Here is a 144,179-nt window from a genome sequence, read left to right on the forward strand (position 1 = left end):
CATGGTCTTCCCCATGCCTGAGTGTGTGTCTTTTCTAACCTCCTCTTCTTATAAGGACACTAGCAGGTTGGATAAAGGTCCACCCTAGTGACCTTATTTAATATTAATTACCTCTTTAAAGACCCTCTCTCCAAATACAGTCACATTCTGAAATACTGGGGGTTAGGACTTCAATCTATGAATTTGAGGGGACATATTTCAGCCCATAACACAGCTCCTCACACAACTGTGGAAATTCTAATTCTTATAATAAACCCCATATTCCATGACATGGACAGCGGTTCCACTTCCCCAAGTGCTAATACAGAAATTGGTAGTAGAAATGGGTGGCTGCTATAAGAGAAAGTGAAAACAAGTGGCATTGGCTTTGGGACAAAGTGGCAGGCAGTAGGTAAAGAAGTAGTGGGGTCAGGGGGTGCCCCACACTGTAACCTGCCTCCAACCTGCAGAGAGACAGTGGAGGACTCTGGCTGGGGATGAGCTGGAATCCCTCAGGGCCAGAGATTCAGACAGAAGCCCTCAGTCCTGAAAAAGCAGCCATCTTCTCCAAATGACCAGATACACATGTGATGTAATTAAAGAACCACCTAAGACAATCTATCTGTGTGTATACCGCAGACAATGTCCCTCCTTTCCCTTACATTATGTTCCAGCCAAGCCAAACCAAACCACTTAGTTTCCTGAAATGTTGAGCTATTTCATGCCTCAGGGCCTTTGTTCTACTGCTCCCTCCCGCCCAGAAGCCCCACCAGCATAGCTCCTAGCAGACATCTATTCATCTTCCAAGCAGCACCTTTTCTATGAAGCTTTTTCTTTTAGCACCCAGGTGGCTATCATTTATTAAACACTTGTCTTATGTCAAGAAATGTGCAAGGTATTTCATTTGATCTTCTTGATAGCCCTATGAAATAAGTATTCTTAGATCTCTATTTACAGGTAATAAAACTAAGGCAGAGAAATTAAGTGATTCACTCAAATTCATCCAGCTTATAGGTGATACAACTGGGCTTCAAACTCAGACCATTGTGATCTAAGTCTGATTCTACAGATACTCATATATGCAATGCAGACTACTTCTCTTAAGCCAGGTCTGAGCCAGAAACTAAGCTGAGGTCATTTCAGGATCCATATTAGCATCCTACTGTGTATTACAACAGTCTGAAGGTCAGCAACCCCACCTGAGAGCAATCCTTACTAAGCATGGCACCCATAAGTGTCCAGATATCTGCTGAACTGCCTGGACAGGACACAGAAACGTTGATCTGCACCAGGAGGGACACTCTCAGCCAAGGGGCGCCCCCTGCCATGTATGTATGAGAACTTTATAGGTGATGTAGGTGGTCCAACAAACAATGGAAGAAGTAAAGATTGTTTAGGAAAATGGCTTATCATGAGGAGAAAAAGAGAGCTACATAGTCACTTTATGCCAAAAGATCCCAGATGGAATAAACACCTAAGCATAGAAAATAAAACTATAAACCTTATAGAAGAAAATATAATTGAATATCTATAATCATTATACTCCAAAGCAGGTACCATAAGGCTAAAAAAAACAAAAAAAAAAAATAGCTAAACATCACAACTTGGTAGTCATGGGGTTTAACAAGGAACACTACAGACAAAATTCACAGGTCAATGACAGGCTGGAAAAAGATTTTGCAATACCAAATACCAATAACACATTCATGTCTCCTCTAGACTCTACCTGGAACTCCAAGTCATCAAGAAAAAAAGATAGCAAACCCAATTATTTTTTTAAAGGGGGCAAGAATATAAATAGGCAATTCACAGAAAATGAATGATGAGGTGATGCTCTTAATTTCTAGTAATCAAAGATATGCAAATTAAATCATGAATGAGACAGTGCTTTACAGCCATCAGAGTAGCAGAAATTGGAAAAGTGGTTAATTCATAGTTTAAGTGAGGACGTGAGGAGATGGAAGTACTTGTGCACTGCTTGCTGGGAGTTTTGAGTCCGTACAGCTGTTTTGGAAAGCAATTTAACACAATTTAGTAAAATTATTGGTATTTATGTCCAATGATGTGGCAATTCCACTTTCATTTCTACAACCCAGAGATTTTCCACAGATCTAATAAGGGAACCAGTATGAGGATGTTTGTCGACAGCATTATTATTTAGAATAGCAGGATGTTGAACTTGGGGGTCCGTCACTGGAGGGATAATTATGTGAAATGTGCTGAAGAATAAAATAGGAGACAGCAGTGAGAAGCTGTGGACCGGATGCACATAAATCAACATAGATAGATCTAAAAAGCATGGTTTTGAATAGGAAAAGTCAGAACCAGAATGGGTTTATGGCACAATACTTTTAAAATAAATGAAAAGCCAAGCACGTATAAAATAATTCCAGGTAGTTTATAAGGAGACATGCATATTTAAGCTTTTACACAAAATTCATTGGAGAAAGAGCTTATCGGGTCTAGGGTGGGTGGGTGGGGAGATCAGAGATGGGAGAGGAAATAAACAGTTAAGTAGTAAACAAACAAACAGAGCTGGAGATGGACCGTATGTGAATGGAGGGTGATGGTGAAGTGCACACCGAGGGTCTGAGGAGCTCCAACTCGGGGGCTGAGGCCCTGAAAGAAGAGAAAGAACATGGGAGGGAAAGCACGGAAGCATTTCCCACAACAGCTCTGGAGTCAACTGTCCAGTTTCTAATCCTGGCTCTGCCACTTAATAAATTTGACCTTGAGCAAGTTACTTCACTGCACTCTGCCTCAGTCTCTTCAGCTGAAAAATGGAAATGCTAGCAATACGTATGTCAAAGGATCATTTGAATGAATGGTTAGATGGCATCCATGCACAGCACCCGCTAAGTAGCAGGAGCTCAGTGAACGTTAGCTATGATTGTTTCTATAGCAATTCTGTGTTCAATAGCAGTGTCAAGTATATTAAAGGCCTAAAGTGACATGACAATGAGAACACACATGGGGTCTTTTAATCAGCCACTGGACAAATTATTTTATTCTACCTGCAGGATATTAATTCCACCCTGGACATTGTCACAACTAATTTCTCCCTAGAAACCACAGTGGCCTCCACTGCTACCTCTTTTGTATCAGCAAGATCTTGGCTGTGCTGCTGAGAGCTGGGCAGGAGAGCGTGAGAAGGGCGTGGCTCTGGAGTCAGAGACCTGGCTGTGTGTCCTTGATCTACACTCACTGTGTTCCTTAACCTCTCAGTGTTGATTGTCTTCATCCATAAATCCAGATAAAAATAGCATCCCCTCAAAGTTTTTGTGAGCACTAAATGTGACAATGTGCAGAAAGCTCTTAGCACAGAACGAATGCTTTGTAAATAACAGTTAGCATTACTAGTGCCAAGGGTAGCACTCACTCTTGGCCCAAGGGAAGAGAGGGGACATCAGATTAGGTGAGGACACCCCAGCAAAGATGGAAAGATGAGGGAAGAGTGTGTGGGAATTTTACAAGCCCTTGGCTCTGCCTCTAAGTTACTAGCCAGGAGTGTGTAGTGGGGCTTCTGGTGCTGAAAGACCCCAGTGCTTAAAGGGGGGAGATGTCTGTTAGCAAACAGAGTCCTGGGAATCAGCATCTGCTCATAGCTGAGTGCTGGAAAGGAGACCCTGTCAGACCGGGACATGATTTTATTACTTATAAATGATTATTCTACTTTTCTTGGGTACTCAAGAGGAGCTTATAAAAGAGAAACTCAGCTTCTCAATGACGGGACTGTTTTGAAATTAGAGTTGGCATTTGCATCAGTTTTGCTGAGGGGCAGCAATTCTTTTTCCCCACTCCAATATGATAGAGTGGGTTAAAGGAGTTTGGTTCCTTGCACGAGAGGAAAACTTGACTGAAGCTGCATCCCAGGAGGAAAAATGAAAGGTTGTTGGCTCAGCCAATGTGATAGGAAAGATGGCTGATGGGAAACACCAGCTGAGGCTGATGGAGTCCAAAGGATACAGTCAACTGGTGAATGAACAGAGCTCCTGGCCTTTTCTCTGAGACACCCAGGGGAAGGAGAGCAGGCTGGTGATGGCCTCTATGGTTAGTGTTTCCCAGCACCCCGAGTCACCACCTGTTTCACAGCATGGCAAGTTTCCATTAGTTTTTGCTTTTAATTGATATAAAGGATGTTCTGATTGCTTCCCTGAGCCTCCAGTCCCTGCCCCCTCTAAGCCTCCCACCTCACAGATATCAGAAATCTTCCCAGGGCTCTTGTCTGCATTTGATGATCCATGGTTTAGATACCTCCAATGTCTCCCATGGCCTCAAGGTCAGTTTAAATGTCCAAAACTGTTCCTGCCTGAAGCCTACTTGCCCAAGAGTAGATCTACTTTTGTTAGATTTTATTCCTCCCTTGCCATTCAAGGGCCTCCATGATCTTGCCTTTCTGGCCTGGACTCCCCATGGACCCAGAGATTTTTAGACCCCCACCCCATTCATTCCCAGTCCCACCCTGAGATGCCCCATCCACTCCTTTCCACTTCTCATCAACATCTCCATTCAGCCTAAGTTCACTGAGATGGCTCTTCCCTGGGCCAGAACGTGGGCTGAAGGCCAGGGACACAGAGAAGAGAAAGACAGAGCTTCTGCCCTCACAAAGCTAGTGAGGAGGAGAATGAGGGTGAGAGAAAAGCCATAAAGACTGGGCACACAATGTGGTTAGAAAAATAGTAAGAAAGAGCACATGGTATGGGGGAGACACAGATAGGGGAATGATCAGAGGAGGCCCAGGAGGCCCCAAACCTGGCTCCATACACCACCTCCAGGAAGCCTCCCCTGACCCTACAGTATGAGCCCCTCAAACATGTATCTGAGCATCTGAGAGAGTCAGTGCAGTGGTTAAGAGCCCACACTTTGAAGCCTGGTGGTCAGAGTTTTGAATCCCAGCTCAATCACATACTAGCTGTGTGATCTTGGGCAAGTTACTTAACCTCTCTGAGCCTTAGTTTTCTTATCTGTAAAATGGAGATGATAATAGTACTGACCTACTAGTGTGGTTATAAATATTAAATGAGAAAAATATGTAAAGCACTACTGAAAACAGTGTCTGGCCCAGTTTTAGTGCCGCAGAAGCATTTGCTATTATTATCTGGGACCTTCATAAAACAATACCTCTAGCACACTATAGCTGCCCCATAAACACTGTTGGAAGGCAGCATTCAACCAGAGATTGACTTTCATCCGCATAATATATGTATATTACCGTAACACTCTGTCGTTATCTCCATAACCACAATTTGTCTGTTGGTCATAATCTTCCTCATTGGCTCACATGCTATCCACCGACTCCTAAAGGCTGTTAACAACATTACCTTTTGATTGGTATTTCAAAAAAATAAGAAGAAAAGAAACTTCTGTCTTGAATGTCCAAGAATAGACTGACTCTGCAGTAAGTCTTCCAGCTTCAGGCCTTGGACAGAATTGGAAGAGGAAGTGATCATTTGTCGTCTTTCTTTATAGGCTGCATTTCTGGCATCATTTCGATGCTAAATAGGACTTTTTAAAAATAGTCTTAAGAAGCATTTGACAGGCTCCATTATGGATACCAGAGAATGTAGCCATGGAGAGTCAGCATGTGTGAAATTTGACCCGGCTCCAGCCAAACAGCTCAGTGACTGCAGCCCCCTCCTGGGGGATGTGCCAGTGGCAGCAGGGACACTGGCTCAGGAGGACCATTTGGGAATGGAGCATTGGTTTGATGCTTAAGCCATAGAAGCCTCCCTCCTGCAGTGGACACTTATTTCCAGGAGTGTGAGGTGGAATCAGCTGAATGAGAGGCTGCTCCTCCCACAATGTCCACAGCTCTGTTGGGAACAGTGAATGAGATCCTTTGGGGACACACCTTAGAGTGATTCTTTTTTTGGAGCCTTGTCTCTTCTGGATCAAGTCCAGATCAAACCTGACATGTCAGCAGATATAGGCTGAGTGCCTTTGTACTCAAGTGGTGGGCTGGGTGGGTGGGGAGGAGGGGCTGTGCACAGAGCGAAGAGCCCAGATCCTGTCTCTGAAGCGCAGCATCACGGGGTGGAAGGAGCTGGGCCTCCAGAAGCAGGTGCCCATGGGCTCTGTGGAGCTTCAGCAAGTGCCTTCATCTCTGTACACTCTGGATCCAGGTGTGCTCCCACCTGGCAGCACACTGCCGGAGGAAGACAGGGGAGCCCCAGAGCCCAACCCAGCCAGTACACTTAGGAAAATGACAGGTTTGGGAGGGAAAGAGATGTAAACCCTCCAAAGTTGCAGCAGAGCCAATATTCCAGACCCCAGCCAGGATCTGTCCCCTAGACTCAGTCACGTGGTATCCAGGCTGCAAGGTGTCTTTGAAATCTAATCTCCAGCCCCTTCTTTCACAGGTGGGTTGCTGAGTCCCAGAACCCAAGCCATGGGCCAGGTGTCAGCTGAGCTGGAATTAAAACGCTGGCCCCTCCGTTCCTTGCTGCCTTCTCTCTCCTCACTCACCTGCCTGTCAGCTTTAGAAGGACCGGAGAGGTATCAACAACTCCCACTCAGACACCTAAACATATTCTCTCTCTCTTCCTGCGTCCCACACACACCATCTGTTGATAATGGTAGGTGTGGGGACTGTTTCTCTATTCTCTCTTTGCATTTCAAAGGATGTTTATTAATTTATCAATATTTACCAATCAAGTAAAAGGGAACTTCCTGGTGCTCAGCGCTGTGCTTACTTCAATGGAAGAATCAGAGGCAGAAGGTGTCAAACTCACCTTCAAAGAGCTCACAATCCGGGTGAGAGATACTGGCCTCACCTAACACGAGGCTCAGGAGCACGGATGAGCCCTTGTCGGGAGAAGGCCCGGAGTGAATTCAGTGGTGAGAGAGGCTGTGGAGTCGGGGCAGGCTGCAGAGAGGTGCCCTGTTCTAATTTTTTTAATGACAGTTTCATTAAGATGAATTCATATACCATACAATTCATCCACTTGAAGTGTACAATTCAATGGTTTTTAGTATATTTGCAGGGTTGTAAAAACAGCACCACGATCAATTTTCTAACATTTTCATCACTTCAGAAGGAAATCCTGTACCCACTAGCAGTCACTGGCTATTACCTCTCCTCCAGCCCTGAACAACCACTAATCTAATTTCTGTACGCATACATTTGTCTATTTTGGATGTTTCATATAAATTAAATTATACAATGTGTGGTCTTTTGTAACCGGCTTCTTTCACTTAGCATAAAATTTTACTTTGCATAATGTTCTATGTTATAGCATCTATAGTACTTCATTCCTTTTTATGGCTGAATAATATTCCATTGTACAGATAGACCACATTTTGTTTATCCATTCATCAGTGGATTAACATCTGGGTTTTTCCACTTCTTGGTTATTATGAATAAAGCTGCTCTGAACATTTGAGTATAAATTTTTCTGTGGACATGTTTTCATTTCTCTTGGAAATATACCTAGAAGTTGGTATATATTGCTGGGTTATATGGTAACTCGATGTTTAACATTTTGAGTAACTGCCAGACTGTTTCCAAAGGGGTTGTATCATTTTATATTCTCACCAGCATTGTGTGAGGGTTCCAGTTTTTCCACAGCCTTGCCAAGACTTATTATCGTATTTTATTATAGCCATCTTAGTGGGTACAAAGTGTTATCTCATCATGGTTTTGATTTGCATTTTCCTAATGACTAATTATGTTGAACATCTTTTCATGTGCTTATTGGCCATTTGTATATGCTCTTTGGGAAACTGTCTATTTAGATTCTTTGCCCTTTTTTAAATTAGATTATTTGCCTGCTTAGATTTTAGCCCTTTCCCTATTAAGTGAATTGACTTTCAATTATGTTAGGATTTGTAAATATTTTAATCCAGTCCAATCTAGAAATACTCATTTTAAAATGCTTTTGTCTCTCATGCCCCAAATTGTATCTAATTTTTCACAACATTCCAAAATTAAGATGGAAGAAACAGATCGTCAGACATTCAGAGGAACAAACATGAACTGTCAGGAAGATAAATTTAAGCAATCAGCCTACCAACCAGAGTTTTTGAGCACCTGTTGCTCACCTGGCAGGCCTGCACTGGCCATGTGAGGTAGATCAGTGCTGGCCATCCTTACAGCCGTGCAAGCAGAGTGGGAGTTGGCCTGAGAGCGAAGAGAAATGGCACAGCACCTGCCTCTGGGGCAGAGGCCCAACTTGGCCTAGAGACAACAAATTTGGAAATGACTCATACCTAGGGGGAGCTTCTGTCCTCCCCTCCCAGTCCTCCACCCATTCGCTCACCTATCCCTTCATGCCCACAGTCACCCAGCCAGCCTAAAGGATACCAGTTACACATGAGTTCAAATGAGCAGGAGATCACAGACTATGCCTCATTCAGTGTAAGAAGCATCCTCTGAGCATCTACCAGGTGCTGGGTCTGGACTGGGCACTGCAGTATCCAGCAAACCATTTCCATTTTAGTTAATCACAATCTGGTGGGAAAACAGGCAGTTTCTGTCCCATGTAATCTGTGCATATAAAGAGGGCCTCACAGGAGGTTTAGGGGCACAGTGGGAGGGCTTGGCTCAACCTGGATGTCCTGGAAGGCTTCCTCTAAGAGAAACCTCAGTCTGGCTCTTAATAATTTAATAGGAGTCAGTCAGGCATGCCTGGCTCAGGACACAGCCAGTGCCTACCCCAGGAAGGGAGAAAACTGCAGTGACGGAAAGTTCAACTTTCTTTGATCAATAATATTTGTAATAAGTGAACATCTAGACTCTTGATACTTTTCCTTATTTGTTATAAGTTTACTAAATCTTGGTCAAAATGGGACAAAACTCCTATCTACAATAAATTTCCAATTACAGGCACTTTCTTCACCTCTGAATTCCATTCCACCCAGCTCCAGATTTTAAAAGGTGTATGCTCCCAGATGGACTGTAGCTTTCTCAGAAGCAGGGACAACTTGGCTTTCTCCTCTGAGACAGTGACTTCCCAGAGGGCAAAAATTGCATCTTTTTGTGCCTGAATCCCCCACTCTGCAAGTAGAGTCTAGTCCACAGAAAGGGTCTGATTAGCACTGGAAGGTGGAGGGCAGCTTCAAGGCTGAGCTGAACTGGGCAAGCCTGAGCCCGGGGTCAGGGACTCTTTATGGGCAGAACCAGGTGTCACTCATTTGGGGTCCCGCCAGCACAGAGCCTTGCGCAGTGCCCTGTGCACAGTCGATATCCAATACATGGCTATTGGATGGGGCTGAACCATTTTGAATGGTCAGATACAACTGAACCACTTTCACAGCATGATGGCCTTCTCGTTAGATGACTGGGGAGCTGGAAACGGGCTGGCAGGGGTGCTCTGTGAGAGGCTGTCTCACCAAAATTTACAGCCACCTGATGCCCCCTTCCTACCCCTTACCCTGAGTTCTGGTCTGAGCATTGTCACCTAAAAGGGAGCAACTAAGGTACCAATTGGGCTTTCCCTTGAATTAAGGGTTTCTGCTCCTCAGGGGAACTGACCCAACAGCTGTGTTGGCTGCTAGGGCTGAGGAGAGTTGTCCCTATGTCAGGGGCAGGTGAGAAAAGGGGGACAGGTTTTTTAACATATTAGACTTAGAGCTCTTGGCGAAGCAGGCACTACAGTTTATGAGAAAATTCACTCACCCTTTTCAAATGGGAGAGGAAGAATTCCATGCACCAAGCAATGCAGAGAGGTGAGCGAGTATCCATTTGAGCAAATTGGTTTGGTCCCAACAGCACTACATAAAGCCAAGCGGAAATGGCTTATTCAAGTGCCAAAGCCAGTTGGGTTTTAGCAAAGTGCTCATTTTTTCTCTTTTTTAAAATATACATGAAATAATACATATACATGGCAACAAGCGATAAGTAACGCCATAAAGCTTCCGATGAAAAGCAGCGTCTCCTGCCTTCGGAAGTGGCTGAATCAGAGAATGAGTGCTGCTCGATCTTTAGAACCCCTCATTCAGGCAAACCCCCCTAAACCGTCACTCCTAGGTTTTGCATTTGTAATTATTTTTCTGAGAGGGCCCCCAAACTGTATAAGCTCCAGGCACCACCACACATGGATCTGCTCCTGTCTGACCTGTTCACGATACCTTATACCCCTGTCCTGCCCCTCAGAGATAAAAACGGCCCGGGCGGGCGTGGCTCAGCGGTTGAGCGTCGACCTAGGATCCAGGCGATCAGGGTTCGATTCCCAGTCAGGGCACATGCCCGGGTTGCGGGCTCGATCAATGACTCTCTCATCATTGATGTTTCTACCTCTGTCTCTCCCTCTCCTTTCCTCCCTCTAAAATCAATAAAGATATATTTTTTAGAAAAAAGAAAAAACGTCCCAGTCCACATGCCTTTTCAGGCACGCATCTTTCTCTCTCTAAGCAAGGCCTTGCCAGGCCAGACCTTGATGTGCACCCGCCCACTGCTGTTCTAAAGGCGAGCCCCGAGTCCTCTCTCACTCCTTCCCTCTCCCCAGCCATCCCCCAAACCTTCCTCCCAATAGAATCGCATCACAATTTGGGGGCGAATTACTCTAGTGTGCACATTTCTAGAACCATATAAATACTGTTCACAACTGAGACGGATAGTATGTTATAGTTACAGCTATTTTCTTGTACATATTTTTGTTTCTCCTGAAGCTGAAATTGCCTTGCCTTTTCATGCTTGTTTTTCTGGGCATCAATCACTAATTCATGCTAAACATGCTAAAAGCTGTAAAAACAATTCTCGTTACAGTCAAATCTATGAGATCATCTCTGTTCCTTTTTTTCTTATTAATGCCTCTTCTAGATGCCTCTATCCCGCTCTAACCTGAAAACTTGCTCTCCAGAGATGCTGCCTAGCTGCCGCCAAGGACACCTTTGTCACCAGCTTGCAAATCCCCTTCCCCTCTTTCTGGGTTGGCTTCTCCATCTCCTGAATCCTGTGGGTTTGGGGGTTTTGTTTTGCAGTGGTTTGTTTTTTTTTTTTTTACACTCCTTCATTTCTTTGGAGCACACCCTTCTAAAAAAAAAAAAAAAAATGGACGCATGAGAGGCCATTGTTTTATCCTTGACAGTTTGGCCATGCAGAGAATTTTAGACTGGAAAACATTTCCCCCAAGGATGTTGAAGGATTGCTTCTTATCTGCCAGCGTCCCAGGTTGCAGTTAAGAAGCCTGATGCTATTTTGATTCCCACTTATTTTTATATGATTCCCTCTCTCTTCTTCCCTCTTTCCCTCTCTCTCTTTCACCCTCCCTCCCTCTTTTTTTAAGTTTTTAGGATCTTTGCTCCATCTCTGGTACTCCGGCCCTGGGGTGGGTCATTTTTCATCCACTGTGCTGAACCAATGACAGGCCCTTTCTATCTGAAACTCAAGTCCTTCAGTCTGGGAAATGAATTTTTATTACTTCTTAGAAAATTTCCTCCCACCAGTCTTCTCTGTCCCCTCTTGCTGGAACTCCTATCAGTTAGATTTAGACCCTGTAGATTGAGTCCATAATTTTCTTTTTCTTTCTTCCCTTTTCAGGGTTGTGTTTTTGTTTTGTCCTATTTCTACCTTTTTTCCTCTGTTCTGCAATACTTTCCTGATTTCCATATGGGGTTTATAAGCTGGGCAATCAGCATTCCTGCGGGAGCTGAGCAAAAGAAGGGGGCTGGGCTCTCCCCAACCAATTACGAACTTGGACTTCACTCCTCTGTTTTCAACACCATCCCCAGGGGTCCCTCTGCTCTGTGTCGCATGTCCTGAGTTCAGGACTCCCTGGTAGAATTTCTTCAGAGCCATCTCCCATAGCCAGCCAAAGAAGATGAGGTGCGGGGGTCTAGCTGCTCCTTACACAGACTTGTATTCTATTTACCTGTCTCTAGTCTTATCTTTGTCTTCAGAGATGCCTGGACCTTCCCATCCCTGAAACTTTAGGCTCTGGGCATCCATTGCCTGCACTACCAGCTGCCTCTACCACCCACACCCATTTCCCTAAACATGTTGATATCTCACTCACTGTCATCTTTGCTCCTGTTCTCTTTCTCTTGGTAGATATATACCATTTTTATTCCTTTTTCTTGACATGTTATTGATATCTCAGGAGGGTGTAGGGATAAATGCATGTTTGCAAATGACCTTATTTAATTCAAAGTCTCTACTTTTATGTCTCCTTTTCTATTCCAAAAATTGCAATTTTATATTGTTTCGTACCAAACAGAATTGGGATTTGTATTTCACAATTTAAAATGCCAAACCTCTTAGTTTTGACAGTTCTAACATATTTTCAAGAGCCTTAAAAACTTCTTGGAATTTCAAGAAAGAACACATTCACCTGACTTTAAATTCTGTATGTTCTGTTTAGGATCCAGTCATCAAGTATTCGGTGGGAGTTGACTGAAGTATTACTAGGTTATTCAATTGGATATTTAGGTCTCTGCAAGATCTAAGGTGGTGGCAGTGAGTGCAGGAAGACAGATTCTAAACAGGTGGTAAAGGAGACACCTTGAGGCAGCCTGGACAAGAAGCGAGAGAGTGGAAGGAGAAGGAGGACCCGCAAGGGATCTGAGGGCTCCATCCATCTGTTGTCACCCTAATTTCACTGCCACTGGACCATTGGATGGTTCAGACACACCTGCAAGGCACAAGGGAAGCATAAAACCCTGCTGAACCAGGCTTCTCCAACTGGACAGTGCAGGGAGGCTGTGGGCTTTCACATTTTAGAAAGATATTGAAAGAGTGAAATAAGATGATAAATCTGAAAGCTCTTAGAAAATAAAAAGGTTATATAAATGCACAGTGTCATTACCAGATCTAGAGAGGCTCAGACAAGTCCAGTCCTAACTCACTGTAACATTATTGGGCAAGCACATTACAGTAATCTATTGTGGAGATAGAAATATCCCTTGCGCATGACAAATGTCTGGAAGGCCTATGAAGAAATGCAGCATTCATTATGGAAATTAAAGCCCAGGGCATCCAAGGCAGACTCATAAAGGGGTCTGCTCCCTCCCTCTCTTCCTCTGCCATGGAGATCTCAGAGAAGGTGCATTAAGATGGCAGCAGCCCCAAATGGAGGGAGGCTGGGTCCTGAGTCATGAGGTGGAGGCTAGCCCTTGCTGGCCCATATCAGACTTTATCTAAGTGAAAAATACACTCTTATCGTGCTAAGCCATTGAGATCTGGGGATTTATTTGTTGCTATATTATAACCTAGCCTACCCCAATTAAGAGATTTGCACAAACAGGCCTGCTGCCCCCATACTAGTGTCTAGGGGAGGAATATGGAGATGAGAAAAGACAGAGGACTATGCAGATGCGAAGGCCCTTGCCTCCTGCCTGGAGGTAGAGTTGAGACAAGAAATGGGCCCCCTGCCTTAGGCTTCATTATGCATTCTGCAGTAAGTAAGAAGCAACAGGACTGGAAACGATTCATCTCCCAGGACATTCCTGCCTCAGCTTCTGTGTTGAGTCAGCCACAGGGTGCCTTCTTTTGCTTTCTTGTCTTCCCCCATGTGCCAGGACCTTCAGTGCCCTCCCTCAAGCTTACTAAGGAACCACCCTCACAGAGGCACTTCCTGCCTAACCTGTTTCTGGGGGTTGAGGAAGGGCATTGGCCATGGTCTCCCTGGCTACAGAGACCCTGCACCTACTCAGAGATAGGGGGTCACCCCTTCACGTGGGGCTTCCTTTCAGAACTTCCTTAGAGAATGAACACTTACCCAAACTTCAGCCTCCGCCAAGGAACAGGTGCAGGAAGAGTGGCCTTGTCTTACCCACCTTCCAGTCAATGTTGAAACACAAGCACACCTCAGTTCCAACTAAAATCATAGACTTTGAGAACCAGAAGTCCCTTAGACATCTTTTTTTTTTTTTTAAATCATCCCATCCATTTTATAGATGAATAAAAGCAGAGAAAGAGGTGATTTGCTCAAAGACACATAGCTTATAACCAAACCTAGGGCAACTGGAACCCACTGATTTTTGACAGTGTTAAAGGGAGCTCCTGTGCCTGGCCTTGTCCTTAACCTCCCCCCTTGGGCTACAAAGGCAGAGCCCTGAGTCCAAACCACCAAATAGCCTCTCGCATCCCAGGATGACCTGCGTGCGGCAGTGTGGAAGCCACCCTAGGTGGAAAGGAAGAACGCCTCTTAGATGGTGTTTTGCACCCATTGATAATTTGAGACCAGGATACAGGGAAGGCAAACTATACTTTGTACTATTTTGCTCGAAGCCCTGTGAATTTCAAAACACACACATCCATATTCGCACATCAGTTGGGCAAGGGCCAAAACACACCAAAAATGTAAAGACGGTTAGATGGTGTACCACTTTGGACAACCCACCCCTAATTGTCCCCTCCAGAATCGCTGACTGTTGAGTTTCAAGAGTGGATAGCCACAAGGTCTAACTAAAGGGGAAAATGGAGGAAAATGTGAGTAATGAACAGAAATCCCATGCTTACCTCTAAGGAAAGATGTGTGTTACCAAGTTTACCTGAAACATCATTGAATTGTTTCATTTCTCAAAACTACAAGCCGCCAATCTTTCTTTCCTTTCAGAAATTGTGCACGCATGGCACATCTTCAGCATGCCTTGCTAACCACAGATTCCATTATGTGTTTAATAATTGACTATTCAATAGAGCAGTGATGCATTTTTGTCTGGAACTAATTCACCTTTGTCTGAGCCTCAGCACGAATGTTCGGTGAATCACAGATGGGATCGTACAAGTGCTTCGAGCGCGGCCGCCGACACAGTGCCACATCCTTGGGATTATTCATGTCAGGCCCTGTGCTCAGAAATGTTCTGGCATGCTAAAGCCACCTGAAAATGTGATTTATGAAAGCCGCGGAGTGCAGGACTACACCTTTTCCCTTCCAATGAGAACTAACAAATCACCGTCTGCAGGCCGCTTAAACCAGAGGAGAAATTGTCAGCTGCGAAATTAACAAAAATGAACGTTCTCACAGCCCATTAAGACCGGGGAGCGCCCCATTTGGAAACCGGGCTGAGATGTGTTGGCTGGGGAGGCAGATATTAGCAAATGCATGTCTTGACTTCTCTATCTATGGACGGGAAATCCCTGCTCCCTCCTATAGAATTTCTGCCTTGCCTTTATTGGTTTGGATTTATGAGTTTCAGCAGCACCACAAACAGCACAAATGGTGCATAATTTTGTGATGAACTGGTCAGACCGTCCTGCAGGGCGCTCTAATGGGAAGGACCGGCTCTGTGCCTGGGCTCAGATGCTAAGCGGGGTTGACCTGGCATGAACGCCACAGATTTAAAGAGGGGAGGGGAAAAACTGTTCTTACCCATTGCAAATTATTTTGGCTATTTTTGTGCCAGAAGCAGAGGACTGACTGCACAGCCATGAAATAGTATTCTAGAAGGGAGGGCATAGGGATACAGGGAAAATCTCTCTTTCAGTCTTTTGTAGAAGCTGAGCATATGATTTGATAGCTAATATATTGTTTCATAAAAGTATCCACTTATTTAAAAATCCCAGCCACTGCTTTAGATGTCAAGACTGCCTTCCTGATGTAGCTTGAGTTTGTCAATGGAATTTCCATGGCTCTGGGATATGGGATCTATTTTTTAATGTTCATGGTTCTCCTAAAGCAATGATGACTAAATTCATTTATTTCATTAAGGGCCTCTATTCTTCCGTTAGACACAGTGAAGAAAAAAAATGTCCTGACTTTCTCTGCCATGCTCATTGCTTTCACTTGTTCTATTTTGTTGATTTGAATGCAGGCCTGAAAATTAGCATGGGCCCAGGGGCCAGGCACTGAAGACACCTGTGCTTCCTGGGGCAGCCAGAGCTTATGATTCAAACCAGTTATAATCGAATCTGTACTTGGGCCAAGATTGGAAAAGTTTGGCCTGCTGATCAATTCTTTTTTTCACTAATCAGCAAAGTTGTTAAAATGCCCTCAAAACCTTTGCTCGGGCCTCAAAGACTCTTGAATGAACAGAATCTAGGTACTGCTCCTTTTATTGCCCTTCTCAAGAATAGTACAGCTGGAGAGTGAGCACCCAATATTTTTAGCCATAAAAACAACCTAAACTTCTATGGCACCTGCTAAAATGCAGGCTCTGTTCTAACGTCCAAACCTATGAAATGATTTAATCACAACAATCATATAAACTAATTATCTCGAAATGACAGATATGGAAACTGAGGCACAGGCAGGTTAACAATTTGCTCAAGTTCTCTGTAGTGAATGGTCACTTTCAAGAAGTGGTTTTGGGGCGATAATGGAAGGCCAAGGTCTGGGGCAAGAAATGTGCTCTGACATAGCTTTGGTCTTCTGGGGACCGTGTGCTGTGTTGGGTTTTTGAAGAGTGTAGCAGGACAACCAACTGTAGCCTCACAGGGAACAGGGGACACCAGACACATGTGAAGGGCACCCCTGGAGTTGTGCAACATGATCTCCCTGGGGTAGGAACAAAAGAATCTGTAGAGATTAAGGGAAAGTGTGTGTGAGTAGGAAGGGCGGACAGCTGGTGAAGAACTTTTTAAAGAAGATATTTAGAAAAGTTTGATAAGATGGGTGATGTAACTTCCCCCCTCTATCTCCCTATGAGACCTTCTAGCAAAGGCCACACTACTTACCTGGAGACCAGGGAGGGACTACAGATTCTATGGTTCCAGCTACAGTATGAGTGTCAAAGGGCTTGGTAGTAGATGATTCTACCAGGGAAGAAAGGGTTAATGGCCAGACACTGGCCTGCCTGGTTTCCTGTCCCACATTCTCTCCAATCCCCACACTTGGGGGAAAGAACAAAGTATTATTAGCTGAGTGCTCCACTGGGCCAGACCCTGGCTTAGAGGTTTACCCCTGTGAGGTAGGTATGAGAATTCCTATTTCATAGATGAGAAACTAGCCCACAGCTATACAGCTGCTAAATGGCAGAATTGGAATCTGAAGCCATCAGACATGCCCTGGGCCTGTCTGACTTTTCACTACAGCTTGGCTTGCAGGGTGCTTCCTGCCCAGCCCAGCCCCAGCTTTCCCCTCTGGCCTCCCAGCTCCATTTTTGTTCTCCCTGTTCTGCACTCCACTTCCCACCCCTGCCAAATTATTTGTATCCCCCAAGTGTCACTGGACCATGGCTTAAACTTTTCTAAGTCTCACCCCTGTCTGTCCAACACTCCTCAAATCTCAGCTCAGATGCTACTTCTTCTGAAAGGCCTCCCTAGACATTCTCTCCTCCCCCCACACTATCACCAAGTCTGAGCTCCCCTCTGAGTCCCGTGGCACCAGTGCTTACCTCTATCATGGCTGATCAATGAAGGCCATTGTCCTTTACTTCTCAGTACCCCTCGAGGCCAGAGCTGAGTAAGATTCATTCTTTAGCTCAGATACTAGACCACAACCTGGCTCAATTAAGATTCAAGAATTATTTGTAGGAAGGAAGGGAGAGAGTGAGGGAGGAAGAGAGAGAGGGAGGGGTGGGGATCCTGGCCCCCACAGGCCTGTCACACACCTCCCTTCCAGCCTTACCTGGTCTGACCTCCTACCATCACCTGACTCTGAGGTCCGACGAAGACACTGATTTCTCTACCCTCCCCCAGATCAGGGCACAGATTCCCAGGCTTGGACAGTAAATTGACACTGTAGTCCATTTTCAGTCTTCCCAAAGGGCACAATTTGTTAGCTGGTGATCACAGTGAATGTTTAATCACAGACCAGCCAATCCCCCTCCCCTGGCCCCAGACAGGTCTCAGTGCTGGGGACTCTGTACTAAGGGACTGAACACTGTTTGACTAGGATCTGCAGTGGAACTAATCAGGAAGGGGATTGATGTTTAAGCTTCTGCACTGGCTGCTGAGCCTCATGCAAACATTTTCATATGGTAGCTGTCACCTTAGTTCAGGGGACAGTTCAGAACATTAAGAGGTATAGGGATAGGTTTCTCACATCGGGTGACAAGGGCCCCATGGCCATTATCACCAGGAGAGGTATGGAAGTTAGTGCAAGAAAATCTGTAGTAAAGGCCACTGTGGGTCTAGACTTCCCGGGTTCTAAAGACTTTCACGTCTGTGACCTCAGTGAATCTTCACAACAACAACATAGAAGGAGGGGTCATTAAGGCTATGATTTTACTGGATGTTCATAAGATGTCCGGCACTGCACACTCTTGCTTTCCAAACACTCTTGTTTATGTCCACAGTATCTAGGAGACAGCTTCTATCTGGGTTCTATTTTACAGCTGGAGCTCAGGGATGTTAAGTTCCTTGCCTAAAGTCACACAGCCAGGAGATGGGAGGTCAGGAGCTTGAATCCAGGTCTGTGTGATAACAAAGACCAGCTCTTGACCGCTCTGGCAAGCAGCATACCCATTTGGCAGATGAAAAAGTAATGCACAGTAGAACCAGGACAGGATCTGAGCAAAGCTGCAGAGAAATGAGCATAGCTCTGGAGTCAAAATGGGATGTAAGTCTTAGCTCTGCCACTTACAAGATGTGTGGCCCTGGGCAAGTTGCTGAGTCTCTGTCTCCTCGAGTGTAAAACAGGATAACAGCACCTGTCTTGCAAGGTTGTTTGCTGCAAAACTCTTCGAAGTGCTGCTTTGAGAAAATTCAGAGATTTTCACTTTTGCCATCTTCTAGGCTTCTGGAGCTGTAAGTCTTCTGAAGCCAAGGAGTCAGTGTCAGCTCGGGCTCTCCTTATCTGTGCTAAATGTTCCTTCATTCAATGGCCATGGGGTCAAAGGAATAATTAGTATTGTTGAGCCATGACCATGATTCAGGCACTGTGCTAGGAACTTTCAAATGCTCATGACAGGCCTGTAAGGCAGGAATTTTTATGCATTTTACAGGTGAGCAAAATGAGGCACAGAGAGGTGAGGCGATAATCTCAAGGTCTGGTCTGGGGCAGAGCCCACGGTGTCTGTCCCTCGTTGCCTCACCTTCCTGTAATTTGCCACAGCTGTCAGTCATCTCCCAGGAAACCATCTTTCCTTGCCTAGGGTACCTGCTCTTTCACGACGAAAGAAGACCAAGTCTCACCTGCATAGATTTGGCTGAATTTTGGACAGCACTGCTCTACTACAATAAGAACTTAATTATTTGGCCTTTCATTTTCTACTTTTCAAAATAAAATGCATTCATCATGTAAAAGCTTTTTCTCCTGTTTGCAAATAATATTATTTAGCCTTCGTTGTACCAAAGGGAATTTACTTAGGAGTAAAAAAAAAGAAAGAGAGAAGCAAAAGAGAGAAAAAGAAAGGAAGAAATTAGAGTGAATAGAAGACCTAGGGGACATAATTACAGAAATACTGCAGGTTCGGCATAAGCTGGAAAATTGCAGCCATTTCATTGTGGGAGTAAAACTATTTTCTTTCCTTTTAAAGTGGATCCTTTACCTTCCAAAGGGCTAATTACGGTGCTGCCTACATGTTGTGCTCATAGGCTCCAATTTCATCTTTTCATTAACCACAATGGCAAATAACAGAAGTTCTCTGCAAGTTTCTCCGTGATGGCTCCCAGAACAGGGGGAGAGACACGGCAATCACTCATCTTGTGACTCGGGCCATGTTTTCCATAATTGAGCCCACCAAGGACCTTGTCAGAGGCCCCTCCTCTAGCTCAGCCAAGGGGAGTTCATAAAACAAAGCCAGTGGGCGGCAGGAGCAGGGAGGGACCCGGGGAGAGGGGACAGAGGGAGGGCAACACTGTGGCTGTTAGAAAGTAAATGCCCTAAAATGATATTTACGGAGAGTTTTTAATGATGTGGGAGAATGTTTGAAATACAATGCTTGGGAGAAAAAGCAGGGCGTACAACATGGGGACAGTATGAGTTCAACTGTGTTAAATATATATATCTCGATATACAGCTATCATTATATTTGACTATATTCGATGTTTAATCTGCATTCATGAACAGATTTTTCTGATACCCATTTGGGTATAACTCGAGCCTCAATCTCACAGAAATGCAGGGATCCAAATCTTCTTCCTGGAGATTTCAAGGATACCCGAGAAAAGGTGATTTCGTTTTTCTAGGGGTTGCTCCTACCTCGTATTCCAAACCCTCTTCTTGCCTCAGTTACCAATCCCCTCAAGAGGGCTCAGCACAGTTCCGCTGGCCCTGCTCCTCTCCCCGAGCCACTCTACCCCTCAGGACAGGGATCCTCCCGCATTCCCCAAGGCACCAGCCACCTCGGGCTTTTAGCCTAAAGCTCTGCAGACAGTCAGGAGGCTGGGCTGCAGCAGAGAGCAGGACTGTGTTGAGGGCTAGAAATCCAGCTTCAGTCTCTGAGGGTCACTGCACATCTGCGGCCCAGGAAAACTCGGCCTGGCTTCCCGTCACTGAAGGGGCAGGCTGATGCTGGTGTCACCGAGCTTCACATTCTGCCTGTGTGTGTGTGCCTGTTCCTCTCTGGCTCCCATTTGCTTGTCCCTCTCTGTGTCCCTTGCTCTCCATTCCATCCCTCCTAGTCTTCATGGCTCCCTGCAAATCCCTCACTTTCTTCCTGTGTGTGTGTCTGTCTCAGATAATCTCTTAAGCTTCCCACTGTGTTCACATCCTTTCTCTTCCAATTTTCAGAGCTCCAACCTCCCTTCCTCTCTGCTTTCAGAGGACTGAAAAACTTCTGTTTGATTAATATGCAGAGAACTCACAAAACTGGTCTTTCAATGTTTCCCACCCAAAGACAGCACGGGAGGGCAGCTAATAAGCCCACTAAGGTGTCTCCCCCAGCGAATGTCTTTCTTGTCCATTGGCCCAAATGCACAACAGCTGCAGCTTTATAAATAGCAAGTCTTCATCTTTTGACGGAAATGTGCCAAAATTTTAACACTGGCTGTCTTTGGGTGTTAAGAAATACTTTAGTGTTATTTATTTTTTCCCATTTTTCTGAATTTTCCATTGTCCAAGGCAAGCATGAACTATTTTATCATAGTAAAATCTCCTGAGTATTATGGACTTGCCAGATCTCTGATTTAATCTTCACAATAGCCTTAACAGGTAGATACTATTATGCCCAGTTAGAGGTTCAAAAAGGTCAGGCAATTCACTCAAGGTCACACAAGCAGAGGGGAAATTAAACAAGACCTTAGCCGCTAAATCAGCTTCTACTTCCCCTGCAGATACAGAGCCTTTCACACACCTGAGAGATTATCCAAATGGTCTAAATGGACTCCTCACTGTAAATGCAAGGGGTTCTGTACAATATGATTCACAATATTAGCCTTCTCCAGGGGAGAATTCTACTTTCCTATCCCACTGGCATCAGGCCTTTAACCTGTGAAAGGACTATACATCTTGAGCCTGTGAACTTGGAATTGGCATATGATTCCTTTAGGTTAATAAACCATGGGTGAAAGGACAAATCACCTCTGCATATAAGTGGTAAGAGTCAGTTTATGGTTCTCCATGTCACTCTTCCCCACTGCCATAAAGCAATGTTCCCAAAATGGTTACTATGTAAACATGGAGTGGAACAGAGCTGTAGTTGACCTATGATGGACATGTGGCCTAAGCAAAAAATAAATCTTTGTTTTTGTAAGCTACAGAGGTATGGGGGTTGTTTGTTACCACAGCATAACTTAGCCTAAGCTGACTGACTCAATATATGCAAGACTGCAAACGCATAAGCAGTTACTAATTTGTTTCATATTTCTTTATCTTGGAAGAAAAAATAGGAGGAGTCTTGACTAAAGCATTAGTGTGAAGCTCCATTTGTCCTTTCTGAAAATGATCTTGGGAAAATTATGCCCTCATCTAGGGTGTATTTCTGCAGCACACTCTCCCAATAGGGCAAGCTGTCAGAATCAGTCCCAATTACAGGCTCTGGAACTGCCCAAGGAGAGTCAGGCCAATTAGTGCATGGCTGTCAGTCATCAGAGGACCACATGGAAGGGAGCACTCAGCCTCCTCTCCTCCCCTCAGGGGCACTGAGCTCTACCAACTGCAGCCACAACTGGAGGTTGGAGGCTCAGGTGCCATTTGAGCAGAGCATGAAGCAATAAAGACCAAAGAAAGGAAGCCTGGGGCGATACAGTCAATTGCCACCTTTGGTCTGAGATTCTTAGAGCCATCCAGCCTCCACAGACAATCTGCTCTGCATGCCTTTAGCAAAGCTGCCTTGGATGGAAGAATGGGAACTTCACCAAAAAGCTGAAGGCTCCTGAGTATGAAGAATAGCTGTTATCACTGGGAAATCATCGGGAGAGAAAGCAGACACTGCTCCTGCCACTGGATGAAGCCGTCAAGTGATATTTCAAAGAATCCCTGGAGGGTAGACATGGTCATCTCTTCCCTGAGTGACTCAGCTGGTAGTTCCGTTGCTGAAATATCTTTATTCAATTTGTTCTTTTCTCAGGCCATTTCATCATTCTTGCATTCTTTCATCTGGGCCATCATTCTTTCCTTCACTCATTTCGTAATTCATTCATTCATTCCTTCACTCATTCAGCCAGTGAGACCTCTAAGCACAGCACTGTTCTAGACACTAGAAGCCTGAGCAGCATACAGAGGAGGAGTGGGCAATGAGAGAGGGCAGGGCCAGCAGGAGAGGGAAGGACACAGGGCCAGGATTCACAGCTGAGCTTTTGCTAGCAGAGTACAAAAAAAAAAATCAATGGTGAAGTTTCCAGTTCTGGCAATTATTTTAGGATCTGGGATAGGACAAACCGCTCCCTAGCTACAGATATAGCCCTAACCTCTGCAACACTGGCAGAAACTTTGTCACAGAGCCAGGAGCCATGTGGGCACCTAGGCCATCCCATGAGCTCCTGTAGACAAGTACTGGTTGATAGAAGGTGTGTCAGGCACAGAGATGCACTGCTCAGATCCCCCGCCAGGAAAGGCTTGCTTCCCAAGTGGGAGGGGCTGGCTTCCTGACAGCCTCCAGCTGCTAACTTCTGCCCTAGTTTTTAAGCCAGGATCAAGCTATTCTTACTAAGTAAAGTGGGGTACAGGGGCCTGGCCATTTCCATCCAACACAGGGCTCCTCTAGTGGATAATCTAAGCTCTGGAGTACCATGGGATGACAAAGACTGTCAGTCTGTATCATGGCCTGTCAACTGCCCCTGTCCATTCCTGCTTCTGCCCCTTCTCTCCCCTGCAAACCTTTTGCACCCATACTTCCACCTCAGTGTCTGCTTCATGAGGACTAAAGAGGAGGAAACATGAAGGGAGGAAAGAGTGAACGGGCTCTTCTTGCACTGAGATGGAACAGTTCTTGCCAGCTCCTTCTCAGAGGACAGATCGAAGTCCAGGGCTGACTTTGCTGTAAGGCTCCTGTCACCTTTTTCTAAAGTTCTCACCTGAGGCATTTAGGAGACACTGGGTTAGTGAAAAAGACCAGGACATGGCCCTGTGATCCAACAGACCAGCTGGGTACTACAAATGGTGTTGCCCTGGCAGAACTGTTGAAGAGCCCCAGGCACATAGGACCCAGAGCTGCCTGAAGAACCAGGCAGGGAGCAGAGTTCCGCTGCTCACAATTCATGTCCTAGGGAGAGGTACAGTGTCCTCCCATTAGCTAGGGTATGGTCTGATGCCTTGATTAATAGGCCCAGCAAGACAGAAGGCACACTCCCAGAGATAGGAAGAAAATGAGGAGAATGTGAAATCACAGAGCCAAGGAGGGAGAAGTTTCTACAAAGGCAGTGGCCAACGTTATCGAAGACAGCACAAGAGCCAGTCAAATGAGGAGAAAGGCTCCCCACAGGAATCAGCAATCAGCAGAGCAGCGTCAGTGTGGAGGTGGGGACCGAAGATGCTCTGGGTTGAAGATTAAGTGAGAGGATAGGCACGGACAGGCAACTCCTTTGAGAAGTTTGGATAAGAAGAGAAGGCAGGACGTTGGTTGTTAGAGAGCTCAAGGCGTAAAGGGAGGATTCTTTTAGGAGAAGATAGACTTGAGCCTCCTTCTAAGCTAGGAGGGGGTGCAGGTGAAGGTGCAGAAGAGAATGGTTGTGATAGTCCAAGCTCAGAGGCAGGAGGATGGGGGCAGGGCCTGGGCAGGAGGGCTGGCCTTTGAACTCTGTCTTTGCCCTTGTCATCTGTTCCATACTGTTGAGAACGCATTATACATCACAGATTCTTGCTCTCTACTTGCTTAGGAGTATTATTTTAACCTCGATTCAGCCATAAGCTCCTTAAAAGCAGGCGATCACGTCTTTGTAAGTGGAACAGAAACGGTGCTGTATGAGGAATCAAGAGACCAGAATTCCAGGACCAGTTTGTGTTATATTATGTGAGGCTGCATGTTACTCATACCCAACTACAGTGGCCTGGCCAAATGACTTTTTAATTTTCTTACAAAATAAGTGTGTAGGCAGGCAGTTTAGAGCTAATATAGCAGCTCTGTGGTGTGGTTAACCTACCAGACTCCTTTTAATTATCCATTTAACCATTTGTTAGCAAGTAACTTCATAGTTCATGCTTGTCACCTCATAGGCTTAAGATGGCTGCGTGGCCTCCAGGATCATTGCCGCATTCCAGGGCAGGAGAAGGAAGGAGAGGGACTGGGAGCTCCTGTGTTTGGAAAACAAAACCTTCTTAGTAATGCCAAGAAAACACCTGTTTGCTTCTCTTGGCCACCTCTAGCTGCACAGGAGTCTGCCACTCTAAACTACCTCGGCTTCCCTGCATCCCTGCCTTTCCCCTAACAGCATATTTTGGAGGGTTCTTTTGGGGATTTATTTCTGTTGTTTGTGACAACAATAACAAAAGATCCTCACTGATGAGCCAACCCCATCTTTCACCAGCTGAGAGTGGTCTTGAGAAAATCATCTCACCTCCGGGTACTCTCTCCTCATCCAACAATGACGGGTTATTCCTAAAGTGCTTTCCACATGAGCAATATATTTGACTCTGACCTCCTTAGAAGGCTTTCTTTGTACCAAGTGGACCAAGATGGACATCAAAGCCTGGATTACAGTTTTAGCAACAGGAGCAGAATATAAAAGCTCCATTAAGAAAGATAATTTACAGCATTGGAGTGCTGCCACTGGAACATTCCTTAGACAATTAAGCCCTGGTAGACGCTAACCAAAACTCACTTTACTGCTACTGGCACCAGAGGGCAATGTTTTTATTAGCAAATTGGCACTATTTAGTGTCTTCTTGCCATAATTTCAAAGGTCCACTTATCAGTTCTATGATTTCAACTGTTAAGACTGCTTAACTGAACCAGGGTAAAACCTGTTTTGAGGGAGTCTTAGTTTCCCACTTTAAAGCTTCTTCTGCAGTAAACATGCATCTGCCTAACGAAATTTCAGAATACAGAGCAGAGGCTTCTGTAAATTCAGAGTCTGTACCTTCAAGGGACAATTGCTTTGTTAGAACAGCAAAGTGGCCCCAGTTTGGCCTTATGTTCTAGCGAAAGCTCATTGCTTAGCTGCATTTAATAATCCATAAAACATTTCTATTAACTTTAGTGTGTGAATTGTGCAGCTGAAGAATGGGTAAAAAAAAAGTGAGAAGCAGAAATAAATATGCAGAAAATGAAAATGAGTGAGATCTTAAATATTTCATCAAGGCCTCTATTTTCAGGTAAGCAGTTACCATCATGGGCCCCCAAATGCCAACAGAAGCTACGGAACATTGTTCTGAATTATTAAAATGACTAGGGAAACTTTTTTCTTCTTACTAGTTTTAAATGAGTATGTAGCCTTCCAAGCTAACCTTTGCATAAATATTTAACACAGACATTGGGTCAAATATAAAGTAGTAAAAGCTCTCAGTCTAATACTCACCTGTAATTATGAATTGGATTATATAATGCATCTCAACCACTTCATTTTATTTTTTTTCCTCTCTACTCTGACCATTCTTCCCAATTTGAAAGAAATCCAATCTGAATTAAAGCTGGCATTCTAGAATATTTTTGAACTGTATATTTACTGATTTTGTTTATATTTTTCATTGGCCCAATTCATTCATTCATTCATTCATTCATTCATTCATTCATTCAGCAAATATTTATTGGACACTTACTAGGTGCCAGACACTGTTCTAAGTGTGGAGATATATCAAGGAACAAAATACTTAAAAACTCAGCCCTTTTTGGACCTTATACTTAATTGAGGGAGACAAATAATGAATAAAGATATATGTCAATGACAAATAATGAGTGCTATGAATGGAGAGGTATGAGAGGGTTGTTGCTTGCTTTGTAGGTAGGGTGGTCTATTAGAAAGCTAGTGAATGGGGCAAGTTACCTTGAGAGTGGGAAAGTGTACCATTTCAGTTAGTGAGAAGAGCAAGGCAGTGGCTCTGGGGTACAAACAGTCCTGGTGTGTTCAAGGGACAACAACAAAGCCAAGGAAACGGGAGGTGAGGAATGATCACTCCCAGGAGACAATGTCAGGGAGAGCTTGTCAGGGTATTGGAGGCCGTTAGGGAGGATTGGAAATTTTATCTTATTTGTAGTGGAAATCACTGAGGTCTTTTGAGAGAGGGATGTTGTGAACTGATTCATATTTTTAAAGGATCACTTTAACTCAATAGTAAATTGCCAATGGCCAACGAAGCTTACTAACAATGGCTTTCACTTGGTGGAGGCCTGCTTCAAAAGCCATATAAGAAAGAGTTAGCATTGGCACTATCTGGTTATTGCTGATAAGAAAACACCCACCTTCTGCAGTACTTGGAGTGATTGAAAAGTTTGCCCTCTTTTATCATTTGAAAAGTCCAGTCTCCTTTCTGAGCACTCAGAAGTCAGGGGCTCATCCAAACACTGACCCAGTCTTTGGTCCCATCACAATCTGCCTAAGAGCAACTTTCCGGAATATGTTCAGAACACACCTCTAGGCCTGAGACAGTTTGTTTAAAGTGTTCCTATTAAAACTTCACTGGAACACCATTAGGTCATAGAAGAAAGCTGCACAACAATGTTATAGCTTGATCTCAGTTGGCAGCCACACTTTTATGCTTAGAACTAATTTGTAAAATGTTAAAAAATGAGCTAACCTATAAGTTCAAGTTTTTTCCCTTAGAGACCTCCTTTTTACAGCCCCCCTCCCCCTCAGTGGGATAATTCTGAGGCATGTTCATTACACTTCTTTCTAGTTTTCCCACAGATTAAGCTCCAGTTACCTGTTATAGCAGTTGGCTGAGCAATGCATCCTTTATTGGACTCCCAGACAAATTACTTGAATCCTTGTCTCAGATTTGCTTCTGAGGGACCCAAACTGAGGCATCCTCTATGTAAAACCCTCCTGTTCCCTTAGGTAGTATTACCTGGCCACTTCCTTGAGCCATCATGGCAGATAGGATTCAGGAGAAATAAAACTTACCTATAGCCCCAGCCGGGCGTGGCTCAGCAGTTGAGCGTTGACCTAGGATCCAGGTGATTGGGGTTCGATTCTTGGTCCAGGCACATGCCTGAGTTGTGGGCTCTATCCCCAGTCGGGGGCGTGTAGGAGTCAGCCCATCAATGACTCTCTCATCATTGATGTTTCTATCTCTCTCTCTCCCCCTCTCCTTTCCTCTCTCTGAGAAATATTTAAAACAAAACAAAACTTACCTATAAAAGAGAGATACAAAAATATTATTCCCATTATACCCACACCCAGTAGCCCTTTGTGCCCTCAAGAAAAAAGCATAATTCTTATCCAGACATTCCTCTTCTAAAATATTAGGAGCTAGTTGTCCCTCCAGAATGGATTTCTCAACCACTGCCCCTTGCCCCACCCCACTTAGATTAGGTAAGGTGTGGACATTATTTTTACCTCCCACCACTAAGAGACTAGGCCAAGCTTTAGTTAGTCTTCACTATCCGGGGAATGAAGAATCCCTCGCATTAGGAAGTCATTGCCCAGTCTCTGACTCACTCTCTGTGGCCAGCCTCTCCTTCCCTGTGTCAGGGCCCAGACTCAGAACGTTAGCCCTTGATTTTAATTCAACCTGCAGAATCAATGTGCTACACAGAGATTCTTAGAAGTCCCTAAGCTTTCTCATGAGCCTCCCACCCGGCTGGGAGACAAACTGAGATATCAATAAGAGAACATGCACAGGATAAAAAAATTATCCTTTAATTTTTTTTAAATCTCAGAGTGGGAATGGCCTAAGTATGATACAAAATCCAGAGGCAGTAAAAAGAAAAGAACAATACATTTGACCAATATTTAAAATTCCTGAGTTGTTAAAAAATAGTTTTAAAAGTGAAAAAAGAATAGCTGTCTTTGTACATATAGATACTAAGTCACTTAATCTTCCCCAAGAGGTAGAGATTGTTACCTCCAGTTTCAGAGAAGGACAATGAGGCTTGGAGAGGTCAAGTGACTTTGCCTAAGGTCACCTTGTCAAGCACATGTCATACCCTAAGCTGGAGTTACTCCCAAATCCCTGATCCTCAGGAGCTAGACAAAGGAATGAGAAAGAGCAGAAGAAAAGGCAGAGCAGAATGTGGACCTTCACCAGGAAGGACTCCTTGTGGCTAACTAGGCCCAAATCCATAACCAGCGTCTAGCAGCCATTGCTGCAGAGGCCTCCCACGCGCCCTGCATTTCAGGGAAAGTCTGCAGACTAAGCCTTCACCTTCCCGCACTGCGTTCCTTCCATCTGAACCAACCCTTTTAAAGGAGTTCCTGGGAATCCTCTTTCAACCAATGGGCCAAGGCCTGCCTCATCCAATTGGAATTGTGCATCCTCACTTGCAACTATACTGGCCAATCAGAGTGAGCCTATAGCATGCAATCCGAACTCATGAAGCTGACCAATCAGAACAGCGTTATTTGGCCCAATCAGACTGTGGCAAATTTGGATTCCTTATAAAAATGGGCCAATTGCAAAGCAAGGAAGGAACTTTTCTCTATAAAAGCAAGCTAGCCTCCAGTTTGTCTAGGCAGAGCGCACGTTCAGTTCTCACTTGAGGCTGTTTCCTGAGTTTGCAAACTGTTCACCAGAATAAAGTATCTCCTTTTTCCACACCCCAGACTGAGGACTCTTATTGACGTTAGATTGGTGGCAGCAAACTTTCCTTGACAAAAAGAAAAGGAAGGACTAAACTCTGGAGGAGAGTTTCAGAGAGAGCCATGGACACTTTCTTCAGTCTGAGTGGGAAGTATGGGCCAGCCTCTTCACCTGGACACTTACTGGGTGCTAGCTGTGCTGATACAAGAGGAACAAGTATGGGCCCTTCTAAAAGTGGGGACAGTGTGCCTGTCCACTCAACCTCATGGAAACCCTGTGAGGATCTGCTGACCAGGCAGGAGCCCAGGGCCAACTTTATAAAAACACTCTCCATACTAAAAATTTGTCACCAATACTAGGAAAAGCTGGGCATTATGGGTGCGGCAATCACAAAACCTTGGCATCACCCTTGATGTCTGTTTTTTGCACACTCCAATTCACTCCATTAGAAAATCCTATTGGCAGAAACTGATGAATCTTGACCTTTACTGTACCACCCCTGAGAGGACTGGGATTTATGAAGGGTCTTGGGTGGGCAGAGGAAGCCAGGCTACATGGGTGAGGCAAACTAAGGAAGTAAATTACCTAACAAGATCTCAGAAGATACTGAGATGAATCTCCAAGACGCTGGGATTTTGTTGTGATTGCTTTTCTTATTCTAAATAAAAGCTCATTTGCAAGTCTTAATTCTGTAGGGCTTTCTAAAACAGCCTTCCTTTCTACCTTCCCCCACAATTTTATAAACTTTGGGTCCCAGAAAACCTTCATCCACTCCTGGCTTGAGGTCTCAGAGCTCACCAGGGCAGGACTTGGGAATGAAGGTGTAAATTTGTCAGGCGAAGAGAGGCAGGGGCACAGTAAACGAGTAAATTCTCATCTAACGTGGCAGAAAGTCAATAGGTAAATCAAAAAATCGCTATGTAAGCTTTTTTTTTTTTTTTTAGCGACAAGGGGGTGACCACCAGAACTAAATGGAGGAACTGATCTAAAGGGCTATGTGTGGGAAGCAAGCGAGAGGGGCCTGTTGCTTTCATTATAAGAACATTTAGAAATATTTATTTTGTAAAATGTGTTCATGCATTACTTTGATATATATTTTTAATTTTATCTTTAAAAATTAAAGTAAAATTAACTGAAATTAATAAAACGCAATACAAAACAGTAAAATTAAAAGTAAACACGCAAGCGGCACAGTTGCCAGTGGGTGGAACAAGGATGGGGGTGGGGCGAGTGGGCGGGGCTTGGGGCGGGGCGCAGAACCCGGTCTCCTTGGGGCGCCCTCGCAGTGACTGTGACTCCGCCCCCAGCGGGGAGCCCGGGGAGCGTGAGATCAAGATCGCCCTAGACCCGCCCCCCAGCGCGGGGCCCCAGGGGCCGCGTCCCGGGGTTGCCCCACTGAAGGGGGCCTTGCGCGCCGAGACCCGGCTCTGCCCCCTGGGTCCTGGGGTTCCGGGCGGTGAGCCCCGGTCCTGCGCCGCGGAAGTCCCGGTCCCCGGAAGTTCCCCACGGCCGCCGAGCGCGGGACGCGCAGGTAAGCCAGCCAGGCCCCCCCCCGGGCCGCCCGCTTTGGCCCTCGCGGCGCCCGCGGAAACTTGGCTGCGGGGCAACAGGTGGCGGCGGCGCGCGGAGCCCGGCCGCGGGCCCGGGTCGGACGGGCTCCGGGACGCCTCCCCTCCTCCCCTGCGCGCCGCGCATTCGTGCCTCTGGGTCGTCAACCGGAGCAACCCCATTACTCCTGTGGTTCTGACCTCAGGTCGGCAGACGTGAGTTCGAATCCCACCTTCAGCACTCATGCACTTAGCAGACACAAGTCAGTATCCCACGAACTCTTATCGTGTGCCACCGAGTGCCCTTCGCTGGCCTAAGTGTCCGGGAGACAGCTGTGGGCGAACGAACGTGGTGCGCGCCGCCGTGGAGCTCACAGTCTAGTGGGAAAGACCCACGCACAAATGTGAAAGTTAAAACTGGTAAGCGCTGCGAAGATCGGAAGTGTAGGGCGCTGGGAGAGCGTGTAACAGGTGGTCCTCCATCTGTAAAGGATGCTGGAGTTCAAACTTCTGTGTGAAGCGAAGAATTCCAGGGTGGAGAACAGAGCGAACGCATTTTGTTGGAAGAGAGTGTGACCCCTTTGAGTAAAGGAAGTTGGGTGGGGTTGGCCTGCAGAGAACTGGGCAGAAAGAAGTTCCTTAACTTTCCCCTGTATAAAATGGGACTCTTCCTACTCATTGATGATTGAGAGGTCGAAGGGAGATGACTTGGCAGTAAGTGAAGTAAAGATGAGGACCTTTCTGGATGGAGCAGGATGTTGATCCTGATAAACAGTGTGCCTGCCTCTGAGCAAACTCACTTCCCCTCTCCTTGTGTCCTGTTTCCTTGGCTGAGTCTCTCAAACAGCCTGTTCTCTAAAATGATGACTGGTTTGGTCATTCATTCTGGAAACATGTAACTGGTGCCCACTTTACACTGGCCCTGAGGATCAAAAGAGTAATCAGACATGGGGCCTGCCCTCCTGGAGTTCATATGGGGTGGGCCAGGTGAAGTAAACCGAGTTTCAGCCTGGTGGGCTGGGTGCTCTAGAAGCCCCAAGGAGGGGGTCTGACCCTCCGGCCTTACCCAGGAAAGCCCCTCTGCTTCCATTCAGGCACCCATTTCCCAGAAAGCCTCACCTGTTACTGCCAGCTGCATGAGACGCCCAGAACATAAGGCTCACACTCCTCCACTGAGCATCAGTTAATTCCTTACTTTTATTGGTAGTGTCACCCCTTAAAACTGTCCAAAAGTCTCACTGAGGACCCCTCAGATCTTGAAACCCAGGGTTTTAGGAGAGAGGTTTGGGTTTCAGGAAACCTGTCAACCGTTTGGTGTATTTTATTTGCTTGAATGACCCTAATTCCTTCTTTGGCTCTGTTACACTGTTGGTGTAGACTTGGAATTTACTCCATGAAAAGTGGCTGGGAGGCTCAGAGAGTGGGGAGCACAGTTGAGAGAGAAGTCTGGTGCCGTTTGTAGGTGGTAGTAAAAAACAAACAAAAACAGAATAGATATTAACAGAAGAGTGCTGGAGGGAGACAGAGAGAGGGCAGTCCTTGTTTCCCGCCACAGACCTTGTCAGTGCCAGAGTTGGAGAGAAGGGGAGCTCTAAGCTTGGCAGTCACAGACATGGATTCAAATTCTTTTTCGTTATTTCTCAGCTCTGTGAATGACCCTAGGCAGGTCACTTGTGGTCTGATTGTGCACGCTGAACACGTGCTTGGCACGTAGTTCGCCCTGAAGGAATATTAACTCCTTCCCTCTTCCTCTAAATGAACTAAAATAGGACTAATAATAGTGCCTACCTCAGAGGGTTATTATGAGGATTTAATGAGTTAATGTACCTAAAATACATAGAGCAGTGACTGATATGTAGAAAGTTACTGCTGCTACTATTCCTGCTATTATCATTCCTTATTCTGGGCAAAAACTGATGAAACAAGGCAGGCGAAGGGCAAGAGGTAGGGCTGAAGGGGTGGCTCTGAGGGATGTGCAGGGTGATTAGCAGGGGAGTTGGGTTATCTGTTGCAGTGGTTTTACCAGAAAGCATCAGCCCTGTCTGGAGGAAAGGGATGGTCTGCATGATAAGGGGCCTCCTGGGCAGCCACACTGTCAGAAGGCCTAAAGACTCAGGCCAAAGAAAACACAGCAAAAGTCATGGGAAAAACTGGGGTTGAAAAAGATCTAAAATTGTCTTATCCTGGTTGTCTCTAACCCATAGTTGGGTGTGGGTCTCCTGTGAGGGGCTGCCCCTGACCCCGACCCCCATGCTGAACCCCATTCCCATGTGATAATTGCCTGAGACTGGTCTAGGAGCTTGGAATCCAATTCTGTAAGTCCCACATCCAGCAGGGTACTGAGCCCATGATGAATGAATGAACTAACATAAACCCCCAAGACAAACATCCCTGTGTTTAAATGTTAAAAGAACAGAGTATGAAGATAGGGAAAGATAACTGGTATTTTCTAGCACTTGCTAAGGGCCAAGCATTTTTGTTTATGTTACAGCTTAGTGGCGAACACTACAGCTTTGGAGTCAGATAAAATTACCTGTGTGACCTCATGTGTATCTCAGAAGCTCTCTAAAGCTCAGTTTTGGCATCTGTAAAATGGGAATCATTGTTCCTAACTCATAGAGCTGTTATGAATATTGAGTAATGCTCATATATAACTATATGAAGTGTTACTTGTAATGTACAGCACATGGCATACTAAGTGCTCAGTCAGTAATAGCTGCTTTTATTATATTTATTAATCCTCCCAATGATCTCCGCTGGGATGGAAGGCCACAGACGAAGATGGGTGGTCTTAATTCTGAACTCTGTCCCATCAGAAAGGAAAGGCTCTCTGCAGACACTAACCAGACAGGTTGTGTGAAATGAAGTCAACTTTATGTGCATTTCATTCATTACCTAAAGCACTTGACTATGTGAAATCTTAAAAGGAAAAAAACCCTGCAAAATTATAATTTATGTGCCTTTCAAGTTTAGGTATTTTATCATCCAGATAAATCTTCCATGCGTCTATGTTAAACCACTTTAGGCTGTCGATGCTCTTAAATAAAGTGGCTTGTCCTGACCAGTGTCTGTCTTTGCTCGTTTATCATAGTTCCCTGGTGAAGACAGACAGATCCCATTTGGCAGGGCAGGCCTCAGGATGGCAGCTCCAGCCCCAGTGTTTTAGCAGTGCAGTACTGCATGGTGGTGTTTAGCAAACCACAGTGGACTCATGATTCCCTCCTCATTGTCTCTCACGTGACTGTAGACCCACAGTGCCAATCTAGGAACTAGGAATCGAAAGGCATTCTCCTGCTAGTGTGATTCTAGAGAAATCAGCTTCAGGGAAATCTAAGGTTCCCCATGATGGGGTTTTGGGTGAAAGTGCCTTGGATGCAGCTGCCAGTGTCTTCTGGAAGTGAGGACTGTCTGTTCTTATCACCCAGGACATCTTTGGGCCTGGCCCCCTGCCCAGTGAAAGTCTGATTTGCGTGTCTGCCTCCCTGCTGTCCCTGCCTCTGGCCAGAACTGCCCTAAAGCTGGAGTCCCTGGAGCTGCTGCCTTCATACAGTCCCAGCGAGCACCTTGCCAGGCATGCCCTGCTCCAGCTGCCCTGGAATTACCTCCTCTGAGTAGTTCTGGTACAATGGGCACTGGAGCCCTCTCCGGAGTGACAAGGGGCCATCTGACAGCCTATTTGTTTTCTCCTTTGATACCCCTGTGCACACCAGGGTGAGATTTCAGCATAGATTTTATCACATTGTAGCTAGTGACCTGCCATTTGAGAGAAGAGAAGCGCAAAGCTGCCTGCTGTTGTCCAGAGGGCGGGAACACCAGTGTGCACGCAGAGCCGTACCATCCCAGCGGTCCCCAGAGGGACGCCACGCCTGCCCTCAAGCCCATTCAGTTCCCCTGAGAACATGGGGAAAACAGCATTAAAAGGCTGGTTTTAAATAAGATGTGATCCAAACAGCCCCAAGAAACATTCTCTTTCCATGACTGAATATTATTAGAGAGTTATTTTATTTGTTTGGCCAGGGCTGTTGACAAAATACATCTCTGGTCCCCACCAGTCTCAGATGCAGACCCCATTACGAGAGATGAGCGGCCGTCTTCCCTGAAGCAAAGGAAGGGAGCTGGCATCACTGCAGAAACCGCAAGCCTGTGGGTTCTGAGGAATAAATGTGTCCACCGTCAACCTGGAACTTTTTAGAGCTCCTCAGATGGTTTTAAGTGAGAGCCAATCTTCCTTGCTGCCTTCCTCCTTCCATCGGTGCCCCCTCCACTGCTTCCTTGTATAAAATGACCTGTCAGGGCAGGACACAGCCAGGTAGGAGTGTTGGAACATATTACAGGCAGATGTGTGGGGGGTTAATGCCTTCATTCTGGTCCTTCCCACCTAGTCAGTGTTCAGAAGAGAATTCTGTGGAGCAAAGCTGACCAACCCCAGCAACCTAATTGCATACTAACCACAGCCATCAGAGCTCTGCTGGCAGCCAGCCTGCTCGCTGACATGGGTTTGCATTTGGTGGGTTAAAAATGATGGAAACAAGTGATGTAAATAAACCCCAATTTGAACCCAATAAGTTGCATATTGGAGAGATTGAAAGTCACTGTCGGTAAGGGAATCACACCAGGCCAGGTAAAGAGCAGACTTGAAAAGTCTAGATGTTTCTCTATGAGCATGTGATCATTAGGACAGAATGCCTGTTACATGAATTAGTATGTAGGGATCTAACTTGAAATTATTGACTTTCAAATGCTCATTTTAAAGATCAGAAATAGGTCTTTATGGCACAAATCCTATACTTAGTATCAAAGGCTGCTTTGCTTTTTAATTCTCTCATCAGACCTTTTATGTAACTTTTATGATGCTTTTGGTCATTATTGCCTTAATGTGTTTTTGTGAGAAAAATATGCCAGTGTCTGTCACCCACTTTATGTTTTATGAATAATCAAAGACTGCAGATGATAAAAGGAGAGCTGCCCATTTCAGGTGTCACTGAAATGCTACTGTCCTTCGGCTTCTTCTGGGATTCTGTCTTAAGAAAATAATTTGAAAAGTGAAAAGAGCTACTGTATAAAGATACTTTTTTTTTTTTATAATGGTGAAAACTTAGAAGTGACCTGAATATACAGTATAGGAAGATAGTCAGATTATAGGACATCAGGTTGATGGACTATTATGCAGTATTTAAAAATATGAAGATTAGTGATGTGGGAAGTTGTTACATGCTCAGTGAACAGAATGCCATTACATTCAAATGCATTCAGGAAAACGGTCTGCGAGGGAAGCCTCGATGGGGATAAGAATTGCATTTGAACAATGGAGCTATGAATAACGTTTTTACATATTTCAAACTTTCTGTGTTGTTTAATTACTCCTATAACTTTTTTAAAAAACCCTCAAACGAGCCAAGTTAAATGATGATATTTCTTCTGTTTGCAGTTTTAAGGGCATTTGTGGCCTTATTGTGATTGCCTTTCTGTCAACAGTTTCTAAAGCCAGGCTTGCCTGCCTGCCTCCGTGACTCTGGTAGAGGAATATGCTCTGGGTCCACTGGCTGAGTGGCCTGCAGATGTGCTCACTCTGGCCCTGTGCACTCAGATTCTCAGGGTTTTTAAGATGAAGATGGTGACTTCCCCTTCCTGCCCTGTAGTCCCATATCCCTCTGCCAGCCTCTCTCATCCTTGTTCCCTACCTGGTTCCCAGGGGGAGGGAGTTGGGGGATTGGGTTTGTAACCTTTGGGGCCTCATTGGTGAAGTTTTAGCAACCTCTGCCCCCCAACACACACACAGAGACACACACACACACACACACACACACACACACGTTGGCAATTGCCTGGGGCAGCCCCACATCGCCCTGCCCTGGCCTCTTGTCCTGCTCAGGCCTTGGGACTGTTTCATGTGTTCTTAATGCCAACTTTCCCTGTGTCATCCCTGTACCTGTGCATCCTCTGCTGTGTCCTCTAGTGTGTGGCCAAAAAATATGTCCTAAAACAGCAGTTCTTAAACTCATTTAATTGGCCAAACATTGGGAAATCATGACACGTGTTTTTATTTGAGACAAGGATTTGAGTCTGTGTGGTTTATTTGGGAAGAGATCCCAGGAAGCGCTAGCACAAAGTAGGGAAGTAATCCAGAGGAGCACACAATCAAGCAGGTCACCAGTGTGGACCACTGGAATTTACACTTGCTGGAGTCCCTGGCAGCCAGTGTAGAACTCCCACCCAGAGTTAGCCTCTTGTGGGGCTGGGTATGTACACATCACTGGTATTCCTCATTGGTTGAGTACTGCTGCTGGGGGAATGAGTTCTCCAGGACTTGTGGCAGCTTCCAGTCACCAGGTGAAGCACCAGGGCAAAGGAGTGCTCATGCTGGCACGTGGAAGTCAAGCTGGCTTCTCTAAAATGGTGAAGCCTGAGTGTCAGGGCATAGCACTGACAATGTCTGCTGTGATGTTCTTCCTAAACACCATAAACACTATCAGCGTACTAAACTGAAAATGACCAAATGTATAATTTGGTGCTGAATCAGAGAACCATTTATACTAAAGCTTATGAAAAATCATGGGAAAAAAACTTTAAATAAGAAAAATAGTACCAATTTTTGTCCCTGTGAGTTAGAATGGGCTACCAATAGTTGATTGAAGTAGCAGAATGCTCGTGTTCTGTGCAGTTGGAGACCCAACATTTTAAAAGCGGGCCTGAGTGCATAATAAGATTTATCTGTATTGTGGTAATGTTTCACCCTTTGTTGTAGCTTGATTTTTTTTTCTCTTATTTCTCAAGTACATTAAGATGGTCTTAAAAGAAAAATTCATTGGGAGAAAACATTTAACTTCATTTGTATCCAGTGCCATGTTTTCATATTAATACTGAATTCACCATACTGACACTAATATCAGAAGATGGGAGAGAATTTCTGTAGTGATGGCTTTAGGCACTGTGATAAATGCTTTGTAGTCATTGCCTTTAGATAGTAACACTCCATCTCCAATTAAAGATTTAGTAAGCTCTTCATCAAAATATCTATTCACGATTGAGACTCATAAGATGGTTTTGCTGACATTTCAGCTTAATTCACTCTATAGTTTTGTGGGTCCCAATCCACTTTATATGCTTGTTTTTTTCTAGGGAAAGGAAGATAATGACAGGAGTTTGGGGGCATAGTGCGGAATCTAGAAACATCCTCCATGTATTTATTATTATTGAGTCTATTAGAATATTTGTCACTACAAATGAAGGACTTACTCCAAGAAAAATTTTAAATTGCTCATGTAGCAAGCTCAATAGGGCTTAGTGGGTAACATTTATATGCTTTGAGTTTTGGTTACTTTGGAATTTGTATAGAAAGCATTCACGATCCTGATGTTTTAGAGAAATGAGGCCATTTCCCTTGGTACAGCCTGCATTTCCTAAGGAGCGGGGTGGTGAAAGCCTGGTGTTTGGCCCGTTCCCGTGCCCCGTGCACACGGGGCTCATCACTCGCTGACCCCGAGCCTGCGTCCCCTGCGGATGCTCAGCCTCTGCAGCCCACCGGCATCGCTGGGCACAGAGCCTGTGGACACCCTGCACTCACGCACGCCCTCTTACCTGTCCTTGTCGTTGCTGTGAAAGGTCAAGGGTCAACAAAAGAATCATTTCTAGTCTCTCTACGGGGGGAAAAAAAAGAATGAATTCAAGAGGCAGTCAGTTTGACCCCCTTGTGCCTTTGTCACCTCTGTCATGCAAAGGGTAGTTATTTAATTTGTCAATGTTTGCCTCCCTTTCTTTTCTCCTTCTATCACATGTATTTTGTTTTCTCTTTTTTTCCTTTTTCCTCCAGTGTAGCTCAGAAGATCAAGCAAAGAGCCAAAAATTATTTGTTATTCGCCCTCATAAAGTTTGGATGAAATACTTTGTATTAATGGGAATACATTGAGGGGGGTTTTTCCTACCCCTTCATTAAGACTGCTCTGCTATAGGTCACTGGCGACCTCCACGTTGCCAAACCTTCCGGTCTTTCTCTGTCCATATCTTCTGTGCAACATGTGATACCTCTGACCATGCCCACCTCTTGCTCCTTCATGCTCAAATTTTCCTCCTTCCAGCCTAATTGTTGTCTCTTTGATTTCTCTACCTGCTGTCTTTCCTCTGCTGGCATTTTCAGTGGCACATCCCCAGGGTTCTTCCCTCGGCCTCCTCTTGTTCATACATTCCACCTGGGTGATTTCATCCCACTCCTGGTTTTTAACTCTCACCTTTATGTAGACACCTCCTACATGCTCATCCCCATCACTCACTCTCTCTGGAGCCCAGACCTTTGTATCCAGGAGCTTGCTGAGTGGTGCCTCTTGTGGCTCTGTTAGGTTACATAGCATGGGGGAATTAAGGTTGCAGATGGAATTAAGGTTGCTCATCAGCTGACCTTAAAATTATCTTGGACCATCCAGATAGGATTGATGTAATCACAAGGGTCCTTATAAGGGAAAGAGGAAGGCAGGAGAGTCAGTCAGAGTGACACAGTGTGAGAGAGACTGAGCTGGCCATGGCTGGCTTGGGAGAGCCAAGGAATGTGGCAGCCTCTGGAAGCTGGAAAGGCAAGAAATGGATTCTCCCCTAGAGCCTCAGAAAGGAACACAACCTTGCCAACACATCTATTTTAGCCTAGTGAGGCTTTTTTTTTTTACTTCTGAAGATAATAAAGATAATAAAGTGTGTGTGTGTGTTTTTAAAGCTCCTAAATTTAGTATCGTTTGTAACAGTAGCAATGGGAAACTAATACATCTGTAAAGGGGGTATAATCATCCCTTTCTCAAAATATTGGGGTGTGGAGTCAGGGCGATAATGTCTGAAAATTACCCAGCAAAGCTCCTGGAACATAATAGATGCTTAATAAACAGTAATGTTGATGGTGGACAGTGATGGTGGTGGGGGGCGGTGGTGATAACACAGAGTAAAGGGAGAGTAGCTGATGGCAGGCGCCTGAAGAATCAAGGTTGGAGACTCTGAGGCGAGATTCAGGGCTACTAGGAGGCCAATAGGAGACACTGGATAGCCCAGGAAGGTGGCCAAAGGGAACCATTCTGTCGGATAGTCCACAGAATGGACTGTCCTCCTCCCGTTCTTCAGCACTTATCTGACAGCGCCATCCTACATTGAGGAAGCTGGAGTTAGGGAAAGGCTGCCTGAGAGATCTGGTAGGATGCGGGCCACTCTCTGCCTGGCCCTCGCTCAATGTCTTCGGCTGCCCTTATGGTCCTAAAGATTATTACCACCATGCCCAGTGTCAGCAGCTAAACTTCCGTGAGCTTGTTATGGCCCTGGCAGTATGTTGGGTGCTCTATGACAGAGCCGGTGTCACTGTTTCATTCAGTCTTCATGACAGCCCTCTGAAACAGGCCTTATTTCCCATATCACAGAGGAGCAAACAGAGACTCCAGAGGTGAGGCAACTTGCTCGAGGCCAAACAGCTTGTCAGTGGCAGAACTGAGACTACAAGCTAGGTTTCTCTGACTCCAGATCCAGCATGCTGGACCACACTGCTCACCCAGTGGGAGAAGAGATATGGCCCATCCACAGGCTGACTGGAAGGGGCTTGGGCTGTGTTTGGATGCTGCAGGCCTGTGGGAGGGAGGTTTCCCAAGTCTCCAGAGGAGATGCCCCCTCCCACCCTCCTGCACCTCTGGGAATGATGGGGCCCCCAGGTGGGACAGGGATGGGACACATTTGCTTCCTGGGGTCCTTGTAGGAGCATCCACATCTGCTTTCTCCTTCAGGGTGACCACAACTATAATAATATTTTATTTCCTAAAAATGCATACACTGACATTTAGACCGGTATTAGGTGATACTGAGGAATTTTTGTTAATTATTGTTAATTTTGTCAGGTGTGATTATGGTATTATGGATAAGTAAGAAAGTATCCTTATTTTAGAACATGTCCTTTATTTTTGAAGTATTTAGTGGTAAAATGTCATGTTGTTTATTATATATTTTAATATACTTCCAGGGAAAAAGGGTGAAGTAACATGGAAAGCTGTTAATGATTGCTCAGAAACCTCTTGGTAGCAGTTCATTTTATTATTTTCTCAAATTTTTTTTAATTTGGTATTTTGTAATTTTTATAATAAAAATGTTGTCTTTTTTTAAAGTAATCACTGAGCCCTTAGGAGGTACTTAGTCTTAGGCTGAATTAGACACAGCTCTACACTCTGGAGACTCACAGATAAATGACCACAGTGGTGTGGCCGAGCTTGGGGGCAGAGGTAGGGGGCATGAGGGGGCCTGTGGGACAGTCCTCGGAGGGGCAGGAAGTCATGTCTTGGGACCTGATTCTGGCTCTCCCAGGTGTCCAGTTGCTTTTGTCAAGCTGTTTATAGTCATTCCTGAGTCAAGTAACTAAGAGATAGCTCGCTGGTCTTTTTGATGCCTGATTACTGAGAGAGTTCCTGCAGTGTGTGACGTCCGTCCACAGGCAGGCTGACTTGTCCTTCGTGATGGCATTATTCCTTTACTCTGCTATATAATATGACAAAAGGACCACGGTGTTCTGTCACACATCTTCTCATGGTATGTACTACTCAGTAGGTATTCCATTTGTCACTGCAGATACCCTAGCAGATTATCTTTGCCAAATTCTATAATCTTTTGGGTTTTACATGAAAGTTTATTTTTCAGACTTAGCATTGGAATAAACAGATTCCCTGGATCTTCTCTTTTTTTGCATTTTTCCTTATCAAAATAGCCAGCCAGTGAAGGGCAGCAGCCCTCAGAGTGTTTGTTCTTACCTTATTTTCTCAATATTTCCAAGGACTATGCCAAACCTGTAAACTGTGTTGAGCATCGTTTAAAGCAGACATCACTGCTAACCAAGAGGCAGACTTGGCCAAGCACTGGGTTAGCTCTCTAAATACAATGTTATTCTTCAGCTAAAATTCTAATTCTTTCCTATAAGCCTTTGGACATATGAATGCATAATAGGTGACTTCTGAGTGGTAATTTCATGAATTCTTGGTGAAATGAATTGTATCAGATCAATATCTCCGTAGACTCATCACATTTTTTGAGCTGCGAGGGACTTTAAGATGAATCTGGTACAGCTCCGTTAGTAGAAGAAGCATTCGTTTTAACTGCATAGTCAATTCTCAATTAACAAGGATAGTGGAGTGGAAGGAGGCCAGTGATAATCAAAAATCGTGGCAAAAATAAAATTATAGTGAACACTGGGTTTTCTGGGGCCTGATTAACTGGTTATGGATTAATTGAGGTTAAGACACAGTGGACCCTAGGATGTCATTGCCTTCATAATTGGTCAGTAGCTGCTCAACACCTGGCCTCCACCTACCCTTTCTGTCCCAGGGAAGAGAAGGGCTTCTTGAGGGCTAGATCTGGCAGAGGGAGCCAACGTTGGCTGGATTGGTACCATGATGGTGAAGACCTCGGTCTTGGGAGTTGAGTAAAGGCTCCTTATAGGGCCTGTCACACCTGACCCTTGAGCAGTGGTTCTCAAACTTGAGCTGCATCAGACCCACCTGGAGGTTTTGTGAAGACCCAGATTGCTGGGCCCCAGCCCCAGTCTCTGATTCAGTAGGTCTGGAGCGGGGCCTAAGGATTTGCATGTCTAACAAATGCCCAGATGATGTTAACACTGCCAGCCCAGGAACCATACTTGGAGAACTATAGCTTTCCAGAACATTCTTTTCATCCCAGCTGCACATTAGAATCACCTGAGGAGCTTTTTAAACCTGTTGATGCCTAGGTAACAATTATATGAGAGGCTCTGGAGGTGATCCTCAGACATGAGTGTTTTTAAAGCTCCCAGGTGAATTTAATGTGCATCTAGGTAATGTCTCCCACTCCTTAGTCATATGCATACAAGTCTCATGATTTTTTCCCATATTTTTTTCAACCCCCATGTTTAATATTTCTTTAAATAAAGTTTTTTTCATATAAATTTATTTTAAAAGCAAACTATCTATCCCCTTCATGGAGGAAAACTAGTTTCACAGGCTGGATGTGGGACACACCTATAAAACAAACATTAAAATTATTGCCTGGAAATCATCTTGCATCTCACCACACTTTGGGCGTCTCTACTCTAGAACTGCACTTCTCTCTCTTTTTTTTTTTTTACAAAGGCGATGGAATATACTATTTCTATTCTTCATCCCCTCTGTGGAACAGGCAGGGCCATGCTAACTCTGAGAATGCCCAATCTTTTCCTCACAAGAGAAACAGGTCGGAATACAAGTGAGTGACTTCATTACAGAAAACCTCAATTAGGTGATAATATTCATTTTGAAAAAGGAATTCATCAATCGGAGGATAGATAAACTGTAATATTTCCCAAAATGGAACACTACTCAGCGATGAAAAGGAACACACTACTGCTGTGCTGGGAGGGAGGGCTGTGGTTGGGCCCTGCTGCCAGAGGAGAAAGCCAAGGCAAATCTACCTTCACTTGTGCTGTGTCCTGGAGGTTCCCTGATGGGGTCACCCTGGCAGCAAGCCCTGGGTGGAGCTGTGAAGAGGCTGTGTTAGTTAGATGTGACCTGCAAATACCACCTGGACCTTGCCACAGAAAGGCTGATGTGAGCAGGCGAAGAGAAGAGGGGGCTTCCCAGGCTCTCCCAACCAGGAGAACTCCAGAACATGCCACCCCAGTGTCATCACTGGGATGTGACTGGAAGGAAAGTGGAGGTGCTAGGGCATGAGTTTACCATCATGGTGATCAGGCAGGTGCAGTGGGCAAGAGCGGCCTTCTCAGGCCAGGTAGCAGGCTCTCTAGGGTGTCTCACTGCATGGTCCTTCCTACCCTCAGCAACTCCCACTTCACACCCATGACACACCTCTACAGCACAACCCCACAGTTGTACCCCCACAACACATTCCCACCCCCCATGATACAACCCATAGCACAACCCCACAACACCCTCCTGTCATACGCCTAAGTCAGGATCTCACAGTGCACCTCCCATAATACACTCTCAAGGCCCATCCCCAATATGTACCCACAGCACAAGCCCCATAAAACATCCCCTCCCACAACATGATTTCCACCCCTCAGTGCAGCATAGCCCTTCTATCACCTACCTTTGACTCCTCACATTCACAGCACACACCTCCCCGTGAGACACTCTATAGACCCATTCTCCATCCACCCCCCAAGGCAGACTTCCCCCACAGAAGCCCTCACATACTCCCTACAGCACACACTCCTTCCTGAATTACACCGCCTGTGACACACGCCCCAGCACAGCCCCAGCACACTCCCCACTAGGCATGGACGCACACACACCCACCCCTAGGACACACCCTTGCTGAACTCCGAGTGTAGGCCCCCTCACCTGTGCCATTGAGGGAAGAGCACGTTAATCTGCTCTTACCTTTTCTTCCTCAAGCAAGGATCTTGAGATACCCAGGAAGGAGAACAGTTTACTCGAGGGAAGAATTTGTGATCGATGTCTAAAGGGCAGTTAATATGCTGATTACATCTGTGTTTCCTGCCAAAGTGGATGAGCCCATCTGGAATACCAAAGAGCCTGGGGCTTGGGTGGAGGGGCAGTCTGGGCTCCTCCTGGCTTCTGTGTCTGTCTTCAAGGCAGTGGCAGGATGCGGGTGGGGAGGGGGTGAAATGCTTTGGCCTTTGTGATCAGACAGGAGCTTGTCCTTGCTCTGTATTTCCCAGTACCACATCCCCGGACGGGCCCCAAGCTCCAGAGCCCTGAGCTCCAGTGTTCTCATCAGAAATGGTATCTCTGCACAGTATTTGCAAAGATTAAAGTTAACACAAAAGACATTATAGTAACAGACACTGTATAGGTGCTGCCAATATATGAGCTAGCAGACCTACAGCGTGCCTAGTCCATAGCACACTAAATAACTCCTAGCTTCTGTTATTGTTACTATTTATTTATTTATTTATTTATTTATTTATTATGGATGTGATTTATTATTTTCATCCATGAGGGTTTAAAATGTGAAAAGAGCAATACTTAGAACTTCCTCAGCTACAGTGATTGTTGTTGTTGTTGTTTTTACCACAAATGGCATTTTGAACACTTAAGTAACTGCTTGTGGTTTCTCTCTGCCTGACCCCCACCCACTGGAGAGAGTGCCTTAAGAACAGGGACTGTGTCTGCCATAACCTCGTTCCAAGGACTAAGCACAATCACACATGGAAGGTGTTAGGAATTTGGATGGTTGGAGGTTTCTTGACGAGCAAGCCATCTCAATAATAAAACTGTTTAACTTGTCTGAGCTACACTCTCAAAAGAAAGCCAACAGCACCTTCAAAGCCACAAAGCCACTGCATTCTCATTTACATGCTGCTCTATCAGTTAACCTTACCAGCAAATGAAGTGGGACGTGGAGCTGCCAATAGGCCTGCCAGCCTCCTCTCCACCTCAGTCGGTGAACTGCATTCCTCCCCTCCCATCTACTCCCAAGGCTCTTCCTCACCCCGGCCCCAAGAGACCCCACCAAGGCGGGAAGCGCCGGGTCTCAGGTCCGTGATGCCCGTTAGCATGGCTGGATCCTCGCAGGGTCCCAATCATACCATGACCAGACATTCCAGATGTTTGGGTGCATCTGAGTTAGCAACCATACCATCTTTAAAAACTTCTCCTAGAAGCAGAAAAAGTAAGAGGTAGTGCCCAGGAGCACAAGTCAGTCACCTAAAGCAGCCTGGTTTTCAAGGAGCCGTTCGTGAGAGCCCTCACAGCGCAATTCTGCCACCAGCCGAGCTCTTCCATGGTCTGCTGTGCCATGTTTTAGGTAAACTGACAGCAGTGAGCAAAGGCACCTATTCGGGCCTGGTCTAATAGCCCACAAGCTTGCATTTCATTCTGCAAACTCTTGCCGTTATAGTGTCCTTGGAAAATGCGACAATGTTTAATTCTTCCCTCCCTCTGTGGCTCGAGCACTTTAGTAATTTAAAAGTGCTTCTTTTCTTTCTTCATCTAGAGAAGTAAAAATAATTATAATAGAAAATGGGTAATTTGCAGCTACAATGCCATGCTGATAATCAAAAACTTGTAAATGGAAACATAACCATATGTTTATCACTTCTTGAAGTTAGAATGCAATTAAAAGTACCTGTAGCCTCAAAGAGAGGGCATTATGGAAGGGAAGGCAGACTTAGTTGTATGTGGGAGACCAGCCTGCTAATGAGGCTTTTAAGTTGCTGTTGCCTCGGGAGCAGTGAATAAGGAAGGTGTCCCTGAGTGCTGCTCAGCTGTTCAGAAGACCCTCCAGTAATCACCTGTGAATTGATCACTCCACCGCCATCAAGATCAAGTTCAATCCTAACATAAGAACACAAGGACCTTGGTAACCTGGCCCTGGAAAACCTTGTCATCCCCTCCACAACCTTGGCTATCCTGCTGACCCTCTTGCAGCCCCAACATGCCCATGGCCTTCCACATTCCCAGGCTTTACAAATGTTTTTTTCTCTTCCTAACTCATTTACATGCCTAACTCCTATTCATCCTTCAAAACCCAAAATGTATGTTACTTCCTCCAGGAACCCTTCCATGCCCGTATTGCACCCCTCCTTCAGCCTAGCTGGGCTGGGGGCCCTCCTCTGTGTACTCAGGCTCCTTCTGTTTCCGTTTATGCCAGTTCTTATGTCACTGGGTTGTGAACACTGGTTAGTCCATCTGCTCACCAGCACAGACAGGTGAGCCCTCCAGGCAGGAATGTAGCTGACACTTCTGTCTCCCTGGTTCCTGGCCTACTACTGCCTGACACTTAGTAGGTGCTGATTGATGTTTGCTGAATGAAGGGATTACTAATGGCAGTGAAGGGGTTTGAAACAATTTTAAAGTTTGTCTTTTAAAAAGCACAATTATCACAGTCATTGATAAAATAAATCCCGTAATACATCCCCCAGCCAACTGAGCTATTTGGATCCTTGTGTCCTTGTTCACCTTGGTGATGAACTAAGGGTGGATCATGAGGTAGGCCTGCCCAGTTCTCATGTCAAAAGCAAAATGGCCTGAGACGTCATGGTTCTGCTTCTGTCCTCAATTCTGCGTGCCTCTGTACCATAATCAGGACAACAATGGGTTTACTGCTTTGCATCTTATTTTTGTGATATTATCAGAAATATTGAAGGGCACACAAATGCTTTCAGCATTAAAAGGAGGTCAGTGTTTTCAATGAAGTGTTTGCGAGTCCAGTAGGCAAGTTTATCTCTATTTGTTCCTTCACTCTGTAACCCAGTGACCAGCTCTCTCTGCCTGCCAGTGAGTGGCACGTATGCCAGTCACTGGGTTTTTCATGGGTCATTCGGGATGCAGGGGTGCATCATTTGCATTTAAATCATGTCCCTGGTTTGAAGTTGACTTTATTTTTTATCTGCAGGCTAACTTGCTGAAGGCTCGCTTTTCAGCTAATCTGATACTTCTCATGCCCCAGGCCATGGGGGGAGAGGAGAAAGGTGCGATTCCTGCCCGAAGTGTCGCACCCATGAGACACTCAGAGAGAGTAAGGACATTCCAGAGCCATCCTCAGCCGAGAGCTGTGCCATCACAGGACTCTGTGTGCTCTATCAGCTCCTGGGACCCAGGGACAAGAGAGGAAAGGAGTCTGAGCTAGGAGGTGGGAAGGGAAGCGCTAGTCACAAGGCGCTGCATGCCCCTGACCGGATCTCTTATTTTATCTCCATCTTTCTGACCTGTGATCCACGAGGCTGGACTAGAGAGTGTCTGGTCCCTTGCATCTGGCTCTGAAATGCTGTCATGCCCTGGGACTGAGTTAGAATGTGTAGTCGACTATGTGACTGGGCCATGAGTGACTCCAAGTAGGGAGGGGAGTGGGTATCTCGGGAGCTGAATTTGCTACAGGAGTTGCTGGAACTGGGGTAGGGCTGGTCTGTGGGAGGCTTTTTTCTCCTCTAGCCAGCATTTCCTAAGTCCAGATTATGTCCCAGTTCTATGCTAGACAGAGATCATAAAGGCAGTGAGCCGAGCCAGACTCTCGAAGTCCAGAGCTCATAATATAGCGGGGGAGGCGGGCCACACACGCGGGCCTGTCTGCCTGCCATTCCCCACCTCCAGACCTGGGCTGAGCTCTGCCTGAATTCTCCCTCCCCCACCTCATGTGTTCAACACCTGCAGTCCAGTTGTGTTTGTTTCCAGTTTGATGCCAACTGTACTTATTAATAAACCACCTAACTTTATTAAATATTCCATAAACTGATGGATTATGAGTATAAAAGGAAAGCGTAGGGTTTTTGGGGGGTGGGGATGAGTGAATGCTATGAAAAGACTCAAAAAAGTGAGAGCGGCCACCTTCCCCCTTCCCCCATGAGGTGCTGATGAGGGAACTAGCCTATGGAAGACTGGCGGTGGTAGAGGCGTGGCAATCAAACGGTCAAGACAGATGCTTAGCTCCTGTTGCTTCTTGTGCATCTCCAAGTACCCTCTCCACCTAGAAGGAACTGGAATGGGGAATGGTGCTGAGGGATGCGGTTTGTGAAAGCTCCAACCCCTGCTCCAAAAATAAAGCCTTGGCCCAGCATCGAATCACCTACTTGCATAGGTTCAGTTTAAAGCTAGAATTCACTTAGACATTTTTCTAGTTATTCCCTGATTTAACCACTTGTGTCTGCCTTACCAGCTAGCCAAGGGCGGGTAAGAGGGCTGCGTCAGCTGCTGGGTACCAGGTGACCACGGGGATGGGACCGGGACTGACTGCTATGAGCTGAGACTTACGGAACCAACAAAAACCACATCACAGACCACCCGTCTGCCTTGTCAACAAGCTTGGGCTCCAGCCTGAGGACAGAGGGGAGCAGGGGAGAAACAAGTTCAGGAGAGACTGGACGGGGAGTGGGGAGCAGGACAGGCCATGTGGGAGCCCCATAGATGTGAGGAAAGCCAGGGGGGCCCAGTGTTACAGAGGAGAAGGGAGGTCAAGGAGAGACGGAGGAAGTGAAGTGTACGGGATTCGGTGATGCATGAATTGAGGGGGGGGAGGAAAAGAAAGGGGGCCAGAATCACTCCCACACAACTGACAGGATGGTGGCACTGCTCCTCTATGGGCAATCGGAGCAGGCGGTATGGATACAGGGGGAATAGGGCATTGCAGGCGCAGAAAAGAACCCCACTGAAAGAAAAGAAGCGAGTAGCTCCTGGCCAGATGCCCGCATCATTTACTTAGCAAGCAATTTTTTTTTTTAAATTCTATTTTTTTAAAATATGTCTTTATTGATTTCAGAGAGAGGAAAGGAGAGGGGTAGAGAGAGAGAGAAACATCAATGATGAGAGAATCATTGATCGAGCCCACAACCTGGGCATGTTCCCTGACCAGGAATCGAACCCTGATCGCCTGGATCCTAGGTTGACGCTCAACGGCTGAGCCACACTTGGCCGGGCAGGAAGCAATTATTAAGCACCTTCTGTGGACCAGGTTGAAGGCCAAGAATGCTAAAAATAAGCATGGTGCTGCCAGCGTGGTAGGCCCTGGGCCGAGGCCAGAAACTCACCTTAGGAAGTAGAAGCAAGGAAGGGAGTGAAGGGAGAGGTCAGGCTAAAAGGACGACTCTCACAGGGGTGTGGACAGGGAAGGAAAATGGGTTTGGGGTCTCAAATGCAGCCTTTTCTTACTACGCACAGGGTTCCAATTTAGGAAAATGGTAACTGAGAAACTACTGATAAATGATTTGTTTGGTTGCTCAGAAAATAGCTTCAACTGGAAAAGCATTTTATAGTTTCTGAGCATTTAATAGTTTTCTATTATTTTTTAATTAAAAAATTTTTTTAATTATGAGGATTTTAACAGTATCACTCACCTTTGGTATTAATTATCAATGACATGTTGTAAGGTTTTTAGCACTGGATTTTAAAAAATCTTTGAGTCTCATTTTATTTGCAGAATGACCTCTTAGGAACCATTTTATCTAAGCACAAGTATATTTATAAAATTAAGTAGACACAGAAAATGACACAATAAGGTGACATTTATGAAGCACTGAGTCCTTAAATTGGAATGTCTGGCATTTTTTTCTCCCTGTATCAATTTGTTCCCTTAACATTTTAACTCCATTGTTTGAATAAAATTAGAGTAAGGTGCTTATCATGAAACCCATTTTGTACTTTGAATTTTTTAAAATTCACTCTTAAGTGAATGTACATCTCCCTGGTTAAGACATCAAGCTCAGGTTTTTCTTTCTTTGCATTTGCTTTTCCACTTCTAGAGTTTCAGTCAGAGCTTTTTGCTCTCCGAGCACAGAGCTGCATTTGGTTCTACAGTAGTCCCCACCCAACCACTCTCGAGGGAAGGAAGAGAAGGCAGTTTATTGGATCTCCATCCCCTCTCCTAGGGAAAGAAGCTGAGGGGCATCTGCTTGCTTTGCTCTCAAAATTAAAGTGAATTTAATTTAGTTTTGAGAATTTTACAGTTCCACTTAAACTGGAAAACTTATTCTGTATGCTACTGGGGACCTGGGAAGCCAGGCTGTGAAGTCCCCCAAGCATGTGCTCACAGGCCCATGCAGAACCGAGAAGTTCTGTTGTCAACTTGTTCATGCCCAGGTCTTGGGAGACAGCTTACAGGAAAGCCAGGGGTGTGGAGTGAAATCCTAGCTCACTCCTAGGTAACCTTGAACAAATTAGTTCACTTCTCTCAGCCCCAGTATCTCCATCTGCAAAAGGGGAATAATAACATCTAATCAAAATAATATGAAGTAGCAGCAGTGCCCCCTAAATGGTTAGTAATGACATTATCCCTCATGCTAACTCTATAGCTTATCCTCACCTTATGCCCTCGGAGCCATGTAGCCTCATTTCTGGGCACCTTGCATTTTGTGGGTACCCACACTGAATTGGATTATGGCTGTTGACTCCTGCAGCTCTCCCACCAGCTGTGGGCTGCCTCTAGGCTGAGACGCTGCTGAACCTCCTCTGGGACCCCACCCCTGGCCTGGACGCCAGCTGGCTCAGGGCAGACCCCAGGGTGCAAGAGTCTTCCCCAGGCACAGCGCCCTCCCATCATCACCTCCAGCCTGGGCTTTCCGAGTTCCAGGCCAGGACCAAGCTAGAGCTTTCCCTTTCAGGCCTGAAGATGAAGGCTAGATACAAATCAAGGAATGGGCCCCAGATATACCATCAGTCAGTGCGTGGAAGATTTCTGAAAACCCGGGGAAGGTGGTGGGGGACATTCAGAGAAGCCCTTGCTTGGAGCAGTGGAGGAGAAACGGCTAGAACAGGAGCGCTGAACCATGGCTGCAGAAGCTCTGACAGGCCATTAGATGGGTGGTTGGGATGGGGGATGAAATTGAAGAGGCCATTTTGCACCCTTGTCCAGGACCCTGAGGCCAAGACTCTGGTGTTCACTCTGTCCTCAGACCTGCCAGCTCCCCACACAGGCAGCCTGCACTGTGCCACAGACTTAGGCCACCCCAACTCCAGCAGCTGCCTCTGGGATGCACCCCTTGATTCTCAGGAGCCTTTAATCTCATCAGAGATGGAAAAACAGTTCCAAGCCATTGGCAGTGGGTCAGCAGTATCATCTTCAGATAAAGTGCCACACTTCTTAGCTTCCCCTCTCTTAATATCACAGATGTTAGACTTCCTCCTCTCAGAACAACCTCTGGCCTTTGAATCATTTGGCATGAATATGTGTGGAATCATCGGTAGAGTTTTTAATCTATTTTGTTTTTTTATCTCCCCCTTCAGATTACTTAGAAATTGTACTTTCTCCAGCCAAGACCTATTACAAAAACTGCTTTGCAAAAAAGCAGGACTTTTTATAAAACTTAGAGATGAAAACCATCCAGCAGGAGCCATTGTATAGTTTCTAACTCGGGAGTTTTCATGTTACAAATATTTTATGTCTCAAAATATGATCATTTCTGTCCAAGTTCTTCATATAAACAGGCCCGAATAAGTCTCCCACATTCTTAACCGAGTCTTACAAAAATCATAGTTAAGGTTTCACGACAACTCCATACTCTTATTTTCCAAAATGTTTTTCTTTTTGAGTAGAAATGTCAGTGTTGGACTAAATTAGGAGGTGATTTCAAATAATCACATCTGAGGTATCAGGATGAGGAAATTTTTATATTTTTAGGTACAAGACCATGCGATGGTTTTTTTACGATTATTTCTTGGATCCTCCTGTTGAGAAGAAATCAGGTATTCCTTTTTGTAAGTGAAGCTATGAAATCTTCCCTGAAGGGTTTTAAAAATAAGATAACTACTTCTTCCCTGGCATGATGTCAGTGACTTCTGCCTCGAGGAAGAAAAGAGGCGGAGTAGAGAATCACACTGGGTCCTTTCTAACCTTATGTTTCTCTGAATTTATTACCTGCACAAAAGGGGTCTTCTGCATTTGTTCCAGGATGCCGGTCTCATTAGGCCCGAGGACAAAGGTTGTGTCATGATGCATCCCTTGGATAAAACTTAAAAATCTCCATAACCGAAGAGCTTGGTTTATAAGGCAGTGTCACGGTGTGATAAAATTCTAAGCCTGAGCTCTGATTTGACTGTACCTTCCTGTGTGACCTTGGATAAGCAACTTTACCTCTCTGGTTCTCAGTTTCCTCAACTATGAAATGGGGGGTTTGGACCAGATGTGAACATTCTGCAAATGAGAGCAGCAGACCAACAGGGTTCAATATTTTGATTAAGCATAAGCCTTTTAAATACAGCAGTCCTCCTGCTTAAGGAAAAATCCAGCTCCAAACCTTTGTTTTTGTTACAATTTCTTTAAAATACAGGAGATGAATGTCTTTCCTGAAATTTGTTATAAGGAATCATAAAATGTCATGACTTTTAAAGATTTGCAGCAAATCTTAGAAAAACAGACTTTTTTAAAAAAAAACACACAAAACACTTCAGATTATATAGGGGAGATAGAGGATTGGTTCCTTTCATTCCGCAAAAACCAGTAATTTCACTAAGAGCCATTACTTAAGAAGTGTTTGTAGAGACCTGCCGCCTTCAGAGCAATGCATTCATGTAGCATATGTTTGAGATGGAAGTGACACACACCCCTGCTTTTATCCAAAAGGAAATTGTGCTCGTAGTTTCTTGTCCAGAAATCTCATCTTTGCTTTTGGGTCCCGAGACACACTCCCATTCATCTTTCAGTGCCTCTGAATTGAACAGTCTGAGTTCAATGCATATTTCCCTAGCTGTAATAGCACCTTTTTGGTATACAATTGATCAGTCTGACTGTACATGAATCCAAAACAGCATTTCCACTGGGCAAGTAACTGGGGAGCTCTTTTCACACAGGAGCTCTGCCTTCTTATATGCTGGAGCATAGTTGGGGTGTACTTAGGGATACTCTGAGGGAGACTAGGAGGGTCCTTTTCCAAGGCCTAGGGCCTCCCGCCCTGCTGGGCGGCTCACTAACACAAGGAGGGCTGTGTTCAATCGCAAGCACAGGAACTCTCTGCTCATCTGGTGAGAAAACCACCCTTCCAGGGGGCAAAACAACCTTTAGAAACATCCTCATGTAGAATTTCCTAGGAGAAAACATTCAAAAGACAGATTCCTCTTGGCTTTGGTATAAACATTGAGTTGGTACCCCATTCGTATGGGAGAGACAAGCCACACATGCCTGGGATTTTGGTCTGCTGACAGCTTTTTTTTTTTTCTTTTTTCAAAAAAAAGGGGGGGTGGAAATGGCTGTACCATTAGGGAGCTTGGTATAAAGCCAAGGTGTTTGCCTGTAGCCCTGTGACATCAGCTGGCTCAGAGACGAGCTCCGGAGACCACAGCCACTTTCTGAAGACCACCTGCTGCACAGTCTTCGTCAGGCACACAGTCACGGAAGGTCTCCATTCTGGACCAGGCACCTTGCTAGACAAGGTTCTCATAGTGTGTGTTTATGGCATGTTATCTTTTCTTTCTTAAAACCACAAAAGGAAGTCCACACTTAGGGAAAAAGTGTATTTGTATGAAGTAAAAAGTCCAAGCCTGTCTGCTTCTCCTGCTGCTCCCTCAACAGCCCAGCCCCTCTTTCCTTAGAGGTAATGACTTACTGTTTGATGTGTACCCATCCAATGGATTTATACACATATATAGGTGCATATATTAAATATTGTTTCTGTATAGAACAATAACATAGATAACATTTTAACCAAAATGAGGTAATAGCTATAATACTGTCTGCAACTTGTGTTTTTTTTAACCCAATATTTATTCATTAATAACCTCTGATGTCAGTATATTAGCACCACGTTACTTTTTAATAGCTGCATAGTATTACGTAGGATTTAACCATTCCCCTGTCAGTACTAGACATTTGGGCCTCTAAATTTTTCACTATTACAGATAAACCTTCAGAGAATAGCCTGGTACCATATGCTTGCAGGCATCTGGCCATGTTTATTAATAATTACACTGTATTTGCTTAAAGATGTGCTGTCCCATTATACACACAAACCTGTGCAGCCCTATCTGAGCTATGAGGTTAATTTATGCAAAGTTTCTTATCTATTCAGATGTTTGCCTTAAGAACTAGTCATGTTTTCTTCGTGCATTCAGCCCCCTGCTGTAGGAGGGGACATTGCTCAGAACTGTTCCCAAGGACCCAGGAGTTTTGCAGCCTGTTCTTCTTAACCTGTGCTTCATGGGCCTGACTTCCTGCATTCAACCCTTTCACATCCCACCTGCTGGAGGCAGAAAGTTGAATTCTGCTAAATACCATCAAAAGAACTTTAGAGTGTTAGGGATGGTTTTTGTACAGACAGAAACCCTTCCCTCCAGTACCTCTGTGGGTGTGTTAGTTTCCTAGGGCTGTTGTAACAAATTACCACAAACTTGGTGGCCATTTAAAACAACAGAAATCTATTCTTTCAGAGTTCTGGAAGCCAAAAGATTGGAATGAGTCTCACTGGGCCAAAATCAAGTTGTCAACAGGGCTGCATTCCCTTCGGAGGCTCTGGGAAGGATTTGTTCTTTGCCTTCTCCAGCTTCTAGTAGCTGCTAGCATTCCTTGGTTTGTGGCCACATCACTCTAATCTTCAAGGACAGTATTTCCAAATTTCTCTCCGTTCCATCATTACATGGCCTTCGTGTGTGTGTGTGTGTGTGTGTGTAACCTTCCTTTCTCTCCCTCCTGTAAAGATACACGTGATTGCTTTTAGGGCTCTCTGGGTAATTCAGGATAACCTCCTCATTTCAAGATTCTTAACTGAATCACATCTGCAAATACCCATTTTCCAAATAAGGTAACATTTATAGGTTCCAAGAATTAGAACTTGATATCTTTGGGGAACATTATTCAGCAGACTTCAATGGAATTTTCCAACTTCTTTTCCAATACACTTTAACTTATTGCTGGGGCACACTTAATATTTCCATTGAACTCTTTGGAAGAATGTATTTTCATTCATAAGGAAGGCAGAAGTAGATATTACTTTACTCTGCACATTAAAAATGGACTAAAAAGTCAGGGTCAGACAGAAAATCTCTGGCTGACGAGCTTCTTAAACTGGAGACTACATGGCATGAACCACATGTACAACTGCTATGAGTTAAATTACAACCGTGTCTGTCTTCTCTTTTTAACTTGGAAATATTTAGCTGTATAATAGTTTGCATGCTGTAGCTAGAAGGAAGTTGAGAAGCCATCTGTTCTGCCTTCTTTCCTGAAGATCAAACCACATCCAAAGCATGAAATTCATTTTACATGTGAATACAGCTGTTCTACTGTTAAAAACAATGGAGAGTGTTGGGCAACATTAAGTACATAAGTCCAGGAGAAGCACACACCTACCTCTCAGGTGGTTGGAAGCATCAAAATAGAAGGATGAGGTTCGTGAGCACACATTTAACCGACAGAGTGTGTCTGCTCCTTCAGACACTCCAGTTCTCCCTGTGAAAGTCTTATTACAGTTTTGGACATGGCCCTGCCCTTGCCATGTGACTGCTAATGTCTTCTACTTCCATTTTGCAATTTCACAGCAGACCTGCATGCTCATAAATTAAACTGCATCGCTCAGCATTATTGTGCGCATTCTAGGATTTAGTCCAAAATGGCCCAAACTACTGACTATTTCAGCAGAACTCCCTTTGGCCACTGCCTTTAACACATTATAGAGACATCATTAGGACAGCGATTTGAGAGTGCAGACCAGGCAGGTAGAGAACATGCTCCCCAGCACAGAAGGCAGACAGGAGTGGCCGGGGTAATGAGCACAGGGAGATGTTGGCTCTGCGTTTCGGGCAGAGGGTAGGGCACAGGTGGACCTGCCCCCCAGAAACAGAAGAGGTGATTTGCCTACCAGTCTGTCTTCTCATAAAGGATCTTGAATGTGAATGGCTAAAGTTAAAAAAAAAATAAGTTGAAAGAAGTAAAATAAAGCAAGCCCTGACTATGGCTATTTTTTGTCACTTTCTAAGCTAGTGAGGGGAGTTAAAAACATACCCAACACTTACCAGGTTGCCAAGTGTAAATGAAATAGAGTGATGCTTTGCTTTCCAGTATTATAGACTAAACACTGTTACTTATGCAATCAAAATAATGCATGCACGTGGTTTTTTAAAAATTCAACTAATTCAGAAGAACTTTCAATAAAAAGTTACAGCTCCACCCCTACCCCCTTGCCTACCTCCCAAAAGTAACCTCTTTAGTCTTATTATTTTGGAGGTTCAATCCACAACTCTAAATTATATCCTGATAAGATAGCCATTGAGTTCAATCATGAAAAATTGATTTAACTCATTTATACTATGCACTCTACCCTTCCTCTCTCTCCCCTCATTTTTGATGGTTCTATTATTTTTTATTCTTTTATTGGTTACCTTTTTACTTTAAATAATATGCTTTTGTCTCTTGAATCACAGATGGTGAATTGCTTACTCAATATCCACTCCCTCTTCCTTCTTACAAACAAACCCACTTTTGTTGAAAGCAGCAATGTATCATCTTAAAAAACTGTACTTCTTAGTTTTCCTTGTGATAGAGACAGTCATGTCACTGTGTTCTGGCCAGTGAGATGTAAGCAAAAGTTGTTGGGTGAGGTTTCAGAAAAGCTCTCTATAAAGGGGCTGATTCAGCAGGAAGGACTCTTGCACTTCTCCCTTCTTGCTCCTTCTTACCTGGAACACAGATACAATGGCTGGACCTGCAGCAGCCATCATGTGACCGTGAGACAACCTTGAGGGTAGGTGAAAGACATGTTCTAAGAATGACAGAGAAATTAGAGGGGTCCTTAGATGTTGATGATATCAGAGCTGCTGCACTATCCCTGAACTGTCTACCTTCCAGCTTCATTTTATGCAAGAAGAGTTAATGCCCCATCTTTAATGTACTATTTTCCCCATATCTATTACTCGCAGCCAAATTTATTTCTTGTTCATAAACTGTAATTAGTATCTAGACTTTTCATGAGGCAAGAGAAAAATATTGATGCCTCTCCCCTTCTTCCCATCATTCTCCAGCTACTTCCCTTCTGATAGCTGTATTCTTAAATTGCCATTATTTTTTATTCTGTCATCACAATTAAGCCTTCTGTGCTTTTTACTAGTTTGACTGTAAAAGTTGAACATCGTTAAATAGCATTTAAATAATTTTGATTGCATACATATTCACTCCAGGGTCGAGTAACCCTGGACCACTCAAAGGAAAATTCCTAATATCAAGGTCAAATTAATTTTTTCCCCTCATATTCCATCAAGGGCTTAAAATTAAGTCACATTTTAACTTACATTAATTTTTGACCATGCTATGTATCTTTTCTTTTTTGGAGGGGCAGGGTATAGTTGAAAAAGAAGTTTGCATTGTAACCTCAGTTGTTTACCCAACCTCTCAGCATTCACCTTTTTCTTAGACCCCACCTTTTCCTGTTCTGCCCTGGGCTGTTGCTCTGCAGCCTGTAGAACTCTAATCTTAGGTTGTATCCCTTGTCTTCTACTTTATTGGTTTTTCTTCCTTGTTTTGCTGGAACACATCCTCAAAGAACTTCTTAAGAAAGAGTGCCTGAGAGGTAAACTTTGAGCCCACTTATATCTAAAAATATATTCTATCCCCATTCTTAAATGATAGTCTAGCCAGATAGAGAATTCCATATTCATAGTCATCTTCTCTTGGAAATGTGCAGGCATTGCTCAGTAGCTCTTGCATCTAACGTTTAAATGAGAGGTCAGATGCTAGTTTTACTTTTATTCCTTTGTCTATGAACTTTCTTTTCATACTTTTAGAACAATTTAGCATATTTTCTTTATTCTTAGTGTTCCACTATTTCAGATCAAGTGTATTAACAATTAGGTTGATTTTGGTTGCAAGCAACAGGATGCTAACTCAAACTAGCTTAATGTTAAAAAGGGGATTTATTGGTTCATGGTAAAAGCCTTAGGTAGGATTGACTTTAAGAGCAGGTTAGTCAGGGATCTGGTTCTATCTCTCTGTGATTCTCTTGGTTTAGGCAGTTGGGTGCATCTCAAAACAATCCTGAAAGAACAGAAACCCAGGAATCAAGGCAGAGGTTGATGAGCAGTAGAGTGTAGTTGGAGCCTAGCATCAGAGAATGTTACCAAAGGAGACCTTTTGTTTTAAAATTTTTATTGTGGTAAAATACACATAACATAAAATTTACTCTCTTAACCATTTTTTAGTATACAGTTCAGTAGTGTTAAGTACATTTACATTGTTGCACAACCATCTCCAAAACTCTTTCATCTTACTACATCAAAACTAAACCCACTATACAACCACTCCCCATTACCTCTTCCATCCAGCCCCTGGCAGCCACCATTCAACTTTCTGTCCCTATGAATCTGATTATTCTAGGTACCTTATATAAGTGGAATCATATAGCATTTGCCATTTTCTGACTGGTTTATTTTACTTAGCATGATGTTCTCAAGGTTATTCTATACTGTAGTATATATCAGAATACCCTTCCTTTTAAGGGCTGAATAATAGTCCATTGTATGTATATGTGTGTGTATGTGTATATATATATATATATATATATATATATATATATACACACCACATTTTGCTTATCTATTCATCTATCAATGAGTTGATTCTACATTTTAGCCACTGTGAATAAAGTTACTACAAACGTGGGTGTACAAATATCTCTTTAAGACCCTGCCTTCAGCCCCATTGGCGTGGCTCAGCGGTTGAGCATCAACCTATGATCCAGGAGATCGATTCTGGTCAGAGCACATGCCTGGGTTGCAGGCTCAATCCCCAGTGTGGGGTGTGGAGGAGGCAGCAGATCAATGACTCTTTCATCATTGATGTTTCTCTCTCTCTCCCCCTCTCCTTTCCTCTCTCTGAAATCAATAAAGACATATTTTTTAAATAAATAAAATTTTAAAAAGACCCTGCCTTCAGTATTTTTAGGTGCATACCCAGAAGTAGTATTGCTAAGTCATATGATAATTCTATTTTTAATTCTTTTAGAAGCTGCCACACTGTTTTCCATACCGCCGTCCCATTTTACATTCCCTCCAACGGTGCACAAGGGCTCCAGTTTCTCCACCTATTTTTCCAACACTTGTTGTTTTCTGTATTTTTTATAGTAGCTATTCTAATGTGAGGTGTGAGGTGACATTTCATTGTCATTTTGATTTTCATTTCCCTAATGATTAGTAATGTTGAACATCTTTTCATGTACTTAGGCCATTTGTATGTCGTTTTTGGAGAAATGTCTATTCAAGTCCTTTGTCTGTTTTTTAATCAAGTTATTTGTTGTTGTTAAAACCTTTTATGTTGGCCTAATATGTGCTGAGTGCCAGGGGAACAAAATTTAATAGGTAGAAATGGGTAGAAAGGGCATTCTAAGCAGAGGGACCAGCAGGAGCAAAGACATGGAAATGACTGCTATTGTGTTAAGGTTTCCTTTAGTCACCAGGCTGTGTTGGGCCATCGGCACAGACAGGCAAGCAGTCAGCACTGACGCAGAGAGGCACAGCTGTCCCTGACGGTAGCGAGCTGGAGCAAGGAGGATGTCCTCCGGGGGAGCACAGGACGTGAAGACAGTCCCACCAGATACAGAGCTGCCCTCGGAAAGGTCCCTGCGGTGGAGGAGACAGTGAATGCCCTTGAGAGGGGCCCGTTAAGAGGCTCAGAGGCAGCTCCCCCTGAGATTAGGTTCTGAGCTCACAGTGTCAAATAAAAACGTTTGTTCGAAATATGCCCTGCTCTGCTTCCAGCACAGTGCCACATACCAGCCTCCCGAGGCCCCACGCAGCGGGATTTCCTCAAGCACAGGCGCAGTCCCCCTTCAGCCGCCTGGCCTCGAGGGACCACGTGATGCAGAAAGTACCTGACTTTACACACTGGGCCCAGAGGAGTGCACAGGCTGTCGGGGTAAGGCAGGAACCACGGCCTCCTGAGGTGTATCTGTTGGGCTGCTTTGGGCCACAAGTAACCGGCTACCTGACCAGCAGGAGCTGCAGCAATAAAGATTATTTTAGCAGCTCAGGCAGTAGTCTTGAGAGAGATAGTACTAGGTTAATGCAGTGGCTTCATGAGACCAAGTCTTCGGGTTGCCCTTCATCTCTGCGGTTCTTAGGCCTTCCCTTCATGGAGACAGGAGGCCTGTAGCAGCCAACGTGTCCCTCGCACCGTGTCCAGGGCAGGAGACGGCAGGAAAGGCGCCTTCTCATCAGCGCGCGCTTGTCAGGGGGGGAAAATCTTTCCCAGAGGCCTCCAGGCACTTTCTCTTACATCTCATTGGCTAGGATGGGGGTCACATGCCCACCTCTGGCCAATCACAGCAAAGGGGATGGACCGCCCTGGCGGGTGTGGCGCTGCGGCTGCTGGGTGGGTCTGTGGCTCTGGTCCCTGAAGCTGAACAAAATCTACGTCTGTCAGCGAGGAGAAGGGGGACCCGCCGTGCCCCGGGAAGCACCAGCAGATCCTCCGCCGCATCACACTCCCTCGGGAACACCGCTTGTAGAAGACAGTGAGCTTAAATTTCATTTTGGCTGCATTTTCTTTTCCCCTTAAATGTTTATTTTATTGATTTAGGGAGGCCAGCACATGTAGGAGGGAGAAGTCACATGAGCTAGAGGCCTGTGGGATGAAGCTTCCCTATCTTCAGTTTGGAGCTGATACCTCCAGGTGTCTGCATCTGGCTTTACCCCGGCCTCCGGGCATGAGCCGCTCTTCAGTTCTTCTGTCCTGACTGGATTCGAGCTGTGCTCGTTGGCTCTGCGGCCCCGGGATCTGCGTGCTCCCCCGGAGCCAGGATCTTCCTCGCCTGAGCCTCTGGGCAACCTGTGCCCCAGCTCCCAGGAGCCCTGTGCTTGTGGCATGTACACTCACAGATCACCATGTATTAAAGTGGTCTGTAGCCCTGGCCGGTGCGGCTCTGTTGGTTGGAGCACCCTCCCCTACACCAAAAAGTCTCAGGCTCCCAATTTCCGGTCAAGACACAAGCCCAGGTTGCGGGTTCAGTCTGGTTGGGGTGAGAACAGGAGGCAATCAATCAATGATTCTCTCTCACGTCAGTGTTTCTCTCTCCCCTCCCCCCCTCAAATCATTAAAAACATCCTCAGGTGAAGATTAAAAAAATTTTTTAATGGCCTGTAAAAAGCCATCAGCCAGAGTGTACCAGATAAACACATTAGTTCTTCAGAAATCATAGAAGCAAATTAACCTCTTTGCTAGTTTTTAAACTCGTACATAGTAAAGAAAGTCAACAAGTCCCTGACTGTGGGAGGGAGCCTGGTGCAGGCCAGCTTGAGTGTTATGTATGACCTGCTCATAGATATGTTGGGCTTCTTGGACTGCCCCAGCCCAGGCCCGAGTGAGCAGGAACACTGGCTCCATTGCATCCCTGGTTCTATACTGTGCAGGGTTGGATGCCCTCAGACAAGTAGTAGCTTCATTCGACCTGCTCTTGCAGAAACAGGTAGACTGTCAGGGACAGTATCTTTGCACAGGGTTGGCACATGTGAACCCTATTTCCTAACTCTGATGAAAAGCTTCCTCTTCCTCTTAAAGCTATGTAGGAGGCATAGTCCTAATGTGTCTCTTTAGTTTATCTTCATGGCACCCCCATGGATGAGTGTTGGGTTATCCTCATTCGATAGAGAGGATGGAGGGCTTGTTCAAGGTCATAGGACTTGTAAATGCCAAGCTTTTTCCATTACAGAGGTGCCCCAAGTGCAAGCACAGGCAACCTCAGTTCAAGACCAGAAGTGCCCCTTGCCCTTCACTGTTTGAGTATATGTATCCTGCGTGCATGAGAAAATTTAGCCTGTGCATGAGCTTTGGTGGGGATAGTCTGCCAGTCCTGCTAGCGGATTCTACAACAGTAACTAAAGGGAGAAACAAAATAAGGTTTTTTTCTATTTAAGAGTAATAGAGACTGCAGTTGTTTCTATGAACTGCCCCCAATTTGCGTCTAATTTCTGACCAACACAATAGCGATTATACACACCATGAAATATATGTTGGATTATACACACCATGAAATATATGTTGGTTAAAATTTTTAATTAATCACTGCCCCAAACCTGGTTCAGGTCTGCTCTGACTTCATAGATCCCTGCCCAGGTTTGCAGTTTTCTGCTCATGACCACGGTGTCTCCTTATAGCTCAATTAAAAAAGGGAAGGTGGGCTGCTTGGCTTATAATTTCTGGAGGAAATTATATTACATGAGGTGGGAAAAGATTTCTCCAGACTTGGTTATGTTATACCCAGTGAAATTTTCAAGTGAACACCTGTCCTTGGAGCAGTAAGACTTGCCTGCCTCTTCCCTGCTGTGGTTCCCTGGGCCTCCACTGCTCTGTCCTGCCTTCGTGGAGAGCCTGGCCAGCTTCCCACCTTTCCATTATTTGGGGATCTACCTGTTATCCTCCTGTTGTCTTGAGGAACTTGATAGCAGTGGCAACTTGTTTTCTTTTTTAGTGCAGAATGAACAGACAAGCTAAACAGTTGTTTTCTTTGTTAGAATTTTTATATTTGACTTTAGGGCTGATTCTAAAATTCAGTTCAAGGAGATTAGAATAAAATGGAAAGCAGTTTGATGGAGAGACACAGGCAGGAGGTTGGAAAGTAAGTGATGAGGCTTGTGAAACAGGTCAGGACCAGACTACAAGGGGCCATGGATGCCACGCCGAGTTTCAACATTATCCAGAACGTGATTGGGTGCCAGGGTATTAAACAGAAAATTAGATGTGCATGTTAAAGATCCCTTGAGCAGCTGAGCAGAGGATGGATCAGAGGAGGTGAGACAGGAGACAGGTTAAGAGTGCACTCAGGTCCAATTGAGAAATAATGAGCCCCAGTTCAAGGCAGTGACTTGTGGAGCTTGAGAGCAAGAGAGGTGGATAATAAAGACATCGCAGAGGTGGAACTGACAGGCTGTCAAGGCACAGGAGGAGGAAGAGCCCGGGTGGCTGCCAGTTTTGTGATTTGGGTACTAAAAGGGCCATTGTGCCATCCCTGCCATCATTATGAACAGTTCTACATTTTGCTGCCACACAAGGAAGTCCACAGAGCTGTAGAGGGGGTGGGACTGCTTTCCCAACACTAAGTGTGGCTCATAGCCCACTGCTGAACAGGAGTGGGGCCATAGGCAAGGACCCTGGGTTAGGCTTGGGCAGAAACAGGGAGAAGACAGAAGAGCAAATGGTGCCTCAGAGGTGGGTATCAGGGCTCAGGATCCCAGGACGAGGCCCCGCCAAGGCAGCAGATACAGTTTATGGTGCGAGAGCAAAACTCAAGTCCAAAAGGGAGCTGACACCCCAGACTGGGAGATGGAAACTTAGGTAGGGTAAAGCAAACTGGGCAGACCAGGAAGTGTTGGAAGCAAGAAGGGGGACTGGGACGGGACAAACCTGGGACTCTGCCATTGCGATTTCGGGAATATTTCCTCCTCAGTTGCTTCTACTTGTCTCAGCCAAGACGATACTGTGAAGTGGCCGGTGCCCTCGGGCTCTCAGTTTTATTTACTTTTCACTTTTACCTTGTTCTCCAATGAAGATGGTGAAGATTGGCACTCAGCATTGGATCCCATGAGATCCCTGCCCTCGGGTTTACAGCCTGGTAGGCAACAATATAGACAATGTCACGTCTAAGGGGCCAGAGGAGGGAGCACTACATCCAGGTGGGCCACCCGGGGAAGCTTCGTGGGAGGGTTGTTCTGGAAGAGACCATTCAAACTCCAGGAAATGGCATCAACAGAGACCCAAGGAGCAGGAAGACTAAGAGGACACAGCAGAGAATGGGAGGTGGTCTGCGCTTGGTGAGGGTATGGAGCACATGTTGGGAAGAAAGGGTGGTCAGGAGATAATCAGGAGAGGTACAGTGAGGCCAAAACCTCCCTGATGCCAGATGAAAGACATGGCCTAGCAAATACATGCCAGTGAAGAACAAATTACTGAGAACTTCATCGTGGGCTTGGCATAAAGGCCCAGATTTTATTCGGTGCTTGGCGCATGGTAAACACTCAGTAGTTTATCACATTAGTTCAAATGTGATTGAATCCAAACTTCCGAATTGGTTAATCAGTTTAGCAGATTGGGGCCAGATTGGTGGGGGAGGTGATTCCAGAGTTTATCTCACCTTATCAAGTGCAGAAGCCATCCCTGAGGGTGGGGTGGGAGGCTGTCCAGCCCACATCAATTTCCCTCCTCTGGGAACAGCATTGGACACTGTTGTGAGTTCCAGTGACCATGTTCATACCATGGGACCCTGTCCAGGCTGAGACTGTGGCACTGTCGCTTGTCTGCCCTGAGACCTCCTGTTCAGCTCTTCCTTTATTCTCTGTGATGTCCTGGTGGCCTTCTGATAATCCCATCCCTCTTCACAGCGTTGCCTTTGGTGGGGAGGGGCTCTGAGATAACCAGAGCTCCTTTCTCTTACAATTAAGGAAACCCTAATTGATACAAGAAGGTAATGAAATCCTGTATCAGGATGGGTTTCAGTGTAGTGGAAGGTGAAGGCCTTATGTAGGAAATATGGGCCATACTTGGAGTGGAACAGCAGCTGGAAGCAAGTGTGGGAGGCAGTGAATTCTGTGATGAACACAAGGAAAGGAACAGAGCTGATATTTCTGGAGAACCTCCTGTGGGTCAGGTGCTGTTGTAAGTGGGTCAACTTTGATAACCTTCATGACAGTCCCAGGAGGTGCGTGATTATAGCAGGTCCTGGAATAATGTCCTCTTATAACACTGATGAGATGCCATAGGAACTTAATTCTTGTTTATATCAATTAGACTATGGTAAAATTGGTTTTGTTATGCATAGTTTCACTTAAAGTTGCAGAACCTATGGACAGCATTAAGTGAAGACTTAATGTATCTCTATTTTCCATATGGGTCGCTGAGGCTCAGAGTGGTTGATTAACCCACTGTAGTGGGCACAGGGCTATTCACCAAATATTTCTGGCTCTCTACCTTTGGAACACAGAGTACAATTATATTTTCTAACTCACTGAGGTTGGGTGGGGTTGTTGGAAGTGCCATGTGCCAGTTTAAGGCCAAGCCTATACTACTGGTGAGGGACCTTCCAAAGCCCTCTTTTTCTCTGCTGCAGTGACTGACTATATTCTAGGTGGTTACTGCTCCTTCAGCTTGAGCCCCCCAAAATAGCTGGAATGGGTGTGTAACAAGGACATAAAATAAACCTTTATTGTTTTAAGCTACATATATTTGGGGTGTTGTTTGTTAATGCACCTCACCTGGCCTCTCCTGGCTGATGTACTCAGTCAGAGTCACTCAGGAAGTGCTAGTTGGCTTTGAATCCATGTCTGTCTGGCTTATTTTCAAGCTAGTGCCAGGTGGCCATCTGTGGACCTGTAGAGGCCCATAAGCAAGGTCAGGACTAGATCTATAGATTTAGGTGTCACCTACATAAATGTGGTAGGAGTGGAGAGAAAGGTGTAGGAATGTAGTCTGTGGGCTTTGTGGTGACGCTTATTTCTCTCCCTCACTTTTTTTTCTCCTGAGGGTTTGTGGTCGGCTCTCCATGGCCTGCTGCTAAGTAGGACATCACTGCTGCCTGCTGGGTCCTGTGGTTCAGAACAATGGTTTGAGCTTGTTGACAGCTGCACACTCATAATATTGCTAAAAACTTCATAAACTCTGAAGGCTGGAAATAGCCCAAGTGATTTGCGGTTTTGCACACTTGTAAATGTTTGAGTATTGTGTCCACAAATTGCAAATTGACTCAATTTTGAGGCACAGCTGTTATTTGGAAAAGACCCATCTAGGAACTCAAACTCTTTGCAAAATGATTGTGCTTTATTTTTGTCAAGTATCAGAAAACCATTAAACTGCCAAGCCATATGGCAAATGTCCACTGGAAGCAGAGTGCGACAGTGCACCATAATGAATGTTTTTTGGGGAAGGAGATAGGACAGAGTCTGGGTTTTGTGATCTACAGAAAAGCAGATTTGCTGCTGCACATTTCAGCCTCCTAGAGTCCTGAGTAAGGACTTTTCTTCCTATGAAAAATTCATATAAAAAATTAAGTTACGGTAGATTTTTTTTTCCTTAGGTGTATTTTCCCTTTCAAAGAATATCCATTTGAGTTTCTGCATATAAAATAGTTGTAACTGGGGCAAGAGAAACATCTGAAAGTTTACACACTTTTTCATTTCTTTATATACTAATTCAGTGTACATTCATTAGGTCTCAGTATTTCAGTTACCATTAGGCTTAGCTGCTATAATAGGAAAATAGAAAATAATGATGGCTTAGAAGATTATTTCTCCCCCAGGTCAAGGAAATCCAGAGGTAGGCAGCCTGGGGCTGGTGTGGCAGTTTCAGGGCCGTCAGGATCCTTCCTTTCTCCTGGCTCATTCTGTCAAACCTGCAGTTAGTGCTCCTCAGGATGCAGTAGAGCTGCCACACTCCAGCCGTCACATTCTAGAAAGCAGGAGTGAGAAGAGCACAAAGGCATGCCTTTTTCTTTTGAAGAGAGTTCCTGGAGCTCTCACCAGCACTTTTGTTCATAGGTTACTGGCCAGACCATAGGCGCATGGCCTCACCTGGTTGCCGAAATGGGGAATATAGTGATGTGCCAGCCAAAGACGGGTTCTGTCACTAAACAGGAAGGGAAAGGGGGACTGGGAAGTTACCAGCAGACTCTGCCCTACAGCTCCTAGATGTTTGTTCTTCCTGTTAGATTAGAATCTTAAAGACAGGCACTGGGTTTTACTTACCCCTGTCCCTCTAAGGCACTAGCAGAGTGGCTGGTAGTTTTTTATTTTAATTGTCTACTACTTTGCGCTCCTCAGGCACCTCTTCTCACCTTCTACCTGCTCTCCTATACCTTCTTTGTTCCACGCTGGCAAGTCAGCCGTGATTTGGGGCATCTTTATTCTTTATTATCAGAAGGTGTAATTTCTACCAGAATGACGTTAAACTGCCCGTTCCTCTGTTCCTCAATATTGGCTCTTAACTCAGTTTCCATGATGCCTAGAGCAGAGTTATTATGGTTGGAGCTAGATGGATGACTACCTCAGTGGGCCAGGGGAGTGGCCTTCTTCGGGAACACTCCTCTGTGGTCCATCTCCCATGATGAGCTGGTCTGAGCAGGCTGCCTAACAGATGGAGGGATGCTGACGGGTTCCTACAGGCTGCTAGGTTTTGATCATGGGTGAATATAAAAATTGTGGGGCCTTTTTTGAACAAAGTGAACAAGCATATAGCAGCAGATGTGGGGACGGTGCATTCTGTTTCAAACATAATGAAAAGAAAGATAAAGGAGCTAATATTTCTGGAGAACCCCCCCACTGGCCAGGTACTGTGCTTGGTGGGTCAATTCCGATACCCCATGACAGCTCTAGGAGGCATGGGATTTATCTCTGTTTTCCATGTGGCTCACTGAGCCTGTGCTCTTCACCAGAATGCAAGCACAAAACCCTTCCCCTCCAGGTGTGTTGAAAGAATCAGCATAGATATGTGTAGTTTTTTGCACAGTGCCCCAGCTGTCACTCAGGAAACCAGGTAGCTGTCACTCAGTTCCACCTTTCTGCAGCTATCGAAATTAGTCCCAACTCCTGATGGTAGGGTTGCAAGAGACCTCATTCCATTCCTGGGCTCCTTCAAATCTCTTGAAAGTTCTCAAAACTGAAGAGCCAGGCTGCTTGCTTTCCTGGGAGTTTCATAATTGGGACGAGGGCTTAATTGGCATGTTTGTTTCCTCCAAGGGTTGGCTGGCAGAGGATCCTCACACCGACAAAGAAGGCTCACTCTGCTTTTGTTCTTAGCAGCACTGTGAGCCCATAGCAACAGCAAGTAAATCCAACAAAGTTGAAAAGAAAAGGCACCCAGAGTTCATGTGAAGGTTGATTGCCCTGGAAAAGTTGACACACTCACACTGATGGAAACTATTTTACTGGGTCCTGAAAAAATGTGCTCATCAACCCCCAAAAAACAGGGTGGGGCAAAAGCGGGCTTACAGTTGTTCATCTGGAAAATAATACAATAATTAATAAATAATAGTACAAGAATAAACTGTTTCGCATACTCACAACTGTAAACTCACTTTTGCCCTACCCTGTACATACCATGTCTCTTGTTTTCTTTAAGATGAGGAGCCCGGCCAAGAGGTCTGCGTAATGAAAGATGTGTGTAGAATCCATTTCCATTCTGCCCGAAGCCATCTGCTTTATGTCTGTAATAAACAAGGATGTTTTCAGCCACTCTCCCAGGCCGGGTCCTGTTAGAGGCACTCACGGCAAGGAAAGGTAAATTGACTGCCTCCCAAGTGATGAGCGTTAGCACATTACATCTGCAGCAACCAGCACTTAACCTTCCACGCTCGCCTTTTCTCTCTGTCTCTGCGAAGGCTGGTGACAAATGGGCTGAGGGGCACATGCTTAGTTAGAATTTAGTACATGTGGGGCATCAGCCAGCATCACATTATCTGGTGACTGAGATGAAATGTAGGCTGCAGGGAAGACCATCCTCTGGGAAGCTGGGGACCACCTGACCTTCACCAGGCAAGGGGTCCTGGAGCTTCCTGACGCACATCATGGGAGCACTTGAGAGCTCTTTCTGAAACAGAAAGATGAGTCAGTCACACCCGTTTAAAATCCTTCAGAGGCGCCCTGGTTGGTGTGGCTCAGTTGGTTGGGTGTCGTCCCATGCCCCGAGGAGTTGGCAGTTCCGTTCCCAGTCGGGAAACATGCCCAGGTTGGGGGCTCCATCCCTGATGGGGAATGTGCAGAAGGCAGCTGATTGAAGTTTCACTCTCACGTTGATGCTTCTCTCTATCTCCCTCTCCTTTCCTTTCTCTCTAAAAATCAACTTTAAAAAAATGAGAAAAAGAAAAAGCTTCAAGTTAAAAAATAAAATTTAAGAAATTTAAAAATAAATAAAATCCTTCATAGGCTTCTCGTTGTCCATTGGATGAAATCTTCCACAGACCCCTTAGGGGCCTGCATGATCCTCGCACCCTCTGCAGCCTTAACTTGGGCGACCCGCACGTCAGCTCACACACACTCTCGGCGACACTGACATGGTTTTAGTTCATGACCCACCTTACTTAGTGGTTTCAGAATTTTTGCAGTGCTTGTCCCGGTGCCCAACACATCAGCTCAATTCTGAGCCTTTCCTGCCCGAGCTCTAAGGTCACTTCAGCGGACCAGCCCATATTCTGTGAGTGTGTTACTTTCCTATGGCTGCTGTAACAATTGCCACAAATTATTGGCTTAAAACAACACAATTTTATTTTATAGTTTTGTTCTTCTTTCAGAGGCCTGAACTGAAGGTGTCAGCAGGGCCATGTTCCTGCTAAAAGCTCTAGGGGAGAATCTGTTCCTTGCCGGGTGCAGTACCTACAGGCCGTGTGCACTGCTTGGTTCATGGCCCTGCCTCCATCTTCAAAGCCAGCAGCACAGCATCTTCTCTCCTTTCTGATCACCACTGTGGTCCTTACATCTTAACCTATCTGACTCTTGCCTCCCTCTTATTAGGACCCTTGTGATAAAATTGGGCCACCTGGATAATCTGGGATAAACTCCCCATCTTAAGATCTTTACTTTAATCACATCTGCAAAGCCCCTTTGCCTGGCAAAGTGGCAGCCTGTTGCAACGCTCCAGTTCTCCAGGGCAGAGGGACGACCTTGCTGTCCATGTGTAAGAGACCGGTATGTTCCTGTTGGTGGGATCCTGGCACTGAAGATGGCACATCAGGGCAGAAATGCTTCATTTGATTTCCATCTGAGTCAGGTGGGGTGGGGTCTTGGGGAGTGGTCTTAAGTTCCTCTAGGAAGACAGAAAGGTCAGCTTATATCTCTGGGCTGTTTGGGACAAAACCAGAGAGAGAAGGTAGTCATCTAAAAGGGGTGATGCGTGGTTGGGGACAGTCAGTCATTCTCTCACTCATTCCACACATTTCTTGAGCCCCTGTATCCTGGGCGCAGTGCAGAATCTGAGGGGACCTAGATGAATAAGTAACCACCCTGTAGGAATCCACCTGCTTGGGGAACAGTGATGTGGGAATGAAGCCATGATGGCTCTGTGGTTGACGAAGGAAGGAAGTGATCAAATGTGTAGCAGGTATATTAGCACAATGGGGGTGGGGGGTATTGGGTAAAGACTCCAAGGAGAAAACCTTGACTGCAAGGGTGAGGCGGGTGTTTCAGGAGCTCCAAACAGCACCTGCAGAAGCCAGGAGAAAGGAAGCCGCATGTTGTATTTGTCGAGGGGGATGAAATGCTGTCTGGGTGACTGTAAAGTGGGAAGCGGTACACTGGAGAGGAAGCCAGAGCCAGAAGTGGAATCTGTTTTCCTCGTTTCCAGTTTAATGATGAATTCCAAGAAGGCTGTATGCTGCCTTCTCAACTTGTTAAATTATTGCTCATGTGTGGACCTCCATTAAATGCTTACTGATGAGAAGCCTTTCCCAGTAGCAAAAGTCTCCCTCCCAGACTTGTTTCGTGGTGCTGGGTATTACTACATGATAGGGCAGGTGAGTCACATTTATGGGATGCTTCTGGCCTTGTGTCTGATGAGACTTGCATTCCAATTGGAGCCAGGTTTATTCTCCTGGTGGTCCCCTGGAGTGAGTCCATTCCAAACCTGCCATTATATTTCTCTAGGTTTGGGCTTGGGAGGGTGTGTATTTGAAGCCAATTAGAGTATAGAAATGATGCAGGTGCACCGACCTCGTTCCTGAGCCTGAGAACTCACTGCCGCCTCCGGCCTGAGGTGCTGCCCAGAAGGTACAAGTCACTGTTAGAGCAGTGTGGCTCAGCGTGCCCATGGCAAGGAACGAAAAGAAAGACCCTTGTTAAATATCATTTATTCTTCTTCCCAACATCACACTTCACTGCCATGGATGCCACCATTCAAACAAGTGTTGTAATTTACAGTTTCCAGGAAACTTTTAGAAAAATGGATCAAAACCCCAGGTTACCTGAAATGCAGCAGTTACATGTTTTAAGGGCCCTAAAAAATTACATTTTGTCAAAATGAAATAGAATTTTGAAAGGCTTCATAATAGTTGTGAAAAACAGCCAACCTCTTCAGATAACACCCATCACAAGGCTGCTCGTGTGCGTAGCTCAGCACACTGCAAATAATATCTCATTAAATCACTTGGCTGCCCTGGGAAGCACTAGCGGCAGCAGCTTGCAGACTGCTTTCTTCTGATCCAGTGGGGGGTGTTCCTGCTGCCTCAAAAGAAGCCCACCTGGGTTGAGAGGTGTTTTGTTTTTCTTTATACTGTAACTCAGAATACATCCAGGACAACTTCTCTACATTAGGAGGTGCATTGGGCCTTCCCACCACCAGGATGCAGATCTACTCTCCAGCTGGCCAGTGCCCTTTTCAGTCTTCATTGAGCCCTACCCAGGGCCCAGCTCTGTGCTTGAAGCTGGCTGAGATTCAGAGGTGGAGAAAACATTGCTCCTGCTCCTGCTCCTGCTTCTGCTTCTGCTCCTGCTCCTGCTCCTGCTCCTGCTCCTGCTCCTGCTCCTGCTCCTGCTCCTGCTCCTGCTCCTGCTCCTGCTCATAAGGGGCTTTACTATCTCATGAGTAGGAAAGACACAGAGCAGGTTTTTGCAATAGATATGATATGTGATTTTCTAAAGGTGAGTCAAAGATTAGCTAACCCAAGCTAAGTGCCAGAGAGTCATCTCAGCAGCCTTCTCCACTGTCCGCTCCCTGACAGTTGTATCTCCAGCTCTGTGGCAGACACTGTGGAAATCCTGTTCCCAATTCCCTTTACCTCTCTCATTCCCACTGGAGAAGCTGAAAAGCTAGATACTTGCCTTTCCAGCCTCCCTTATAGCTAGAGTGGCCATGTGACCTAGTTCTGGCCAGTGAGACAGAAGCAAAATCTATGGGGGAAGGCATTCTGGAAAAGCTCTTATGTTCTTGAGTAAGAGGGACAGCCAGTCTAGTATCGCACCTTAATTCTTCTTCTGGCCTTAATTGTACTCATGATGGCTGTAGCTCCAGCAGCAATCTTGTCCTCATGAGGGAAAAGCTGAGAGAACTGCAGGTCATTGGTGAGCCAGTGATCCAATGCCAGTGGCTGCCAACTTCTACACTTTTTGTCATGTGAGAAACAAAGAACCTCAATTTGTTTAAGCTACTGAGGTTAGGTTTAGCTACTGAGGTTAGGTTTCTAAGACTTGCAGCCAAATGCATCCCTAACTGATAACAGGCACCTAGCAGGCAGTCAAGAAATTGTGATTGAAGTCATAAATAATATGATCACCTGAGTTGAGTTTTAACAGATTAGGGTGTACTGGGGTTATTTCAGTTGGAGGAAAATGAAATGGCATGTACAAAAGCTTGAAGCAGGAATCCATGAGGAGTTCACAAAGGAACCACTCACAAGTAGTTCATTGCTGCTGGAATATAAAGTAAGAGTCAGGCAGTAGTTGGATACAAGCCTGGAGAAGCAGACAACAGGGGTCAGATTAAAACAGTTTCCCTAGATACAAAGAGGGTCCCAGGTTCCAGTGGTATAACTCTCCATGTTACCCCTGGAATTGCAGAATTACAGCCAAGGCCACCATAGCAAGAGAAGTGAGAAAGGAAGTGAATGCATTCCTCCTGTTGGCCACTGTATTAGTTACCTGTTGCTGCATAACAAATTACCTCAAACTTGGCAGGTTAAAACAACACACGTTTAGCCCTAGCTGGTTTGGCTCAGCTGTTAGAGCGTTGGCCCGTGGACTGAAGGGTCCCAGGTTTGATTCTGGTGAGGGGCACGTACCTCAGTTGCAGGCTCGATCCCCAGCCCTGGTTGGGTTGCATGCAGGAGGCGACCAGTCGATTTGTCTCTCACATTGATGTTTCTCTCTCTCTCCCTCCCTCCCTTCCATTCTCTCTGTAAAGCAATGAAAAAAAATATCCTCAGGTGAGGATTAAAAAAATAAAACAACAACACACATTTATGATCTCATCATTTCTGTAGGTGAGTAATATAGATGTGGCTTAATTCTGTCTTCAGACTCAGAGTCTCTTATGAGACATAGGGCCGCAGTCTCATCTGAAGACTCGGCTGGGAAGGATCCACTTCCACATTCGCTCACATGGTTATTGGCAGGGTTCAGTTCCTTATCAGCTCTTGGCACCAGAAGTCTCCTTCCATTCCTTGCCTCATGGTTCTCTCAGCTGACTTTATCAGAATGAGCAAGTGAGAAAGCAGAAGAGGGAAGCCTGCGTCTTTTTGTAACTTCTCTCAGAAGTGGAATTCCACCCCTTTGCTGTATGCTATTCATTAGAAGCAAGTTACAAATCCAGCCCATACTCACAGTGAGGGGCCTATAGGTGGACACTGGCAGGTGAGGATCACTGGGAGCCATTTGGCAGCTGCCAAACACAAGCACACTGCCGCCTTTCTCCTTCTCTTCCCGTCATGCAGCAGCAGCAGCTTTTTTATCATTGCCGTTATCATCACCATAGCCACCGTGATTACTTATTAAACACTTCTTATGTACCAGACACTTTCCATATGTAGCTCATTTATCCTCACAACCACCATATAAGAGTAAGTAATATTATCCCTATCTTGAATATTAGGAAACTGAAGCTCAGAGAGGGGCTGTGATTTGCCCAACATCACACAGCCAGTAAGAGAACTAGGAGTCAAACCAAGACCTAACTGTGGTGGAGCTCTTCATCACCACTCAAGGAGGCAGCATCTCAGGGTCGGAGAGCCATGTCTGCCAGTCTGCCCTGGAGCCCAGGCTGTTTTCTGCTTTCCTTTAACCTCCCCAGTGCTAAAAGCCGCAGCATTCAGAGACAAGAGGGTGGGCTAGGCCCTCTCAAAATGCTTGGGCCCCACGTAAAGGACAACGAGTAAAATCAGAAAAGATCTGAAAATTAGATAATAGCCTTGTAACCATATTAATTTCTTGATTTTAATCATTGCTCTGCAGTTATATAAGAAAATGTCTTTGTTTTTAGAAAACATATACTAAAGTATTTAGAGGTAAAGAAGTATTATATCTATAACTTAATCTCAAACATTTCAGAAAAAAGCTATTTGTAGGTAGATGTGTGTGTGTGTGTGTGTGTGTGTGTGTGTGTGTGTGTGTGTGTAAAGAGAGAATGAATGATAAAGCAAGTGTGGTAAAATGTTAACTTTGCATAAGTTTTGAAACTTTTATTGTAAGTCAGAAATTGTTTTAAAACGAGATTTTTTTTTAAGTACTGGTCTACTCTGGGACCTGAGTTCTACTTAGACTATCAAAGATGACATTATAGGGGTCTTATATACCTCCTTTTGACCCCAAGGAGACCCATCAGACACCAAGGAGGGTATAGAGCTTAAGAGTAAATCATGTTCCCTGAGGTGAGGGTGCCCGGGTTTCAGTCCTGGCCCTGCAGCTTCTAAGGTCCCCGAGCCGTGTAAGTAACCATTTGGGTTGTTGAAGGATTTGGCAAGAGAAGGATATTGTTTGATGTAGTGCTTAGCACAGTTCCTGGCCCATGGTGAGCCCTCCAAAAATGCTGTTATTGTTATTATTGACTCCTCTGTCATCTAATAAGTAAGAAGTAATGTGCTGTGTGTGGATTAGAGACACTGATCTTGGTGCCAACTTCCTGACATGAGTCTTTGTCCCCATAAGGTAGAGTGGCCACTGCAGCAGGTGTAGAAGTGCCTGACAAGATGAAGAGCCGAATCCCTGTGGTGCTCCTGGCCTGTGGCTCCTTCAACCCCATCACCAACATGCACCTGCGCTTGTTTGAGGTGGCCAGAGACCACCTACATCAAACAGGTCAGTCAGGGTTGCCAGGTCCAATGGATGAACTGGTGGGTTGGGCCCCGTGGGGCTTTGCCAGGTGTTGTCATCATCACTATGGTTAAAGCTGCTCCATTTATTCATTCACAGAGTAACTGGTGGCATATGTGTCTTCTATCATATCCCAAGGGCTAACACTCCTTAGCCATGTGACAAGTACAAGTCCTATCCCTGGCCATATAGTTGAATCCTTCTCAGGTTCCCTCAGGCCCCTACCCACCTCATGGGGCCCATGGATGCTAGACACTGAACACTTTATAGAACCCATGTCTCTGTCAGGGCATCCTTCCTGGTACTCCCAGAAAGCACTTAACCAACATAACCAGACAAAGAGGCAGCACGTGCCCTTGCCTTTGTCTTCAGTGAGTAAGCAAACCTTTTACAGTTGACCCTTGAACAATGGAGGGTTAGGGGCACTGAGCCCCCACACACAGAGTCAAAAATCCACATATAGCTTTCAACTCCCCCAAAACTTAGTTGTATGAATTCTCATACACTACTGGTAGGAATGTGAATGGTGCAGCTGCTTTGGAAAGCAGTTTGGCAATTTCTTAGAAGGTAAATATTTACCTACCATGTGATTCAGCTGTTCCATGTCTATTTACCCAAAAGAAATTACAGCATATGCTCATGCAAAGACTTGTGCACGAATGTTCAGACAGCTTTAAATACGATAACCCCAAACTGGAAACAATGCAAGCGCCCATCAACTTGTGACTAGATAAAGCAGATGGTGGTGTATCCATACAGTGGAATAGTACTTAGCAATAAAAAAAGATGAACCAAAAACACAAGTGAGTCTCCATTATGCTGAGTAAAAGAAGCCGGACCAAAAAAGTGTATATACTTTATGTGTTTCATTTATATATAACTCCAAAAATTGAAAACTAATCTAAAGTGACAACAGCCCTGCCGGGCGTGGCTCAGCGGTTGAGCATCAATCTAGGATCCAGGCGATCGGGGTTCGATTCTCCATCAGGGCACATGCCCGGGTTGCAGGCTCGATCAGTGACTCTCTCATCATTGATGTTTCTATCTCTCTCTCTCCCTCTCCTTTCCTCTCTCTGAAATCAATAAAGATATATTTTTTTTTTAATTTAAAAAAGAGATAAAGTGACAACAAACAGATTAGTAATTGAGGGATCAGGGAGCAGCATGGGGCAGGAGGGAAGGATTAAAAAGTGGCCCAAGGCAAGTTTAGGGCTGGTGCATATGTTCATTATCTCGATCGTGGTGTTGGTTTTACCGGTGTATACGTACATCAAAATTTACCAAATTAAATACATGTGGTTTATTGTATGCCAATTACACCTTGAAAAAATACCAAACTTTAAAAAAATAAAGATTCCACAAGGTTGCTTCAGTCATATATAAAATGTGATCAGTTCTATAAGACAAGTGACTCAATTTCTTTAACACATAAACAGCAAGTAAGAGGAGTTAGAAACTGTATAATTCAGCAGAGATTTAAGAGACATATAAGCCAAATACCAAGTATGGACCTTACTTGAATCCTGATTCAAATCAACTATAGATGATATTCATGAGTTGGGGAGATCTGAACACTGATGAGATATTAGATGGCATTAAAGAGTTATTGTTTAATTTTTAAGGTCGATAATTGCTATTGTGTTAAAATAAAAAGTGTCCTCTCTCAGGAAAATAGTATATACCCTTGGTCCAGCAATTCTACTTTATAAAATTTATCCTAAAGTACGTGGATAAAAAGAGAGTGTTTCTATTTGGTGAAGGAAGGAATATACTCCCTATATATTTTTAATAGTGTGTGGAATAATGTTCTTTCAGGGTGTATAGCTTCTACTTGGCTTGCTATAAATACCTGCTTGACTCTTAGCCACTGAGTGGCTTTTTCTGCCAACTTTGACTCATCAAAAATGCCCCTGCTTCATGCCCATTGTCTTTGCTTTGAGGTTTATCAGGGCAGGGCCTGTACTCTGCTTTCTAGAATGTGCTGCTTCCGGGACAGCTAAATCTACACGCTGTATTGGGGACTTCAGGTATTTGATGTACTTGCAGACTCTGCAATATCCACATGGTAAGACCCTAGCATGAACCTGTGAGGTGTCAGAGAGTATTCCTTGTCCCCAAAGGTCATGGTAACCACAGAATGCATGGATATGTTATATTATATATGATTTTTATCACATGGGCTATTAATAGGTAAAGGGGCCTTGGTCACAAATGACTTCCAGTACCTTCTTTGCCTTTATTCTCAGTCATTCCTCTATGGAAAGTACTTAGCCATTTTTGAAAGTCCAGAATGGATTGTCCTGCTGTGTCTTTGAATGTTATACATTGGGTTGACACCTTTCAACATCCCACATGTACTTACTGCATCTCCCCCAGGCCAGGCACTGTTGCTGGAAATATAGTTGATTAAATTGTGTCCCCTGCCCAAAACGAGTACACAGTATATGTGGCCAGAGATGCACAGTAGCAGGTGATTGTGGCACTAGGTGCAAAGGAGGGATGTCTCCCACTTGGTAGCTGGGGGAAGCTTCTTGGAGGAGGTGACACCCAAGGCTTGGAGAATGTGAAAGACAGTTTAGGGGAATTGTGAGCAGAGAAAGCTGCATGGGTGAGACACAGAAGTGGAAAAGAGCCATGTTCCAGCACATGGGAGAGAGATGAAGCTGATAAGGTAAGGAGGACCAGGTCATGGAGAAGTGGACTTTTTGCCACCCCAAGGGGTATGTGGTGTGAATTTCCCTTCTCTGCACTGTCAGCCATCATCTCCCCCTAACCACAGCCCCAGTTGCTGACTGCAGCCTCCCACAACTAGCAGATCTGTGCACCGAGCCATAACCCAACCCGCCGTCTCTCCAGGGACAAATATTTAAACAGAGCCTTTTCTCGCAATTAGAATCAGCTCACGGTTAAAGCTGGATGAAAATCTGGCCCCACAGCTGACTCTCTTTTTTTCTTGAAGAAAACTAAATCTCCCTTCTGTTGGTATATTTTCACTAAAACAACTCGCAGTTTTCATTCGCTATTGCATGCATACACACTGAATTAAACAAGCTAAAGCCACTTGTTTAGTCCCAGGAACAGACATTAGTAGTGCCTTCCTAGTTTGCTGCAGCGGCTCTGATTTTGACCCTGTCTCCTTTCCTAAGCTTCCCTTCTTCACAATGCAGCTGCCTTCCCTTCCTTGGTTGACTTCTTCCTCTTTCTCCTGAAACAACAGTGAAACCTTAAAAACTGACAGAGACCCTACAATAATATATCAGAACTCTTACCTGGCTTTAGTCCTGTGAAAACTTAAATCTGTAGGTTTTCATTAATAAAGTAATAAAGTCATACACTCTCAAAGGATAAATATTGAACCAGTTATTTTTTTTACCCTCCTTTACTTGAAAGACTGTTTGGGAATAAGATACGGGCCGGTAGGGATGTGTGGTGTCTGCATTTTCTGTATTGATTGTGTTGTCTTTTAACCAGAGGCACCTCCTTGCCTTGCACTGTGCTCTGTACCGGGCACTCACGGAGACGGTTCTCGAAGGATGGATGGACAAAGATGTGTAGTGGGTGTGGGTGGTTTTGGAAAGTTTATTTGGGACTTATAGTCTTGATTTGCTGATTTTTGACAGAAATGATTCAACCCAACATATGACTAGTCAATAGCATCAGACACACCTAAAGCATTTCATTGAATATATTAAGGATTCGAGCCTGAATTTCTCTTACGATGTTGGATATATTCCCAGTTATAAGCAGTTGTTTTCCCAACATGTAGTCACAAACTTACTAATGGAGGCGGAATTCAATATGAATTCTGTTTTCTGTTATTTCAACAGTTTATTGTTTCTAGTCAATTTAATTTGGCCATCGGCCTATATTTCAACAACAGTCCACTTGTATTTCATTTTAAAAATCGAACTTTCTTTCAGTTTAATTAATACTTATTCATTAATGCCTGTGTAGCACCTGTTTGTTTTGTGTATCTAACAAACTCATATTGTCTTTAGTATTTGCCAGTAGTGTTCTAAATACACCATATGAACTCATTTAACCTTCATAACAACCCTACAAGGTGGGTACTATAACTCTCCCTATTTTTCAGATGGGGAAGCTGAGGGTCAGAGAGATTGAGTAACTTGTCCAAGGTCACACAGCCAGTAGAGACAGTTTGCCCCAGAGTCTGTGCTCATAACTACCATGCCATGCTGCCTCCATTCATTCAACAAATTACTTGTTGAGCTGGGAGCTATGCTAGATGCAGACATCATATGGGAGCAAAAGTCCCTGTGCTCCTGGGGGAGTGCCTTAGTCACCTTGGGCACTAAGGTATAACTGGGTGGCTTAGAATCAGCAGTAGCTTATTTCTATAGTTCTGAAGGCTGAAGTCCAAGATCAGGGAGCCAGCATGATCAGGTTCTGGTGAGAGCTCTCTTCTGGGTGCAGACTGCCAACTTCTCATTGTATCCCCACATGTGGAATGCAGAGACAGGAAGGAAGCGCTCTCATGATTCTTATAAGGGCACTAATCCCACTCATGAGAACTCCATCCTCATGACCTCATCTAAGCCCAACTCCCTCCCAAAGACCCTGAGTCCTAATACCATCACATTGGGGTAGGATCTCAACATAAGAATTTTGGAAATACATTCAGTCTATAGCGGGGAGACAGACATTAATCAAATCCTACAGAAGAAAAGTTACTCAGGTGACGTGTGGCTACCAAGGAATGAACAGGTTGTTGATGACTATGAAGCTGGGAGCAAAGGGGAATGTTGCAGGAGGCACCTCATTGCTAAAATGATCTTGTGAAACCTTGTCAAATGCCTGGGTAAGGTTCTGCCTACATGGCTGTTACTTGCCTGCTCATCTGGAAACTACCAGATTGGGAAATGACTTGTTCTCCGTGAATTCTTGCTAGCTCTGAGCAGTCATCACTTTTTTCTAAGTGCTCAGAAATTATCAGTTTCAGACCCCGTTCCGATTTTGCTGTGGTTTGAATTCAGGCTCCCAAAATGTAGTCCAGAATTTATCCTTTATACTTTTTTTATCAGTTCAATGGATGCCTCCAGAAAGAGGAGCACTAGACTCATGGAGAGATAGTAGGCACAGATCTGCTCTCAGTCAAATCTTTGTTCTGGCCCAGGCAGAATCCAGGAGGTCTATGCCTGGCAGCCTGCCAGCATGCAGACCCTACCCAGCCATGCTCAGCTCTGACTTGGTTGTTCTTGGGTCCTAGTACTCTCTGGATGCCACACCCAAAAGAGAAAAGATTGCAGAATAGTGAACCACAGAGGAGGCAAGCCCCCTCCCTGTGACCATGGCATCACAAAAAGAGCAATGGCTTTACGTTAACCTTGGTTGTTAAACCCACTCACTAGCCCATGATCTTGAGCAATTTACTTCACCCCTCCAACCTGTGTTTCCTCAACTTCAACATGGGAATAAATTCCCCTAACCTTGCAAGGTTATTTATTATAGGGCTTAAATGAGATGATGTACATCAAGGGTCTAACCCATGTTGACGTGTCCAATACATGTTTGGCCTCTCCACTTGCACCCTGAGCAGGCTGTAACCCAGTGCTGGCCATGACCAGATAGGTTCACATAGTAATCTCAAATCTTCGCAGGGGAGTGGGGAAACCATAACACAGTTTATCCTGTTTTCTGAAGCCCCTTCTTGATACTTTAAGATGTTCTTTCCTAACGATCCGGCCCGCATGTTTTTGGCATCCCAGATTAAATTGCATCATAAAGACAACAACCCAGTCAAAAGCTTTGTTCTTTTTTTCCCCTTTGGACAACCTTGAGGTGGGGAAAGGTATTTTATGGCTCCCAGGTTTTCCTCTCAGCAACGTGCATTTTAAATGGAAGCATATTTATTGCAACATCACTTACATCAGCAGTTTTCTGTGTTAAATAAAAACATCAGATCAGTGTCCAGTATGTTGCATATGACTGTTGCTACCCCTGTGATTTTAATTTTGATTCTCTAATACATAGTGAGTATAGAGAGAATTAAATGCATCATGATCAGGTGGTGCCGTATAACCTGAGCTAAGGGGGGAAATTAAGCTGTAATAATTCTATTTAAGGTGGTGACAGCTCTAGTTCGGGTTCTTCTGGGCTTTAGGAGATACCATGAGAGCGTGAGTAAATATTATATAATCCCAGCATGTTACTTTAATCTTGGGCTCACACGCAGGTTTATTAATCAAATAGAGTGATTTTAATATATATTCATGGGCAGTTCTCCAGCCTGGTGTGAAACATTGTTCATTTCACATTTCTAATTTAAAACTATTTTTCTGGAGGAGATAGACTTAAGAATGTTGGATTACTCCAGCAATTGTTTGGAACCAAGATAAGTTTTCCCTTGTCATGTGAGGTTTCGAGGGTCTGTGGCTACACATGTGTTAACATTCCAAATTCTTTCTAAAGGAGGCACTGTTCTGATTTAATAACAAATCAGCATTTTTCTTATCCTTATATGTCTACCTTGGGATGTGGCTTAAATGAAACAGACCCTGGACAGGTCTCTGAGGGGCAGTGTCCATGTCATTACTCTTACACCAGACTTGGCCGCGCCAGTTAGAGGTAAACAGCACTTAACCGAGGAGTGCCCTTTACACTGAGGCCCTCGGACACTTCGTGAACCCCGCATTCTGGTTTTCACTCTGCATCACTACTGCTCACCTACAGCTATGGAAAAGTGGGAACCATTACTCATGGCCCCATAAACTATAAGATGCCTCCCACCTCCTCCCCTGTTTTTTCATCATTTTCTCCTTTCCCCTAGCCAAAGATAAAAATAAAACAAATCGAGGGGTTTTCATTTAATTTTTTCATTATTTGGTTTTACTTTGTCTTATTGCTCGAAGAACTGAAGTTGCAGACCATGTATCCAACAAAGAACTAGTATCTAGAGTATATAAAGAATTCTCAAAACCTAATCAAAATACAAACTGTCCAGTTAGGAAACAGGAAAAAAACACCAAGAGACATTTCAGTGAGGAGGAAATACACATGGCAAAGAAGCACATGAAAAGCTACTTAACCACATTTGCCATTAGGGGAATGCAACTTTAAAACCACAAGAAGGTATTATTACATACCCATTAAAATGACTAAAAAATAATGACAACACTAAATGCTAGAAAGGATGCAGAGAAACTGGACGGTTCATAATTGCTGATGGGAACATGAAATGGCACAACCACTCTGGAAAACAGTTTGGCGGTTTCTTGTAAAACTAAATATGTAAAACAAAACTACCCCAAGACCCAGCAATTGCACTCTTGGGCATTTATCCCAGAGAAAATGAAAACGTATGTTCACACAAAAACCTGTACACAATGTTCATTGCAGCTTCAGCTGTAATGACTGAAAACTGAAAGCAATCCAGATGTCCTCCAGGGGCTGAAGAGTTAACCTGTGATTCACCCCTACCATAGAACCTGACTCAGTAATAAAGAGAAACAAGCTACACTGACAGCTTTGATGAATCTCCAAGAAAAAATGCTGAGTGAAAAAGCCAATCCTAAAAGCTTCCATATTGTGTGATTCCATTTATATAACATTCTTGCAATGATAAAATTATATAAATGATAACACATCAGTGGTTGCCAGGAGTCAGGGTTGGGGGCTGGGAGCTGGGAGGCGAGGGAACAGAAGGGAAGTGGGCGTGGTTATAAGAGGACAACACGAGGGCCTTTGTGGCGAGGGAACTGTTATGTAACCGCCTGTGGTGGTGGAGACACGAAACCTACGATGTGATGAAATGTCAGAGAACTAAATACACACACGAATGAGTGCGTGTACAACTGGTGAAATCTGATTAAGATTGGGGGGTTATATCAATCTCAGTGTCCTGGGTGTGCTGTCATAGTATAATACTGCAAGATGTCACCATTGGGGGAAATTGAGTAAAGGGCACAAGAGATTGGTCTGTATTATTTCCTACAACTGCATATAAATCTATATCTCAAATAAAAAGTTTAATTAAAAATACAAAAAAATATTGGAAACAACATAGCTGATTAATGTAAGGATGAAAGGGCGAAGTGAGGAGGCGACTGTCCTTCACTGGACCACTTCCATGCCAGGAGTTTTCAGACAGAGTCGCATCAAGTATTAATATTCCCATTTCACAGATGTAAGGAAACTTGAGGCTGGAGCGGTGATATGTTTTGCATAAGATCTCCCAAGCAAGTGAAGGACAAAGCCCCAGTCTCTTAGAACGCAGCTCCAGTGCTCTTATTATCACGGCCTGGGGAACCCCATCTCCTGAGCAGACTGTCTGCTGCTGCTGCTACAACAGCCAGCCAGGCCGAACTTCCTACTCCCCTAAGGACAGCTCCAGAGTTAACATGCCAGGACTTGCAACCATCTCTGTCTTCCAAGGGGAAGCAAAGATTATTCAGTTAGGCACCAGCATTTGACAACTTTTTAAGCAGATCATAAGGAGAACTCGTGCAACGAGCATTCAGAAAACCCAGACCAATATCAGATAAGGCAGTCAGTGAAATAACATTCCCAACAGCACAACGGGCATCGATTAAAACAAACTGAAAAGATGTGTCGGTATAAATATTTCTAAAGATGAAGTTCTCGAGAGTTAGACCTTGGGGAGATTTATGAGTTGCTGATAATTATGGGGAAATAAATCTAAAGAGGACAGAATCATTTAAGAATAGATTTTATAAACTCATAAGATTGGTTACTTCTAAGGGGAGGTGAGAATGGAGCAGAGAGAATGGGGAAATGGGAGCAAATAGGGTAGAAGCTAGAGTGCGGGAGGAGAGCCCCTACTCTGAGTGTACCTCTTTTTATAGCCTGACACCAGAACCATGGAATCACATATCCAGATAAATATTCCATTAAAGTCAACCAGGATGTGAAGGCAACACAAGGTGAAGTATGAACAGTAACTGATGAACCTGACTCTATCACAATGAATACATAACCTCACTGAAGGCAGTGGGGAAGAAAAGAGCCAACCTCGGTAACTTGGAAAGCAGCAGAGCGACTGGGTACCACCAGGATAAAGACAAAAAGAAGGGTACAGAAGCCCTGTGCCCCAGTTAGAACATTTGCTTTCCACGGGAGTTCAGGCAAGCAATGTGAAACCACTTTATGAGAATACTGGGAGCAGGCAAATGAGTAAATCACTGGGGATGACAGAGCCAGGTCTGTCGCTGTTGAAGAGAGGAGTTACAGATAAGGGAAGGAGGGGAGGCTGGAAGGAACTCCATGGTGTTGGGTTGGAATTGGCGGTTTCAGGATGAACTCATGGTTTTATATATAGACAGATGGATAGTTACAGGAATAAATGCAGAAAGGTGTGTGTACACCTGTGTGAGTGTGTGTGAGTGTGTGTGTGTGTATATGTATATATATATATATATAAACATACATATGTTAGTATATATAATATACTATAATACAATATAATTTTCTATCTCTTCTAAGAGCTGCCTAGAAATCACAAAACCCCAATAGAATTGAGTACAACTAGCCCTTTTGGTTTCTAAATGCCATTCTCCAATAAAAGAAACCAGGGCTCCTTGAAGAGTGGGAGTGGGGATCCTGAAAATCTTATGGTACCAGAAAAGCAAGGAAGAGCTTGATAAATGATAGGAGCATGTCAAAAAGACATAGGAGCCAATTTAAAGAAGCATCCATTGGACATATCAGAAATAATTCGAGGAACAGAATAAGTAATAATGGATTATACTCCATAGAATAAAATAAATGTCCATGATGATATAAATAAATGATTGAATTAATAAATAAGTGCAGGAGAAAGGACAGTTCTTCCTTACAGTAGAATTCTAATTTAATACCATAGAAGGAATATCAGAAACAGAAAATCACCATTTGGCAAACATCATAGTAATGATTTTTATACACCAGAATTAATGGGCAAGAGAATGATGGGAATCAGGATATTTGCATAGTTTCAAAGTATTTTCCTATAGATATATCAGAGTTAATATCACCAGAATCAAGACAGATCAACATGTACCCCATGATACAATGCACTGAGAAGGGCACAGCAGCATTTCTGAGATATTCTTGCCTGAGGTGCATAAAAGCTCAATCTAATTGTGAGAAAACATCAGACACACCAAATTTAGGGGCATTCTACAAAATAACTGGTGAGCACTTTTCTAACGTATCCAGGCCATGAACGACTGAGGAGTTGTCCCCGATTAGAGGATACACTACAATTAGCATGCGATGTGAGATCCTGGATTGGACCCTAGACAGTAAAAGGTCATTGTGGGCCAGCAGGTGAGTGAATAGTGTCAATGTTAGTTCCAGCTTTAGATCATTGTACCATGGTTATGTTATAGGCACCTCACAGACACCAGGAAAGGTGTTACCAGCCCCTTGAGTTGAAGGGAGAGGACTGTCCCCTCCTCTGTTCTTGTCAGTCTCGCAGGAAAGCCTTCAAAGGAGTGGCACCAAATGGTTGCGTTATACCAAAGCAAATTTATTACAGAAACAAGGCAAGCAAATCTATTAAACTACATCCGGCCCAGAGTGCAGATGGACTTCCCAGCGAGCCTGAGAGGCGAGTCCGGTGAGGGTTCAAGGGGTTCTATACCCTTATGCCTGTAGGTTTTAAAATTCCTCTGTCGAATATCTTGGTACAGATTAACTCTCAAGGTTTCCCTTTTATTTTGTTATGGCTTTCCCAGAATTCATGAGAAGCACCTGGCAAATTTATCTTGCCAAGCCCTAAGACTGCTGGCTTCTTTGTTTAGGGAATGAAATAAAACTCTCCTTTTTTCCTTTCCCCTTCCCCGCTCCTATCCTGCATTATCTTGTCAGGGAGGCCTTAACCATTTGCTTTCAAGTGTCCTTGGTGTGGGGAAGATAATGGCTTGTTATTTGCGAGCTAGCTGCAAATTTTCCAAACTGTTTGGCCTTGTTCAATTTTCTTATCTAAATTTCCCTATTCCTCCTGCTTAGGAATTTTCCTAGCTTCTCATTACCCTGTAACAGTTATATAAGATAATCAACATTAGCAGAAACAAGTGAAGGATGTATGGGAACTCATTGTACTATGCTTGTTAAGTACTTTTCAACTATAAGCCTAAAATTATTCCAAAATAAAAAGTTAAAATAAAATGTAAAATTACAAAATTTTGGGAAGCCCCAAATTCTGTTGAAATCGTTATCTAAATAGCCAAGCAAATTTTTAACACAGTTTTTAAAATAGTGTTTATCACATGAAACTAAAATAATAGTAATAACATTACATTTACATGGCTCCTTTACATTTTACAAAATGTTTTTACATATATTCTGTTAGTTAATCCTCCGAACAACCCCACGAGGTGGCATTGTTTTCCCTCCATTTTAGAGATGAAGTATCTTAATCTAAGAGGTGGTTAAAACAGGGACAAAACATGGAAACAAACAAAGCTTCGGAGCCAGACAAATGGACCTCCTTTCAAATCCTGGCCCTGCCATTTCCCGCCTATGCAGGCTCGGCTGAGCCAGTTGAGAAACCGTGGGGGAATGGTGGCCACTGCCTCTTGAGATTGTTGTGAGGATCTGAACCCTATAAACACTCTGCACAGAAGCTGGCACGTCTGGGCACTTAATAAGGAGGCAATGATGAGGCTGATCATGGTGATGGGATCTTAGAGCTGAGGTACCTTGAAGTTCAGCCCAGCAGCCTCCCCGGTCCAGGAGCCAGACATTCCTGGCAGTGGACTAGCCCCACTGTGGACGCTCAGAGTGGGGCACAGCTTAACAGAACTTGAGGGAGTCTTTCTCTTTTCTGTAAAAAAATCTATCTGTGTATGTCTGAATTTGTGTAGAATATATATATGCTTACATTTATTTGTATATATTTGAGTTGGCAGTAGGTATATTTATTTGCAGAGTGGTTTCTGATATCAAGAAGTCTAAGAAATGAACAGGGATGAGGGGGAAGGGTGGACAGTCGCCGGGCAAGCACCCTCTGCGCCACCCTCAGAATTATCCCTGATCTGTCTCTTGCCGTCTGTGGAAACGCTTGGAAAATGTTACAGCTGTTCGAACCTCGGATGCCTTTTCCTGAGGCCGGCTCAGGACCTCAGCACACGTGATAAGCTATGGAACAAGGAGCAGGAGGGCTGCCATCACCTTTCCCAGTGCCCGCACACCTTTGCACACTTACATAAGTTTATGAGAACCTTGCCCAGAGAGGAGTCAGCGCTCCATCATCATATTTTGCACCAAATTGCTTTGCACTTGGTGGTCTTCCATGTCTCTTTTTCCCCCTTAGATTTCAGTGAACTTACATCTCTTCTGGGGGCTAAGGCTCAAAAAGTAGCGCCTCAGACAGATCGCACGTAACCAACAACACCCTTGAGCAGTCCTTAAATCACCCCAGCAGCTGATAGTTCTACACTCCATATGTGTGGAGACAGTGTACAGATAGTATATTAACAATGTGGAGGTTTGGTTAAGATCATGGGCCCTGGAGCCAGACTACCTGGGTTCACACCCCAGTGATACAATTAATTCACTTTTAAACCTTGGGACAGTTACTTAACCTCCCTGCTGCTTTGCAGTTTGTTCATCAGGAAAGGGAGTAACAATCGCATTTCTTCCATAGAGGAGTTGTGAGTATATGTAAAAACCTGAGCACAGTTCCCAGTGCTTTGTTAACACTCAATGCATGCCGTTATTTATTATTATTAACACACACACATCTTTCAAGTAGTTTAGTTACATAAACTGGAGCATAGAGTAAGTTCCTTTCTGCTATAACGCCCCGCTCCCCCCAGACTAGCTTCATGTTGTGCTGATTTTAGAGCTCCTCCATGGCTGCCACATGGCAAGCACCAGGGACTGCTCCTCAACAACTAGCTGAAGTCCAGGCCCCACATTTCTGAAAGAAGATTGGGGCTGACTTCCCATCACATAAGCTGACACAGCAGCCCTGTGTGACATTTTTTACTCTTGTCACAGAGGTAATGGGACTCCCGTCTTGGATCAGAGGGCCTGTTTAGACTCTGAACTTTCCATCCTAGGATTCTGCTGTGACACTGTGTCTGGTTCCACCTGATGGTCATTGGGATGCCACAGTAACTAGGGATAAACAGCGCAGCTATATCTAGTCTTCCAACCTTTGAGTGCAACCTGGAATAATAACACTGTGTCTTTGTCACACTCCAGTCTGGACATTGGAAGGATTGTGGCAACAGTGGGGTCAGTGGTGGTGATGGTTTCACTAGTGGTGATGGTGGTGATAGTATAGGCCATCATGATGGTGATTGATGGCAGTGGTCTTGGTCATTGTAGGACGGTATGGCACTATCAGTATGATGGTGGTGGTGAGGATCATGGTGTTGGTCAGCAATATTCATATGATCTGATGACGATGGCAGTGTTAGTGATGATCAGATAGATTGTGATTCCCATAATTTAGATGAGTGTTTAATCCTGAGTGTCAAGGGTGGGAGGTTTGTATTTAAGGAAGCTGGCTTCAAGTGATCTATACACACCTGCAGTTAAAAAAACACTTTCCCAGGCCTGGGTCTTATAGGCAGTGCATCCAAGTGAAAGCAACATGATTTCCCCTGAAACAATTTGCCAATGGAGCTGAGTATTTCACAACCTGTGGTCCTTTGAATACTCATCCAGCAGAATGTTCCATGAAAGCTAAAATGAGCTTGGTAAGCCCTGAGATTTCTGTCTCCTTCCTAGAGAATTGCTATGCCCATTCACATATTAGGGGCACTCAGAGGATCTGCAGTAAAAACCTCTCACTTTGCCTGCCCTGGTACTTCCCAAGCTTATTGGATCACTGGACCCTTTTTCTTTGAGGGAGCTGGTAGGTGCATATTTACTATTACACAGAACAGAAACACTAATCTAAACAACACTTGAAGTGAAAGAAAACTTTTAAGAAAAATGTTTCCCCTTTCCCCCCAGGGACTAATTTTTTTAGTGCCTGGTGAGAAAGGTTAGCTTTAAGTTAGCTTTGCAACTCTAAATTATGTCTTATATTGCAAATGGAAAGATCATCTCTCATTTGCATAATCAGAATTGACCGTTGAATACATTAGACATGTAAATTAAGGGTATCCTTAGAAACAAACCACAAAAATGAAATTTCATTAAACAGCATAAAACATTTACAACCTAAGAAACCCATATCCTTTTTTTTTTTTACTAAAATATTTTCACTGAGATATAATTGCCTTTATTCTTTTATTCCATATTCATAAAACTGGTAATTCAGTCATTATAGAAAAGTGGTCTTTTTTACAGCCCAGTGCTGAGTTGATAAAAGAACCGTGGACAACAGAAAGGAAGTGGCCCCTCTACAGTTAGTGTTGACCCACGGTTCTGCACTGATGCATAAGAATCCATTGCCATGGGATGCTTGGGGAAAATTACTGCCAAGACTTGTTAACGATGACATCAATGCAGACCTCATTGTGAGAAATACCAGGGAGCACTGATGTTAAACATTGTCCTCCTCTTTCTCAATCCTTCCAATGTCAATCTTAGGAAGAATTTCAGTTTCAGGCTACTTGTTCTTGTAGGAGGGTCAGGAGCAGCCTGGGTGGTGGAGGTGGGCTCTTTGGGCTGGTCAGGTCTCTTCCCAAATGCCACACCTGTTAACCTCAGGGCAAAGTCCACAACCCCACCAGATGTGCTTATAGAATTAGAAAAATGGCTTCCTGATTCCTACAGTGATCTCTTCCCATTCCTGAGTCATCATTAGTCTTAACACAAATAATGCAAGAAGGCAGCTAAGCAGTTTAAATTTTATCCATAAAATTAAGCCTTGTGTTTCACCGCAGCATTCAACTCCATGACCTATTTTACTGAATCTCTTAGCAGATCTTGGACGGTTTCCTTGAGTGTAAATTACCATGAAGGAAAATTGAAAAAGTATCAAGAAATGGGCAAGGATATTAGTGCAGAATCAAGGAGTCATCAAGCTTCAGTTGTTCTGAAGATTAAAAGAGAAAAAGAAAGTATCTTTTCCATACAGTTAAAGTGGAAAGAATTGATTTGATTAACAAGATTTCACCTTTCTTAGATCACCCCCTGCCTTCTGCATTGTAATGTGGCTCAGTTTAGGTGCCCCCTCCTCCAGAAAATCTGCTCGACCTTCAGAGTCTCTTTTGGGCTCCCCATGTACCTACCTTTGCCTGCATTGACCACCTCATGGTGACAGTCCGTCTCTCCCAAGACTGCAACCCCCATGTGGGCAGGGCTCTCACTTTGTTTCAGAATTCACAGTGCTGGTGCACTGCCTGCCTTAAAGTACATGCCAAGCTGCCAGCTAAATAAATGAATGTGGTCCCCTCTTGCCTTAAGGAGAAGAGAAATGGTGTTTGTAGGGAAAACAAGAGAGAGGCAGGGATATATTCAACTGATGTTTCTAGTGTGCTCTTCAACCATGTGTTTGCCTGAACTGGTCTCTGTTGAGTCAAGTGAAGAAACTACTGAACAGAGAGGTTAAGCAATTTGCCCCAAGTTACACAGCTCATAAGCAGCAGAGCTGAGTCTCTTGCTCAGATGTGCCTCTGCCTACTTGCCCTAAAGTTTCTGCCACTGTAAAGCCTGTCTTGAGAGGACAACTGAAATGAGGCTGCTTTGCATAGCTTCCACATACAGAGAGGTTGCCCAAGGCAGTATTTCAAGCTGCTTTCCCATGACTCCTTCAGTGGACTTTATACCAAGCCAGACTGCCTGATTACAGCTTGCCCCCCACTGCCTTCCTTTCTTTGTGAAGTTGCTGCCAGATCTTAATCCCCCAAAGAGAAGGTAATGAGTTTCTAAGGAGCCAATACCCTAGCATTTGAGAGTTCTGGTGAGTTCTTTTTAAAACCTACCTACTCTGCAAGGACACTCATTCTGTTCAGCAGGCAGAAAGATGCAACCAGAAGTTAAATGATGGAAAACAGACACGCAAAAGAAAGAGGTTCTAATACCCTGAAAGCACGTAGGACCCCAAGGAGCCAGCCACCCCATCCGAGGCTTTGTCAGTACTCAGATAAACAGAAGGCACTCCCAGCTGACCAACACTAAGCGCCCGAGACTCAGAGAAACGATTGTTGCAAACCGGGCAAGGGAGAGGCAACGAAACAGTCCTTTCTATCCAGGAGCAGAAGGGAAGTTTAAACCCTGTGAAATATTGCTGCTTTGTTGTTTCCTTTGCCAAGTTTTTAGGAAATTGCACACAAAGAAAGCAGGACATTTGGAAATGAAAGAAAGAGAAACCTCACACTGACAAGCTCAGGCATTGAAAGGTTCTGGAGACCAGAGCTTTGTCGCATGCAGGAAGAGTTTGCTGGCTGAAAGAGTCTTCTCACGGAAAGAAGGGAAGAGGAGGGCAGGCAGAGCTGCGTACTCCCAGGGCTCTGAAGAGGGGGAGCGTGATTACCCTTCCCGCAACGGCCGCCAGGGCCCAGCTGGCCCGCTGTGGCTCCCGACGGCCACCAGTCTCCTGCGGGGTGCTGAGAATACCTGCATCTATTCTCCTCTCTGCCCCAGACGTCTGTGACCCAGGCACACAGTGGCCTATGAAATTGGTGGGTGCTCCTGGCCAACAGTGCCCAGAGCAGAGCAGTAAATGGGCATCGCAAGCTCATTTGGACCCAAAGAGCGAAGGACAATCTGGCTGAAGAAGCAAAACAAGAAGAAAAAAAAAGAAAGAAAAAAAACCTTGTAAAATAAGCTTGAAACGTGATGAAGAAAATAAAGAACAGGGTGCGAAAACGGCCGTAAAGCTTAACAGCCTCAGCCAGGTCATGTTTTCCAGGCTTATCATGGAGGCCAAGTTTAATCACAATAACCTGTTTTTAAAAAGCATGCAGATCCATTTAGTAATTGAAGTTCTGGTCTTTTTTCTTTTTTTTTTCTTTTTTTGGTCTTTTTCCCCCCAACCTGCTTATGATTACTCTCGCTTCTTTTCCTTGGGTTGCTCCTGATAATTCCTAAAAAATTTTTTTGCCTTTCAAGGCCTTGCTTTCCAGGGTGTTTTCCAGCCAACATAACCTAAGAAAGAAGAAAATGGACAGAAGGGTTCATGAAGTGGGTAAGGGCTGGCTGTGCCTGTGCCCACAGGGACACTGAGCTTTCTGAGCAAAAGCCCAGAACCTGCGCGACAGGGCAGCCAAGGCCAAACATTACCTAACACTCATCTCTGTTGTTTTGACAAGTGTCATTTTGTCTTAAATATGTATGCTAGTTTTCAATAAACTGCTGATAAATGTGCCAAAGTGTTCTCTATGGAAATAATGAAGTCTTTACACTTTGGAATGCTGCTAAGTCTTACTTCATGGTTCGTGAGGCTGCTAGCATTTTAAGCAGCAGTAACATTTTATTGCAGGCCAGTCTTGCGAGGGGAGATCGTCTCATTGTTCAGGTCAGCTCTAGAGGGGGCAGAATCTCTATCATATACCACAGTCACCTGGTTTGAGCTATACATAGACAGAGGTGGGGCTACCTAGTGGTGCCTGACTGGCTTAGGGCTCTCCAAACCTCACAGTCGATCATCAGTACAGTGCAATAGAAAAAGTACAGGCAGGCCTGGGCTTAAATCGCAATGCTGCCATTTTCTGGTGGTGAAACCATGGAAAAATCCCAAAACCTTTCTGAATCTCCATTCCTGTTCCAGTTATTATTGCATAACAACCACCCCAAACTTAGTGGTGTAAATTGACCGTTTTGTTACTCTCAGAGATTTAGTGGGTCAGGAATTTGGACAGAGCCCAGTGGGATGGCTTGTCTCTGCTCTAGGGTGTTTGGGACTCAGGTGGGAGTGACGGGACTGCTGGGAGCAGGAAGCATCTGGAGACTTCTGCACTCTGGCAGTTGATGCTGGGTATCGGCGGGGATGTCAGGTGGGATGTTAACGCTGACCGTAGCGCGTGTGTGTGACTGCGCTGTGGGCTCTCAGCAGAGGCTAGTCTGGGCTCTCATAGTCTGCTAGCCGGGTTCTAAGACCAAGTCTCCCTACATCACGAGGTGGAAGTATATCGCATTCTCATGACCCAGACTCAGAAGTGACACACTATCACTTCTGCCACTGAGTAAAGCAGTCACAAGTGCCCACCCAGGTCCAAGGGGAGGGCACAGACTTCCCCTATTGGTGGAGGAGTGGCCAGGTTCTAGAGGAGCATATAGGCTAGGGATAAATGTTCTGACCATCTTTGGAAAATGCAGCCTGCCACAATTCTCACCTCTGCGGACTTACCAGGCCAGGGAGTGGAGGAAGGAACAATTGCTGAGCACCAGCTAAGTGCCACGCGCTGTCCATATATTATCTAATTCTCACTAGTTTAAAGTATAGCATTTAAATAATCCCAGAGTCCAGGAGAATAGACGGGATAGTGGCTACCTCACATTCTCTCACAGGGATGGCACAAGCGTAGGATGGCCACCAAGAAAGCAAGCTGTATGTTTCTGTTCATGCCGCATCTGCTAATATCCCACTGGCCAAAGGAAGACTCACAGCCAAGCCCAAAGTCAAGGGGCGGGGAAGTATATTCTGCCTCATGAGGCTGTGGCAGAAGTGTGGGTGTAGAATATTATCATGGCAGACTGAGGGACCAATAATTCAAACTACCACAGCCATTTTCTAGAACAAAGAAAATTGGATAAGGGTATGGTGACATTATAGCTAGTGTTTCACAGTATAATCTTGGATGCAAAACACCCATATAAAATAGTGGGTTATGAAATTGCTAATGAGAGAATAATTCCACATGACCAGGTAGCATTTATTCTAGGTATTCAAGGACAGTATACCATAAAGCTATCTATTAATATATCGCATTACTAAGACAGTGTATTTTTATGAAACCTAAATCATTATCTCAATACATACTTAAAAGTCATTCAATAAAATCCAACACCTACTCAGGGTGTTTTTTTTTAAGCTCTTATTAAATTGGAACTATAAGGATACTTATCTGGAATGATAAATAATGGCCTAGGACTTCAAAAGCATTCCCACAGAAGCAAAGAAATAGAAAAGAATGCCTACTCACCATTGTTATTTTCCAATGGCCTCAGTCAAAAATAAGAAATATAGAAAGGAGACGCTATTTTTATTATTTGCAGAGAAGTGTTTGAAAAACTATTAGAACTGATCAGTTCAGTAAGGTAGCCCAGATTCAAACTAAACACACCAAAGCACAGAGTGATCACATCGTAAGGAATGTAACTGTTGAATCACTATGTTGTACACCTGAAACTAATATAATATTGTAGTCAACTATACTTTTAAAAAAAAAAAAAGGTAGAGTTTTCTAATAGTTGTAATACAATGTAATGAAAAAAATGTTGTATATGTAATAAAATATGAGAAAAAAAGATCCATTCACAAGAGAAACAGCCAAGGACACAAGCCCCCAGGGCTAACCTGAGCCAGAAACATGAAGGGCACTGAGGGCAGCAGCTCTGTTTCTCTGCTTAGAGACCTGACTAAATAGAAATATAACCAGCTCCTCACTGGCACAGTCGTTTATCGATTGGCTTTCCAGTGAAAATACCTCTAGCTATTTTTCTTTATTTAACTTGAGAAGGCATCCCAAGATCTCCTGGAAGACTAACCAGGTGCTCAGAAAGCCCTCTCAGACATTGAAATGTTGTTGTTGTTTTTAAAAAATGTGATTAAATGAATGTGATACTGATTCCAGACGCACAATGAAACATAAAATCTGTATAAAAAAATATATGTGGCACCCTGGGCAGGTGGCACAGCTGGTTAGAGCATCATCCTGTGCACTAGAAGGTGGGAAATTAGATTCCCGGTCAGGGTACATAGCTAGGCTGCGGGTTCATACCTAGGTTGGCACGTATATAGGAGGTGACCAATTGATGTTTCTCTCTCTTTCTTCCCCCTCTCTAAAAAAAAAAAATCAATAAAGACATATCCTCAGGTGAAGATTTAAAAAAGAATTTTTAAGATTATATGGTAAGGGAAAAACAGTCAGTGGGGGGCAGATTATTTAATAAAAGGAAATTGGACAGCCACTTAAATGTTGAAGAAAAAAATCAATTAGATTTCCTGCCTTATATATTTCAGTCAGTATAATACTAAAGATAAATCTTAGAAGTAGAGAATTCCTTGTCAATGGCTGTTTCCTTTGACCTGCAGCTCCCTCCTTAAACTACACAAGCAAGTGTATTTCTAAGATGCAAAGAAAAATTACAGTAAACATAAATGTTGCCTCTATCCTTTTGTTGTGAATGAAATGATTAAACAGGAACCTACCCAGGCTCAGACAAGGCCACCCAACAACCCATACTGGACAGATAGACCTTTCTAGAGTCAAAGGTCGGTCACAGGTCGTATGAGAAGAAATTGAACTTCCAAAGAAGGTCCCAGCCTGCAGATTCAGGCCAAGTGGTGCTCCACTTAAAAGATAAAAATCTTTAAATCTCTGGTTCTGCGTGAGATTCAGGAGGAGAATGTGGTGATAGCAGCAGAGCAGCCTGTGATAGAAAAGGAGCGGTCTGAAGAGAGTGAAGGGCTTTCACGATGAAAAACTTCAGGGCCAAGTGAGTACTCAGTGGAGACAGGACAGCAGGGGGTGGTTCCTGGCAACAGACAATTAGAACACCAATCCAAGGAATTCTTCCAGAACTTAAGAAAAAGATAAAGATAGGAAAATTATGAGAGGCCACAGAGAATTGATGCAAGAGAATAGAGCAGAGGAGCAATAACAGAAATGACAGAAGGAAATGTCCTTGAGATGAAGACTTGAGGCTTTACTCCTCACGGATGCGGGAGTCTCGGGTGGCTGAGTCTTTGACCTAATTCCCAGCAGACCGAGAGGAGTTGAGACAAACGCCCATGATTTGAAGTCAGTTGTCTCCGTATGGTTACCAACAGACCCAACAGGCAGACATTTAACATACTTGTTAAAAGGAGTTCATATACATCAGTAGATAGACAAATGGGCAATGAATATGAACAGGCGATTCACAAAAGGAGAAATATAAATAAATGTCAAAAAAATAATAAAAATCACACAAGTAATTTTAAATGCAAATTTAAACCACAAAAAAAAAAACCTCCTAGAAATGAGCAAAGATGTTTTTAAATGAGTAGTCCCAGTACTGGCCAGTAATGGGGTGAGATGGGTTCTTTCATACCCTGCTGGTCACTGTCTCCTGTCATTCAGAAGTTCTGAAAAGCAGTCTAGAGAAATGTAACCAAAGCCCCCCAAATGTTCAAGCCAGTAATTTTCCTTTTTAATACTTTATCTTTAAAAATGATCCATAACTTGCAACCAAGGTCAACAAAGACAATCACAATATACTGATTCTAGCACACACAAGACATTTTTATTTTTACTTTTCTAATCTCCATTATTATGCCTCCATTACAAATGGTGTTTTCAACAGTGCTAATGGCCAAGAAAAATACTTATGATCTGATCTAAATAAAATACAAAATTGAATTTATATCATATGAGGAAAAATATATAGAAGGCGGAGGGGGACAAAGAAAATTAACCAAAATATAAACAGTATTAACCTCTTTGGATGTTTTGTTACATTTTGATTCTTTACACTTTTCAGTATACTGAAATATTTCTACAAAGTGTATTACTCTTTAAACTTATTTTATATGTTTAAACATATATATAATAAAAGTTAAGTTACTATGAGTCTTACAGTAACTTATTCCATCTCTCCCTACTCTTGGAGAGTTTCCTGGTTTCCAGAGCAATTACATTTGAATTTTTCAACTTGTTTTCTCTAGTATTTAATTTCCTGTTTATAAATAAGAAACCTATACTGTTATTTTTTGATTTTTCAAATTTAGATATTATCTACTGGCTTCCAATTATGAAAAATGAATATTTAGCTCCCTCGCACCTTCACCCTCACACTCACACTTCACCTCCACCACATGCTCCCAAATTGATTAGCTCACAACTTTGGGTTAAATTAATATTTATTGTTTACATTTATGTCTGTGTAAATGGCATTAACGAAACCATGTAGTACACTACAATTCCATTGCTTCTCATGTAAATTTTGTTTTTTCCTAGAGTTAATAACTGCTTCATTTATTCCCTTCGGTTCCTATCACTAACTCAGTCCTAAAATCTCCAAAAGATCTCTGTAACTCTTCTTAGTACACACAGACTCATCAGGTAATCTGGCAGCTCCATTTTGTTCCTGTTCACATCCTTCCTGGAGTCCTGCTGCTCCACTGCCAACCGGATTCCCCTTCAGTGATTTCCTGGGGACTCCCTTTGCCTGCCTCCTGATTTGCAACCCTTGTTTCTTGGAGCCCATGCCTTTTGCTTTATTTATTTACTCTCTTGTTCTGGTGGAGTGCATCCTCCACATCTTTCTGAGAAAGGGTCTATAGGAGATAAATTTTCTAACACTTCACATATACGAACACAACTTTATCCCACTTCCAGGGTCAACAAACTACAGTCCACAGGCCAAATCTAGCCCATAGTCTGTTTTCATTCTTTCTGTGAGCTAAGAATGTTTTGGGGTGGGGTTTTTTACATTTTAAAAGGGTTGTTTAAAATTAAAAAAGGAATATGCAACAAAGACTATATATGGCCCACAAAGCCTAAGCTATTTACTATCGTTTTCTTAATAGAAAACATTTGTCGACTCCTGATTTGACCAAATATAGAATTCTAGGTTGGAAATCATTTTCCTTTAACCTTTCAAAGACTTTGCTCCACTGTCTTCTGGATTCCAGAATTGATGTTGAGAAGTTCATATCCTGCTTCCAAGTCCTGTATATTTGACCTCTACCTTTCTCTCTGGAAACTTTTAGAATCTTCTCATTAAACCTCGTGGTCTGACGTTTTATAATGGTTTGCCAATATATGGACCTTCTTTTATTCAAAATGCTGAGCATTCAGAGGGCCTTTGATTCTGAAAGTTTATGTCCTTCTGGTCTGGGAAAATATTTTTATTGTTTCTTTGATGTCTTCTGCCTTCTGTTCTCTTTCAGGGATTTCTATTATTAGATATTGGACCTCCTGAATCAATCCTGTAATTTTATCTTCTTCCTGGCATGTAATTTCCTCAAATGTATCTTTTAATTCATCTACTAGTTGATTTTATTGCTGCTGCCATCCACCAGAATGGGAGTTCCACAAGGACACGACTCGGTCTGCTTTACCACCCACTGCCCTAGCACAGTACCTGGCATGTAATAGGCAGTTGGTGAATGCTGTTGAATGAGTGAATATTTTTTCAATTTCTAAGAGCTTCTCCCCATTTTCTGATTATTTCTTTATAAAGCATCCCATTCTTGTTTCATGAGTAGGATATCATCTCTTATCTTTCTGACAATGTTATTTGGAGATTTTTTGTTTTTAATTTCCTGTTGTTCTCTGCGTTGCCTTTGTGTTCTCCGAGTTCCTTGTCTCTTGGTAGTGGTTTTGGTCTCTGTCGTTCATGATCAGCACCTTTCTAAAATGTGTCCCTTCTTAAGCTCTCCACCCATACTTTCAGATCAGGCCATCAATGCTGGCTGGAAGCTCCGAGTGTATGGGTTAGGCTCGTGGCCATATGATCAGGTCCTAGGTCCCAGACCCCCGAATGTGAGTATCTGTAGCAATCTTCTCTTGGGTGGGCCTGTTTCCCAGAGACATCTCCAATCTGGTATAATGGCAGCCAGACTTAATTCTCCTGTTTCAAGAATAGTACTTCCCCTTCCTCTGAGCTGCGCCTATATCTGGGAGTCGAGTCTTTCTGGTCCAACCTGAGCAGGAAGCAGATTTGTGGTCCTCTGCCAGGGTGGGAGAAGAAAGTAGGTGATTGGGTCCAAGGGCTCCTTAGGCGAGCTCTCATCTGGTCCTCCCGTGTTCCTGCCCCTGGCCCTCCCCCTGGAGAGGCTGCTGGCTCCTCCAGCTCCTGAGCCCTGGACTCAGCTGTGCAGGACACCTTGCCTCTGGCCGCCTTCCCTGCCTGCAGACTCTGCTTGCTCTGCTAGCATTATTCGTCAGCTCTCTAGCTTCCAAAATTTCTTTCACCTTTCCCATCTATTGTCACCTTTCTCACTCTCTTTGTCCTTGTGATTTCATACTTCTTTTATTCCTTTATTGCCATTTTATTAGATTTTCCACAGGGTGGGGGGAAGATGAATAGGGAGTTCTATCCACCATGTTAAACCCACAGCCATGTATTACTATAGTAACCTTAAGGTAAGGACAGTGTAACTTCATACTAAGCAATGTTCTGGGCATGTCACCACAATGAAGGCAGGTACACACGTCCTTAGGGAGCTATCAGCCTCGTGGGAAAGACACAGGCAAACAGACCATTATCATACAAGCGCCCTATTGGAGATGTATCTGGGTAGCAGGGGGGTCACCAGAGGAGTACCTGCATCTAACGACTGGGAGAGGGGGCCACATCAAAAGCAACTCTGGGATGGTGGGATTGTGGGAAAGGAAAAGGCTTGAATTCATGACCATTTGAAGAGCAAGGAGGAGTTTCAGCCCACATTGTTGTTTTTCTTGACTCCTCTCCTGGGTGCTGTAACAAAGCAGTGATCTCTCAGTGTACCACCTGCCTTGTCAAGATGAGCTAAACCATCGCAGGTGACACCTGAGTGCCAAAGGTGCCTAGCAGACCTGCCTGGAGGGGACTCTGGTGCCCCACACCCAGTTTTCTCCAGTAAACAGAGACAAATGTGAAAGTTAAATGTGTGTAAATTGCCCGAGAGTTAGCACCCAGCAGAAGCTAGTTCTCCCAGCCCTGACTTTTAAAGGGGAAAAGAGAAAGAACTAACATGTCCCATGTATAGCATGGGACCCAGATGTGTAGAAATGTAACTTACTTTGCTTTCTATAACACTCAGCTTGCTCTTAAGCCACCATTTCCATGAATGGTAAAAAAGAAAAAATGCCACTGCAAGGTAACTACCTTCTGATTTTAAGCTTACTCTCTTACTGGCCAGTTTTTAATCAAGTTAATCTCTCACTGTAGCCTGCTCCCCCAAGATTAAGCATCCTAGGGGTATATCATCCGGCATCTGAAAAGGGGCGTCTGGCCCTGAACGCCCTCTAGCCGAGGAGTCTGCCCTCGCCCTTGGCACTGGCCTTCACCCTCCCTGCCTCTGCTGTTGAATCCTCCTCAAGTTCTCTTGGCTCAGGCACTGGCACTGCTGTCTGGGCCCAAGCCTGGGCTCTCCCTGGTACTGCTGACACCATGGTTCCTGCCTTTGGGCTGCACACTTTGTACCCTGTACCCTGACTCCTTCCAGGCAGCCCTGCTGAATATTCTCAACCTCCTTCACGACTCCTCCCAAGGAGCCTTGGGAATTTTTATGGATGTCTGTTGTGCCCTGCTGAAGCCGAGGGGGACTTGGAAGGCAGGGGCGGGGATGTTTCCTGAAGCCTTCTCTGCCCATGCATGCCACGCCACCATTGCAACTGTGTTGATGTTCTGTGCTAGCACAGGGCAATGCAATTCCAAGTGGGAAGCAAAATACAGGCCCACCAGCTCTGCAGTTTCCAAACCTAACTGGACCTCTTACCATGCCCTCCTCTACCCAGCATGCACAGGGTTTTGTCTCTGAAGGGTAAGAGGGTGTAAGGAGCAGTCTAAACTCTGTCACCACAAACCTTTTCTACCAGGCTCTTCTCTATGCCTGCAGCTCATTCCTCCACCCTCAGCCCAGAAAGAGCCTTTTCTTTCCATTTCCATAGACTCTCCTTCTTGCTACTCTGTGGATTTTAGTAAAACTGTGTGCTCTGACTCCCTGGGCTCTGGTTCTTTGTTTTATTTTGTTTTGTTTTGTTTTTAAGGGTAACTTTTGGAACTTAAATAAATCTTTCTCTCTCAACAGAGCCTGACTCTTGCAAATGAAAACTTTAACCTTCTCAAGTGTTCCTCTGAAATGAGCTTTAGCAGCCAGTGCTGGAACTCAAAAGCTGAATGTCCTCTTTTTATTCTCAGCTGGTTCTGCCATCCCCCTGGAGCAGTGGATGTGCAGCCTCCATGAAGGAGGGACCCAGGGCAACCAGGTTATCCATGCTGGAAAAATGCCTCAAAGAACTTCCAGCTCCAAGGGGCCAGGCTACACTCTTCGGATCATTTTTCCCACTAAAGCAACAATAAATGGTGGATAGAACATTTTTCAAACCTCACTTTTAAAGCCGAAAAGTGGGAACGTCTCAGAGCAGCAGAGAGAGAAACATCTGTAACCGCAGAGGTCAGTAGGTTACTAAAACACCAGGACCACTGATGTCCTACAGGCACTTGCCACTGATGTCCTACTGCTCACTGAAGCATTAACTCACTGGCCATAGACACCAAGAGGGAAAGAGTTCAAAGGCTGGAGTGCTCCCAAGCTGGGGAGCCCTATGGGTAACTTCCCACACAGTAAGCTGGACCCCCAGGAGCCTCAGGGCCAGAGTGAACTACCTCTTACCCCACCTTCTTTCCCCAACCCTAGAGGACTTCAGGGAAGCCTCAGTGCCTTGGTACTAAGGCAGGCAGGAAAATAAAAGAAAGCATAAAATATTGATAGAAAAAAATGGCTACACATCAGCCTTCTCTCAAATTTGCAACCTTTTGCCTGGATTGGCCAAATAAGCTCAGGCCAAGAGTTTGATTTAAGGTCATCCATGACTTTTAATAACTCCATGTGCCTGTCAAAAGCAAACATAAAGCCTTTCTGGAAGAAGGCATATCTATCTTAGGCCTGGGAGAGCCTCCACAAATAACTAGTCAGGGGTATTGACCAGCAAGCAGTCACAAATAAGCACAAAAGAAACAATATAAATAAGCATGAGCAGAAACAACAGGCAACAAAAATAACCTGTACAGACTTTGAAATTGGCATTGTCAGATACAGATTTTAGAAGTTATGCTTTTGCTTTGGCCAGGTGGCTAGGTTAGTTGGAACCTCATCCCGTGGACCAAAAGGTCGCAGGTTTGATTCTCAGTCAGGCCACATACCCAGGTTGCAGGTTCAGTCCCTGCGTAGGAAGCATACGGGTGGCAACCAATCAATGTTTCTCTCTCTCATCGATGTTTCTTTCTCTCTTTCTCTTTCCCTTCCTCTCTCTCTAAAATCAATCAAAACATATCCTCAATTGAGGATTTTTTTATTAAAAAGTTATGCTTTTATTTAAAGAAAAAAGAAACTATAAAAAGTGACTCACCAGATTTGGTGAAGAACCATTCAGAACTTCTAGAAATTATGACTAAAATAAACGAAATTAAAAGCTCATTGAAAGTCCACTAAAACATAGAACAACTCTAAATGTGTGCATGCAAAAAATCCCAGGTCTCAAAATCTATAAAGCAAAAACTGATAGAGCTGAAAAGCAAAATAAACAATTCACAGTTATAGGTGGGGACTTCAACACTCCACTCTCAGTAATTGACAGAAATGCTCAACAGAAAATCAGCAAGGATATAAAACGGAACAGCACAATCAACCAGCAGGATCTAATTGATATGCATAGGACTCTCCACCCAACAACAGCAGAGCACACCTACTTTTCAAGCACCCGTGGAATATTCATTAAGATAGACCATATTCCGAGCCATTAAACAAACTTCAACAAGTTTAAAAGGATTGAAGTCATGCAGATTATGGTCTCTTACCATAATGGAATCAACTGAAATCAATTTAAAAAAAGACAACAAGAAAATATTAAAACACTTGGAAATTAAACAATACAATTTTAAATAATACACAGTTCAAAAAGAAAGTCTCAAAGGAAATTTTTAAGAATACATAAAACTAAATGAAAATGAACATACAACACATCAAAATGTGTTGATGCAGCTAAATCAGTACTAAGAAGGAATTTTATAACACTAAATACTTGGGGGGGGAGGAAAGGTCGCGAATCAAGAAATAAAAGGCATATTTATTGTAAAGGAAGAAATAAAACTTTCCCTATTTGCATATGACATGATTGTCTGTGTAAACAATCCCAAGGAATCTATTTTTAAAAACTCCTAGAATAAATGAGTTTAGTTTCAGGATAAAGATCAACAAATAAAAATCAATTACATTTCTATATACTAATAACAAACGTGAAAACCAAAAGTAAAGCACAATACCATTTATAATTGATCGAAAGAAAATGAAATATTGAAGTATAAATCAACAAAACATGTATAGAATCTGTGTCCTGAAAATATACAATGTTACGAAAGAACTCAAAGACCTAGACAAGTGGAAAGATTTACATAGTTATAGATTGGAAGACTCAAAAGTTCAATGAATGATTTGGAGTCAGAGTAGAGAGAGAAAAATAAAGACTTAGTGAACTGGAATATAGATCAAATGAAATTATCCAGAATGGAGCAGAGAGAGGAAGATTATATTTATTTATTTATTTATTTATTTATTTATTTATTTATTTATTTATTTATTTATAATTCCAGAATACAGGGTAGGAGACATGGAGACTACATATATACAATCAGAAGAAAAGGAAAAGAGACAGAGGCAACTTCTGAAGAGGTTATAACTAAAAATTTTCCAGATCTAATAAAAGGCACCACTCCACAGATTTAAGAGACCCAGTGATCCCAAAGCAGGATAAATAAAAATAAATTCCTGTGTAGAAAAAGAAAAATTAGAAACCAGAAAAATACAGATTACTTTTATAGAAATGGCAGTTAGATTATAGATGATTTCTCAATGGCAACAATTAAAGTCAGAAGATGGTGGAACAATATCTTCAGAGTATTGAAGAAAAAAATGATTGCTAACCAATTATTTTAAACCCAGTGAAAATATCTTTCAGAAATGAGGGTAATATTTTGCAAATGTCTTTCAAGAATAAAGTCACGGACAGTGGTGGGGAGAGGGATGGGACGGGGTGGAATGGGTCATTGGGGAGAAAAAAGGACATTTGTCATATTTTAATCAAAAATTAAATAAATAAATAAATTAAATAAATAAATAAATAGATAGATAGATAGATAGATAGATAGATAGATAGATAGATAAATAGAAAAATTACAGTGTACAGATGATGTGTTCTAGAATTGTGCACCTGAGAGCTCTGTTAACCAATGTCACCCCAATAAAGTCAATAAAAAGGAGGGAAAGAGCTAAAATTTTAAAATAAATAAATAAAAATAAAGTCACTAACTTAAGGAAATTCTACAGGATATATTCCATCAGAAGGAAAGTGATTCCCAGATAGAAGGTCTGATATGCAAAAAGAATTGGAGTACAAAGAAAATAGCAAATACATGGGTAAATTTTTTTTTTTTGGTCAATTTTATTTATCTTTTCAAAGACCAGATCTCTTCGTTTCATTGCTCTTTTAAATTGTGTGGTTTGCCCAGCTGGTGTGGCTCAGTGGTTAAGCACTGACCTATGATCGTCCAGGAGATCGAGGTTCAACTCCCGGTCAGGGCACATGCCCAGGTTCTGGGCTCCATCCCCAGCAGGAGGCCTGCAGGAGGCATCCAATCAATGACCCTCTTATCATTGACGTTTCTATTTCTCTCTTTCCCTCTCCCTTCCTCTCTCTGAAATCAATAAAAATATATATTTTTTAAAAATTGTGTGGTTTTTTAAAATTTTCTATTCTGTTCATTTCTACTCTGATCTTAACTATTTCTTCCCTTCTGTTTACTCGGGTTTTGTTTGTTCTTTTTCTAGTTCCCTCAGGTGCAGAGTGAGACTGTGTATTTGGGGATTTTCTTGTTTCTTCAGGTAGGCCTAGATAACTATAAACTTCCTTCTTTTGCATCCTATAAATTTGGAAATGTTGTTTTCATTCTCATTTGTTTCAAGATCACTTTTGATTTCCTGTTTTATTTCCTCTTTGATCCATTGGTTGTTTAGTAGCATGTTGTTTAGTCTCCGCATACTTGGTTTTTATCCAGTTTTCTTTCTGTAGTTGATTTCCAGTTTATGCCGTTGTGGTTGGAAAAGATGCTTGATATGATTTCATTCTTCTTGAATTTATTGAGGCCTGTTTTGTGGCCTAGTATGTGACCTGTCCTGGAGAATGTTCTGTGGGTAGATTCAAATGTGATTGGTGTATAAAACAGAATAATATGGTCTATTAAGGTCAGGGGGGTAAATAGACTTAAATATCTACAGCAATAATGTGTAAGGAGATGGTAAAGGGAGTCACAGAGTTCTGGAGTCCTTGTGTTGTTGAGGAAGAAGGTAAAGGTCTTAATTTACTTTGGATATAAGACTGCATATGTAAGTTTCAGTCTGAGAGAAAAAGATGAAGTAAAGTCCAAAGACAGGCAGAAAAGGAGGAAAAACATAAAACTTGTGGCAAAAAAGAAACACAAAATAAGATGGTAGCTTGAAACTTAACTATGCCAACATTCACATTAAATATAAGTAAACTTAATGTTCCAGTTGCAAATCAATAATTGTTAAACTTGACTAAATTTTTTCTTAATTCAGCTATTTATGAAAGACGTGTTTGAAACAGAAGTATTGGTAGGTTGAGAGAGAAACGTTTAAAAAAATGCCATGCATATGCTAATCAAAATAAAGCTGTTGAAGCTACATTAATATCAGACATAATGACTTTAAGTCAAGAAGCATCATTAGACTTAAAGATGCTCAATTCACAAAAAGACATGTAGGAATAATAAATATATAGGTAATAACATGTCCTTAAAATAAGGATATGCCTAAGGGAGCTGGCCACTCAGGAGAGAATGCCAGGACGAGGCGCGGGGGTTTTTAGCACCTGCCTGAAGCATTTGTAAATGCAACACCACTGTTCTCCTTTGCCTAGGACTGTACCAGGTCATCGGGGGTATTATCTCTCCTGTCAATGACAACTACAAGAAGAAAGACCTTGCGGCTGCCCACCACCGCGTGGCCATGGTCCGCCTGGCCCTGCAGACGTCCGACTGGATCCGGGTGGACCCCTGGGAGAGCGAGCAGGCGCAGTGGACGGAGACGGTGAAGGTGCTGAGGTAACTGGGCGTGCTTTTGTGAGATGACCAGGGCCATGGGATGTGTCTGAAGAGCCCGCAAGGTGACAGGTAGGGATGGAGTATTGAGTGGGGCTTCAGCCAGGTCTTCTCAGCCAAACCCAAGAAGGGCTTCACCCTAGAGGGAGAGAGACCAACAGACTCATGTTCTCAGAGAGGTTCTGAATAAAAAAAATCACGAACACTGCCCTTTAGGATGGGCTTTCTGGAAACGCCCAGTCTTGTTTAAGCAGACTGTACCAGTTGACCTAACTTTTCTGAGACACATTTCTCACTTGCAAAATGGGGACAATAAATCCTAATTAGGATTTTAAAGATGTAAATAACTTTTCTGACCCAGAACCACGTAAGAATGTTCAGTAAGTGGGACCTTTTATTATTGTCATCGCTGAGTAGGTTAAAAACTGTTTGTACATAATAAGCCATCTTTTCTAATTATACAAATCCTGGGTTCTATAAATCTAGGCTTTAAAATGAGGAGGGGGAACTATGAATCTAGATCTAGTTGCATGGCTTTTTTTTTTCTTTTGGAGTTGCTGTTACCATTCAATGTAAGTAATTTGCTGTTTAGAAGCCCTGGCAAGCCCTGCATGTTAGGACAGTGGTCACTGACTTGTTGTTTCAGAAATGTTCCCGGGAGTTTGCTAGAGAAGCAGGAAGTCCCACATGTCGTGGCTGTCACTGGGGATGGTGAGGTGGGCCTGCCTGGTCTCTAACGACTCCCGGCTCTGCTGGAAGGAATTGTAAATTGTGGGCTGTGTCTTTTACCTGTTTGGAAGCCTGAAGATCGTCAGAAGGAAGCACAAGGGACAAGGTCAAATAATTGACAGCTGTTTATAATGTTTTGATTTTAATTTTTTGCTTATCTTCAAAGTCACTTGGGAGAAAGATGGTTACCTTTTTAGTTCAGGTAAACATTTAGTTACATGTCCTGGTTCTTATTATTTACCTTTTAGTGGGGAAAGAACCAGCTAAAACATTGAGCAGTTACAGTCTTACGTCAGAACCTCTTGCCAAGTTAAAAGGACAGCAAATATGAAATAATTATTAGCACACGTGCTCTCCTTTTTTTTTAACAGAGGGAATAAATTTATACCTAGATCATTGTTCATAATAAACCATGTAGTTAGCTCTCATTTATCTAAGCTAACGGGGGAGTAGAAACAAAACAGTAGACACTCCATCAAATCCTTTAGCTTGAATATGTGCGCGGAAACAGGCAGGTGCTGTTCTCCTCTGCCCTGTGGAGTGTGGCCCCCAATTTATTAGCTAAGTGACTTGATGTAAGTGAGTCAGCCTCTCTGAGCCTCAATTCCTCACCTAATAACATGGGGATGACACCCCCTACTTCACTGGGGTACAGCATGAATTAAATGAGATAGTGTAGGAAAAAACACCTGGTTTCTAGTAGATGCTTGATGATGCCTGCATCCCTAACAATGGCCTATAATTTATCCTGAAAACAGAGAAGCCATTCTTGGATAAACACAGTACCACATCACATTACTAGTGCTTCTGCTGCAAAGTGCAGGTGTGAGCTAAAATTTTACTGAACACATTCCTTTTTTTTCTTTTTTCTTTTTTTAGGATCTTGGCTACACATTAAATCATCTAGGGAGCTTTCAAAAGTATCAGTGCCTGAGTCTTACCCCAGAGGCTGGGATGTCATTGGGATATTTAAGAGCTCCCTGGTGATCTTAACGTGTGGCCAGGATTGAGGCTACAGCCTCAGTTGCCAAGTATGTGAATTAGGCTTTTCATTAGTACCAAGATCCATCCAAACCAGTGGTCTCAACTCTGGCTGCAGGAATCACCTGGGAAGTTTTTTAAAAAAATGTTCATCCTGCCCTGCCAGCGTGGCTCAGCAGTTGAGTATTGACCGATGATCCAGAAGATCTAGGTTCGATTCCCAGTCAGAGCACATGCCTAGGTTGTGGGCTCGATCCTCAGCAGTGGGCATGCTGAAGGCAGCCAATCAATGACTTTCTCATCATTGATATTCCTATCTCTCTCTCCCTCTCCCTTACTCTCTCTGAAATCAATAAAGACATATTTCTTTTTCTAAAAACAGCTCATCCTACCCACCCCCCAAGATTATTTGTCTGGGGTGGGATATAGGCATGGGTAATTTTCAAAAGGTCCCCAAATGATTTATTTTGTGCAGCCAAGGTTGAGAGGCCACTGGTACAGATAGTCAATTAACTAAGCTCTTCAATTAATCCTCACAACAGCTCCCTGGGGCGGGTACTGTGTATACCAGGCACTTCCACGGATATAATATCTAATCAGTTCAGCAACTCTGAGAAGTAGGTGGGTTCAGCCCCATTTTACAGGTAAGGAAATGGAAGCTCTGAAAGGTCAGTAACATACTCAAAGTCCTACAGTTGGAAAGCGAAAGTGAGACTCAAACCTACTTCAGTCCAATGGGAGATTTCAGACTAAGCCAGCAATAAAACCTCAGAGATGAAGCTTACCAAAACCAAAGCAGAAAGACAATATGGAAACACAGCTAGGCCTTAAGAAAACTCAGCTGAGTCTCTGATATCATCAGAAAGGATTTTGGACCAAAATTAAATGTATTTATTTTTCCATTCCTTCCATCGTTCCTGAATTCAGCCCACTCTAAGTAAGCAATTCCTGGGTACTAAGACTATAAGGATGGATTGAATGAGCTCCCTGTTCACAATCTGGTGGGGAAGATAGACGGACAGCAATAATAATTACAGCAAACATTTATTGGGCCCTTTTTGTGTATGGGCCAGTGCTAAGCTCCTTAATTAATCCTCACAACAGCTCTCTGGGGTCATTATCCCCTATCCTACAGATGAGGAAACTGGAGGCAGGTTGCGTAAGGAACCCACCAAGACTGCACAGCAACAAGCTGGAACCAGATTTCCAACCCAGGCAGACTACCTCTAGAATTTCACCTTTACACTGAGCCTCCCACCAGTAGTAATCGGCATCGAGCCTCTTCCCCAGCACACGGCAGGGTAGAGCACATCCTGCTTCTGCTCCATGATCTTGTGATATACTCAGTGGAGATGAGGCCAGCATTGACTTTCACAACCAATTAGCGGACAAGGTCAGCGAGGCTCGGAGAGTGTTAGTGACCCGTCCAGGATCACACATGCAGGAGAACCTAACCTTGAACCCGCCTGCTCTGTCCGCAGAGCACGTGCTTTTACCACCAGGCACTACTGCCTCCCAAATACAGCTCTAGTAATGCAAATACAGTAGGTAGACGGAAGATCAAATTGATATGACATGTGCTTACCAGTGTACGACTTAAAAAAATAAAAAAAGAAGAACACAGCTATCTCTTGATTTGCAGAAGACAGAATGCTAAAAGAGCCACGCATGCCAAATTGGTGAGTCTAATCATATTTGAAATGCTAACGCGTAACGAGATCTGCTCTGTGCGCGCACACTGTTCAGTGCACTTTGCGTGTTCAGCTCCTTTAATCTTCATAACCACCCGTTAGAGGCAAGCACTGTCGTTATTCCTTGTTGTGCAGATGCTGAAACATCCACACAGAGACCTAAAACCATCGCCCAGGGTGACGCAGTGGCCTGGGGAGGTGGGATCCAGCCCAGGCACTCGGGCTTGGAGGCAGACTCAGCCATCACTCTCTCCAGTTCCAAGACACTAACTTATGATAAGAGCGAGCATCCCTTTTAGGAGCTAGCTGTGGGCCAGTGCCTTCTGTGTAGTGGCTCATTTACTTTCACAAAAGTCTAAAAAGTGGGTGTTATTATCCCGGCTTTACAAATGATAATTTGTGTTTTAAACTCAGGCATGTCTGATTCTAACAGCCCATGTCCTTAATCCCTACTCAACTCTTTTTTAAAAGTGAGATACTGAAAAAAAATGTGAAAAGAGTAGAAATATGCTCCTTTCCCCTTTCACACAGGGCTCACAGAAGGGAGTGAACTTAGGGCACTCTGGAGGACCCCACAGCACCTGCTTTCTGTCTAGCACTTGGCACATAGTAGGTCCTCAGCAAATATTTGTGGAATGCACTACCTAAAATGGACAGAAACAGGATCAGACTTAATATCTGAGAGCCCCTGGGTGGCTTTGAGGGACCGTAGACCCCAAAGACACACCCTGAGCCCTATGTTTACAACACAGGCATCATCACAGCGAACTGCTCAGATCTCTGCCCCAGGAGGAAGCCCTGGACCAAGGCAGAGCTGTCTCCCCGGTACCTGCAGGTGGGTGCTGACCGTCTTGTCTGTGGGAGGGAGAACTGGTGAGAGTCACGGCCCTCTGGGCACAGATAAGCACTTTGAGGCCTGCCTGGTTGGGGCCATACTTCCCAGGTTGAAAAGTCAAATTAATCGGTCTGCCACCACCCCTTGTACATCATGATGCTAATTTGGGTTTCTGCCCTAAAAGGGGCTTACCTACCCTTGTGACTTGTGCCTGTGACCTGGATTACCGTCAGGGCTACACAGGATAAATGGGTGAGAGATGCTGGGTTCCTTTAAAAGGCGTAGCCGTTTTGTTTTGTTTTGTTTTGTTTTGTTTTGTTTTGTTTTGTTTTTTTCAGGGTGGGGTTTTTTTTCTTTTTGAATACAAAATGTGCCATTATAACCCTTAAACTGAGAAACTGATACTTACAGCAGTGTCACTCAATGGTTTACTCAGGAGAGAAAACTGATTTTAAGGGAAATTAAAGTTTATTTGGGTTATCCTTTCAGTTTGTAACCCTGGGATTCTACCCTGTTGTCAACTCCTGGTGTGTGATGGAGCCTTGTCAGCTATGATTTCAAAGTACCTTCTTTCTCTAATGGCAGCTGTGGTACTGGGGGGTCAAATGCAGGGGCCCCTCTTGAAAATATACAGGAGCACCAGGTGATAGGAGGGTAGGATGTGACACAAGAGGGAATTAATTACTGGTCCCACTGGGCTGAAATTCCAGCAGCCCCATCTGTGGCTCTCCCAACTTTGGTTAGTAGGACACTATTTCCAGATCAGAAGGACTTGGGAATATCATGGTTAAACAGACCTAATATGCTTTCTTTACTGCAGGACTTTTCAGAACCTTGACTACGTCCATGTGCATTGTGACTCAACAGAGAAGGGAAATAGGAGCCATTATCATGTTTTAGTCACAGAACTCTTTAATACTCTGAGGCAGTAGTTCTCAGAACTGGTGCTCCCCAGAACACAGATTGGGAAACACTCTTCCAAACGGACTTGAAAATGTCACCAGGCCCTAAAGGTTTCATGCAGCAGTTCCCAAATTGCTGGTCAAAAGATCACTCACAGCAAAATCACCTGTGAGGCTTGTTAAAAATACTAATTCCCAGGCCACACCTCAGACCTTCTGAGTGGGAATGGCACCTGGGAATCTGGATGTTTCATAGGTGCTCTGGTTATGTGCTTTACAGCCAGTTTGGGAAACTGTGCACTCAAGTAGGAATCTAAAAAAGGAGTTATAGAGTCTCCTATATACAATGTTTATTATATTCCTCTGGTCACTGCATGGGCTCCTCCCATTGCCCCCCAGACATGAGCACAGTACGGTGTTAATTCTGAGCCTTTGGCCTTCTTTCTGAATCATCTATGGCTCAGCAGTCACTCCTAATAGGGTTCTAGAGGTGCTCACTGAGCACCTCCCTGGATCAGGTCTGGGCTCAAGCTGAGAACAGAGACAGCCTGCCCTAGCCCGTCACCTGAGCTGGAGACAAGCTGTGAATGGTGGTGAGTCCAAACATGAATTAGGAAGGCTGCCTGGAGGAGGAGACGCCTGCACTGAGATTCATAGGATCAGTAGGTTATCTGGGGTTGGGGGCTGAAGGGCAGATGAGCGAGTCACAAAGGCAGGAAACAGCATAGGTGCTGGGCACTCCATGCCTCTAGGGAATGCTGGAAGCCCCCAGTGATGTGGAAGTCATGCCACACTGAGGCTCCCATCTTATCACACTTCACTGCTCTGCAGATGCTTCCAGAATCCCTGTCTCAGCTCTTTATCTGGCCTGCCCCTCTTCCCCCTTCCTGTCTTGGCTCCTCTTTTGAAACCTATCTTACCTGTGTCACCCAGTTTGGAACCCACCTTCCCTGTGAATCCGGTCCCATTTGCTTTCATTGAGATGGACTCTCGCTCTCCCTCTGCCAAAGCTCACGGCACTCTCTTTTGGGGTTTATTTTTCTAGGGGCTACCAGCCTACTCTGCTTAGCCCTAGAATGTTGGGGGTTTGTCTCTTATCCCATTCTGTCTGTTCATACTCAAAATCCTACTCATCTTGTTCTCATCTAAAGTAACTGTTAAAAAAGGAAGTTTAGCTCTAGCTGGTTTGCTCAGTGGTTAGAGCACTGGCCTGCAGACTGGAGGGTCCTGGGTTTGACTCTGGCCAAGGGCATGTTCCTCGGTTAAAGGCTCAGCCTGGCCCTGGTCTGGGCACATTCGGGAAGCAACTGATCGATGTGTCTCTCTCACATGGATGTTTCCCCCCCCCCCTCTCTCTCTCTTCCCCCCTCTCTGAAAAGCAATGGGAAAAATATCCTCAGGTGCAGATTAAAAAAATTAAAAAGAAAAAAGTTTACATTAAATGAAAAGTGGGCTTTTTAGTTTATCAATATTTATCAGGGGCTTTAAACATGTCTGTGCCCCTTGCTTGATATAGTCTCCTCCTAGGAATCTGGCTGAGGAAATAATTAGAAATTAGGACAAAGATTTATGCAGAAAGATGTATATCACAGCAATTTTTATAATGGCAGAAAATAAAAGCAGCCTCAGTGTTTAAATATAAGTGAATATGTAAGTAAATTATACTGTATACACGGATAAAGAATCTACACAAAAGGTTTTCATGGTATGGAGAAATGCTTATGAGGTAAATGGGGAAAACAGGACACAATTCTGTATATATAATCTCAAGTATATAAGAAAATGTAAATATTTTTAAAATACACCAAAATATTGAGTTTGTAGAAAGCAGAATTATTATTATTGTTGTTTTCTGCTTTTAACATATATTTTCTATACATTCCATAATTGACCAAATCTCATGTTCTTAATCAGAAAGGAAAAAAAAAACCACTAAAGCAATTAAAAAAGGAAGGTGGAGTTTTTCTGTTTGGCTTTTGATGAGGTGGCTTGTATGTTACTAGTGACATATTTCTAAAGGAGCATTTTGTGCGCTGTGTATTTTATTGTGTGCTGCTCTACTCTGGGATTGCAAATTTCAGGCTGAGCTCAGCATTTTCTCGCTGCCAGAGCCCTGCTTTGCCCATCACTCCTGTGATTTGCAGTCCTCCTTGGCCTCACCAGAGTCATGTGGATTGCTTGCTGCATCTTGGGCTACCTGGTGTGACACTGGGATGGATGATGCCTAGGTCCTTTAACTGCCTTTTGTGAAGTTGGTCCCCACCCTCAGCTGATGGGGCTGAGCAAAGCTCAGCAACCTTCAGAAGACTCCCTTTCCGTACAACCCCAACAGGCGCTTCATCAGATTCCATTTCACACTGACTTGCCTGCTTAGGATGGGCCCTGCCCTGCAGATGCCAATACCTGGATCCATCATTGGTGTCCTCCTGTTTAGACCCAGAAGTCCCACACTCCTGCATGTGTACATGTGGCGCGTGTGGCCGTGTGCATACCCTGCCCTAGGCAGGAAATTCACATAGCATTCGCTCCCTCGCTCAATTTCCATAACTTCCACAGGCGGTTTTATCATCCCCATTTCACAGCTGAGGAAGCAGGCTTGTCTGCTACAGCTGTCCCAGAGTGCCAGCAGATCTGAAATTCGAACCCAGGGCTGACTGACCTCAGGGTTGGTGCTGTTCAGTGTCAAAGAGTTAGGGCAACTGGACACTGAAAGGAAAAGGGCCTGGTGGAAGCTTCCTCACATTTCATGTAAATCTCTGCTTTCCAAAGCCTGTGGCTATTTAGACAGAGCACACTGCCGGAAAATGCTAGTGCACCTCCTATTTCTGTCACCGTGTCACTGTTCAGAAAAATCAAAGGGCAGCCTTTATTCAACACCTCAGACTATGTACTTTGAATTTGGACCATCAGGGCCACTAGATCTGAAGATTTTGGAGCAGTGATGTGAGTGAACTTGAAAGACATGCGAGCACTTCTGTAAGGCCTGATGACAGGACTGCCCAGAGTTGGGGTCTGAGGCCCCTGTTGCCCGAAGAAGACATGCATTTGACTTGAGGGCCAGGGGAGGGGTGAGCATTTGTTTCCTGTAGGTAAGGGCACAGAGTAAATCATGTTCCTTACCGCCATTGTTAATGAACCAAGCAGCATCTAATATTGAAGCTGATACATGGAAATCGTCCCACAAATATCTATTGGGAGAAGAGGGGGTATCTCCTCTGTTCTCTGACCTATGGGAAGGGGGTGCCCCGGGCCTCTGGAGACCCTGGAATTAAATGTACATCATTTAACCTCCCCCATAGGAAGACCATATAAAAACCAATTGTTTGAAAGGACGGACTCTCTGGTCTTACGCTGTATTACAATGGTTGAATAAATAAGAATAAAACCCCACAGGTGCAGAGTAGTTCAGATCCACATGTGCATTGGAGCAGCGGCACCAGCGCAAATTAGTGAAAAGAGTGAGTTACTGAATAATTTTAAAATGCAGTTTTATTGATTATCAAAGGCCAGGAGATACCCTATAAGTGTTCAATGGATGTGTCGATGAATGAATTGGTGGATAAGTGGGTGGGTGGATGGATGGATGGATGGATGAGCAGACGGATGGATGCAGCTAACACATACGTACCACACTTGCTCCTTCCAATTACTGTTCTAAGTACTTTACATTTATAAGCTCAATTTTTTCTAAAATAATCTTGTTTAATAAGTATTGTTAATATCCTCGTTTTAAAGTTGAGATCACACAGCTATTGAATGACAGAGGCAGGATTTGAATCTAAGGTGTCTGGCTCTAGAGCCCTAGTTCTTAACCATGGAGAACTCGTGATGCATGCATTAATAAATGTTTGAATATCATTTCTTTATACTAACATTATGCTGCTGGAGTATTTGAAAAGTATGTTTCTGTACTTACATCTGAGTAAACAAGTCCAGTGCCCACCATTTCATAGATGGGAACCTGAGGCCCAGAGAAGGAACAATTTTGGCTCTAGCTCCACAGCAGTCTGTGCCCAACTGAGGCTGGAACTCAGACCTCCCCATGACACTGAATTTCTCACTTTCCATTCCACAGCTGGTCTAGTGCTTCTCTTTATTTTAACTCCAAAGGTTTTATTTTTTATTTTTTTAATTTATCTTTATTGCTGAAAGTGTTACAAATGCCCCCTTTTTTCCCCCATTGATCCCCTCCACCCACATCCACCACCACCCCCTACCCCACCCCCCAGGCCTTCCCCTAGTGCTTCTCTTTAAATTCATCTCTCCAGTCCATGCCCAGATTCCTTCAAAGGTTCCACAATAGAGGAGCCCAAACTGAACATTTAAGTCAGGGTTTTTCCCAGCAGGTGGTATCCCTGAAGCCCCTCCCCACTGAGGTTCCAGGGTGACTGAGAGAGGCCAGCGCTCTAGGAGCCCAGCCCTTGCTGGTTACCAAAGCTAGAATCCTCCTCCAGAAGGACCAGGACCCTGCTGGTTGCTGCTACCGTGGACTTGATTTTTCCTTTCCAGGTGAAGGAAGGGCTTCTCCTTGGCTCTGGTGCATGTGCAGTTCCTGCCAGCAGGCGGCAGCAGAGCCTACCAGTTACAAATGCCCCACCTAGAGGTTGTCAGGTTTGAACCTTGACTACTCTGCCTAGATGAGTGACCTCAAGCAAGTCACTTGCCTCTCTGTGCCTCCATTTCTCCCTCTGCAGAACTGGCACAACAATAATGCCTGCCTCATAAAGTTGTTCTGAGGCTCAAATGACATTATACACAGAAGGCACTTAGCGATCAATAGTGCTCATAGTAAGCATCCAATAAATGTTCCGTATTCTTTTATCAGCACAATCACCATTCTGTTAGAACAAATGTCAAAGGATTATCCACATTGATCAGTTGTTCTAGAGCTTTGTTTCATTGAAAACAGATGAAAAGGTCATCAGCTGGGGTCTTAGAGACCTTTTGGTTATATCCTTTATAATTAACCTTTATGATGAGGTCGTACTTATAGCAGCACATGTGTTGGAGCTGAAATAGATTTTGAGAAGGGCAGTAACTTGCCTGAGGCCCACAGCTCGTTAGTCCTAGGGCTTTAAGAAGCATACCTCTTTCAGAAGATGGGGTCCTGGGTACAGCACATCCACCTAAAAATAAAAACACTAAAAATAAAAACTGTTTTTGTGTTACTTGGCATTTTGCCAATATAAAACAAAAGCTTTATTGATTGAATTATTACTCATAACTGTGTGTCCCTGAAATGGCCTCAGATTCATGATTTTTCTGTTTAAGTCATGAACATGGAGACAGTAAGTTCCAAATACATTCCAAGAAAAGCATTTTATGAACATTTGAAATGGAACATGTTATCTTTACTGGCCTTGACCCTTCCGTAACTTTGCTGGGATCCACCCTTGTTTTTCCAGCTGTGCCTGAACTGAAGCTCCTCTGCGGGGCAGATGTCCTGAAGACCTTCCAGACCCCCAACCTCTGGAAAAACGAGCACATCCAGGAAATCGTGGAGAAGTTCGGCTTGGTGTGTGTGGGTCGGGCTGGTCACGACCCAAAGGGCTACATCTCGGGCTTGCCCATCCTGCAGAGGTACGAGCACAACATTCACCTGGTCAAGGAGCCAGTGAAGAACGAGATCAGCGCCACGTACATCAGGAGGGCCTTGGGCCAAGGGCAGAGCGTGAAGTACCTGCTCCCAGACGCCGTCCTCGCCTACATCAAGGACCACGACCTCTATTCCAGCGACAGTTCCTGGAAAGGCAGTGGCCCCCAGAACAATGAAGGAGCGGCCAGCTAGGGAGGGCCCTCCACTTCTCCACCAAGAAACCATTAAGGTCTCTGTTTTCCTTTTTTTTTTTTCCCATTTTTTATTTGTTTTAGTTCAACAATGATTTTACTTCTGAGGAGTCTTCTGTCCCAGGAAGAGATACCTTCTTCCAGGAGGAGCAAGTGTCTACATCACAAAGGTGGACATTTATCAAAGAAGTTAAAATGGTGTGGCAGGTCATTAGGAGCAGGCAGGAGCTCTCAGACCCTTTGGGTGGAGAGAGGCCTTCTCGTCTCGAAAATGGTAATGGTGACATGTGCTTCAAAGGCGGTTCTGCGCATGGCGGGATCCCCTATGGGTCACATCAGAATTGCCCACAATGCATTTTTTAACTAGGACCAGGTGCAGCGTGCTGGTGTTGATCGGAGAGATTTGACAGGATGCTAATTACCAAACTGGCTTTGTCAACACCAGTTTCAAACAAAATAATACTAACTGAGGACTTAAAAATTTGGAAGCAGCACTTTGCTGATTTATGTCAAATTTTTCATTAAGAACCGTGATCTGCATGCTTACTGGCCATTGATAAAATTTAAAGTAAAATCTTTCTAAGTCGTGATCCTCAAACAGTATTTTTGATACAACAGATATTTTTAACACAGCTATTCTATAAATGCCCAGACTCTTGGTTTCCAGGACTCTAAAAAGAAACTGAGGTAAGACAGATGCCTCAGTGGTGTTAGAGGATCTTCCTGAATGCTTAATGATAGCTTGCCTGTTTGAGTATTGACAAAGGGATAAATAATAAATTGACATCAAAACGTACTAATGAAAAGTTTCTCTTTTTTCTTTCTTTGTTGTATTATTAATGCCTGGTGTACCAGCTGTTGCTCTTCTTTTTAGCTACTCCATGAAATTTGCTACTATTCCAATCGAACCGGCATGCATTTAAAAGTTTATGTTCCCGAGTCCTAGCAGTGGAGGAGATTGCTTTTTAACACCATGCAAACAGTTCTCCAATCTGAAGCTCTGGGTAGGTGGCCCTGTTCAGGTGGGGCCTGAAAGAAGAGATCAGGAAGCCTGACGTGGATTCAGGATTTGTCCCTCCATCCTGATTAAGAAGTTTTGATTGGCCTAATTCTGTTTGAGTTTACTCTTTACACTTGCTGACTGAATGCCTAGATGCATTCAGATTACTTCTCCATTCTTTTCCCCTGGCTCTTTCATCCTTGCTACAAATTTAGTCATGCAGAAAAACAAAGGGTGAGTCAGAAGGAACCTAATATCTCACCAAATATGTCTCGGTGTCTGCATGTGTGTCATAACAGCATGACTGAAATTGATTTCTTGGATCCAGAGCAGTGGGACCCTCCTATGGGGGTCCCCCAGACCTCTACTCCTGCAAGCTCTAAAGTTGCTGGCCATTCCCCTCACCCTTGCCTGACCTCTGCCCTCAAGAGGTCCCTAAGGACCCTGATAATGCACGGGAATAGGAATCCAAACGATGTGACTTGGACTAGCTCCCTCCCCACTGTGAGCCTCAGTTCCCCAGCCTCTAAAATGGGGAGGTTTGATCAGACATCCTCCAAGTTCTCTTCCAGCTCTGATTTTCTAGGTCTCTGAGTGCCTCTGACTTCAGCCTGTCTACCTTTCTTTGGGTCCAGTATATTTCTAGCCAGACTGGAAGCTCTCCAAGGCCAGGGAGTCTTTGTTTTGTTTGCTGATATATCCTAAGTGCCTAGAAATTTGCTACTCCACATGTGGTCCCAGGGCATAGTACTTACATCCCCTGAGAGCTGGTTAGCAATGCAGACTCTCAGGCTCCACCCCAGACCTACTGCCTCAGAATCTGCATTTTAATAAGATTCCCAGGCCATTCGATGCACTGGCCTAGATCAGTGCCTGTTACTGTAACCTTAGTTACTTTTAACAAGCTGAATGTATGCCTGAAATTACATCACCTTTACTCTGGAGGGTATCTTCCTCCTTGCTCTCTGAGCAGTGTTGCCGCACTGTTCTGTGTAGAGTACAGAAGGCAAAGGAGGAAAAAAACCTGCCAACAGCTGTAGTGCCCAGAAAAAGGGATAGAGAGGGAGGCTGTGGGTTTGAGGCAGGGTTTCTCGCCTCGGGCTATATTGACATTGGGCCGGATCATTCTTTGCTGTGAGGGACTGCCCTGTGCACTGTAGGATGCTTAGCAGCATCCCTGGCCTCTGTCAGTTAGATGCTGGTAGTAACATCCCCCCCACTTCCTTCTGTAACAACAAAAATGCCCCCAGACATTGCTGCATGTCCCCTGGGGCACAAGATAATCATCCTAGCTGAGACCCACTGGCTTAAGGACATGGCTGAGGGGATATGTATATGAGGAGGGAGGTGGGAGGGGAGGGGTAGGTATATAAAAAGGGAAGATCAGGAAGCAGCAGCTTGAGAATAGTCTCCTCTTACAAAAAACTAGTTTGGGAGGAGTCCCTACCACTCATGAAGTCATGTTTATTGGGGCACGGTACTCTCGACAGTGGGAATTAGAAGTCACATCCTTGAATCAGAGGCACACCCGGCTTCAGTCTCCCTTTACTTCTCTCCCGTTTTTACAGGCTGAGGCTTCCAACATACCTGTACCCTCAGAACTGTCATCTAGGGCCTGGCAAGTGGCAAATGTCAATAAGTGGAAGCTAGTAGTTTTATGATTTTGATTATTATAATTCAAAATTCAGTGCCCTAGCTGGTTTGGCTCAGTGGTTAGAGCATCGGCCTGTGGACTGAAGGGTCCCGGGTTCGATTCTGGCCAAGGGCACATACCTCGGTTGCGGGTTCAATCCCCGGCCTTCGGGACTCATGCAGGAAACAACCAATCAATGTGTCTCTCTCACATCTGTTTCTCTCTCCCCCCTCTTCCACTCTCTTTAAAAAGCAATGGAAAAAAATATCCTCAGGTGAGAATTTTAAAAAAGAAAATAAGGATTCATTTATTTAGACCCTATTTATTGAGAACCTCTCAGGTGCCAGGCACTAGGCTAAACCCAAGGGGTGTAACAATGCGCAAAACAGTCTCTCCCCTCCGAAAGCTCACAGTCCACTGGGAAGGTGGACAGGAGTCCGGTATTCACAGGACTAAACATATGATTGCAAACGGTGATGAGGGCTCTGATGGCAGATACACCATGTGCTTCGACAGCGAGAGGCAGCAGGTTCACCGAGAAGCGTAAGCTCTCGCCTTTCACTTGCCCAGGCCCTTCCCAACACCCTTGGAGGGGCCTGACTTTCACATTCATAATTGCTATTCTTATTCTGAAAAGGGCCTTCAAAACTGTACAAAGCTTAGACCCCATAAAACGTGAGGGATTCACCCTGATGGCAGGGAAGAGAAGATGCGTTTCACCTGAAAGATGAATTCACAAGATGGGTTGGGGATGGGTTGAGGCCTCTGGCTTTCAGAATGAACAGCATGTACTAACACCCTGAGGCAGGAAAGCGCAAAATAAGCTAGATTCATTATCACCTCCGTGAGAAGGGGTTTATTGCCCAGCCTGGGTGGCTCAGTGGTTGAGCATCAACCCATGAACCAGGAGGTCACTGGTTCGATTCCTGGTCAGGGCACATGCCCAGGTTACGGGCTCCATCCCCAGTAGGGGGAGTGTAGGAGGCAACCAGTTGATATTTCTCTCTCATCAATGTTTCTCTCTCTATCCCTCTCCCTTTCCCTCTCTCTAAAAGTCAATAAAAATCTTTTTTTTTTAAAAAAAAAGAAAGGGTTTATTATTATGGCATGCACCTGATAGCTAGTGTCCTTGCATGTCAACATCTCCCTGTCCAGACTTTCTATAGGCTCAGGGCACCAGGCCTGGAGGAGAAAGCATCTGCCTGATTTATGACTGTATCATGGGGCTCCCACCACGCAAAACATTCATTTCTGAGCCTTTACATTGTCCACTTCTAAAATAAAAGAACGCATATGCATACAAACACACACTCACATATGTATTTCTCTCACTTTGCTCCATTGGTTCACATAGCCTCCCTCTGTTAGTATCAGAGGAGTCAAAATATGTATCACTGCTGTGCTCCTGATTTACTGTGTTGACTCTGACCTGCATACCTGATTTCACATTCCTTTCCATTCCCTCAGGCCTTCTTTGCATCTGGTTTGCCTGGGTATTTTGTTTTATTTTGCAAGAAGAGAAAAACAGTGGTTTGAGCTTCTGGGTAAATAGAATTTCCAGCCTTAAATAAAGGTTCTCCTGTGATAGCATGCGCTACCGAATGAGAGGAGCTCCGTATCCCAGGCTGAGGAAAGAAATTTTCATTTATAATACTGTCTGTGTCATTTGGGACAGAACGATGTGAAATTCCATTCGAAACCGACAGCGCTCCAGATTTGCAGGGTGCGTCTGGTAATTGGGTTAACACCTGAACATGACTCTCCTTGTCTTCGACCTCGCACTCCCCGTGCCAAGTGTTCCTGCCCCCACTTTTTGCAAAGGCCTCCATGCACAGACTGCGTTCAGTTTCAGGCATGAAGTCATTTTCTTGGGCCAGAACTCAGCATTATAGATACATGTGTGTGACTAATAATCCGTAATAATGCACCTAGGCACGTAGTGCAGAATAGTTTAGAATTGTTCAAATAACCCCAAAGGGACGTGTTCGTGGCACCGTAGACTGAAAACTAGAAGGGATCCTAAAATTCATCTGGTCCCACCTTTTCCAAATGATCAAAACTCTAAAATCCACAGATTCGTGGTAGTTTCGCTATGAAAAACAGTAATAATATTGTGTCCTGTGGACAAGTTTGGGGAGCCACACCTTCCTCCTGCTGGAGACCCACGAGTGTTGGCATGCCTGCCAGTCTTATACACATCCTCACGCGCAGCCCGATTCCCCCATCCTGTCACCTCCCAATCCAGACGCCATCACCTCCTACCTGGGCCCCTGCAGTGGCCTCCCCAGCCACTCCTGGCCCCTGCAGTTCATTCTCCACAAAGCAGTTCTGCGTGTGTGCAAATCTGGTCATATTACTCCCCTGTCTAAATGCCTTCCTAGGGGCACCCCTAAGAAAGTGGAAGACAAGTTGGAGAATACATTTGCAAAATGTATGCCTGATAAGTGGCTGGTGTCCAGAATACATAAAGAACTCTTGCCCTGGCTGGTGTCACCCAGGTGTTAGAGCGTAGGCCTGCGCACCACAGGGCCATGGGTTTGCTTCCTGGTCAAGGGCACATACCTAGGTTGCAGGTTTGCCCCCGACCCTGGTCAGGGCTCGTGAGGGAGGCAGCCAATCAATGAGCGTCTCTCATGTGTCTCTCTCTCTCTCCCTCTCTCTCTCTCTCCCTCCCTCCCTCCCCACCCCCTTCCACTCTCCATAAAAATCAGTGGAAAAAACATCCTCAGGTGAGAATTAACAAAACAAAGCAAAACAAAAAAAGAACCAACAATTAAAAAAAAAAAAAAGACTAAAACCCAATTTTAAAATGGTCCAAAGACTTGACTGTACATGTGCAGCAGGCCCCATGTTGCTCTTTGGAAGGACCTGCTTGTGGGGGTGACCCTTGGCTGACATCTGAGAAACTGGCTTTTAGAGTGCTGCCTACATGTCTAAGTGATAAGAAACCTGCCTGGGGCACTGAGTCCGGCTATACCAGCTTGCCTAGACCGAGCAAACAGTGTGATTTATAACGAACACCTGCTTTCCTTCTAGGAGCTTGGAGTTTCGGTAATCATGGCTAGTTGTACAGGCAGAGTGCCTACATCACCAGCCCATGATAAAAACCCTGGATCTGGAGTCTCAAGCAGGCTTCCGTGGGAAGAAACAATGCACCCCATCGCTGCATTTCACTACTGGAGGAAAAACATGCTCTGTGCAGGCCCCCAGGAGAGAGAACTTGGGAAGCCTGCACCTGGGCTCCTCCAGACTCCACCTGACACATCTTCTCCCCCCACTAGCCCTACTGTGTGTCCTTTTGCTGTAATAACCCATTGCCATAAGTATAAATAATTGCCTCTGAGCCCTTAAAGTGAGTCATCAACTGTGGAATCCCAGATACCAGACACATCACCAAAGATACTTGAAGGACAAAGAAGCACATGAAGCGACTCTCAACACCCTTCATCTGGAGAGAACCACGGTGAGATACCACTTCGTACCCACTGGAACGGTTAAGAGCAGTCCAGGATGCCACTTCTAGGTATCCACCCAAAAGAGACGCAGACATGTCCACTCAGACTTGTGTGTGAATGTTTACAGAATTATTATTCGCTAGAGCCAAAACCTGGGACAATTCAGATGCCCATCAGCTGGGAAATGGATAAACAGATATAGCCGCACAGTGGAATAATATTCAGCAATTAAAAGAAAGAACTAGTGACAGGCACCTGCCCCAACATGGGTGAATCTCAAAAATATGCTAAGTGAAAGAAGCCAGACATATAGGACGGCATAGTGCGTGATTCCATTTATATGAAATTTCTAGAAAAGGCAAAACTATAGAGGCAGAAAGCAGGCCAGTGGTGCCTGGGGTAGGAGTGGAGATTGAGTGCAGGTGGGCACAGGGAACTATTGAGGGTGATAGGAATGTTCCAGCTAGATTGTGCTGGTGGTTGCACAGCTGTGTAAATTTACTGGAGCTCATCAAACTATGAACAAAAGTAGGTAAATTTTGTGGTATTTAAATTATACCTCAACAAAGGTGTTTTTTCAAAAAATCCTCCAGAGCTCCCTTTGCTTGCCCTTGGAGTGAAGATGTGACTCCTCCTGGGGTGGCCTGCTCCACCCCCCCTCCCTCCAACCCCCACCCCCACAGGTCTTTCTCTGCTGCAGCTGCACCTTTGTGAGTGGTTCCCTCCACCTGGTGTGCGGCTCCCTTCTCCCCTTCCACATTTGGGCTGATTTCCATGTCTCCAGGTTCCCACCTCAAGTCACTTTTCCCAGGAAGCCCTGTCTGAGTCCTGATTAAGCTGGACTTGCCCACCACACTCCTAGCTCCCTGCCCTTCCTCTTAGGAAAGACTTTCGTCCCTCTTGAAATTAACGACTTGGTGGCAACTCAAAGGTCCCTGAAAGCAAGAATTCGCCTTGACGGTTGCTCTTGTTCCCCAGTACAACTCCTAGCTCAGTAAGTACTTCGCGAAATGAATAAGCATCTTAGTAGTGCTGAGAAGCCCATGGTAGGGCACCTGCTTCCCTTTGAGTGAAGCGGTGTTTCTGGAGCAGGGGTATGCACAGAGTCCTTTGCACACGCATCGCTTAAGGTGGAACACAGTGCTCACAGGAGCGGTTTAGGAAGCTCTCATCTAAAGATCCCCCCTCCGCCCCCCGTTTTGTGCTGCTACAGACAATGCTGCAATAAACACCCTGTACGTCAGCCCTTACAAACCCGTGTTTTATGGGGTAGACTCCCAGGAGCACTGCTGGGTAAATGGTGTGTGTGCTTTGTATTCTGACCAATGTTACCAGACTGTGGGCTCTAGACTTTTTTTAAGTTAATTGATTTTTTGAGGGGGGTAAAAAAAGGGGGGGTTCACATAGAGCTGCTGAAATTCGCATTTCCTATTGTTTTTCAGAAAGTCATCTTCATTATCTTTTATACAAGCCAAAGCAATATCTCTTTGTTTTAAAAGACAGTTTGTGATGAATTTCACTCGCCAAAGAGGGACATAGCAATTTGTAGGCAAACGTTGTTCCTGGTGTTTGCTGGGCACTGTAAAGGCTTCTTTTTTCATGTTGGTAAACAGGGGCTCCTCAAACTAGCCAAAATAAGAGAGATGGGGCGCCAGGTGCCATAGGACGTCAGCAATGGGAAGGACCCAAGGGCAGGCCACACACAGGGTTCACAAGAGCCTGGAAAGAAAGAAATTGAAGTTCCCTCCTCCTTCCCTTCTCCCTTCTCTCTCCCCCTCCTTGTCTTTTCCTCTCTTCTTCCTCTTTCTCCCTCCCTGCCCCCACCCCCAGATTGGCTTCTGTGCTTCTCAGCCACTGCTCATCACCTAGTACCCGCCTGTGTGACCTCCCACCGTAACCCATCTCAGTGTCACAATTCCAGATTCCCAGAGAGAGACTCACTGGCCCTGGGCGGGCTTGTCCACCTGGTCCATGTGGCAGCGTCGTATCTGCAAGGGCACTCAGAGTGTTGGAAGTGCCCGTCACTCAGTGCCCACAAGGTCACAAGGGAGCCCCGCAGTGTGTGCGTACCCCGCTTGCTCCTGTCCCGTGCAGGAGGTGGCACAGGGATGGAAGCAGCACGCCCCTGGAGGGAGGACGGGATGGGTGGGTGGGATGGCACCCGGGTGTTGGCCACTCCTTCTCCGTTCCTCCCTCCACTGTGGGCAGACAGACCCGGGCCTAGGGCAGGTTGGGCAGAAGCTAGAAGGAGCTCCCGGGCCCACAGGCATTGCCGTAGCATGTGCTTGAGTGAGCACAGGTCTGGGGGAGCCTGACTCCACAGAGGAGGGCAGAGTAAATGGGCTGCAACTGGCCTGGTGGCTGGTCACCTTCAGCCTGATCCTGCAGAGGGGCCGGGGCTTCCTTCCTGAGAAGCTGTATCAAGCAGAGGACGCAGAGCGTGGCGCCAGGCGTGGGGTCCCAATCCTCCACAGCTTTGTCTCGGCTCACCACCTCTCTGGGAGCCCTAACTTGGCCAAAACTCAACTAGTTTCTCAGCAGAAGGACACAAGTTTGTACAAATGGATGTCTGTGAGGCGTGGATTTCCCTCTCGTGTCAAGACGCCTGTCTCCTAACCTCCCTCCAGTCAGAGCTGCGGACAGCCTCTCCTCTGTGCTCCTACAGGCCAGCGTGTCCCTGCCACAGGCCCAGTCCCCCTGGTTGCCCGTGTTTCCAGGGCTGTCTCCCTGAATGGGGTTAGAATCATGGTTTTTTTACTTCAAGCTATGGGAGCTTGAGCCAGTTACTTAATCTCTCCAAACCTCATTGTTTCTGTCCATAAAAGAGTGATAAGAATACCTACCCCACAATGTGGTCTAAGGATTAAATGAGATAACGTATTTAACGTGCTTGTCACACGAGCACTCAAACACAGTGGCTGGGATCTTCATCATCATCATGAGGCTGGGGGAGTGTTTGTTTTCTACCTGCTCCTTGGTGCTTACCACCACCTGTTCTAATGTTACCGCGTCTTGTCTGAGGGCACTCCACTTACTGGTCTGCTAAGAAAAATAAAGGCAGGTTCCTTGTGGAGCGCCCTGGGAGCCTACCTGGAGATAGGCAGGACTTGGAATATGCTACTTCCTTGAGTATATGAGTCAGTTAACTTTTGCTGTGAAACAAATCACTCCAAAGCTTAGTGGCTTAAAACAGGAACCACTTATGCTTCCTCATGAGCCTCGCAGTTAGCTGGGAGCTTCTGAGCCCATATCAGCTGACCTGGGCTGGGCTCACTTTCATGTCTGGTGGCTGACTGGTTGTTGGCTGGGGCAACAGGAGCTACGGGACCACGTTTCTCTGACTCATCAGACCAGCCCACGCTAGTTCCCTTGGAGTAGGCGGCAGGGTCCCAAGAGCATGAGAACAAAAGCTGCAAGGCTTCTAGAGGCCTCAATCAGAACGGGTACACTACTTCCACCACAAATTTTACTTGTCGGAGCAAGTCATGAGGCCAGCCCACAGTCGATGAGTAGAAAATATCCCCCATCTCTTGATGAGCGAGCCACTCTGGCAGTCTGCCACAGGCCTCAAGAATTTCTCTGCATCCCTATGTTCCTAGTTATGCCTTGAAGTGAAAACTCTCTTTTAAAATAAAAATGGCTGGCCCGGCCGGACATGGCTCAGCGGTTGAGCACCTACCTAGGATCCAGGAGATCAGGGTTCGATTCCCGGTCAGGGCATATTCCCGGGCTGCGGGCTCAATCCCTGGTTGGGGGAGTGCAGGAGGCAGCCGATCAATGACTCTCTCATCACTGACGTTTCTATCTCTCTCCCTCTCCTTTCCTCTCTCTGAAATCAATAAAGATATTTTAAAAAATAAATAAATATAAAATAAAATAAAGATGGCTGGAGGGTTGGAAGGATGGTCAGAAGGATGGCAGGCTGGTGGGCAGGGCGTGTGTGAACGAGCGAGTGTGTAGACGGGTGGTGGGTAGGTGGCTGGGTGCATTCTGTGGCGGGGTGTTAGATGGTTGGATAAAAGGAGGTTGTTTAGATGGATGGTGGATTTGCGAATGGGGCAGGCAGATAACTTTCACATCCTACTCTCATCCCTAGAACCCAGGGACATGGTGGCACAAGGACAAGACAGCTGCGCTTGCCAGGGTACAGTCCTTGCAATCTCCTGGCAGCAGAAGGGGCCACCTTCCTGTCCACTGCACCCCCACCCTACGCTCTGTTCCTCTGGGCCGGCTGACCTGCTCATCCCCAGGGCCTGTTCCCATGACTGGATGCCTCTCCTTCCCTCCTTTCCCTCATGGTAACACTGCTGTACTTCACCTTTTCAGTAGTTCCTCGTTTCCTACAGAGAGTCCAGGTAGCTTGTTATAGCTTATAAGGTTGCCCACGGCCTGGCCACATTGCTCTCCAACATTTTCCTCCACTGCGTCAGAACATGCCATCCCTCCTGTCCCCGCTGCTCCCCTAGCCGCACAGGAGCCACATTTGATTTCCCCACTGTCCCTGATCACCCCCCAGCCTTTTTCCTGCACCTCCCTGCTCTTGCATGTGCCCTTCCCTCTTGGGAGCACCCTCTCCACCCTCAGTCAGGCAACTACTCATCCTTCTAAACTTTGTCCCTATGCTCAGCCATCCCCTTGTCCTTAAGCGCTTTGAAGAAACCTCTGCTTGCTACACTGTCTCCCACTAGACTTAACTTCTTTAGGGCTGTGTCTCGCTCATGGCAGTATCCTCAGCATTAAGCCCAGATCCAGTGACCTACCTACAAGGTGCTTAGTGTTTGCTGAAAGGAACCATAAACTCGCAGCTTTGACACTTCCCCGGGATCCCTTGGTGAGTGTCCATGGAGCTCTTGTTACTGTGCGTCCAGCTCATGACCCGGTGCTGTGAGGAACATGGAAGGAATCTAAAGCACAGTCACTGGCCACAGAGCACCGACAGTCTCGCTGAGGGAGCGAAGCAGGCGTGCACAACCGCACACAGAAAGAGCTCTGTCCACCTTGGGCCACGCAGGGAAGACAGCACATGATTTGGGAGCTCGTGGCTCTTGGAATTCAGGGCAGAGAAACTGGTGAAATTGCAATGAGGTTGTGATGGGTGAGAGGAGAAGTGGGAGCGTATTTGGGCCTGGGGTCTACAGGAGTAAGGCTTGGCTATGAGGGTGTAGAAGACCAAGCCACCAGCGTGAGAGGGTAACTGAAAGGGAAAGGAGCAGAGGGCTGGGAAAAGATGTTGAGGTCAGATGGTCAAGGGCTTCAAATGACAAGGAAGAGAAAGAAATTAGAATTTATTGATGACTGTGCTAGGCCCCTTGAAAAACCACCTTACGAGGTGATGGCTCAGAGACATTAAGTAACTTGCCCAAATCACACAGCTAGGAAATGGTAGGTCTGAGATTCAAAAGCAGTCTGACTCTATAACGCAGCTCTGTTTAATTCACTGGGCTCTACCAATCCAGAGGGTAGGGGGGAACAGGAAGGAAGGTCACAGGTGAGAAGGGTCTTTACAAAGATTATTATACTGTTATTTGAAATGTATTCTCTCTCTGTCCCTGAATCAATGTGCTCCTGGACTATTTCCTCCTTTTTTGGAAGCACAAACCCTCCACGCGCTGCCTAAAAAACGCATTCACCCTTCACTGCTTCTAAGGAGGCAGGAGATGGACTGAGGCCTTGAGGCCAGCCCTGAACTGCACAGGGGATCTTGGCCCACCCTACCCCTGCAGTCCTCCCCTCTGAGGCCACTGCCCCCTCCTCCCGGGACAGCAGGAGCCCTGCTCTGTATTCACTCTCAGGTCTCCAGGAAGTCCTCAGAGGGCTGGGCCACATGCTTCCTGGAAATCAATGTGTTTGACCAGCTGCTTCCCTTTCATCTCTTCATTGTATAGTTCTGCCCCAAGAATGCCAAAACATTGCTCTGGCAAGATTTGTTCTTTTTAAAGCTGGCCGGAGCCTCACGCAGGTACATTAATCTTTAACTATTTATAGATTTTTCTGCTTAGAATATATGCCCTGTGCTTTCTTTTCACCTGGGGATTCGAGTTCTGCTTCCATATTGATGATGACTTAGGAGACTTATTTCCTTCTGTGAGCTTATTTATCAGATCCAACATGCCAAGATCCCCATACACCTTCGCCTCATTCAGGAGACAACTGGTGGTTAAGACCTTGGACTTTGGGGTCAGAAAGAGCCAGACACAAATTCAGCCCCCAGCCCTGCCTCTCCATCCATCTTTAAATTGAATTCTCTTCCGAAAATGAAGACCCAATGGAGTCATATCTTACCCAGGGTTCTCTAATCAGCACAAAGCCCATATGTGGTCTAACACCTACTTTTGAAAAGTTCTTAACTCTATGCTAGGACTCCTATCTCCTCACTGCACAAACCCTCCATTAGCTGCCTTTTTAGTGCGTTCACCGGTGACTGCTTCTAAGGAGACAGGACACGGACTGTCTCTTCCAATCTCCCTCCTCTCCCGAAGGCACCTGCCTGCTCTTTCACTGTCCACTAAGTCAGCCTTTCAGAGCTACCTCCAATCCTCCCCTCCACCCAGCGCCCCCGATTAGCTCTCTTAGTCGGCCCGGGGTAAAGTACACAAAACCACAATCTTCCTTAAAATGTGGGAAAGTGGGGACAGTTGTGAATATATATAATTCATACTTTTTCAAATTCATTATTACTGGCCAAAAATATATTTTAAGTCTCATCAATTTTGTGAAAACACAAAACTGGTAATTCTTCTGTTAATTCTCAAGCCTTCAAGGCCCAAGTACTGCTCAAGAGAAGTGATTAAAAAGAAAACCATTGGCCACTTCTACCCACCACTGGCCCAGTGGGCCTACTGAAAACAGCAAACAGCATGCGGGTCAAGAATCTGCCTGTTCCTGGCTTCTATCTAAAACTTGGCAATGGCCAGTCTAGTTGCCCAGCTTCTCAAATAACTTGCCCCTACTTCCCACTTTAGCCTTTGTATGAGCATATCCTAGGGGAGGTATGCTGACTGGCCACCAGTAGGCAGATAAATGATATTGACTCTTTTCCCACCTTTTAGTGACTGTGGTATAAATTAATTGCTAAAGGCATCTCACTTAAAAACTCCTTTAGTAATTGCCTCTGACCAAAAATCATTCCTGCATCACTGTCATGACATGACATGGCATGGAATGATGACATCCCCAGCCTTTCCATCTACTGTATCTCCCATTGTTAGAAATGGCCGGTTAAAGACTGAAATCAGACTGACACTCGAAGACTGACTTCTGGTTTCCTGCCACCTGTGCTAGTACACAAGATGCTGTCTCTCAGCTAAACCAATGCCCAGGGGAACCATCCTGTTAGGAAGGATGTGAGGCTGGGGAGGTGGGCTGGGGGAGATAAAGTAGATGAGGTTCTGTTCTTCATAAAATTGCCACAACTAACAACATATCCTCACTGAGAGTCCTACTGGCCCACATCCTCACTGTGGGCAAGATCCTTGCCAGTCCTCGCCTTCTGTGCCACCCTTTCCAAGGTGCTCTAGCCATCTGGCAGCAAGCCAGGGGAGCCACCACACCACCCTGTGGCTGGAATAGCAGGAAGGCATTGAAAAATGACCCCTTTCCTAAAACGGGGCCCTGGCAGGACTCAGTGAGAAGCCTCCCAAGATAGTAGACAGGTAGAGCTGCCCATGGGACCCCTCCCATCTTCCCAGACCCTGCTCTTCTTAAAGCCCTGAGCCTGGTGTGCCATTTCTGATAGTATGTGACATTCAACAGTCATTCACATGAGGCAACATGTGGATTAAGCACTGTAGACGGATTTTATAAACACAATTTAATAAAACTAACCCTGAAGTCATAGGTGCTCAGCAGTTCCACTTCATTCTGATGGTCATTCACATAACACATACAGAGAGGATCGACTGCAGTTTTTATAGTCCTGGATAAATAAGAAAATGATGACCGCTCACCTCTTGGTATACCAAAATCCTCCCCAATGCAAATTCAAACTACCCTGAGATACCCCTTTTCACCTAGGTAAAATCCAAGAGTTTGACAACATAATCTGTGAGGAAAAAGACACTATCAGGCATTGCTGCTGGGAAGGTGAAATGGCACCACCCTAAGGAGGGAAATTGGGCAGTATCTAGCAAAAGGACATTAAGTATTTGCCCTTTGACACAGCAATCCCACCTCCAGAAATCTATCCCTAAAATATACTCAAAAATATAAAAAGACATAACCTGCTCACTGCAGCACTATTTGTTACAGCAATAGACTGGAAACAACCCATGGGTCCATCGGGAGGGGACTGGTTCAGTCAACTGTGGCACATCACACAATGGAGACTGTGCCCCCGGAAAGGGGAGGAGGGAGCTCTCCCTGCATGGCTGTGGGTGATCTCTAGCATGTCTTATTAGGGTTTTTTAAGGATATAGAGTGTTACCATTTATCCAAGAAAGGAAAAGTGTGACTATATATTTATATTTTTAGTGAAAGGATAAAAGAGATATCAACCAGTGGCAACGTATGCAACTTGTTTGGATCCTGATTCAAACAAACATCCTGAAGAAAAAAATGAAAGGGTCAAGATGAAAAAAAAAAAAATTGTAAGTGGGCACTTCCTAGATATTTGATGATATTAAGGAATTAATATTATTGTTTTTAGTTGTGATAATGGTGGTGGTGGTGTGTAATTTTTAAAATGAAACTTTATCTTTTAGAGATACTTTTTGAAATGTTTCCAGATAAAATGATACAATGTCTAGTATTTGCCTCAAAATAATTTTGGAAATGGGAGTAGGTGGGAATATAGATGAAACAGGATTGGCCATGGATTAGTAATTGTTGAAGCTGGTGATGAATCCATGGGACTTCAATGTACAGTTCTATGTTTATATAGATTTAAATTTTTCCATAATAAAATAGTTAAGGAAGCAAAAAAGAGCGAGAGAGCTCCTGGCTCAGTTGGTTGGGTGTCATCCCAGGCACCAAAAGTTTGCTGGTTTGATTCCCTGTCTGGGCACGTGCTGGGGGTGGGGGTGGGGGGACCGGGGGCTCTCAATCCCCTGTAGGGGGCATGCAGGAGGAAGCCTACAATTGATGTCTCTCTCACATCAATATTTTGCTGGCTCTCTCCCTCTCCTTTCTTCTCTCTAAAAATCTTTTAAATAAAGAGTGGGAAAAGAAAGGACAAGAGGGAGGGAGGGAAGAAAAAGAAACCCTTCCCATGCAGGGTGTCGCAGTCTGTAGAAACAATAGCCATGTATCGATGGCAGGTAGCTGACCCACATTTTCTAGACAGAAATAAATCCCAGGCCACTCACCCACACACCCTTCAAAGTGGATTTAAGATTCTAGGGCTTGTGGCCTGGCCGGGCGTGGCTCAGTGGTTGAGCATCGACCTAGGATCCAGGCGATCAGGGTTCGATTCCCAGTCAGGGCACATGCCTGGGTTGCGGGCTAGGCAGCCGATCAATGACTCTCTCATCATTGATGTTTCTATCTCTCTCTCTCCCTCTCCTTTCTCTCTCTGAAATCAATAAAGACATATTAAAAAAAAAAAAATTTGAATTAAAAAAAAAAGATTCTAGGGCTTGTGAACATAATGTGTCATTTGCACATTTACACCATCAAAGAAGAGTGTCCTCAGTAGACCTTGGTGCCCCTCAGCTCCTGTGGCCTCTTGACAAGCCCTCTCCCTCCCTAACATGGTAGACACAGTAAGGAAGCTTTGTTGGGCCACTCTTGTCCTTTCAGACATTAACCTCACAGATGGCGCAGTGACAACTCAGGGAGGGGCAGGCCTCTGCCTAGAGCAGGAAGGGACCACTCTGGGCAGGGCAGAGGGCTGGAACTGATGGGGCCCCGCTGTGTGCCAGGCACCATGCTAGACATTCAACATAAACCATCTCAGGAGACTCAGCACAAAGGGAGAAGTTTGGGGAGGGTAAGGAATCAGTTGGCTGAGCTGGATGGTGCAGGGGAGCAGGGAAAGGAGTTTAGACAAGTTGGGGTGACTAAAGAATAAGCAGTTCGCTGTTTAACCCTTTGGCTGAACCTCCACCCCAGTGAGTCAAGCCAACAGGGAAGCCAGAGCCGTAGCCTTGATTAGATGCCTAGAGATCCCAGGCCAGGCTGGGACCCACCCAGACACCTGCCTGCATCCCAGGGGTTTCTCCTTGCACCTTCAGTCTGGGCATGGCCAAGACGGGCTGTCCTATCACCTGGCTGTCCCACTGAGATGAGCCCTGGGCTGGCTAGGGAGGGAGACAAAGTGAGGTCCTGTGTGAACAACTGGTGGCCTGAGCATCCCAGAGCCAGATGAGAAGAGATGGGGGTCAGGCCTGATGAGGGGTACAGCTGTCAGAGCAGTGGGTCTCAATCAGGGGTGATCCCCCCACCCTCCCCAGGGGCATTTCACAATGTCTGGAGGTGCCACTGGGATCTAGCTAGGGATGCTGCTAAACATCCTACAATACAACCCTCCCCCAACCAAGAGTTCTATGCCAACTGTGCCAAGGCTGAGACACTCCGATGTACAGTAAGGCGGGTAAGGGGCTGAAATCCAAGCCACTCCCTAGGATGAAGCTGCCCCCGCCCTCAGGAAGAGACATCCTTTCCTAACTCGGCCAGATGCAGCGAAGACTAAGTGCTGTGGGGGTTGTTGGTAGGGAGCCACTGTAGTATATAAGGAAAAGAGAATGGATCTGCTGTCACCTAGGCTGTGATTTGTGCAAAAAGCAATTTCAAAGAGATATTTAGTCTTTAATAGAGGGTCAAAAAGTCAACCCACACGATGATGTCATCTCCTTGTTGGCAAAGACAGAGGGTTTTAAGCACCGGACGTACACTCCAGGTGGGAAATGAGCTGTGATCAAAGATCTTCATCATGAAGGATCAGAAACACAGCTGTCCATGGATGGGGGGCAGGCTGGACAAACAATGGAATATCCTGTCTACGTACAGATAATGGAAATGTCTCCAGAACAGATTAAGTGAAAAAAGCAGGGTTCAGAACACTGCGCGCTGGGCTGCCGGCCTTTAGGTGGCGGGAGGGTTAAATCAGCGGCGTGTTAATTGCTTACATTTGCAAAACGCAGCGGCTCTGAAGGACGCGCCTCGGGACCGCCCAGAGGGCTCCATGGCCGCACTTACTTAACACAGCAACAACCTCACTTTTCTTCGTGGGAGGGACGTGCAGAGCGCCTCGCTCGTCTCGCCCTTAGGTGAACTGCCCGGCTTTCTGCACCCCGACTGGGCGTCCCGGGCCCGGCAGCCCGCGAGGGGCTTTAGACAAAGGCCTGTCCAGTGGCCTCTTTCCTTAATCGCCCCAGCAACCCGGAGACACTGTTTCCCAGAACCTCCAGTGGCCGCTGAATGCGAGACGTGCATGGCTTTTGAAGGAATCCTGCAGTAGCTGGAGAGCGGGGGCCAATAAAGCAGCCCCGCCGGCCCGGCCCCACTCCTTCCCTCGCCGGGAAGCGCACTGAAGGTCCGCACGTCGGCGGCCGCGGGCCAGGGACGAATCGAGCCCTCCGACGCCCGCGCCCCCGCCCCGCCCCGCGGAGGAAGGAGGGGCGACGGCTACAATGGGTCCCCGGCGGGCTTTGTGCGCGCTCGGCCTCCAGCTGTCACCGCCCCGCTGGAGGGCGCGCATTTCCGGGCTGCCCACCAGCCGGGTCGCTTCGGGAGCCGCTGCCCCGGCCGTGCCCAGAGCTGCCCCCGCCCGCTCCGCGGCCTCCCGGCCCCAGTCGCCCCCCGATCATGCCCGTCGACTTCACCGGGTACTGGAAGATGCTGGCCAACGAGAATTTCGAGGAGTACCTGCGCGCGCTCGGTAAGCCGGCGCCCCGCGAACCCCTCCGCGGGCTCCTCCCCGGAGCCGGCGCCGGGAGCGCGGCCCGCGCGCTGCGAGCCGGGGTGGGGGTGTTAGGGTTCGCGGGGGGTGAACGTGTGAGAGTTGGCGCTAGACGTGGATGATTTCACTAGGAAAGCTGGGCTTGGTGACCTACGTTTTGTTTTTAAAGGGTTAGCATAAGGACGGAAAACTTTGTTGCAAAAAAAAAAAGAAAAAAAGAAAGGGGGGGGAAAGGCACAAACTGGCCACGCACAGAGACAGCGCAAGCGGGAGGGAACCCCAGCTGTTCTCCTGGGGGTGCTGGCCCCTGGGGCCCCTCTACCTTAGGAACCGTTCTCTGAGTTTTCTGGCCAACTCTTTGCTCCCCTGCGCCCCAGCAGATGTCAATGTGGCCTTGCGCAAAATCGCCAACTTGCTGAAGCCAGACAAAGAGATCGTGCAGGACGGCGACCATATGATCATCCGCACTCTGAGCACTTTCAGGAACTACATCATGGACTTCCAGGTTGGGAAGGAGTTTGAGGAGGACCTGACGGGCATAGATGACCGCAAGTGCATGGTGAGAATTTGGACACACCCGGGCATCCCCTGCCCAGGGGGCCTGACCAAAGGCTGAGCTAATTCATTTGAGAGGGGAGCAAGGGCCCTTGTGTTCTTAGGGACCACGGATCTTAGCCTGCCCCCCCCAAGGTGGGCAGCACCCACTCATCCAGCACCCTTCTCCATCCAAACCAGATGGTTATAGTTATGAAAACTTCACCTCCTTTAGTCTCTACCGTGTCCGGACACTTTGAATCATGTGCCTTATACACTTGACTTCACCTAATCCTCCCAACAACCTTTGAGGGAGGTATGAGTACCCCCATTTAACAGATTAGAAAACATAAGGGATGAAGTAACATGCCTGGAGCAGCACGACTAGGGAGGGGCTGGGCTGGAATTCCAGGCATGTCTGTTGACTTCTCTGGCTGCACTCTGGGCTGGTGGAGAAAGGAGAGGGAGCTGGAAGGGAGGAAATAAAGAAGAAACACAGGAAGCCCTCTTGGAGTGTAAACTTCCTATATGACCTAGCAGGAAGCCACTCTAGAAAGCAGGGGGCACCTCGATCCCTGCCAGAAGCCTTCTGACCTGCCCCTTGCTGTCCCCAAACTGGGATTTGGCTCCCGGCCATCCCCTTTCCCACCTATCTTCCACTGTGCGCTGCCCAGCTTCCTTTGAACCTTGCAGCCAACACCTCCTGGGAAGGTCAGCTCCTCTGCAGCTCAGGCCAACAGATGCAGCAATGGGGAGGCGGAGGGGGAGGGGAGGGAGACCCCGCCCCCAAGGGTGGGAAGCTGGTGACCCAGAGGCCCCCAATTAGTGCTGCCACAGCAAACTGCAGAAGGTCAGCTCCAGGCTTCCATCAACATCCTTAGGTCGCTGGGAGGTCAGGGTGCTCCCGGCTTCCCTTTCACTGTCCCGGGCCCGGAGCTAGTTTATGCTTATTGAAGAGGCCCTCCCTCTTGTCCTCCTGTCCCCTTTCCATTATTTACCAGGGCTCGCTGTATGCCCTGCGCGCTGTGCACAGCCCAGTGAGGGAGGGATTAGTCACCCCATATTATGCAACAACAGGCCACACAGGAGAAGAGACTTGCAAGGGATGAGGTTTGAGCCCTATCCGAAGTCCTTGGACTTTGAAGCCCATGCTCCTGCTCCCCGCCAGGTTCCACTCTAGTGGTAACCAGAAAGCAGGTGTCTGAAGCTTGTAAGGACTGTGGGCGAGGAGTGCTGGGGCCTGGGAATAAGGAGCCCAGGCTGGAGGACTTATCCCCTCTTGTTGACTCACCTGGAGTCGGTCAGGTGTGAGTGTGAGCCCGCTGCTTGGAATGATGGCAGAAGAGGGGGTCGCCGACAGGGAGTGTCCTTGGAGAGGCCGCGAGTGGGATAAAACACTACTGTCGTAGGGAGATGCCGGGTTTGCCTTCAAAACACCCAAGGCCTCTTAATCTGCCCAGAGGCTCACTGTGGGGAAGGTCTGCCTTGGTGAGGTGGGGGCCCTGCCTTTCAGACCACTGCCCAAGATCTTCCCCCTGGCCTGCTGCATGGAACTGCACTGTAAGAACAGTTGTCCCCAGCTCACTCTTGGGGAACTCACAGAACACAGAAAACATCCCTATTTATTTTGGGTCAACCACAACCTCTGGATTGTGTCAGCTTGTACTTGGCTAACTATCTTCGCTCTTTTCTTCCCTCCATTAATGCATAAAACATTTATTGATCACTTAGGAATACTAGCTAATTCTCATCAAGTACTTACTATGTACCAGGTACTTAGGGTATTTATTTTAATTCAATCTTCACAACATTTTACAGATAAAAAAACAGAGGCAGGACTTCTATTGCGTGGTCTTGGGGAAGCAAAGTAAATGGCATAGGGAGGACTTGAATTTGGTCCGTCAGTGCCAGAGTGGCTGCCCTTAACCATTGCACTGTACCTGCCACTTTCCTGACATGCTAGTAGTCACTGCATCAGGGGCCGGGACACAGCCCAGTACCGCACAATCCCTGATGTTGAGAAACTCACAGCCTTTGTGGTGGAGACACATAAACAGTCCAAACACGGAGAGATCCGTGGTAACAAAGGGAGGCACCCAGAGGAGGGGATCCCAGGAGTTCTGAGAGAGTCACTTCTGTGCTTGATTATAAAAGAAGGTGGAAGGGAGGGTTTGGGACACAAAGGAAGGGACAAATGGCCACCTTCTTTTCTTAACCCAGCAGTAGGACAGCGGTAGTTGAGCAGATCAGGGAACCCAGCAGCTAGGCAAACCAGATGAAATTGGACAGGACTCGTGGTCACTTTTGCTGTCCCGGGACTCACTAGATGGCCACTCACTTACTTTGCTATTGCCCATTGGAGAAGGGACTGTTCCTCTGCTCAGGCCCCTGCCTCACCTTTCTCTCCTGGCTGCCCAGCTGGATGTATGGTGGACCATAGTGAAGAGAACACCTGGGGAAGGGTTAGGATAATAGAATTATAGCAACTGTCCAGCTTGAGGCTGTGAGTGGAGGGGAGCTGCATGCCAAGATGCCATGATGCCTGAGGTCTCTGGGCCCCCTCTGCTCCACACACTCTGCACCCACCAGCCAGAAGTGGCAGCTGGGAGGAAGCCAGTTTGTTCTCAGCATCAGATTGTTCCATTCTAACATTTTTCTCCCCAGCACGTTACAAAGGTGTCATTTCTCACCTGGGATCATTCATGTTTTGTTCTTTCCTCTCTTGGTCCTGCAAGCATTTCAAGGTGCTGGCTCTATCTTTTCAGCCCCTGTGTTACTGAGGTGCATCACCGGAGTCCTGCCCTCACAGAGTTCAGGGTAATGGGGGAGACAGACCACAGCAGCCAGTCATACTGTGATAGTGTGCCATGGAGAAAGGACAGGCAGAGAAGGACCCCTCTGGCTCTGGGAGGTCAGGGGAAGATCCCACAGGAAGTGGAGTGTGAGCTGTGACTCGAAGGATAGACAGGAAGTAGCCAGGCAAACAAGGGGAATGAGAGCAAGGCCAAGAGAGCAGCACTTGGAAAATGCTATTTTGGACCTGTCCCACAGCAGGCCCTGGGCTCAGTGTGGGAACACGGAGTCACCATGGCCTGCTGGAGCACCCGGGCCAGTAGAGCAGGCAGACGCATCTTCAGGCCATTACAGCTCAGTGTTATGATGGAAGCACAGTGGGTGGAGGAGCATAGGGCTGGGGGTTTAGGGAGCACTGGTCATGGAAGGTTCCCTGGAGGAGGTCACAGCTGAGCAGAGCCTTGAAGGACAAGTAAGAATCAGATCAGACATGGAAAAAGGATACAAGCATTCCAGGCAGAGGGAACCATGGGCACAAAGGCCCAGAGGTCAGAAAAGGCCTCGTTGGGAGGTGAGAGAGGTACAGTCTGGAAGACTTCAGTGTGGCTGGAGTGCAAAATGTGGCCAGAGGAGAGGAGAGTGATGAGGACCTGATGGGGGGCCTGGATGTGGCCCACACAAATCCGCAGGGAACCCTTGCTGGAAGAGGCATGGTCATCTGACATTCCTCTTTGAGGCTTCCTGGCTCAGAGATCTCTGGCCCTGCCTCTCTTCCACGGGAACACAGATAAGTTTCCTAGCCAGAGGGTAAAATCCGGCCTGCAGATGTGTTTTGTTTGGCCTGCGCAATGTTTGAAAAACTTTGCCAGTGATTGCCAAAGATTGTAAGATTTCATGGAAAAAATCCATATTTCTGGCTGTTCTTACAAAAAAAAAAATCAAGATGCTTAAAAACAGTGGGTGCCTGATTATTTCTGTGTCATGTGGCTCCCTGGGACAGTTGTTATTGGAGAAATGCATGGATGGTCTTTGTTGCTAGTGGAAGTGGGGTTCTTACAATATCTCGAGAAAAAGAATTTTCTGAGACACACAGGAGGACGAGTGATTTTTATTTGCATGGAATTACATCCTTGGGTTTCCAAAGTCCTATTTCCCTTAATCCAGTCCTAGAAGATGTGCAGCTGGGGATTCAGCAGAGCTAAAGACAAAGCCAGCATCCAAAGTTTCCTTTCCATGGTGGAGCTGGGTCCAGTATAGCATTAGACTAGTTACAGTGCATTAATCCATTGTGTGGGTCCACATGGCTGTGGGCCATGTGGGAGAATGCAGGGAGCCAAGAGAGTGGGCCCCCTGCAACAAGAGTCCCAAGAGCACAAACCTAGAGAGCCAAGAGATCAAACTCCTTTGTTTAGGAGATTAAATATCTTAAATCTTCCTGTGCTAGCGGTGGTCACGCCTACTTTGGCCAAGGACCTGTTCCCAGGTGTGACTGACAGGCAAGTACCTTCCCTATTTCACCCAGACTTTACTGGGCATGCATGTAAATTGCAGCTTCCTGGCAAAGCTGCACAAATGGCATGCCCATAATATTTGGCCTTCCTTTTGCTGCTTTCCAGTTATTCATAACTAGGTTAAATTACAACGGTATCACTGTCACAGTTGCTCCCTTTAGATGGGACTTTCTCCAGTTTACCATAGCTGGCTCACTCCATCTTCCTACCTGAAGTTGAGGACCAGCTGGCCTGCACTGTGGGTTCCTGAGCATTGGTTCCCTAAGTGGAAGCCAGTAGCAACAGCACCACAAGCACGTTAGAAACAGAGGTTCTCCAGCCACGCCCCTGGTCTACTTACTGAATCAGAAACTCCAGCAATCTGGGTCTCACTGCTCCTGCCGGGTGGTTCTGATGCAACTAAAGCTTTCGATCCACTGCTTTGGGGTAAAGAAACATCTCTGTGCCTGCCTCTCTCTAAAACCAGGTGTAGAGAGCCATGTGCCACAGGCCAGTTTAGCGCATCATCTGACCCCTGTAGACATTGCCATCCATGCCCAGAACCAGCCGAAATGGCCCTGGGTCTCTCCCCAGGCTGAGGCATGCGGGGTTTCAGGTCTGTGCAGCCCAGAGTCACTGGGCTCACGTCTTCAGTCTGTTCTATTCAGCTTTTACATGGCCCACAAGCAGAGGCTATCAGTTGGTGGAAATGTATAGACTAGGCCTGGTTTTTCTCCACTGCCTCCTGTATGCCTTTGTCCATTCAGATGAAATCTCCAGCCCAGTTTGAAACCATTATCATTTATTGAATCAAGCAGTTGTAAGCTTTGGGTGGATGGGGGACCTTGGAAAAAGAAGCTGCTCCTCAACTTCAAACCATGCTCCCCACGCCAGGGCCAGGGCATCCCTCTCGGAATGAGGACCGACCGGGTGCTTTGTTCTCAGCGCTCCCGCAGCATGAGCCGCTTTTGTGCGAGAACACAGCCTCGGCTGGGAACCGCAGCCAGCCTGGCCCTGCATGGTGGTGGCAGGAGGGCCATTTGTCATCCCACCGTGGACACCGGGTCAGGTTCTCCCTGGAGGGGGTGGCTTTGTTCACACAGCAGCCTGGCGCCTCTTCCCCGGCTGAGCCTCGCCTTCATATGCAGCTCTGAACTCGGGGTGACCCCTTTCACAGAGCCTGCCTTCTGCTTCTAGCCCCCGCCCCTCCGTGGGGTTCTTTGTTTTTATTGTAAAAGGAAAAAAATTCAAATAGCTCAGGAGAGAGTCGACTGAAAGGGAAAGGACTCCTTGCCTCTCTTGGCCTGATTCCCACTCCCCTGAGGTTAACCCTGTTACTGTTTCTGGTGGGTCTGTCTGGAAATCTTCTTCATCTATTGATCAGTTAATTAGTCAATATCTGTAAAGCCAGGAAGGGAGGGAGGAAGGAAGGAAGGAAGAGGGGAAGGGAAGGAGAAAGACCCACTTCTCTGCATATTGGTTTTTTTAAATTGATTTGAGAGAGAGAGAGAGATTTGTTGTTCCACTTATTTATGCATTCATTGCTTGATTCTTTTAAGCGCCCTGACTGGGGATCGAACCCACAACCTTGGCATATCAGGACGATGCTCTAACCACTTGAGCTCCCCGGCCAGGGCTGCATACCATTTTTTCACTCAATGTTTCTTTGCATCTTTCTATATTAGCACTTACAGGTTTTCTGAATTCTGTCCCTTTTAGACATCTTTGTTTCCTTCCCTCCCCTCCCTGACTTTCTTACTTCCATCTGTCCATCATCCATTCATCCACCCATCTAATTATATGTGGTATATATGAAATCCACCAAACTACTGTTAACACTTGGCTGTAAACTCTTGCCTGCTTTGTGATCCTGTTCTTGACTCATTAAAGAGATTTTTTGGTTCTTATTTTTTAAAAAAACACAATGCCAATGGCAGAAACAACTCCCTGGGCTGCAGAGCTGAGAATGCCATCGGATTTGGCAGCCTGTGGGAGCTGCCTCTGCCCAGATCAGGCCCCCAGCATCGGCTGGGTCCTTTCCAGGATAGAAACACAGAGTTTCTTTCATGTCTTAGCTAAAGTTCTCCGACCTTTGAAATCGTGTCAGCAGTGTGCTTTTGAGGATTACTAAAGGAAGAATTAAAGCAACCCAAATAAAATTCACAAAGCAGCTTTCAAGAATCACACTGGTTTGTTAGGTTTTGTTTTGTGTTAGTCCAGAGCAAAGGGAAATAACATGCACTCAGTTCTTACTAAGTGCCATGCCTGTACCAAATAATTTTTAGCAATTTTCCTCTTTTGGTCCCCCAACAGCTGCTGTTCTGTAAGTATCATACCCAGTTTACAGATGAGAATCTGTGGCTGAGGGACGTTAAGAGCCAGCTGGTGGCAGAGGAAGGATTCAAATTAGATAAAGGTCCCTGTTACAAGGCCTCCCATGGAGCTCTGCTGAGCTGGCACTTACTTCGAGCCTCATTGCAACCTGGAGGTAGACAGTATTGACAAGGCTTGAAGATGTGGCCAAGAGTAAACTTAAATGATTGGACACAATGCCTCTGTTTTCACATTTGCAAAATGGGCATCATGATTGCTGCTTACAAGGCAAATCCTGAGGACCATAGACATAGTACAGGGGACAGTGCCTTGTGAAGCCACAATGCTGTGTGCAACAAAGGGCCAGAGCCCTTCTGATACCCTAGACTGAAGGTTTACCATCCCAGTCTCTAAGGATTTTTACCCGTACAGTCCACCCTGACTCCTGGCTCCACAGGGCTTAGAACCAGAAGAGGTGGGTGGGGCAGGAAATCCCTCCACCCTCCCTTGCAGGCATCCAGAGCCTATAAGCTGATGACTGTCCTTTCCCCCATGTAAGTCTCTGGAAAACAGCCCCTTGCAGCCCAAGTCCTATTGCAGACATTTCACATGTGATCGGGATTTATTCATGTTTGACTTGGAGTTGATTGAACTCTCTGAGAGCCAGGACCGTGCCTGGTTCACAATAACTTCCTCCCTGGGAAGCACTTTTGTTGCTGTCTCTGTTGTATAAATTGAGTTGTGCTAGAGAGTGTACGTACACGTGCACACACACACACACACACACACACACACACCCTTGTTCTTTAAAGGGGAACCCCCAGGCCTCACACACACACACACACACACACACACACACACACACCCTTGTTCTTTAAAGGGGAACCCCCAGACCTCTTTGCTGCTGCCTGAAATGCCTCCATTAGAGCACATTTATTTTGGTTAACTATCCAAAGACTTCTCTAGGTGTTTCCTTTAGTATGCAGATATCCTAAAGAGCTAGCTAGCTACCTCTATTACCTGGATGTTAATGAGTCTCCTTCCAGCCTGCCTTCCCCCTTCTTTCCTGGCTTTCCCCCTTCTTTCCAGGGACAGCAGGGGAGCACTCTGGGAAAGGACTATAAACAAGATGGTCATGAAGGCAGGAGGTGGGGGTGGCGGGGAGCCCAGGCTGCAGAACCCACCTCTACCAGCCTTGCAACTGACTGACCCCACACTCAGAAAATGAGGGGGAAATCCGTCTTGCAGTGTGCAATGAGTCAGAAAAATCCCTTTACTCTTTGACTCAGAGATCCCACTTATGGGATTATATTCCAGGAAAATCATTCCAAAAACCCCCAAAGTATATCTATCATAGGAAGGCATCCGTAGCTATGTGGTAATAATCCTCAACACCCACATGAGCATAGCCACCGTGTCAGGGCCACTCTGTGGCAGGCCCTGTCCTAGTGCTCTGTGTATATCATTTAACCCTCCAGCAGTCCCAGAGTGGGTGCTGCTCTCTCATTTCACAAACAGACCTGAGGAGCTTGCCCCCCCCCCCCCCTTCACACTACTGGTGATTTGCCTTCGCAACTCTCAGACTCCTGCTTCATGTGGTTTACAGAACAGGCTGCCTCCTGCTGGTGTTCCTAAGTGCCAGATGACCACGGGTGGTTAGAGTGACTGGCGTTTTAATTCCTTAGACCACCATGTAGCCATGTAAATGATCCCTGTGAGGATAAATGAAAAGCATGTATGGGCAATCAGTCAACAAGTTTCACAGATTTCTGCTGCTTAGCATCTCTTTCCCCTTTCCCCATCCCCACAGTTCTGCCTATCTCTTGCCTGTAATAATAACAATTAATATCCCTTGTGCTTACTGTGTGCCAGGTGTAGTGCTTTCCATGGATTGTTTCATTTAATGACTGCAGTATCTTCACATTGATCTCCCTTCCATAGTTTTCAACACTGCAGCCCAGCCTTCCCATTCTAAAAAGGGAATCTGATCATGCTACTCTAAGCTCCAAACCCCCAGAGGCTCCCCGGGACTGACAGGCAAGGCCAGGCAGCACTCGGGCTCTTCAGGATGTGGCCACGCCTGCTCTCCAGTCCCATTCCCTACCTCACACCTCATACTTGGCCCTACCTCACCCTTTGCAGGTGCCTTCACTTGCCATCCCCTTTTTGCATCTCTCTACTCACTTCCTTGGTGTAGAGCCCCTGCCACCTCCTCCTCATTGGTCAAGACCAGCCCAGGCTTAGCTGCTCCATCCCCTTGTCCTGACTCACCTTCCCACCTCACCCTCACCTTCTGCCTCACTGCTTCTCTCTGCAGGTGCTGCTCCTAGGAAACCTGTGACACTTGTTAATGCATCTGAGATTCCAAAAAGTGGGGCCCACATCTTTGTATCTCCAGTGCCCAACATAGGGGGCTCCAATGTGTTTGTCAAATGAGTCTTAAGTAAAAATAGCAGCCCCTCAAACAATATAAATGGTAGCCATTGATTCTATCACTGCAAGATCCACTTTCCTTTTAAATAATAGCTAAAGTTTGCCCACATTTCCCATGTGCTGGGAATTCTAAGCCCTTTTCATGCATTAATTCTTTAATCCTCACAATTCTCTGATGAAAATGCCAAAATACTTCCTCTGTTTTATAGGAAGAAAATGAAAGGCAGAACAGGTATCTCATGTATAAAATCAGGTAGCTGGCAGAGCAGGGTTTGGATCCTGATGGTCCTGCTCTAGATTGTTAGTAGAGAGAGATGAAATCATTATTATATTAAGGGGTCAAAACTCTGGATTAATCTCTGTGAAGCTCTTGAAATCTCAAATGCAGTGTCCCTTGAAGTAGTAGTGTCACAGGATGGACG

General features: G+C 45.2%; 2 protein-coding genes across 8 annotated transcripts in view; both read left to right on the forward strand.

Annotated features, from left to right (window-relative positions):
- The first annotated feature begins 30,032 nt into the window (after window positions 1-30,032).
- Window positions 30,033-117,066, forward strand: NMNAT3 (nicotinamide nucleotide adenylyltransferase 3). Of its 7 annotated transcripts, XM_081159659.1 has the most exons (6): window positions 30,282-30,327; window positions 67,781-67,938; window positions 74,287-74,436; window positions 105,165-105,348; window positions 109,499-109,581; window positions 115,889-117,066. In XM_081159659.1, the coding sequence occupies exons 2-6, from the start codon at window positions 67,881-67,883 to the stop codon at window positions 116,269-116,271; spliced, it is 858 nt and encodes a 285-aa protein (XP_081015785.1). In that variant the 5' UTR covers window positions 30,282-30,327; window positions 67,781-67,880; the 3' UTR covers window positions 116,272-117,066. The 7 variants fall into 7 exon arrangements, with proteins under 7 accessions (XP_081015787.1, XP_081015789.1, XP_081015786.1 ...); XM_081159661.1 differs by lacking the exon at window positions 67,781-67,938 and having other exon boundaries at window positions 30,033-30,327; window positions 74,291-74,436; XM_081159660.1 differs by lacking the exon at window positions 67,781-67,938 and having other exon boundaries at window positions 30,041-30,327.
- A 16,402-nt stretch (window positions 117,067-133,468) lies between these two features.
- RBP1 (retinol binding protein 1) overlaps window positions 133,469-144,179 on the forward strand; it is a 20,622-nt gene continuing 9,911 nt past the window's right edge. The window contains exons 1-2 of the mRNA XM_081159180.1: window positions 133,469-134,173; window positions 134,575-134,753. Coding sequence (XP_081015306.1) covers window positions 134,101-134,173; window positions 134,575-134,753 — 252 coding nt within the window. The 5' untranslated portion in view covers window positions 133,469-134,100. The remainder of the gene's footprint in view (window positions 134,174-134,574; window positions 134,754-144,179) is intronic.

Source organism: Miniopterus schreibersii (assembly GCF_964146895.1).
Source record: "Miniopterus schreibersii genome assembly, chromosome: 15".
Taxonomy (NCBI): domain Eukaryota; kingdom Metazoa; phylum Chordata; class Mammalia; order Chiroptera; family Miniopteridae; genus Miniopterus; species Miniopterus schreibersii.

What these genes read in the sequence shown, in the direction of transcription:
- NMNAT3 (XM_081159659.1), top strand. Translation starts at nt 67,881, where the DNA reads ATGTTTTCAGCCACTCTCCCAGGCCGGGTCCTGTTAGAGGCACTCACG. An exon ending in GGCACTCACGGCAAGGAAAG is followed by an intron (nt 67,939 to 74,286) that starts GTAAATTGACTG and finishes TGTCCCCATAAG; the next exon opens with GTAGAGTGGCCACTGCAGCA. An exon ending in AGACCACCTACATCAAACAG is followed by an intron (nt 74,437 to 105,164) that starts GTCAGTCAGGGT and finishes TCCTTTGCCTAG; the next exon opens with GACTGTACCAGGTCATCGGG.